General features: G+C 36.3%; 3 protein-coding genes and 1 pseudogene across 3 annotated transcripts; all 4 read right to left on the reverse strand.

The window, feature by feature from the left end:
* Window positions 1–26,013: 26,013 nt before the first annotated feature.
* On the reverse strand, window positions 26,014–28,163 carry LOC149834095 (uncharacterized). The gene is made up of 2 exons (XM_090009962.1): window positions 27,885–28,163; window positions 26,014–26,697 (listed from the first exon to the last, which is right to left on the reverse strand). The coding sequence occupies exons 1-2, from the start codon at window positions 28,044–28,046 to the stop codon at window positions 26,152–26,154; spliced, it is 708 nt and encodes a 235-aa protein (XP_089866088.1). The 5' UTR covers window positions 28,047–28,163; the 3' UTR covers window positions 26,014–26,151.
* Window positions 28,164–35,119: 6,956 nt separating this feature from the next.
* On the reverse strand, window positions 35,120–62,477 carry LOC149834096 (nuclear poly(A) polymerase 1-like). Its single transcript, XM_090011210.1, has 12 exons — window positions 61,638–62,477; window positions 61,392–61,469; window positions 61,123–61,230; window positions 46,792–46,854; window positions 46,533–46,694; window positions 38,907–39,020; window positions 38,659–38,721; window positions 38,248–38,577; window positions 37,650–37,817; window positions 36,759–37,562; window positions 35,514–35,590; window positions 35,120–35,421 (listed from the first exon to the last, which is right to left on the reverse strand). Exons 1-12 carry the CDS (start codon window positions 61,752–61,754, stop codon window positions 35,373–35,375), a joined length of 2,133 nt encoding a protein of 710 aa, XP_089867336.1. The 5' UTR covers window positions 61,755–62,477; the 3' UTR covers window positions 35,120–35,372.
* A 15,830-nt stretch (window positions 62,478–78,307) lies between these two features.
* LOC149834097 (2-oxoglutarate and iron-dependent oxygenase domain-containing protein CP2-like) lies at window positions 78,308–97,944 on the reverse strand. Its single transcript, XM_090009963.1, has 9 exons — window positions 97,511–97,944; window positions 95,169–95,216; window positions 93,901–94,077; window positions 93,660–93,810; window positions 93,097–93,183; window positions 91,990–92,114; window positions 80,952–81,070; window positions 79,054–79,165; window positions 78,308–78,977 (listed from the first exon to the last, which is right to left on the reverse strand). Exons 1-9 carry the CDS (start codon window positions 97,823–97,825, stop codon window positions 78,942–78,944), a joined length of 1,170 nt encoding a protein of 389 aa, XP_089866089.1. The 5' UTR covers window positions 97,826–97,944; the 3' UTR covers window positions 78,308–78,941.
* An 8,252-nt stretch (window positions 97,945–106,196) lies between these two features.
* On the reverse strand, window positions 106,197–107,946 carry LOC149834098 (auxin-induced protein 5NG4-like; annotated as a pseudogene).
* Window positions 107,947–132,480: the final 24,534 nt, after the last annotated feature.

Consider the following 132,480-nt stretch of genomic DNA (forward strand, 5'->3'; position numbering starts at 1 on the left):
TTAAGAATTTATATCCATATAGGGAACAAGCTCCACACTCCTCCAATAGCCTTAATTGAATATGCCTTGATTGGATTCAAACTCAAATACTAAAACTTTCAAACTGATTTCAAGTATCATTATACGGATAATGATCGAATCCGCTTAAGGCTGCAGTTATAGTCGAATTCGCTATTATTGTATATCAAGAGGAAACTATATAATCAAGGCTTGGCTCAAAGGTACTTTCGTAATCTTGTGTTTTAAGTTCTCAAATCTGGACCCGAGGGGGTAGTGTAGATGGAATGGGCCTCGACTGTTAGACAGGCAGTCAAGGTTCTATTTTTGCAGGCGTTACTCCCCTTACGTAAGACCAAGTTGGTGCCTCCCTGGGGTCAAGGGGTGTGCTGGGGTTTACACCTCTTGGGTGGTTTTCTCGTTTCTATATGGAAAAAAAAAGTTCTCAAACCTCTTTAATATCAATTTTTTGAAGACTTCATCAGATCATGTTCAAAAACCAAATTCGCAACCGATTAGATAAAACCTTATTCAACCCAATTTTTCAAACGCATTTAATATTTTTTTATCAAATCTGAGTAAATGTGTTTCAACCCATCGGATATCCAACCCAAATCAGTACCATTTACATCCCCAATTAGATCAAAGGACTAACGCAACCTTGTGTGAGGTATTTGGTTACATGTGATATTGTCATCTTACACAGGCTTTCGTGCCACTAATGAATGCACTAGTGAAAATTAGGTCAAGGATCGGTCACAAATCTCATTCTAGAGAAATTTTCAGTAAGATAAAATCTGATGATATTCTAAAAGGTACCTCTATATAAAAAAATGTAAAAACATATAGATTATACAAATATACAAAAAAATTTAAACTATTGTGTTATTCTCGATAAAATATCAGTCAACTTAAATTCATAATATTTAAAAAAATATTTATGTATATATGATGACACAGGTGAGGGTAATATTGTCCAGGGTCCTGATCATATATGGTATCAATGGAATCCAACCATCATAGATTTTTGTCTCAGTCATCTATTTGTTATGCTTTAGGTCTCTCTCATATAAAGTATAAATGGTTATAACAAAAAAAAAATTGTGGGGCTGATATAGGACTCAATCAATTTAATGATTTGTTGGAAAATGTGGTAGGATAAGATCTAAAAAATAACCAATAAACTATATAAAATTTAAATATAATAAGGAATATTATCAATCAAATATGACATGCAATATGATTGCAATTATGTATAAAATTTTATTAATTTGTTTTATGAGAAAAAAACACATCCTTCTTTTATTTTTTTTATTTATAATAATCATAGTAATGAGATTAGCTATACACTTCTACACATGATCCATATGACATCAATTTAAATATATAAATAAAATCTTCATAATTAAATCAATATTTTAAATTATTATTTATAATCATAAATAATCAATTAAAATATTTAAGCTTATCTAGATTAATAGAATTTTAAATAATTGACACTTTCAATTATAATCAAACATGTAATTATAATCAACAATCATAAATATGATTTTAGATAAGAAATATCAAGTTTATTTAAATAAGCAACTAAATCTACACAAAAAAATTTGTTTGATTATCATGTAATTTAGGACATGAACTAATTAATAGGAATTTGCTTTTGGTTTAAAAAGGCAGAATTTAGATAATTGAATAAGTTCCCAACACATCAAAAATCATAGAATTTTGATATATGGGTTTCACATGCTGACTATGTCAAATGCTATCTGATTTCAGGGTATGATCTGGCCCGAATATATATATATATAGTATTCAATCATGAATTTAAATAAATAATATACATAAATTAATAATAACATAAAAAATGATGAGAAAAAAACATAGTTTTCACTAGTGAAAAACTCTCATATCTATGTTGATTGAAAAACAAAGAAAAAATAAAGCACAAGGCTAAATCAACTTACTTTAACTTGAACCACCATCAAAATAGAATCGAGCTCAAGCTTTTATATCCACCCTACGTTTATGAGCACACAGAATGGGGCAGACCCGGGCTTACCTCTTGCTTACATGGAACAATGCTACAAAGAAAGATTTTTTTTCTCCTCCCTAAGGTGAGACCCTTTATATATAGAGGATGAGGATTCCAATCTTTCGTTAAGAAAATAAGTCATAGTTTATGCCAACTTCCAACCACACTTTCTTAATTTACAAGGACATCCCTCATTAGGTAATATTTTAAATTAAAATAAAACTCTAAAAGTTATAGAGATTTTAGGGATACCAAAACCAAATTTAACAAACACAATAATTTTAAGCATGTCTCCAAAATAAGATTTACAAAAAAAAAAAAAACTTTTTTGGCAAATCACAATTTTGACTCATTATATATATTTACTAGTATACTAACTTATACCACATTGAAAGACATACTAGAAGTCTGGCCCTAATATAATGTGCTCAAGTTAGTTACTATTAGAATCATCAAAAAAGTTTTGCCCACCCAGTACATAGACATACAATACCAATATAGGACATATTGATTGTCTAAGACCAAAGTTCATGTAGTCGATCATATCTCAAATGATACTAACGAGTGTGGTTATTAATCATTATCTCTCAATAAGACTATTTTCCCTTGCACATATCAAATTGCCTAACTGGTATGGAGACAATATCATGTCTACTGCAAGCATGTGTGTTGTATGCTCTACAGTCTCTGTCGGGTCCTCGGGTGATTCTCCCTTACTGGCACCGTGAGTAAGTCTATCTCTTAAAAGCCTAGTCTTTAAGAGACTCAAATACAGAAAAGGAATAAGATATATTGCATCACCCAACTCAGGCTTATACCCCTAACCTGATTTGTGAGACATCAAAAGTAATGTATCTAAAGTTCTGAGGTTTGAGTTTTTTTTTTTTGTCTGAATTGACACGACTTATATAAATTTTTATATAAGTTCATTTTGTAACCAAAACTGGTAAAACTATGATAAAATCTTTTATAAGTCATAGTTGTATGCAATACTAGAACAACAGTTCATGAACATAACCACAACAATATTTGAATATCTATGAATTTCATCAAAAGTTATGCAATGCCATATAAAATTTTTAACATCTTTCACATGGCTTAAATAACTGTTTCAAGTCAACATAAATTCACATACATTTAAAATACATGTATCAATTGTTATAGTGAATTATAACCAAAGAAAGTATGACAACTTATCCTTCATAAATCTAATTAACGAATAGCAGCCTGCCATATGTTCTGACAAGCAATCATAAATTTTTATAAATACCACATTACTCATTCATGAGCTTATCGGAAAAAAATTACAAGTCTCTATTATCCATGAATAAGTATACACAACTTTAGTTTCATAATAAAGAGCATTCACTTGTGAGTTTCAAACTTGTGATATCTTTTAAACTTAATGATATTCACATATTTTCCTCCTAAGAGCAAATCATACATGAATCATCACAAAAGAATGATGCATGTAAGTACATTTCATAAATATTCATGCACTACAAGAAAAATGTTAATTAGCGATGAAAATTGCGACGCATTATTTTCGTCGCAAAGTTGCGACGGATTAGCGAGAGAAAAGTAGTCATCGCTAAAATTGAAATTTGCTGTAGAATTAGTGACAAAAACATTCTGTCTCAAACTCCATCTCTAATTAGTGACGAAAAAGTTTCGTGTCAAACTCTCTTGCAACTTAGCGACGGATTAGCGACAAAATTTTTTTGTTACTACGAAAGTTGCTACTTAGCAACAGATTTTGACACAGAACTTTTTCATCGCTAAGTCGTCGCTATTTTTTGATATAAGTCCGTCTAAGGCACGAAATTCTCTCTCTCTCTCTCTCTCTCTCTCTCTCTCTCTCTCTCTCTCTCTCTCTCTCTCTCTCTCTCTCTCTCTCTCTCTCTCTCTCTCTCTCTCTCTCTCTCTCTCTTTGATTTCTCCCAAATTGGGTTCTCAGTCAGAGAACCCTAATCCTTCGCTTCTGCCTCCGTCAACCATCCCCTTAGCAGATGGCGGCCCCTTTGCCTCTGTCAGCCCTCCCTACATCCGGCTACCTGTCTCCGACAGCCCAGACAGAATCCACTCCGCCATTGCTCCCTTCTCTAAGCCTCGATCCTCGCCTCACCGAAGGTCACCACGTTGTTGCTCCCTTCCCTTCCCTGAGCCCCGCCGCTGCTCCCTTCCATCTGCTGCTAGCAACACCCTCCACCTTCCGACCCCCCTCTGGTTTCTCTCTCTCTCTCTCTCTCTCTCTCTCTCTCTCTCTCTCTCTCTCTCTCTCTCTCTCTCTCTCTCTCTCTCTCATGTTGTCTTCCTCTTCGTCTTCGCCGCCTTTGCCTCCATCGTCTGACCCCTTAGCAGACGGCGGCCCCTTTGCCTCCGTTGGCCCTCCCTGCATCCAGCTATTTGTCGTCGACCGACAGCCACAACCCTTTCCTCTTTATCTCCTGTTGTTTGGCCGACAGACAGAGCCTGCCTGTCCTCTATTTTTTTTCGACCGACAGGCAGTGGTTGCGCCCCAGCTTATCTCCCTTTTCCGACCGGCAAGCAGAGGCACCCCTGCCATTTTTTATGATCGACAGGAAAGACACCCTCTGCCGCCTTTAACAAAGAATGAGGCAGGGGCTTTGGGCACCTCCCTCATTCCTTATGGTTGCCAGGAGCTTTGTCCCTACTACCTAGGTGTTTCCGACATGTGAAGGCAAGGCTCTTGCCCCACCTGTTCTTTATTTTTCACCAGGGAGGGGTCGATTTCCCCCCTGTCTTCTTTTTCTTGGGTTTTGAGGGAGGGGCTCTGCCCCCTCCCGTTTCTCCTTCTTTGTAAGAGAGGGTCTGAGACCCCCACCCTGTTGCTTGGGTTACGAGGGAGGGGTTCGGCTCTGACTGTGCTAGTCCTCTCACTACCGCCCTCATCTCTCTTCGTCATATATAAATATGCATTGAAATATATAAATGTGCATTGTAGGTATGTAGCTGAGCTAATTGCATGATTCTTAGTGCTAAGCATCACATGTGGCTAAAAATATAATGCAAAATGAAATAAGAAAAAAATGCAAAGGCAAAAGCAATGCAAATCGGGTAAATACCTATAGTGAGTAAGTGATATAAGCGCATCGCATGTTATTTACTTTTTTGGATGCAACACTTTTTTGTTCACACACTCACTTAGTTGTGGATATCTAGGACTGTTTTGCTGAAGTTTGGAGATCATGCTGAGCATGATTTGAATGTATGAAAATAGAAGTGCTCTTATTTTTATAGTTTAAAGTTCATGCTAGTCATGGTAGTAGTTAGCATGATATTAGAGTGTGTTTGTTGTAGGTACATGTTTGACAATAATGTGATGTGAATGATTGAATGTATTGCAATGTCAGACGTGATTGTATCCTTGCTTGCATGAAGTTATTTTCAAATTAATTATGCCCTTTATGTAAAATTATATTATGAAAACATGTATGGATTGAATGTATCGTGTTTATGAATGTGATTTCATCTTTTTAAATATTTTTGTGATATATATATATATATATATATGTGTGTGTGTGTGTGTGTGTCATGTATCATGTATTCATGCTTGCATGAAGTTATTTTCAAATTAAATATACTCAATATGTGAAATTGTATTATAAAAACATGCTTAAATTGAATATATTATGTTTATGAATGTGATTTCATCTTTCTAAATATCTTTATGATATATATATATATGTGTGTGTGTGTGTGTGTGTGTGTGTGTCGTGTATCTATACTTGCATAAAGTTATTTTTGAATTAACTATGCCCTCCATGTAAAATTATATTATGAAAATTTGCTTAAATTGAATGTATCATGTTTATGAATGTGATTTCATCTTTCTAAATATCTTTGTGATATATATATATCCAACAATGCATGATAAATTAGATATTTTCTTCATCATAGCATTTTTATGATTCACTTTTAACTGGTTAGGATAATATTCGTAACATCATAAGACAAAATGACTGCAAATTGTGAATGAATGTATTGTAGGATAGTTGACAATGAGGTATCACTTGAATATATGGATGGTGTTGACAGTTTTATTGAATTTGCAACGGCAAGTGTCAGTACAATGGATCATGTCGGTCAGATCAGGTGCCCTTGCACGATCTGTAAGAACAATCGATTTGTAGAATCTTATGGTGTTAGACATCACCTATATAGGAAGGGTTTTGTAAGTGATTGTCAGAATTGGATGCTTCATGGTGAAGAATTTTAGAATAATTTTGATGCATGGATGGATGTGGTGTACGATAATCTATATTGGATTTGATATATGATGTCGCAGGACCAGAACTGGGTTCTGCTATTGGTCCTAGTGATGTACCAACTTGGGTAGAGGAAGAAGTAGCAAACAATGCATCTAGTAGATTTTATGACTTACTTAGAGATGCTGATGAGCCACTTTGGAATGGTTGTGACAGTCACACTATCTTGTTTGTAGTTCTTCAACTACTAAATTTAAAGTTCGAGTATAATTTGAGTCAATCATGTTTTGATCGTATGTGCTCTATTGTGAAGAGTATGTTGCCCAAAGATGAGAAATTACCACAAATTTTTTATCGTGCGAAAGTTATGGTCAACGCTCTAGGTATAGGGTATCAAAAGAAAGATGCTTGTCTAAATCACTGCATGTTGTATTTTAAAGATGAAAATAGTAGATCATGTTCATCATGTGGGCATCCTCGGTTCAAGTCAAAGACAAGAGACAATGGTAGCACTAGGTCAAAAGAAGTGTCATACAAGTCATTTTGCTATTTCCCTCTCACCCCTAGATTGCAACGATTGTATATGTCTTTGAGGACAGCTAAACACATGAGATGACATGCAAATAAAGTTTGACATGATAAAGACAAGATCATGCATCCTGTTGATGCGGAAGCTTGGAAGCACTTTAATTCTACTCATCAAACCTTCGCAATGGAAGTGAGAAATGCTAGGCTTAGTTTATGTACAGATGGATTTAATCTATTTGGGGGTAGATCAACTTCATACTCGTGTTGGCCAATATTTGTCACCCCATACAACCTTCCTTCAAGTTTGTGTATGATATGTTATGTTAGATAAACCTATATGGGGGGTATTATCCGAGTTGAATAGATTTTTTAAAACATTGTGCGCATCGAAAGTTATAGTAACTGAGGTAAAGAATCTCGAGGATTCTGCGTTACTACTATTTATCAGCTACAGAAGATATTTCTGTCAGCATTTTTCGATTTTATGGAACATGTGATCATACATTTGCCATATAAACTTAGGGTTGGTGGTCCTGTGCAATATCGGTGGATGTACTCATTTGAAAGGTATATTATTTTTTATATTTTTCTTTTTAATGCTATTGGAAATTTATTATATTACGAGTGTATATTATTGACAGATGCATGTTTGACCTCAAAAAAAAAAAAGGTTCAGAATAAAGCAAGAGTAGAGGGTTCTATTTGTGAGGCGTACACTTTATAAGAGATTTCAAATTTCTCATCTATGTACTTTGAACCACACATTTCAACACGTTACACTTGCCCACCTCGTAATGATGATAGAGAACAATTTACTGTAGCTGACAAACTGTTGATATTTCAACCACTTAGGCATGCCTTTGGCAGTTGTCGGTTAAGACTCTTGAAAGATCGAGAGCAAGACGCAGCACAAATCCATATCATTTTTAATTGCTCAACAATCGACCCCTACATCGAGTAAGTATACTTAATATATAACACTAAGTTCTATACGTGCGTACATGGTTCAGTAACATAAATATTTGTTAAGTGCAGACGATTTGATCTGGAGTTGCGAAGAGAACTTTCACATCTCACTGATTCAGAAGTACAGAAACAATGTGAAAATATGTTTGTGGCATGGTTGAAAGAGTTGGTAAGGACGATGACATACATTCTTTCTGTGTAAACAACAATAAGTTACTTAATTGGTCATGATCACAGTCATTGTTTATGCTTGTAGGTCTACCATGGTGATGTCAATGACCAAGGAATATGTGATTTACAAAATGGTCTGACTAAAGTTGTGTAATATTACAATGGGTACATCGTAAATGGTTATCGATTCCATACAAAAGATTACAATGTAAACAAGTCAATGATAAATAGTGGTGTGTGTGTGTTAAGGGTAGCAACTACGGTGAAAATGAACATGACTACTACGGTGTTATAGAAGAAATAATGGAGTTGACTTACTTAAGCATAAATAATAGGGTGACTTTATTCAAGTGTCATTGGTTTGATCCCACAGCAACAAGAGTCGACAAAGCCTTAGGCATTGTGGAGGTGAATCATAAATCAAGGTTTGGAACATATGAACCATTCATATTAGCCTCGCAAGCTCAACAAGTTTACTATACTTCATATCTAAATACAAGAAAGTCAGATAGAAATTCATGGTGGACAGTTTGCAAGGTAAAGTCTAAACTATACCCTAAGTATGATCAATTATAAGAAGACAAGATTGTTGAAGTGGGTGATTACTATCAATCAGATGATATGTATGACTTCTCTTATGATCATGATGTCGTACATGATATGCATGTCATATCTTCATTGTCCGATGACACACGTATGAAAGAATGTGATCCAAATGATATACCAAGTGGATGGGCATCCAATGAAGAAGAAGAAGAAGAGAACGAAGATAATGAGGAGGAAGAAGAAGAATATGAAAGTCAAACAAGTGATGAAGAAGCATACTCGAGCTAGTAAAATACATGTTGTAATACATACCTTATATTTGAATGTATTGCAATGTTTGATGTTAATAATTTAAATGATTTGAATATATTGCAATGATTTGAAAGTATTGACATGTTTGAATGTATTGCATGAAGTTATTTTCGATTTGATTATGTATCTATGAAGATATAGAGTTGCATAATTGATCTAATTGTATTGCAAGTTAAGGATAAGTTATCCATGATTAGCAAGTGATGTCATATCTTATATTTGAATGTATTACAATGTTTAATGTGAATGGTTTGAATGTATTGCAATGATTTGAATGTATTGCAGTGAAGTTCTTTTTTATTTGATTATGTATCCATGAAGATATGGAGTTGTGTAACTGATCCAAATAAAATTTTTATTTGTTAGAATATGGTTCGTGGAAGTCACAGTGGTAGCCAGTCTCGGCCTTCATCTTCACGGGTTGCTTCGATAGGTATATTATTTAATTAATTATATACTTGATTAGTTTAAATGTATATTGTATGAATTTTAACTCATTTTTTTATAGATGATGTTTCGCCTACACATGACCCACCTACACCAACTATTCATACACATCACGAAACAATATTGGATGCATGGTCTTCTCAGTTTGACACACAATGACTCATTCAAATAGTGTATATCGATAATCGACCGTAAGTATTTCATTTTTACTTATCCAATACTTATCTTATAAATAGTGTATATCAATAGTTAATGTATACCAATTCATGTGCAGTGCGAGGTTCGAGCCACAAGAAGTAATACGAGAAATCAGGCAGTCACTAGTCAGCATCTTCCAGGACCGGTCACTCAATGAAAAGAGTTTCTGAAGGAGGTGTTGGACAGATTGTGGTCCTCATTCATGGTATACAATCATTTATCATAGCTAATGTGTTTCATATTTAATTTTTTTTTATAGTCAGGTGTACTAACTTTCTGAAATTATTTGTACGCTTTGAATCGCTTCGCGACTGCGAAGGAGGAGCAGGACGCAAGACAGGTATGACAGAGGGTGGTTGTCAATCGATTTGCAAACAAACTGCATAATATAAAAGCTGCAGCAAAAAAAACATTTGGTGAAATAGATGATCTACTGCAGTGGAAGGGCCATGGCCCTCCTACTATCAGGTCAGATTATTGAGATGCAATGTGCGACAAGTAGGCTAGCCATGAATTTTGAAACCGCTCAGCAAAGGCTGCACAAAACTGAGCGAAGATGTCTGATGCTCATCTACACACAGGTGGATCTAGGACTTTTGAGAGCCACCAGAAGAAAATGGTAACTCATCAATATATATATTGTCAAATTTATAAGTATTGTTGCATACTTTTTAATTGAGTTTTTTATCATTTAACCTCACAGGAAGAAGAAAAAGGAGGCATTGTGCCTTACAAGGATATGTTTGTTGAAATACATAAACGTAAGAGTACGGAAGAGTTCGTATCAGAGAAGGCGAGAATGACAACAATATGTATTTATTATATTAATAAACATTGTAATAGACAAGTTACCATGAACATTGTAATTCTTAATTATAAATTCATACTATAATCATTAATTTGTAGGAGTCAAACGAGCAGCAGATGGTAGAGCGGTATGAGGATGACTCCACTCAGCATCCGCCTTTTGATTCTGCAACATGGGTGACTGCAACCGATGAACCAAAAAAGGGGTCGTGTTTTCGGATTTGAGAGTAACATGGACACCACACTAGCCATTGGCTTCTGCAGTCAAGGCTCTCAGAGTTCTCCCGCCAGCATCAACTCTCAGTGTCAGATTGATCCTACTAATTCTTGAGATGGTATCTGTCAGCTTGTTAAGGACACAGTGCGTGACTTTTTACATGAAGTCATTTTCGATGTTGTTCGTAATGAGTTGTGCAACTTTTTTTGGGACAGAAGAACTTTGTCTACAGCTGTCTGTCAGGTATGAAAGTTTCATGTCGTTAGATTTCAAGCTAGTACATGCAAGATTTTATCACATATGCGCATGATTTTATCATTATGAAAGTTTTTTTACTACATTATAACACATATATGCATGATTGAATCACTATAAAAGTTTTTGAACAACCTTAGAATACATATAAGCATGATTTCATCACTATGAAAGTTTTTTTACTGCATTATAACACTTATATGCATGTTTTAATCACTATGAAAGTTTTTTGACAACCTTAGAACACATATAAGCATGCTTTCATCACTATGAAATTTTTTTGACTGCCTTATAACACATATATGCATGATTGAATCACAATGAAAGTTTTTTTACTGCATTATAACACATATATGCATGATTGAATCACTATGAAAGTTTTTTGACAACCTTACAACACATATATAAGCAAGATTTCATCACTATGAACTTGTTTGACTGCCTTAGAACACATATAAGCATGATTTCATCACTATGAAAGTTTTTTGACAACATTAGAACACATATGACCATTATTTCATTACTATAAAAGTTTTTTGACTGCCTTATAACACATATATGCATGATTGAATTACTATGAAAGTTTTTTTACTTTATTATAACGCATATATGCATGATTGAATCACTATGAAAGTTTTTTGACAACCTTAGAACACATATAAATATGATTTCATCACTATGAAAGTTTTTTTACAACATTAGAACACATATAAGCATGATTTCATCACTATGAAAGTTTTTTGACTGCCTTATAACACATATATGCATTATTGAATCACTATGAAAGTTTTTTGACAACCTTAGAACACATATATGCATGATTGAATCACTATGAAAGTTTTTTGACAACCTTAGAACACATATACAAGCATGATTTCATCACTATGAACTTGTTTGACTACCTTAGAAAACATATAAGCATAATTTCATCACTATGAAAGTTTTTTGACAACATTAGAATACATATAAGCATGATTTCATCACTATGAAAGTTTTTTGACTGCCTTATAACATATATATGCATGATTGAATCACTATGAAAGTTTTTTTACTGCCTTATAACACATATATGCATAATTGAATCATTAAAAAAAAAATTGACAACCTTAGAACACATATATAAGCATGATTTCATCACTATGAACTTGTTTGACTGCCTTAGAATACATATAAGCATGATTTCATCACTATAAAAGTTTTTTTACAAAATTAGAACACATATATGCATGATTTCATCATTATGAAAGTTTTTTGACTGCCTTATAACACATATATGCATGATTAAATCACTATGATAGTTTTGTGACATCCTTAGAACATATATATAAGCATGATTTCATTACTATAAACTTGTTTGACTGCCTTAGAACACATATAAGCATGATTTTATCACTATGAAAGTTTTTTGACAATATTAGAACACATATAAGCATGATTTCATCACTATGAAAGTTTTTTGGCCATCTTATAACACATATATGCATGATTGAATCACTATAAAAGTTTTTTGACTGTCTTATATCACATATATGCATGATTGAATCACTATGAAAGTTTTTTTACTGCATTATAACACATATATGCATGATTGAATCACTATGAAAGTTTTTTGACAACCTTAGAACATATATAAGCATGATTTCATCACTATTAAAGTTTTTTTACAGCATTAGAATACATATAAGCATGATTTCATCACTATGAAAGTTTTTTGACTGCCTTATAACACATATATGCATGGTTGAATCGCTATGAAAGTTTTTTAACAACCTTAGAACATATATATACATGATTGAATCACTATGAAAGTTTTTTTACAACCTTAAAACACATATATAAGCATGATTTCATCACTATGAAATTGTTTGACTGCCTTATAACACATATATGCATGATTGAATCACTATAAAAGTTTTTTGACAACCTTAGAACACATATAAGCATGATTTCATCACTATAAAAGTTTTTTGACTGCCTTATAACACATATATGCATGATTGTGATACATAATACATTTATTTGATAGCCTTATAAACCATATATGCATGCTTGAATCACTATGACATTTTTTTGATAACCTTAGAACACATATCTGCATGATTGAATCACTATAAAAAAAAAATTAACCTTAGAACACATATCTGAATTCTGTTAATGTCCTTCACTTTATTGTTAGTTAGTCTATGTGTCATTCATCCATGTTACTTTCATTGCCTTAGATTAGGTGCATTGCATATAATTTATTTCATTATATTTTATTTATCAATACTAATCTTTTAATTCTCTTGTAGGATGTTGGAGATAACTAACTTAGAGAAGTTGATGGAAGCATGAATGAAGGGGCAGATCGAGATAATGAAGAGGTTGATGCTCAAAATCTTGGCGATAATTAGATTCATGTGTTAAATTTGTTGTACCTTCTTGTTGTTTCAAACAAAACTTTTGTATATGTTCACTTGTAAATAATTAGAACTTGGCGAGGATTATAGTGGATCGATAATTTTTTTTCTCTTGTCACTTGTGTTAAATTTGTTTCACATGCTTTGTATATGTATTTTTTATGTTTTTTATACACAGGATATATAAATCGTATAATGAGAAAAATTTTCTCGATATTTATATTTCAAAAAAAAAAAATTTATTTTTTTAAAATTTTTGAGATGGATTGGCGACGAATAATATATGTCGCTAATTAGTATCATCCTCCAATTTAGTGACAGATTAGGGATGGATATTTATCCATCATAAAACTGAATCGGTTGATGTTTTGCGATGGATTGTAATCCATCGCTACAATAGCGACGAATGTGTATATGTCGCAAAACCAAATCTTTGCGGATTAGCGATAGCCTTGCGACGGATCATGACATTCGCTAATCTGTCACAAATTAGCGATGAAAGTAGTGATAGATATGTTTTGTCGCTAATTAGCGACTTAGAAATTGCGATGAAAGTTATATGTCGCTAGTTTATTGCTAAACTGTTTAACGACGAATTTGCAATGAATTAGCGATGAATTACGTTCGTCGCTAATCCACAAATTTCTTATAGTGATGTCAATCATATGGTTTTCAAATCATGCAAGTAGATGCTTTTATAATTTCAAGAATGCATGATTCTTCTCTCTTATGGTAGATAAAATAATATTATATTGCAAGAATATATGTCTCCACCACAAAAATATACATAATGAACAAAAGTGCAAAAGATTTATCATAATGACTTTACCACTGTCATTTATATAATCATGCAAGAAAAGATTTCAAGCTTTATAAACAAAACATGTGATATGATATCTTTAATGCATTGCTATTTTGTTGTAGTTAAATGTTATAACTTTATATTACTTGAATAATGATTGATGATTGGTCGACAAACTCTCTTTTCATAAAAAAAAAATCACGTGTGACACATGTGTATAGAACTGACTAACTTAGTCCACCGACATATGACATGAATTTAATCAATAATAATAATCAATACTTTATTACTGAATTGTTAATATTTTTATAATTATATCATTTGACAAAAGTGGGTGAAATAACATATACATCATGCTCTACAATTCAATGGAATGCAAAAAATAAATAAATTATTCAATAAAACTTAATAAAGATAAGAATAAAATATCTCTTTGTCGAAGACATGTTTGAAAAATAAGCAATTATGCATATGCAACCTGTATATAACGAAGTTTAATCTGGTATTTATTATTGACTCTAATGATAAAGTGAAAATATCAATAATTACATTATTGTAGTCAAACTACCACTATGACAAGTTGTTCAAACAAATTCTAATAACTTCAAGATAGTTCAAATAACTTTTGAACGATAGAAAAAAACCTTAGATATATGCACACAATAGTACCAAAAAATAGGATAACACAAATCCATAACCTATTTTTTGCTTCCATATTCATAATCCAATAAATGTTATAGTGATAAACAACATATCATATGACATAGAGGACAATTGCAAGAAAGCTTTAAAAACACTGTAAGCATTAAGACGACTCATATGTTCTTTATAGTGATAGTGAAATTTCAATAACCAAGATACCTTTTAATAACTAAAAAAAATTCCATTAACCTTAAAAGACAAAAGATGGTGACATCATGTCATTTAATATGCATTACAGGGCATGGTTGATTAAGCCACACTAAAAAATGCCTCTTACAACTTGCCTTCTCGATAAATGACATTGGCTAATTTTAATCACTATGGAATATCCTTAAAGTTTTTTATAGGTTATCAAATCAAACTTTGATACCAATGTTGAAAAATGTGTAGGAAATGATGTAAAAAATAACCTATAAAATTTATAAAATTCAAATACTATAAGAAATATTATTAATCGAGTATGATATGTGCAATATACAAATAAAATCTTCATGACTAAATCAGCGTTCTGAATTAGTATATATAATAATAAATAATTAGTTTAAATATTTAAGCTTATTTAAATGGATCAACTTTCAAATAATAAATAATTATAATTATAAACAAACATGTAATTATAATAAGCAATCATAAATATAATCTTAACTAAATTCAAGCTTATTTAAATAAGCAACTAAATTTGCCAAAACAAAAAATGTTTGACTATCATGTAATTTAGGATGTGAAATAATAGGAATTTGCTTTTGGCATAAAAATACAAAATTTAGATAATTGAATAAGTTTTTCAACGTATAAAAAATCACTGAATTTTGATATAAGGTTGCAAAGTTATGGCTTTAAAGTGCTATCCGATTTTGATTTTGGATTATGATCTGACATAAATATATGTATAAGATTTAAGCACTAATTTGAATTAATAATATATATAAATTAATAATAACATCAAAAATATGAGAAGAATGCATGTCTTTCACCAGCGAAAAACTCTCAGATACATGTTGATTAAAAAAAAAAGACATAAGACTAGATCAACTTATTTTAACTTGAACCACTATCAAAATAAAATCAGGCTAAAACTTTTATCTCCATCCTAGGTTTAGGAGCACACTAAATGGGGCGAACCTAGACTAGCCACTTGGCTACATGGCACAAAGCTACACATAAGGATTTTTTCATTGCTTCTTCTTGGGGTGAGACCCTCTATTTATAGAGTATGAGGACGACAGTCTCCCGTTAAGAAAAGGAGTATCAGTTGATGTCAACATCCAACTACACTTTCTTAATTGATGAGGTTATTTCTTATTAGGTGATATTTTAATTAAAATAAGATTATAAAAGTTGTAGAGATTTTAAGGCTACCAAAACTAAATTTAACAAATACAATAATTATAAGCATGTCCCTGAAACAGGATTTAAAAAAAAATACTTGTTTGGCAAATCACAACATTGACTCATTATATGCATATTGACTAGTATACTAACTCAAAATACATTGAAAGGTATATTAGATGTCTGACCTTAATATAATGCACTAACTCTAGTTACTATTGAGAACATATGAAAAGTTTTGCTCACCCAATACATAGACTTATGGTACCAATATAAGACATGCTAATTGTTTAAAATCAAAGTTCACTTATTCATCCTATCTTGAAGGCTACTAGTGAGTGTGGTTATTAACCATTGCCACTCAATAAGGTTACCTAGCCCCACGCATAACAAATTTTTTAATTGGCAGAGAGATAATGTGAGGTCAAATGCAAGCATGTGTGTTTCATGCTCCAAAGTCTCTGTTAGGTCCTTAGGTGATTTTTTCATACTGACACCGTGAGTAGGTCTATCTTTTGAAGGCATCGTCTTCAAGAGACCCAAATAAAAAAAAAAAGATACATTGCATCACCCTCAACTCACTCATACGTATACCCCTAACTTGATTTGTAAGACATCAAAGGTAATGTATCCAAAGTTTTGAGGTTGGGGTTTTTTATTCGTATCCAAATTAACACGACTTATATAAGTTTTTAAATGATGAGTTCATCCTGCAACCAAAACTAATAAAATTATAATAAGATCTTACATAACAACAGTTCATGTACATAATCACAGCAATATTTGAATATCCTTGAATTTCATCAAAAATTATGCACATGATCATGATCGGTTGTCATTCATCCCTAAATGGTCATTCATTGGATACATGTGAGTTGCAACCCTAGTTCCATCTTACTTCTTTGAAATAAAATGAATGAGCAGGAAGCAAGCAGTCCCTGCTGAGTCCACCACCACAGGACAACACCCGAGCAGGACGGTTGTCCATGATCGGCTGTGTCTCGCCATTCAAACTCGCCCTAAACCGACTTAGCTCACTCTCACTTTGAGACGTCATGGAATAAGACACTAAGGATGCGTTTGAATCGAGGATGTACATGGGGCCCGTGCTTGGTGCGTTCTGCAAACTGGTGTGAACGACTATTCAAACACACCCTCAAATAAAGAAGAGATTAACAGGTCAATGATCAGACCGTTGAGGCACCAAAAGTCATATCCATACTAATATAGTCATATGTTTGGATTACTTCAACCACAGTGATCTTTTAGCAAAGATCCAGCCGATTTAATATGTAGAATTATTTACAAAGACATGACTTTTTCTTACATGTCCAAGAACTGTCATTTTACTTTACATATATGTTGCATCATATAATATAATTAATGTAGAAAAAAATGATTGAAGTATTTGGTTTGCAAGCAGGATGTTAAACCCTAAAAGGATAAAATTTTAATGCTTTCAGCTCTGAAACAGTATTTCTTTTTTATAATCCTATTACTTCTAATTCTAAAATACTGTATTTTTTTTCATAAACAAGTCATCTCAAGCTAGTTTAGTTTAGCTGAAAACTGATTATAAGGTCAAAACCAATTTGACTAGCCACAAAAATGAGTCAAGCTTGAACACTTCATGAAGGGCTTATTTACCTGCAGCCCTAAGCACTCGTCCAAAGAAACCAAAAGGTACTGACTGTTATTTTGAAAGATATTTTTGTAAGGGTAATATGAATAATTGTATGAAAAATAGAACGGTATCTCGTCAAAAGTAACCTTAAGTAGGTAGTATGTTGGCTAACCGTCAAGAAAGTAAAAAAAAAAAACTGAGGAATGTTTGTGAATTATAAAGTTTTGTGAGCATGAATATGAATTATGAAGAACAATTGGGTATGTTTTCATAAATAAACCTTTGCCTTACCAATGACCAAGAGTCCAGAATCAATATATTCATCTATGAAATTAAATGAGCTTGTTGACTTAAACGGGTAACTCACATGCCTTTTTCGAGAAAATAAAAAACAAAAAAAAAATCGTTTAAACTTGCGTGACACACGAATCCTTTGATGTCAATACCCGCAGCATGTCAAAGTACAGGTTACGCAGGGTTGTTTGGCATCAATACTTTGCAAGTTTTTTACGATCATGGCCTCCCAAGCACACAGACAAAAAAGTGCCCTTTCAGATTGCGCCATTGGACAGTTTTTTAATAAAAAAAACATTTTCTTTTCTCTTTAGGAATATTATAGTTCCTCAAAAGATAATGTAGATTTGCTCTCAGGTTTTCGAACCATGCATTTTTAAAAAGCTCAGTGGTTGTCATAAACTTATATATACTGGCACAACGATTGCGTCACTAACAAAAGTTGCACAAGTACAAGTAAAAAATTTTGTAGTCATGCTGGTTAAGGGACACAGATTTGTTGGCTTTTATTACATGTAAGAAGAAGGGACAACATTTGCATTGGCGTTGGCGTTTGTATTGTTGTGGTTGGACCTGGCAATGAAACCATGAACAAGGTGGATAGCACTTCGCCTTGATGTGGCTCATCTTTTCATGATGTTTACAATGAGGTCTTTCACCATGAAACTTTGTGGTGGGATGTTGCAGGTTCAAAACCCAGTGATACTTTGAATAATAATTGGTGGGTCTGCATAACCCCAGATTGCTTCTAATAAAAAAAAAAGAAAACTTTGTTGAAGTTTATTTAGTATTTTGAACTGTGTGATCAGCAACAACTTTCTTGGCATCTGAACTTTCAGGCTTTCTATACGATTTATCTCGAGATGAACGGTAGCCGCAGCCGTCCATGTGATGGGTACTTTGGCGAACATCTACGCCCCTCTAGTCAATGGAATGAAGCATTTTATTTTTTGTTTCTTTTTAAAAAAAAAATTACACGAAGAAACCGCTCCGGGCACAGAGACTTAACCGTGCTGGCTCAGCCGGCCGTAATTACAGTCCATGTCCCTGTCCCTCCCTGTCCCTGTTCATGTCAGCATAAAACTCCGAGGGCTTACCCCTCGACCTCGAGGAGTCGCCAAGCTTCAGCTTATAGAGGAGGGTGTTGCTCATGGGATTTGAACCTAGACTCTAGGCCCCCATCCCACAATGCCAAACCCCTTGGGTCTTTTTTTTTCAATCTTTTGGATATGGCTGTAAAGGTAACTTCATGTGGCACGGCAAACAATAATTTGGCATTAAGTTTCTTAATTTGATGGGTTAAGCGTAAATAGTCAAAAGTTAGGCATATATATTTGTAAATACACCAAAAGGTATGCATGTTTTTTTTGTAAATTGTTCTATAATATATAGAAGCCAAAAGTAACGTTTAAACAAACCAAAATTGTCTTATCGCAAACTTTCTATATCATTTGACTTTTGGATTAATTTTCAATTCGAAGGATACGATAAAGTAGGTTTTCCCCAGCTAAAGACTCTACTCTACATTAATTTATTCCTTCATTAAGGCCCTGATTGCATCATTTATCATGTCTAAAGATCAGGTTTAATTCTTTTTATTGCATTATCTTCTAGAAGACTCCAATTAAGACTTGAACAATTAATTACTATTCTTCTGTGCGAAAATATCCTATCCGGTCTGATATAAGAAAAATCATACCCAGATCCTAATAAAAATTACATAAATCAGACCCGGTTCATACCTGATAAAATAATATTTTTTATCTTTTTATATTAAAAATTCATCGGTCTTAGTAGGAACTCGGATCAGACCCAGGTCTGATATGAAATTTTGCAACCCATACCCGGTTCCATATTAATCGGATCCTTTGGGTCTGACCCAGTTTCTGATCAGACCTCATTTTATATCACGAAACTCCGACCCTATAAGGTTTGGTATGGGTTGGATTCGAGTCAAACCCGACCCATTCATACCTTATTTGGGAACCACTCTCCCAAAATAACTGTTCATGCCAACATCATGGCCGTTTGTTTGCATTTTGGATGAATGCCACGTAGCATATAACTGTTCAGTTGACTTTTTAACTTTTCAAAATACAAAATGGACGGCCACGATGTTGGCATGAGCAAAAAAAGGCTTAATGACCTGATCTGCTTTCATGTTTTGGGGGGTAGGGATGGCAGTGGACCGGGGATGAAGGGTATGAAACGGGGATGGAGGCGGAGTGGAAGGTTAAAATCCATTCTCGTTCGGGGATGGAGGCAGGGATGGACTTACACTTTCCCCCGTCCCGCCCCATCCCATCCCCAGTCCTTTTAAAGGATGGCAATAGACTACAGGGAAACACGGCCCTGCCCTGCCTCATCCCTGTTTGAATCGGGGATGGAGGACATGAAACAGGGATGAAGGCGGGGGTAGAGGTTAAAATCCATCCCAGTGCGAGGATGGAGGTTCTAATCTTGAGACGGGGCAGGGGTGGAGACCCTGTCCCCCGCCCCCGCCCCGGTCCATTGCCATCCCTATTTTGGGGGCAGGAAAACGTGTCATCAGGCCCCACTCATGGTTTTCCTTATTACAGTTAAAGGTTTTTTTTTTATCATAAAAAGAATTTAGTATGACAAACCCCAGTTCAGATGGTGAAAATCCAGAAAATTGGCTCTGTGATATGGCCAACTTCCAAACAATTAACCCCGCAATTCCCTTCCTTGCCGGCTCTGTCATACAAGTTGGAAGGGTGTCAGAGACGGTTTAATCACGTGACAAGGTGTAAACGGATTTAGTAGAGTGTGTTTGAGAAAGGAAAATGGAGGGAAGCATAAATGTATGTTGTGAGTCAATCAACTCCAAATCCTAAAAACTGTCAAATTTTAACTCTTCTAATAAAAAGAAAGTATTTACAACTCCTTGATCACAAGGATTTCAGTGGGTTCTCAAATTTTTTATGATTCAAATTTTTTACCTCAACTACCTTAATAAATCTTATATTAACATATTTTGCATCATCATTAACTACAATAATGATTCACTTAAGAGGCTAACAACTAAGCATGGATAATGAGGCAACCCGACCCGACCCGCTAATGGACCGGGCTGTTGACCCAACCGAACCAGCCCGGTCAAAACCTGACCCTTAAATTGACGGGTTGGGCCAATAACCAGTTTGGGCTGCCCCTTTGAGAAAACTTCAACCCACAGCCCCCCCGTTGTGCTGGTGAGCCTAATTGCGCCAAGTTGGGTTTATTATTTGATATATAATATACATAATATATTATATATGCATAATATATATATACGGGTCAAGCCGGCCCATGGCTCAGTTTGTTTTGGCTTAGATCCGTCGAACTTGGACCTACATTATAAGCTCAAGCCTGGCCTGTGATGGGATGGGATGGGATGGGATGCTGACTCATTGCCTACCTTTACTTACAACCAAACAGAAGAATAAGGAGGATTTAAAAAACTGAATCATTTGAAAGAGTTACTTATGCTTCCAAACAAAAAAGAGAATCTACTACTCTTTTAAAATCCCTTTGCAAATCAGGGTCATGAATCGTGCAAAATCTGCATGAATCATGGAGGAGAAATCTCAGGAAATTCAAAAATAGAAACACCATATAGGGGCGGTTACGATAGGGACGGAGGGGTTGAGGAGAAGCTCCTATAAATAGATGAAATATCCATCGATAGAGAATAACAACTAAAGAAAGAAAAAGCTTACAAGAATCCCTCAACGCCGGAGTCCCCTTCGTACATACCATCACTGGTATCAGAGCATCCGCCGATCGTCATTGCCACCGCTCTCCCGCCATATATCTTGTTGTTGTTGCTTCCCTTTGGTTGTGTTACGCTTTGCCGAACACCAGCGAGTGTGCCCCTTGCCGCTGGACCGCCTTTGCTCAAAGCGCCTTTCGTCCAGCCGACTACACCCTTGCCTTGTTTGGGTTGTCTGCAACAAAAGAACAGAGGTATACTGACACCTCCTGTGTGTTGCCCCCGCCGTGCCTCTTTGGCAGAACGGCTGAACCTTCACCCATACAGAACGGTTGAACCCTCACTCAACAAATTTTTTTATTTCGCCTTCCATTTATCTTTCCTGTTTGTTTCTGCCAAAATACAGAACGAGAACCCATCGCTTTTTGTAGCTTTTAGAAAAAACGCAGCACACATGTTTTATAAACTTGTCTTTTGAAAAATTCCTAAAGACCCTTCATTTTCCAGCATATTCACCACTATAGTTGTTTTTCACATATTGACCAAAAGAAACTTACAAATTTCCATTTTTTTGATAAATTTCCTTCTGCCCCTTTCCATAAACATATTTGTTTTTTAAGGGTTGCTAGTTTTTTTTATCCGCCTAATTAAGCCGTTTCGCATCGGGCCTACACAACCCAATCAATTCAAGCCTATTGTGAACTGTGTTTTCAAGAATAATCCTAGTTCTAATGGCTAGCAAGTTCATTGCGTTTGAACTGGCTAAATTGGACAAACTGAATGGAACAAACTATGATATATGGCACTGAAAAGTCAGATTTAGCCTTATCCATGATAATGTGGAACATGTCATTGATGTCATTGAACCGAAAATTAATGACAAATCTATGGATTTGGAAAGAAAAAAATGAGATCAGTGGATCACGGATGATAGGAAAGCCAAGAGCTTTATGCTCATGTTCATGGAGGACAATTTGATAAAAAAAAGTAAGACTTACAAAACCTCCAATGAGCTGTGAAAAACTATCAAGGAGAAGTATGACACCAAGACTGGGGTCAATACTCAACTCCAATTACATCGATACAATACATGTAAGATGCAGAAAGGTGATGGTGTTGTTGAGCATGTCAACAAGATGATTGTCATGGCTAAAGAGTTGGAAACTGCTGGAACTGAGATTCTAAAGAAAATGCAGGTGGCAACTATATTAAATACTTTGCCAGCCTCACTCGATATGTCAACCACCGCATTAAGAATGAGTGGTTCTGTTCTGAGTGTCACAGACCTGCCAGCTAAGTTAGCAATTGAGCAGAACATACTAGCCAGGAGAAGAGAACTAGAGGTGAACCTGGAAGAGGCCAACCATGCATACCGGAAGTGCATGGCCCAGAACCATCCACTTGGAACCAAGAAACCACAATTCAAAGGAAGATTTCAATCAAGAGGCAAGAAGGTTCCCCAAGGTGCTTGTTACAACTGTGAAAAATATGGTCACTTCAAGGCCAATTGTCCCAACAAGCAAGAAAATAGAGGGGGGAATAGACCACAGAATGTTGGAGGAACTGGGAAGAAAGAATTCATTGGTGTCACTGAATGCAATGCCGCATTAGCCGAATCTAATGAATGGTGAATTGATTCAGGGGCTACTCGGCACATAGCAAAAATGAAAAAGAGGTTGGTGTCGATGAAGAAGGTCAATGTTGGGGAACAAAGGGTGTATATGAGAAATAACATCTACATAGATGTGGAAGGTATTGGTGATTATAGATTGGATCTTGGGGACAACATCATGGTCCTCAAAGATGTATTCTATGCACCTAGAATGAGAAGAAATCTTATTTCTGTGCCAGCATTGACGAAGAGAGGCCTAAAAGTTAGGTTCTACAATGAAAAAGTATCAATAGGAAAAGACAAGAAAGTACTTGTCATGGGAAAGTTTATCCCAGAACATGATTTGTTTTGTATTCCTGTAATTGACACTGAAAATAATAATAATGAGGTTTCTAAGTATTCCTTATGTACTTTATCGAAATGTGATCTATGGCACTCTAGATTGGGTCATCCCAGAAAATCTAAAATAGAACAAATGGTCAAAATGGATTTGATACGAGGTTTGACTAAGATGAATTTATCACCTTATGAACATTCTTTTGTCAGAAAAATAGCTAAGAAACCCTTTTCAGAAGGAAAAGGATCACAGGAATTATTAGAGTTGGTCCACTCGGATATTTGTGGCCCTCTAAGTACAAAGACGTACAACAATAAGGAATATTTCATAACATTTACAGATGATTTTTCAATGTTTGCCTATGTCTACTTAATCTCTCTTAAGTCAGAAGCATTTGCCTGCTTCAAGAGATACAAGGTGAAAGTAGAAAGACAACTTAGAAGGAATATTAAGGTGTTGAGAACAGATAGAGGTGGAGAATACAACTCAAAGGAATTTGAGTCATATTGTCAAGAACATGGAATCAAAAAAAAATTGACAATGCCTTATACGTCACAACAAAATGGTGTGAGAGAAAGAAAGAATAGAACTCTGATGAATGTTGTAAGATGCATGTTGTCAGATTCTGGTCTCTCAAAGAACTTGTGGGGAGAAGCAATGGTAATTGGGAATTATGTTCTGAACAGAATATCCACTTAAGTTGTTGTGAGTACACCTTATGAATTATAGAATGGGAGGAAACCATATTTGAGTCATCTCAGGAAGTGGGGGTCTTTAGCTCATGTTCTCATTCCAAGCCAACTCAGAAATAAGTTGGATAACAGAACACTTAGATGCAGCTTCGTAGGATATTGTGAGAAATCATATGGATATAGATTTTTCTATAAGGAGAAATGAATCATTGAGTATAGGGATGCAACATTTCTAGAAAATGTTGTGGAAGAGGAATCTCTAGAAAAGGAGAAGGAACCTCTACTTGTAATAGGCAATGACTATTACAATGATATCCCTGAAAATGATCCAGAAATTGAGGATGAACCTCAGCCAAAATGGAAAATGGAAAATGAAAATCTTAATAATGCGGAATCATCTAGTACACCTGCTATTGGCAACAAAAGATCAAGAACTTCTCCTATGTGGATGAATGATTATCATTTGTATTCGTGTGAGCCTTCATGTTTATCTGTAGATATAGAAGAGAATAATCACATAGACCCGATAAATTTCAATGATGCGATGAACTCGCAGGAATCTGATTTATGAATAAAAGTCATGAAGGAAGAAATGAACTCTATAAGAAAGAATGGAGTGTGGGAAATATGTGATTTACCCAAGAAAAAGAAGGCTATCGGATGCAAATGAGTATTCAAGAGGAAGCTTAAAGTTGATGGGTCGATTGATAAGTTCAAGGTCTGATTGGTTTGTCAAAGGTTATTCTCAGAAAGCAGGTATTGATTATCAAGAAACTTATTCTTCAATAGCTAAGTTTGCATCGATCAGAATTATCTTGGCCATCGTAGCACATCTTGACCTGGAGTTATACCAAATGGATGCCAAGACTGTGTTCCTCAATGAAGAGTTTGAAGAAGATATTGATATGCAACAGCTTAGAGGATTTCACAAGTCACCCCTAGAGCCCTTGTGGATAAAGGCCCTTTATACACATGCACACTCGTTAATGGACTATGCATCCCCACTTTCACACATTTCATAGCAACATCCACGTAGGGATGGCAGTGGACCGGGGCGGAGGCTGGGGACAAGGTCTCTACCCCCGCCCCATCTCAAAATTCTGCCCTCCATCCCCATTTTCATCCTTGCACTGGTTTTGATTTTAACCTCTATCCCCGTTTTATGTCCTCCAACCTCAATCCAAACGGGGTGAGGAGGGGGCCCATTTCTCTCTGATCCCACTGCTATCTCTAAAGCTATTTTAGTTATTTTACTAACGTTGATAGGGGACTAGGTGGGGCAGGGCCCTGTTTCTCCCAGTCCACTGTCATCCCTAAAGCTATTTTAGTTATTGTACTATCATTGATTGGGGACGAGGCGGGGCAGGGCGGGAAAAGTGTAAGTCCATTCTCGCACAGGTTTTGATTTTAACCTTTATCCCTCCCTCCATCTCCATTTCATGCCCTCCATCCCGGGTCCAAACTAGGCAAGGCCCCCACTTTCCCCCGGTCCACTGCCAACCCTACATCCACAAGGTTCCGGAGTCTGAGGACTCAAAGTACTTAATTAGAGGGAAGACTTAATTTAAATACTCAAGACTTTGTCACACTCTTGAATGTGGAACTTTGCTTGAATAGAGCTTTTTGAAAATAAATTATGAAGGGACAACCGTCTTGTAAAATAATAGAAATTTTGAAACCTTCCCAACAATCTCCATACACGCATATATGAACTTTATTTACGAAAATGCGAATACAATTTAAGAGAACAAAAAGTTTATGACTTTTTTGCAGATTTGTCGACCAGTCTTTGAAACTGCTTCTGTGAAATGATTCAACTTGGATTGAATCAATTTTTATTACCCGTAAATGTTACAACGGACGACTTCCATCCTTCATTCAAAACAATACACAGAATTTATTCAACTTAGGTTGAATCTCTAATCAACCATCTATCTATCTATCTAGACCTGTTCCTGCTCAACGTTCTGAATTTCTGAGAATAATTTTGAATCAAAACTAACATCAAGAAAGTAGAGCAAAACAACCATTATTATGCAGCACATCAACATGGGTATAGGACCAAAAACCCAGAGGAACAGAGGGAAGGAGAAGTAGAACGCGCGCAATCCGAGTGACCAGAAATAGCTGCCACGGTTTATGATCTTCCCCACATACTCTGCTCTGAGCATTGGAGAATAATTCTTGAGTGGGACATTGATGAGGACCCCAGTGTGGCTGTAGTACCTTACTGATTGCACATTCATTAGGAAAGCTGTTTGGAAACATAGAAGTATGCCAAAGAATTTTATGGATAGTGCCACTTTGCTCTTGCTCCCATACATGAATGCAACTCCGGATCCGGAACTGCTTGAAGCGAGTCCAATCGAGTTGTTCGTCATCAAGACGATAATCAGCGAGCTCATCGTGATCGCCATAGAGGCCATAAGTGTTGATGCCATGATATTGTTCCGCAGTGTTTGCACCGCCAGTATGCCGTTTTTTGGATCCTGAATGGAAAAGGTTTATGGGGTCAGCCATTACTGGACGGGACTCTGAAATACGGGTTTGGTTCCCAAATCAGGGTCTTTATTAGTTTTGAAATATGGCATATTTCCATGGGAATCAAGACTTAAAAATCTGTACCCTTTCTCATGAAAGACCCTTCCATTATATGAAAATTGTATATAAAGAATCATTGGATATATTCAAGTCCCACGACACATCTCACTTGGGAACTGTAATTAACTACGGCTCGCTCTAATCTCCATCAAGTGAGATGTATGATGGAGATTGAATGTAACCAATGACGCATATGCTATTGATAGAAGCTAATCCAATCACTCATCAGATCCTAATGAATAAAATTTTCAACTCGCCCTTTTATTGAAATATCAATAGTTGGTAGATGAGGTTCTCGAAGTAGTTTGTTCCTAAATCAGTAATAAGAGATACGTAGCCGTGAAGTTTATGTATTAGCCACCATGAAATTCCCTGCCTAATTTAGACCTTTTAGGAGCTCAATAATTCCATTATCGTGCATAGTTCTCTATCAAGAAACAAAATGAAAACTAAAGAAATAAAAGAGAAAAAATCACAGGGACATCATCATTGTTCACACACGATATATATGGGTTAATATTGGCTACTAACGTGGAACTATTGAGTAGAAATCATTTTTTCTTAAAAAATTCTAATTTTTTGTAGATCGAATGTTACGGATGTGATCTACACGGTTTGTTTAGTAAGAAGCTTGTTTTGAAAGAGGTTCAAAAATCAGCCAACAGTGTGCCAAAATTTCATAACTCAAAAGATCACATTTTTACATCAGAAAAGCATGATCCAAGGCTAACAAATCATGCTGAACACATCCATGTGGTTAGATTTAGTCATACAACTTGCACCTATGTTTTCTAGCTCATTAGTTTCGTATATTCATTAGTAGCCAATATTAACCCTATATATAGAGAGAGTGACAGAGAAAGAGAATGGGGGTAGCTGCCAAACCCTTAGGTGCATGCACTAACCAACGCACCAGGGATATCCATCGTGAATGATGGGTGGCCTTGGGTTACCCCTCGGGCTAAAAAGCTCTTTAGAGGTGGTTCGTTTTAACCAAAAAAATGCGTTATATGTCCATCGCCTAGGCCATATAAGAGAGAGAGAGAGAGAGAGAGAGAGAGAGAGAGAGAGTTACATCCATCATGGCTCGAACCCAGATCTGCCTGTTGATGGCGTTGATGCCGATTACTGTGGTCTTTGGGTATCTTCTAACACGATAAAGGAGCCAAAGATGGTAGGACACCATCAAGCCTAAGCCCACCGACACAAGAACGAAGTCCAGCTGCTCTTTCTTCATCTCTCTCTCTCTCTCTCTCTCTCTCTCTCTCTCTCTCTCTCTCTCTCAAATAAGCAATGGTGCTGGGGACTCCTCATCTGTAAGAGACGTTTGAGATTGCGTAAGCCTTGTATTTAGCTAATTAGCGTGTGCTGACCAGCGAGTATCGCCGGATGATCTCTTGGTCCCAAAGAAACCGTCTTATTTGCTCATGGACCCTCTGACCTTTGCTTGGGAGAGGTTGAGGTCTGGTGGGTTACCCCGGCCGGGACCCACCATATATAGAATATGGAAAAGGGTTCATGCTCTGATGCTTTCCCTGGACCCATGCTGAACATGATGTCATGTCCATTTGTGTGTATGTGGCTCTGACTGGTTTGTGATTTTCCAAACAGATTTTTTCAGTGAATCTCTGGCCTCAATCCGTTGAGGATTAGTGGGCTGCCTTCTTTTTAAAAACGTTTGATTTTCTTTTGGGGATAGAAGTTATTGCATTTGGCAAAAACTTCATCAAATTACCTTGTGGAGGTCGTTTGGAAACTGGTAGTTGGGATGGGGTGTTTATGCATTTGAGATGAGAAGCGAGGTCCTCTTACCTTGTATTTACACTCAAGATTAACAAGAATAAAGAATGAAATTCACAGCTAGCTGCCAAATCCAAGATTTGGCAGTTCCCAATTCTTCAAATGGCACTTTGCAGCTACCAAAATGTACACCCAGCTTCGACCTCACAGCAAGGAACCATCGTCATCATCATTTATTGTTTGAGTATGCACGAATGTACAAGCTCTATTTTGCAGAAAATGGTGGACCCCGTTGAGAGTATAGATGTGGTTAGTGTACTTTATGTTTATCTTCAGCACAACAACTCAAGGGTCAACGCGGAAGTGTCCAGCTTTTCTTTCATTAATGTTTAATTTGTGTGACTGCAAAGAAAGGGGAAAGCATGACCACATGCAAATGGAAATTGTTTTAAAGGCATTTTTTTTATTAATTTTAACTTTTTAAACTTTTAACCAACCCCGGTGGACTTTTGGGTCGGCCCAAGCCCAGGAGAGACGGGCCGATTCCAGCCTGGGTCATATCACATGTCTGGTCGAAGCTCAGGCCACAGAAAGCGGGCCGTGCAACCAGATGCCCACAGTTGAACCTGCACGCACGCACACAGATTTTTGTAGTATATTCTTAGGTCAGTTTCAGCTTGTGAGATATATATATATATATATATATATATATATATATATATGTGCTAAATGAGTTTTTCATGTTTTTTTGTTTTATTTTTAAATTATGATTGTAACATGTGATCTATGTACTTAATTTTATAGGGATAGTCTCTTGAAGAGTTCAATTCTGATACATGGGTGAGTTTTTATAGGATTCAAAAATCAATGGTCCAAAATCTTTGTAAATTTTTGTTCAAATATTATTTTTTTCATAGAAAACACATGATCCGGGTGTTGATTCCGAGTAAATCAACCTTCTCAGCACATTTATGGGGTCAAAACTGCAAAAAAAAATACTGAAAAAGCAGAAAACCCCATTTAGCATATATATATATATATATATATATATATATATATATATATATATATATATATGAGAGAGAGAGAGAGAGGTGGGTGGGTTTGCATTGAAGTATGTTCCATTTGTTAAAAACCAGCCCATGGTTCGAGTTTTTTTATTAAATATGATTTTGTAATGTTTAAAATTTTAAAATTTGTTGCCTAATGATTTTCAACCCCTGAAAAAATGCATGCAGACAGAATCAGATGATCTAAATGCCGGATCCCATTAATTTGACCGTGTAGAACACATCTATATGATCGTTAAGATAACAGCCCACAACGCACTAAAATTTTACAATAAAAAAGATTGGATTTTGTATTGAAACAATTTGGTCCAAAGTATGTTTTTTAAGTTTACAAAAAAAGAAAACATGATACACACATCTGAAAAGTCCCATTAAGTAGACAGCATCTAAATTTTAGATTTAATTTGGACCTTTCAATTAAAGTCTCTTGACCCCAAAGAGGTTTGGCATAGTGGGATGGGCCCTGGGCAGCTAGGCAGGCTGCCTAGGTCCAAATCTCATGGACGTCATCCATTATGCAAGCCAAAGCTTGGCGACTCCCTTAAGGCAAAGAGTAAGCTCATGGAGTTTTAGGCTACCATGACAGTGATCGTAAGTACAGCAGGCGAAGCCAGCGCAGATAGATCCTTGATCCTGGGGCAGTTTCTTCGTGTAAATATATATAAAAAAAAAAATTTGAAGTCCCTCAAGTAGGGATGGCAGTGGACCAGCTGGTAGGAGACAAGGTCTCCACCCCCGCCCCGTCTCAAAATTTTGCCCTTTATCCCCGCATTCATCTCCGCATGGATTTTGATTTTAACCTCCATCCATGGTCCATTCTATGTTTCATGTTCTCCATCCCCAGTCCAAACGGGGCAAGGCGGGGCCGAGCCCCGATTCCCCGGTCCTTCCGTCGCTACTGCCTTCTATGTTAGAGGAAGAAGAGAGAAATGAGAGCTTGCGCGGCTCATTAGAGGAAGGAGAGAGGAGAGAAAGGGTTTTACGTTATATATATATATATATATATTTTCTTAACAAAAATCAGGGATGGGGCGGGGTGGGGGCAAGAGTAATCCATCGCCGCCTCTATCCCCGCAAGGGTTTTGATTTTAACCTCCATCCTCGATCAATTTCCTGCTTCATGTCCTCCATCCCCAATCCAAACGGAGCGAGATGGGGCAGGGCCCCGTTTTCCTCCGGTCCACTGCCATCCCTACCCTCAAGTCCACTAAATTCAACTTATTAGACAGCGACGATCTTTGGCAATCATCATTAGTTGTAGAATTTGGACTGTCCATGAAAGGCCCCTTAGGGTGCGTTTGAATCAAGGACATATGTGGACAGGACACGCTGGAACATCCATGCACGTCTGGAACAAGACATGATGCACTGTTCTGCCCTGTCCAGGCACCCTAAAAAAACTTTTTTTTTTTTTGGTCCAAGAGTGTACCGTGGGAGGCACAGTGGAGAATGACAAATAAGCATCCACGAAATGCACAAATATTGCGTCTCCACATCCTGTTATTGCATGGGCACGCGGATGCGCGTGGGGCCGCGCTTGATGCATCTTGTGGACGGCAATTCAATCGTCCACTATGTCCCATTAAATAGACAGTATCTAAATTGTAGATTTTAGACATTCCATGGAAGTTTCCCTAAGCCCACTATGTCCCATTTTAGACATTCCATGAAAGGTCCACTATGTCCCATTAAGGAGACAGCATAAAGGTCTTCTAAGTCCCATTTAGTAGACAACATCTTTGACAATCATCATTAGTTGTACATTTTGGACCGTCCATGAAAGGTCCCCCAAGTCCAGTAAGTCTCATTAAATAGACAGCATCTAAATTGTAGATTTGGGGCCTTCCATGAAAAGGCAATGCACGGGGTCACTTTGTCTGGCCCGTTGTGCTGGGCCAGGGCTAGGAAGTTGAAACTCGGCTCAGGTCGGACCCGACTGAGGACCAATTCAGTGATAAGCAGGCTGTTAACCGGATCATGACCTATGAGCAGACCAATCAACCCGGTAGAAATGAACCTGGGCCCGGGTTTACCCTTGTAAATAAGCAGGTTATGGATGCATCTTATGTCATTTGGTGAATGTATAAGGCACCACATACCAGTGATTGGCTATAGATGCCTCAATCCAGTTCCCTGATTAGGTGGAAGGTCGTGCATGGTCATGAGTAGTACATGAACTGTCACGTAGCTAGGTAAGGGTTAGGGATGGCAGTGGACCAGGGTGGAGGCGGGGATAAGGTCTCCACCCCCGCCCTGTACCAAAATTCTGCCCTCTATCCCTGCCTTCATCCTTGCACGGGTTTTGATTTTAACCCCATCCCTGTTTCATGTCCTCCATCTCCGGTCCAAACTTGGTGAGGCGGGACGGGGCACGGTTTCTCCTCAGTTCACTGCCATCCCTAGTAAGGGTGTAAGGATAAATTTTTAAAAATATAAATGTGGGGGTACAACTATTGTATATTGTACATGTAACGTGATTGTGCATGTGTGTGTGTATATATATATATATATATATATATATATATATATATATATATATATATATATAAAGAGAGAGAGAGAGAGAGAGAAGCATCCACTGTTACTGGATCGTTCTATTATATATATGATCGCAAGATCAGCGGCGGAGCATCGTTATTTTGCAAAAAAAAAAAGGCATTTAGTGGTGGTTGTGACCACCTAAATGCCTTTTTTCCGTCCAGGGCATTAGTGGAGGTCGCAACCACCATTATTGCCCCTGGTTAGAGAATAGAACGTGCCAGGTACATCCGACCTGCGTCTCTCTCTCTCTCTTTTATATATATATATATATATATATATATATATATATATATATATATATATATATATATATATATATATAATGTGTAGGTTCTACACCATTTATTCTCCAAACCGTCCCAGAACGTGTTTGCATGTGTTTTTTTGTTTAATCTAAACCCATAGACGTGATGCATATGCTGTATTTAGTGAAAATTATATATTAGTTTAAGCATTTATCATGTTTAGATGTGATTTTATCTGAACAAAAAAAAATCAACAGTATGTACTACACCAAAAACTTGGTTAACTAGAAATCATGAATTCTTGTTAAAGTGATTCAATCCAAAAGGTGGATTTTAGTAAATAAGCAATGATAAATGCAGCAAGCAAAAAACTGATGCAAGTATGTCTTTTAAAGGGCTCTGAGAGATAAATGGTTTGGAACCTACACATTGCTCTCTCTCTTATATATATATATATATATATATATATATATATATATATATATATATATATATATATATATATATAAACACAACAAATAATATGGATAAAAACAACTTTGATTAATAGATAAGATGATTCAGCATTATAACAGATTAAGTCTCAATCAAATCAAATCTAAAACTGGTTGACCCATGCCTATGAAGTACCAGTACCAGTACCAACGTTGGCATGGGTACAGCACCCTTCTAGATGTACCCATGTTACATAGCACATGAAAGTGCAGCTCAAGCTCAACTAAACACTTCCATTTATATTTTGATGATATGATTGACTGAAGAGCCTTACATTGGGAGTGAATCACCATTTTCATGTGTTGCCAAAATATGGTTTTTCAATGTGGCATTGCCAAAGTGTTGCCAAAACCGTCCTCTTACGAATCACATTGAATTTTAGTGTTTGAGGCTACCAATTTTATCCTCAACATAGCTTTGTGACAGCAATGCTGCTTCCTAACAGAAGAAACTAGATAAACAATAACACCCTGATCCCAAACAGCAGAGAGTGTTGAGGAAACCCGAACGCACCTTCGATTTAAGGATCCCAAACAGAGCCTGCAAAAATACTCCACCTACCTATTCGTTTGCAGGAAAAGCGCAAAAATGAATAGATGTAAATCTACAAGTCACTCCATCTTTCTAGAACAGCTTAGCTTATTCTAAGAGGGTCGTTACAGGTCAAATTAGCAAAACAATGCAATCAACTCGACATATTCAGTGCAAGAAATGCACTAGGTTACCAGTGCAATTTGAGTCGCATAATTAGTGCCCGGAGCTAAGCTTGGTATGAACAAGCTCAGCTCATTTAAGTTGAATGCCAGCTTGATTTCTTAGCTGAAGCTTGTGGGGCACCAAACTGAGCCAGACAAGCTGCGCTGAAGCAGAGCTTGCTCTTAAAAGTATCATATTTTCTGAGTGTTAAATAGTAAAATTGAACACCCAACCACCCCTCTCAAACCACAACCCCAACTGCTCCTCCACTGTGTGGAGTATCAAAATCGTATACTACGTATTCACCAAAAGAGTCAAACGAGCTTACATGAACTGAGCTGAGCAAAGAACCCTTTGGTCATGATCTGCTCACAAACCTTCATAAGTAGCTCATGGTTCTGCTGACCAAGCCTATTTTACGAGACCCAATGAGCTTTTGACAAGCCACGCACTGCTCATCTTATTTTAAAATTCTGACCTCCATTGGAACCTTCTTTTATAAACTGACATATACATAAACCATTCATATACATTTGCTTTCTTCTAGGGTCAGGCAACAGGCTGCGTTACCACAGCCCACTCAGGGCTAGTTTTTGGGCCACAACCCAGCCAAAACCAAGTCATGTTGCCCATGACCTAATAGGATGGGCAGCCAGGTGTCAAGACCAGACCTCAGCCATGACAGTGAGCACAGCCCATGGCCTGCCCTTACGGAAGGGCAAGTAGAGCCCCAGCCTGGTTCATCCAAATGGATGGGCTGCTTTGACTGGGCCACAGCCCCTAGGGATGGCAGTGGACTTGGGGGAAACAGGGCCCCGCCCTGCCTCGCCCCATTTGGACCGGGGATGGAGGACATGAAACAAGGATGGAGGTTAAAATCAAAATCCGTGTGGAGATGGATGCAGGGATGGACTTACGCTTTCCCCCACCCCGCCCCGTCCCCATCCTCAATCCCCACCTTGCCCCGCCCCGCCCCATCCCCCCATTCTTCTTTAGAGATGGGGGTGGACCAAGGGGAAACGGCCCCCGCCTCGCCCCGTTTGGACCAGGGATGGAGGACATGAAACAGGGATGGAAGCGGGGATGGAGGTTAAAATCAAAACCCGTGCGGGGATGGAGGATAGAATTTTGAGACGGGGCAGGGGTGGAGACCTTGTCCCCCGCCCTTGGCCCAGTCCACTGCCATCCCTAACAGCCCCTTGAACCAACCCTTCTTTTTTTTTATGATGATGAGGAACCCGACTAAGAACGGTTGTCCCTAGACAGTAAACCTGAGTGAGTGCCCTAGCCCGCAAAGGACATCCAAAGCTATGATCACAGGAGCCTATCGCCTGCTGGCTTGGAAGAAAACGGGCATAGATGCCCCTTATGACAACCAAAGGAGGGTTGCCACTGGAACATCTTTACAGACAAAGCAGGCCATTAGAGGCCTAACAAAAAGATTTAGGTCGCAGTTGCATGCCTCATCATAAGGAGAAACAACAAAAACAAAACAGTGGTTATCTCATGAGATGGTAATTCCATAAGTATAATATATATTGCACAAGTTCCAACATAAACAAAATGTTTGCATTTTCCATGGATCCCCTATAGAGGATTTTTCCAGCCTTTACTCCCCGACATGCTTGCCCACTATTGCTCATACATCCACAATGTCATTTGGCATCTCTATGAATAAACTTATTAAGGATAGATTATGTATATGCATCCAAGGGATCTCTGTAAAAAACACTTACAGGTGGAGCATGATTCTGGTCTTGCTCTTTGGCATACAGTTCATGTGTTTGTGCTAGAGGACCTCGGTGCCAACAAAGGTGTCTTTAGCCTGCATAGATTTCCAAGAAAGCAAGGACGACCTGAGCACGAGGATTGTGAAATTTCAACCGAATTTGTTATGTAGGATATGAATTTGTCTACCTGATCAGTTCCTTGGGCTGAGGTTTGGCTGCATCAGAAGAGAATCCATTTGAAGACCGCCCGGGTTTCACAGCAGGCTTGATCAAGAATGTAACTAAAAGTTACACATTGTGCTTGTTCATATTCAAATTAGTTTATATATGACATTAAACCAAATGAATAAGCAGATGGTCAAGGACAGATAAATGCATGGTTGCATGTTTGACTATGTCACATGGACGCTTAGCATGTGTATCCTACGTCAAGATGACACAACACTCAGCCACACCAGGACAGTTCATGGACACACAATCAACAGTGTCATTGACTTTATCTATTTCCTTTCATGATCTTGATTACTTATTTTGTATTCACTTGCTTTCTTTTTCTTTTAAAATTTTTCATCAACTATATTACCTTTCAATTACAACTTAGTTTTATTATTTGATTGTTTTGAGTTATAGTGATTTAGAATTGTTATTCAATAGCTTGAACCTATGTCACCTTGGTACGGGTGCGGGTACTCAAAAAATGTGGGCACGGAGATATATATATATATATATATATCACATAAATACAAAATAAACTAAATATAATCTAAATATATATGTTATATCTAAAAGATATATTATATAATGAAAATATAAAGTTATAAACTGAAAATATAATTATAAATTATAAATTGAATACGGAGGGTAAAATGTGTGTCCAGGTGTCAACACAGGTACGGAGGGCAAAATGGAGTGTCCAGGTGCCATAGGCTTGAACTTGAAATTAACATGATAGTCGTATTTTGTTGCTTTCGATTAAGAATTATACGCGTGTTTGTGCATGTCTGTATCTGTCTATAAGTGTGTGAACTAGTGATTTAGACTTGCTGTTCAAGAGCTTGAACTTGAAATTGAGATGATATTCATGTTTTGTTGCTTTTGATTAAGAATTATACACGTGTGTTTGTGCATGTCTGTATCTATCTATATGTGTGTGCACTAGTGAATTAGAATTGTTGTTCAAGAGTTTGAACTTGAAATTGAGATGATATTCATGTTTTGTTGCTTTTGATTAAGAATTATACGTGTTTGTGCATGTCTGTATGTCTATGTGTGTGCACGCATATGGCCGTGCCTCCATGTCCTCATTTTTCAGAATTGTCTTGTCCGCGTTCTCACATTGTGTCCCATTCCCGCATCCTTATCCATGTTAGATAGATGCTTGAATCATAATGAGAATTATTTTGCATAGACAGGATAGGGTATGAAACAAAACCTCAAGCTCTTCTAAATCCCCACTTTGGAAGTAGTGAGCAGTTGTGCAGGAAGACGGGCTGCTATCAACTTCCTTTTCAGCCACCAACTTTGGCATCAAGGGCTCGGTTGTGATGCTTTGTGCATGTCTCACATCTGTTTTCTGCACATCTAATCCGAATTCTTCCAACTCCTCCTGCTCCACAGGGAAGGCTTGGAGTCCATTTGCTGAAGCTCCATCTGTTGGAATCAATATTATCTTTTCAATTGTGACTGCTTCAGATGAGCTTCCAACAGGTGGGCTGAATTTTTCGGTCCCCTCTGTACTTTGTTGATCATCAGGTGCGGCGACTGAAGTCCTAGGCATGCTAGAAGAGGTCCCAATGCCACTTTGAGTTGCTCTCCTCTTGCCTGAAGAAATAGCTACATAAGCACCTGCATCACCATCGACTACGGCTTCATGTGGTTTCTCTGTTTGACCCAGGCTGGTGCTTTTCCGCTTTCCGCTCACCTTGCCATCCACTCCAGCTGCTCTTGGAGGACGAGAAGGCCTAACACCACCATGAAAGACAAAAAGTGGTATGTTTCTTCTTTTAATATGAGATATTTGAATTTCCATGCCAGGTTTCCATAGAGTGTACATCGCCACAGACTGCTTGAAGTCATCAACAATTGGTCTTATATCAAACTGTTCACCTTCCTGTACAGGTACGCCTTGTTTTCGCTGCAGACCCATGAAGTAACAGCAGTGAAATGGTCTCAATTTGTCTGAAAAATCTCCTGGATGAGGGTGACACTGAAGCACACCGTATGTGTATCTCTCTATCTGAACCAACATAGAACAGCTCAACGGTGATGCAAGCATAGTGAAACGGGAGTAAATAAGCTGCAAAAGATTAGTCGATTAAAGCACCTTCAGTGTAAGCTGGCGAAGCCGAGATTCAATCCAGCCTTTCCATTTGCGCAGGTCATCATCATTTTCCGCTGTGATATCAATTTGAAGATAGTTCTTGTATACTTCAAAGAAGGGATAAGGCTCACACAGACTCTTCCAGTCTGCCTGACTGCCAGACTCCATTTCCTACAGATATATCAACAATATGTCTATTCCATAAAAGTCAAATTGGATTCAGAAATCAAAGTCACGCATGCATACAGAATCCAGAAGATCAAAGGTGCAACAAAGAAAATAAGAAGATATGAGGAAGCTAGACAAAGCTTAACATCTCCTGTGGTGGTTAACAAAAAAATGATACTAAAATTTGATCATAGTAACATAAATGGAGTTTTACAGCTAATACAAAAGACCTCCTGTGAACTCAATGAGAAACTTATGACTAATAATTTGTGAAAATTTCAGAATCCAAAAGAAAGGCATTGTTAGAAACTGAGAATAAACAAAATACCAGCACCTACCCTGTTCATTAATAAAATACGGTTCAGTTACATAATTTGCATGTTTGTGGTTTTCCCATCACATCACATGAAGCAATTGGGAGGCAACAACCCACCTCACAGATTTCCTTTCCTCGTTGGAACTCCTCAGTCATAACTCGCAGAGTACTTAGCGACACATTGTAGCTAGAATTCATGCATGGATAAGCAGGTGTAATTATTGGCATATGATGCAGTCTGTCTCGAGGGTTTTTCCTCGGGTCCCAGACTGGAAGTCCTAGAGGACCCTCCTCAATAGCACACAGCATGACTGGATTTGGCCAACGCCATTGAGTGTAAACTCGGAAAAAGCGAGACACCAGCATATTTGGCACAGCATTTGGGTACAGCTGGCAGATACGAGCAACAAGCAACGCCCAGTTTATACCTCCAAGGAAGCCGGAAACCTGGTTAAAATAGTGAATTTAGAAGTTCCAAACAACAGCAGATTAAGAAAAGTTCCATCTTTCATATTAAATGATCCTTACATTAGAATAAACACCACGACGCTTGGCCCAAAACCTCATGCACCGCAATGTCGTCCGGAGGTTCTGTCTTATATGACATGAATGTAATATTGGCAAATGCTAGTCACCAAGACATCTGAAGAGGGGTTGAAAGCATGCATATGATAGAGGGACGAGCACATATGACTTCTGGCACGTCCTCCACACCCTCCCCCAGAAAAAAAATTGCAAAAACAGCCATGTGAAGGGAAAGAGAACAAAAAATGAACCTGAATATTGGGAACCAATCGCAGAATCTGATCAGTAACCCTACACCCATTGAGACTACGAACAGTCTGTTCATCAGCATTCTGTAATACTGAATCTTGGGAAATATCCAAATCCTGCATCAAATGGCAGGAAGATGTTCAAAGTAGAAATTCTTGCAAATGAGCTATGTCACATGGGTGCGGGTGCGGGTGCGGGTGCGGGGGTGCGGCACTTTCAAAAACTTGGGTGTGGGGTACGGCAAATATATATATATATATATATATATATATATATATATATATATATATATATATATATATATATATATATATATATATATAATGTCCAAAAGTTGGACATAAATGACCCTGGATGCGTTGACCGCACCCAGGGTCAGGTTGACCGCACCGGGTGCCGCACCCGCGTTGCGTCGCGTCACGTCGACGTGGGTGCGGCACCCAGTTGGCCGAGTCCCTGTGACATAGCAAATGAGATAATAATGAATATTATAACAATCCCAGCACTATGACCTGTGGAAAAGATGGTAATAATTGTGATATTGCTACATAAACCACCATTCTTTCTGGCCTAGCCAACAAAAAATACTGTTCTCCAGCAAGCTAAAGGGTACAAACATTCTTTCTCTGCCAGTATTTGCATATATAGGAAAGTTCTGAAACTTGTCCCTCAACAGAGACTGTCAGAAGTTTCATCTGACAAATATCACCAAAAGAATGCATAAGCATCATGATGGTGCCAGTGGATAACGAGTCCTACAAGGATAAGAACCATCCTTGTAGAGAAAAAGTTCTAGACATTTTATTTGGAGACACTGGACATGATTCAGTAAAGCTCCGATAGAACCATAGTAAAATATTTGCACTATTTTGTAAATAGAGTAATTTTATTATGATATTTTTAATCTGATAGAATTCCAAATAATCACAAATTTCAATCACCTATTTTGAAATATCATGGTACTAATGAAAAAAAATTCAGCTTGAATACATTCAAGATGTAGATCCATAAAGGTTAAGATGGTAGTGGTGAAAAAAAAGCCAATGATCATAAGTTTTTGTTAGATATGTCTGTGCGTATGTGTGCACATGTGCACGTGCAAAATAGGGTTATGTTACCAAGACTGCTGAATTCTCTACAAAAACTTAAACAAAAAAATCACCCACCTAAAATTTGTATCATCATTAATCAATCTGTTTGATCCAGACGAAGCCCTTATCATCAAAGACTCCCAAAGAAAAAAGCATGTGATCCAGTGAGATATGAAACTTCTTTGGTAAAAGGTGTTAAAATATAGTTTGCGTATGGATCTGGATCCAGATCCATACGCATGGTATGTTAATTGAAAACACATGTTGTATATTACTCATTAATGGCATCCTTGTAATATCTCTGATATTACAAGGATAGTTGTATACCTGCTTTATACATATGAAGATTAGGGCTTGGAGGTCGAGCAATTTAGTGCCGCCCCAGCCGATTGTCTCTCTCTCTCTCTCTACTTTCCTGTGCAGGCTGAACCACAGAGTACGAAGTCTCATATGGTATCAAAACTCAGGGTTGCGGAATCCTGTTAGAGGCCAGTTCAGCGAGATTTGTAAAACCAGGTTTTGGCTCGTCTTCCCCTTTCTCATTCTTTCCTTTATTGAAACTCGTCCCCTTATTGAAACTCGTCTCCTACCCTTATTGAAACTCGGCTCTTCAATCTGTCTATTGCAACTCCCAATCTGTTGCAACTCCCAATCTCAAACAGGCTCTTCAATCTTCCCTTTTCTCATTCTCTCCTTTATTGAAACTCGTTGCCATATTGAAACTCAGCTCTTCAATCTGTCTATTGCAACTCCCAATCTGTTGCAACTCCCAATCTCAAAAATTTTTTTATTCTCCTCTCTGACTGCAGCCATAAACCTCTTAACGTCTGTCAGTTTTAATAAAACTGCAACTCGTCTCCCCATCTGTCACTTATTGCAACTCTCTTTTGTTTTCCACTTTTAACGTGTCAGTTTTTTTTATTATTATTCATTCTTTGATTCCAGAAATTCTTTGATTCCAGAAATTTTTTTTCCTTTATTGCTATTTAGTGTCCCCTGTGCAACGCCTACAGGCAGATTGTAACTGTTTACAATCTCGATTCTGTTTAAAAAAAAGGTTATTTCCAGATATCGGTCGCACAGGTACATGTCTTGTTGAAGTTCTCCTGATTGATTAAGTGATCTCAAGCCTGTTTGTTTCTTCCATTCGTTTTGTTTGCTTATTCATTGTCCCATTGATATGGATTACTCATCGTCATCCGGTCCCTCTGCAAATTTCTTGAGTCAGCTCGTTACAGAAAAACTTACTCATTCTAATTTTTTGACTTGGAAGAGGCAAATCCTTCCTTTTATACGGAGTCAGGATCTCGATGAACATCTGGATGGTTTAGTTCCTATACCACCACGACTTATTTTGCAGGAAACCAAGGATGAGAAGGGTGACACAATTACCATCTCTATTAAGAATCCAGAGTATACAGCTTGGAGGAAGCGGGATCAGTCTTTGATTGCTTATATTACGTCAACACTCTCTCAAGAAGTGTTGGTTACTCTTTCAGATGATTGCACTGCGGCGGATCTGTGGAGTAAGTTGTCCCAGACATATTCTCAGATATCAGAAGCCCGAGTTATGTACTTAAAAAATGAATTTCAAAGTTTGAAGAAAGGCTCCATGACAGTCATGGAATACATAGGCCACTTGAAGAGTATTACTGATCAATTAGCGGTTATTGGAAGTGTTATTGCAGATAAAGATAAAGTTCAACAACTTCTCAATGGATTGGGCCCTGATTTTGACATGCTTACCACAGCTTTATCATGCCTTCCACAGTTGCCCACTTTTGACGATCTTCAAGCGAAATTTCTCCATCATAAGATGATTATGAAACAAAGGGCAGAAGGAAATGAATCAGCTCGTCCTCATTCAGTTTTGGCCATGGACACTTCTGTAGGTTTTGGACGAGGGAATGGAGGGCATCAAGGAGGCAGAGGCCGCAAACGTTTTGGGCAGGAAGGACGTGGTATCTTGACTACACCTAATATTTAAGGGGTTTTTAGTACAGGGAATCAGAGGAGAGTGCCCACTTGTTTCTTATGTAACAAAAGAGGACATGTGAAAGCTGATTGTTGGTTTAATCTACAAAACAGAGGAAAAATAAACAAAATTGAGAATAAATCAGCTACCACTGTGGACACAAAAGTGCCATCCACAGATGTGCAACAACTTTTGTTATCAGCATTGTCACAGATGACAATCAAGCAAAATGAACAAGGCGAATGGTATGTTGCTTCAGGTGCCGCCACACATGTTACGGGTAATGCGGGTAAGTTATCTCACTTATTGCCTTATTTTGAAAAAGGTAGTATAGTGACGGGAGATGGAACTTATCACTCCATTAGTCATACTCGCAGTGCACATATCCCTATGTCAAAGTCCTCACTTCACTTGTCCAATGTACTTCTTGCTCCCAATATTAAAAAGAACATTGTTTCTGTAGCTAAACTTGTTGACGTTATGAATTCTTCCGTCGAATTTACTCTCTCTTCTGTTTATATTAAGGATCTACGAACGAAGGAGACGTTCGCTAAGGGGGAGCGACAAGGAAACATGTACGTCTTCAAGGAGATTCTTTCAGTGTCTTCGTCTTCAGTCCCAGTTCTCCAGTTGAAGTCGTCCAAGCATTCTTCAGTGTCTTCACCTTCAGAATCTTTGTTTTTCCCTTCATTGAAAGTTTTTAACTCATCTCATTGTAATAAGTCAGATATTTGGCATAGTCGTTTGGGACATTGTAGTCGGGGTTTCGTTGAAAATCTTGTATTTGATGGTCTCCTTCCAGAGTCTAGTTTATGTTCATTTTTTGGTAATGATAATAAATGTTCTTCATGCGAACTCTGCAAAAGTCATGTTCTTCATTTTCATGTTATAAATAAAAGAGCTTCAAAGCCATTTGAGATTATTTGTTCTAATGTTTGGGGACCCGCACCTATTCCTTCTCTTTCTGGCAGTCGTTACTATGTTATCTTTATTGATTCTTATTCCCGTTATACTTGGATATATTTCTTAAAACACAAGCATGAAGTTTTTCAAATATTTCGGGAATTCCATTCGATGGTCAAAACAAAGTTTGCTTGTGATATTGTGCATTTACAATGTGATGGTGGAGGAGAGTATTCATCGAACGAGTTTATTGCCTTTCTTCGAGATAAAGGAATAAGTCGACAGGTTTCTTGCCCTCATACTCCTCAACAAAATGGGGTTGCAGAGAGGAAACACACGCATATTGTCGAGAGCGCGATGAGCATGTTACATGATAGCAATGTGCCTGTTAGTCTCTGGACAGAAGTTTTTCACACATCTGTTCATATCATAAATCGTCTTCCTATGGCACTTTTGGATCGGAAATCTCCCTATTATACTTTATTCGGGCAAAATCCCTCTTACGATGAGCTGCGTGTTTTTGGTTGTGTATGTTATATACATGTTAATTCATCTCTGCGAAATAAGTTTCAGGACAAGGCTGTCAAGTGCAAATTTGTTGGGTATGTAGATGAATACAAAGGTTATCGATGCTATGATTCTACTACAAAACGTATTAGGACCTCCAGAAATGTTGTTTTTGACGAACAAAATTTTCAGGTCAATGACTCTGCAGCGTTGTCATCTCGAGAATTAGAAGTATATGATCCATGGATGAGCGCAGATCTTTTTGCTAATACAGGAGAAACATGTCAGACAAATTGTCCTTCCTTCGGCTTGAGTAGGGAGTTGAATGACTCACAGATACATGTTGAATTCTCTTCAGTTGAGTCTCCAGTTGAGTCACCCCTAGTAGAACGCTTCTCTGGGCAGATATACACTAGACGGGACAAAAATACAGAGCCGAGGAATGTGAAAAGCATCGCCAATGATCCGGCTCAAAGGTCGTCATGCATTAAGCATCCTATTCAACGATGGGTGAGTTATGAGACCTTCTCCCTTGATTTCCAGTTTTTATGTCTCAGCTCATAAAACAGGATGAACCAACTTATTTTAATCAAGCTCTTCAATCCCGTCATTGGACTGAAGCTATGAATGAAGAAATGGAAGCTCTTCATGAATGCCAGACTTGGGAAAATAGTCCCTCGGCCAGAAGGAAAGAATGTAGTTGGCTCAAAATGGGTTTATAAAACAAAGTATAAGCCTGAAGGAAGCATTGACAGATATAAGGCACGACTTGTTGCTCGAGGATTCACACAACAATATGGTGAAGACTACGATGAAACTTTTAGTCCGGTAGTCAAAATGGGTACTATTCGTGTCATCATATCCCTAGCAGTCGATCGAGGTTGGAGCCTTAGCCAGATGGATGTTAAAAATGCATTTTTGCATGGAACTTTAAAGGAAGAAGTGTATATGGAGTAACCTCCTGGTTATGCCGAGAAGGATCCTACTGCCTGGGTGTGCAAACTAAGAAAATCTCTGTATGGGTTGAAACAGGCGTCCTGTTCCTGGTTTGAAAGTTTCTCTATGTAAATTCAGAGTTATGGTTTTAGAAGATGCTCTCTGGATCACTCACTCTTTATTTACCAAAAGGCAGACATTGTTATACTTCTTATATATGTTGATGACATTGTGATCACTGGGAGTTCAGATAATCATGTGCAAGACGTGAAGCTGTTTTTAATGAAAACTTTCAAGATGAAAGATTTAGAGGAGTTGAGGTACTTTCTTGGTGTGGAAGTTGACAGACAACAAGACACATTGACACTCATGCAACAAAAATACACTCTTGACCTTTTGGAAAGAGCCGGGATGAAGAATTGCAAACCAGTCAGTACTCCTAGTGTATTACATCAAAGGCTGAGCTCTGAAGATGGTCATCTTTGTGTCAATCCTACAACGTATAGAAGTCTCGTGGGGATGTTACAGTACTTGACCTTTACCAGACCTGATATAGTTTATGTTGTCAATCAGGTATCCCAGTTTATGCATGCTCCAACGGAGGGTCATATGGAAGCTGTGAAGCGCATTCTACGCTATTTAAAAGGAACTATAGGAGACGGACTTGTTTATCGCAAGAACGATAATCTGCATAGAGGACATGAACTCATCACTTATATAGACGCAGATTGGGCAGGGGATCCACATGAGAGACGATCTGTCTCTGGATATTGTGTATATATTGGACACAATTTAGTGTCCTAGAGCAGCAGAAAAAAAAAAGGCAGTGGCACGATCGAGTACAGAGGCTGAATACAGATCGATGGCTGCAGGCACGGCAAAAGCCACATGGATTAGACACTTATTGAGTGATCTTAGGGAGACAATTATTCGATCTTCTCTTCTATGTGACAATCAAAGCGCAATAAACATTGCATGTAATCCTATCCAGCATAGCAGAACGAAGCACATTGAGATTGATCAACATTTCATACGGCAGAAAGTCGAGATGAAGGAGATAGAACTACGTCATGTTCAAACAGAAGATCAAGTGGCAGACTTGTTTACCAAGGGGTTAACAGGACGTCAATTTTGGCTATTGAAGAGCAAGTTGTATATGCTCCAAAATCACGTACAACTTGAGGGAGGGTGTTAAAATATAGTTTGCATATGGATCTGGATCCAGATCCATACGCATGGTATGTTAATTGAAAACACATGTTGTATATTACTCATTAATGGCATCCTTGTAATATCTCTGATATTACAAGGATAGTTGTATACCTGCTTTATACATATGAAGATTAGGGCTTGGAGGTCGAGCAATTTAGTGCCGCCCCAGCCGATTTTCTTTCTCTCTCTCTCTCTCTCTCTCTCTCTCTCTCTCTCTCTCTCTCTCTCTCTCTCTCTCTCTCTCTCTCTCTCTCTCTCTACTTTCCTGTGCAGGCTGAACCACAGACTACGAAGTCTCATAAAAGGTTGCCTAACTTTTGTCATACCAAGCCTATCAATCATCATTTTTTAACTTCCAAAGCCTTCATAATTGCTGGGTCAAGGAGTCTTAAGCCTTCTGAATATCTTCATCAAAGTTAATTGACATGGTCAAAGAACTGATGACATAATCATTTGACACGATAATACTTTTTTCTTCATGTTAGTCTGATATATTACTAGCCTATCCTCCCCTCAAAAACCAAAGAAAAGAAAACTGACCTGACCTTGAGGGAAAATTTATATATCATGTGAAGATATTCACATACTAGTGATAAAATGAGACAAAGTTGTACTGCATCACCGAAAATACTGATAATAATATTCAATCATAACCCATAGAAAGTATACAAGTCCATTTGTACTATCAGTCACACATATAGGTTGTTTAGAGTATAACAGATACAGCATTCCAGTCACCGAGCAGCACTTCTAGACTGCATACATAAATGTCCCAAAAGAAAGGAACTGTAGCATGTAGCAAATTACTTAAACATTGTGAGATTATGGCACTTCATCAGACATGCAATTTTTTTTACTAAGCTCATTACCATATTCTGATAAGAAAATTCTGAATAAGACAAAATATATTGAGAAAAATCATAAAGTACATATAAAATATTTATTTCATATCATCCACATGTCAAACTAATGTTAAATAAATGCACCAAAAGACAAATACTTACCTCGGGAATGACCCAAAGAGAAAGCTTTGCATAAAGAAGATCAATAGAGACCCTATTAAATTTGAACTTCATTACAGGGACATGAGCATCAGGTACAGGGTGAAGCTCAGTCACCTCTGGCATTTCTGCCAGCATAGTGTGAAGCTCCACGAAGAAGTCCTCCTAGAAGAAATTCATAAAACCATTGTAGTTCAACCAATAAAGCTCTAACACCCATGAATACATTACGGGCAACAATATTGCAGTCAAATGCTCTTACTTCTCGTGTAGCATGTCTTGGGCCAACACATAGTGTATCTATATCAGCTCCTGGGCCATGTACCTAAAGAGGAATTTCACATTGAGACTCCACCAAATATGGTCAAAGAACTTCAAGGTAAGGAAAAACTTCCACCAGCCAACCGAGAGTGTAGATTCATTAGAAAGCAATCAAATAATAACTTTTTATTTAAAATAAACAAATAAGAGATGTCATTGCAATAGTAGTATCCTTAACTGTAATAACCACGATTTTTTTAAAAACTTATGAGATTTGGGCCTGGGATCCAAGTCGCAGATCCGGGACCCATAAAGGGGTCTTTATATATATATTTATCTCGTAAAACATATATGTACTTACATAAGTGCAAAAATTTTAATTAGGCGAATTATTTAAGAGATAACTACGCATATATTGTATATATGGGCTTGGGATCCACATTTCGGATCCAATACCCAGATAGGATCCATATGGATATAGGTAAAATACCCTATATATTCGTATACAAGATTAAATATATATAAAAACATATATTATATGAGTAATTTTAGGGGATCCACGACTGGATCCATACCAAGTGGGAGGCAAGGGTCCAAAGTTGCGGTCGGGTTTGGATCCCGAGCCGCAGGTCGCAGACCCGGACCCGGCCCTCTCGTTAAAAAAAAAAGGGAAACCCTTAGATCCGGGTCGGACCGGATCCGTAACCCGGTAGGGTTTTTAAACCCGATATCGGGTTGCCGTTTTCAAAAGGGGGAAAGAAAGGCAAGAATCGTGCCCTAGGCACGATTCCTGCAATACCAGAAGGGAGGCAGGGGGAACGGCAGGCGTAACCGAAACCCCGCGCCTCTCGGCAAGAGGGGGGGGGGGGGGGGGGGGGTCGACGATAAAAGGGAAGTGGAAGAGGGGGTCTCACCCTCTTCCCTCGTCTCTCTCTCTCTCTCCCTCTCTCGTGTGGGCGTGCAGCGGAGGGCTGAAGGTCGCCCGAAAGGCTGCAGCCACCAGCAGTCACCGCAGGCTACGGCAGCCCCCCCTTCTCCTGTCCTTTCCCTTGGGTGCGACAACCACCGACGCCAGCCCTAGCTGTTGTTCCCAGCCACCAGGGCCACCATCGCCAACCTCCAGCGAGCACCCTGTCACGGCAGTGAGAGGAGCATCGCCAGCCGGCTCTGCTTTGCGTTCCCAGCCTCCGATCGCCGGAAAAACTTAAAAAGGTATGGGTTTTCCTCTTGATTTCGAGTGAGAAAGAGGGTGCAAATTTGTTTTCCATGGAATAGTTTAGGGAAATCATTAAAGAGAAGCAGATTTGGGGGTTTGAGGCCCCGGAAACCCCAAATCGACAGATTTGTGAGATTTGATGCTATGGGATTTTATTGGTACCTGTTTGGGTGGGTTTGAGTTCTCTAGTGTCGGTTTTATATAAGGAGGCTATTGAAATCAGTTTTGGGGCTGATAAGCTTGTTTAGCAAAAGTTTTCTCCAGGACCGATAGTCTAGTAATCTGATTTTCAGTTTTCTGTGGTATCGAGTTGCATATGTTTGAGATTGTGTGGCTGGTTTTAGCATTGTTATAGCATAAGTGGTGCTATTACTGTGTTTTGTGACTATGTGCTACACTTGGTTGAGGCACCTTTCGTTTCATGTATGCTTCTTGATATCGGCTGTTTATACCTGTACTACAAAAAAAATCTCTGTTGTGTGCACAATTTGTTATATGTTTTCTATTATGTTGGGAGGCCTTTCATGATGTGTGATGGAGAAACCTTTCCAAATTTTGGTTTGCTGGGGCGGAGGAGTTTGAGGTGTCTATTGTTTGCTTATGAGAATTGGTAACTTGCCCTCAGCATAGTGGGTTGCTATCTGGAGTGCTTTAGTCCATCGTACATAAAATACCTTGATAAGTACAGAGAACATATACCTCAGTTGAATAGTAACTAAAAGTTCATGACTCCACTATGCATTTGAGATTTAGGAAAAAAAAATGATAACACTCAAAAAGATAATGTGCATTAACCCAATAATCAGTTTATTTTTGTGCATGTTGCATGCCATCTTCTGGCCACATAACAGCATGATTGAATTAGTCTTGGTGTTCCCTGACACAAGATGATGCAGCATGATCTGTAATATTCACTAGGTGTTGGAGATCAAAGCAGACTTTGGCACTTTTTCTTCATGAGTTAATGGCAAATCCACTTAACTATCCATTTGAGATGCACAACAGATACATCATGTAACACCTCTTCTAGTAAGACCAGACCAGAAGACCTTAAAAGAAGTGTCCTGGAAATTTTTTTGTGTTTCATGGGTTTGTTTATTCTATTAACAGATTTTCTTTTCACAAACTGTTGGAGTCTGTCTCTAATGGCTAACAGCAGCTGCCTCTAACATATTCAACTTTCGAAATACCTAATGATGCTTCGATTGAAGTGGTTTTCATGAGGAGTTTCAGTGCTTCACTCATTTCTGGAAATTTCAGGGAATATTACTAGAAATATAAAGGTGTTCATGTATATTTACCAATGACTTGCTATGCCCATACATCATATTTACAAAGGAAAACCTCACTTATAGGTATTATCCACTACAAGTCAAGCACCAACTCTTATATAGGTATTTGAGATTCTTTGCATGACATGTCATTAAGGAATTGGTATGGGTGCATGAATAAAATGTTACACGAAAAAAAAAAAAGTAAGAAATCATTTATCTATCTCTATCAGAGTTCACCAGCCTGATCTGAACCCCCAACCGAGTCGGGGCTGAACACTAGCCAACATGGTTGGCTAGGCTTGGTAAGAAAAAAAAAATTATTACATGTATACTTTAACACCTAGTGTTCTTTTGATTCTAGAGCTAGATCTTTAAAATTGCAAGTTAAATTTCCAGATTTAGTTATATGCATGTATGGTAATTTTAATACATGTTATGAATGAGATTTGTTCATATGCTTTTATTTGATCGGACATGCCTAAGTATTATGCTATCGAAAAATTTGTTTAAGTGCAGATACATACATGAAATCGATGTGTGTATAGCATGTACAATACTGCTTGATTGTCCACATGTACTTATGAATCATAAATGAATGCATGTGTATGAAATGATTTCATGTACATGAATAGTGAACTCATGCACATGCATAAATATATTATTGTTTCATGCACATTTTTAAATTTTGTCGTACATATGCATTGAAAAGGCGGGTAGAAAATAATGGATAGAGGCATGTGATTGATGATTTTTGCTTATGAGTACATCGATGGTCAAATGGATCATCAGGAGGCTGGGTGAGCCTCGAGAACAAGTTGTTCTATGTTTTAGTAGTTTTAATGCATTGCAACAAATCCAATGTAATATTATTGTTTTACCGCACTGTTCTATGTTGTCATGGGTTGTGGTCCCGTGAAAAGCTTAGCATGCTGATGTGCAAGATTATGTTATTAATTCTGCATGTAAATTGCAAATGTAAAAGAGATGAATTAATAACCAGATAAAAGAAAGTAAAGAACAGTGTAATTCACTTTCTCCTTGATGTCTCTGCTTTAGCGTGAGAATCTTGGATGTTGCGGTTTGGGGAAAACCGTGAGGATACAAAAACTCCGTGTGCATTGTTGCCCCTGAACCCGATATTGAGATTCTTCTCCTGGCCACGGTTTTAGGGAGAGTCCGTCACTTTTCCTGGGGGTGGTGTGTTTTGACACAGCTGTTGTTGTTTTGGTATACCAATAAAGTGGCGCCAGTGGATGCTGTTTTTCATGGTGTCCCCGACTTTGGATGTTGTTTTCCAAGGTTCCGATGGATGGTGTTGTTTCCTGATATCGGTCGAGGGCTAAGTTTGGAACCCGGTAATAAAATACAAATTGTGTGTGAAGTTACCCCGGGAACCCTACTTGACCTCAGGGATTGTACCCGTTTGGTGTATCCACGGGCCACGGTAATTAAAAAGAGGAACTTAAAGATGGGTGCATTTAATAGGGCATGCATATGGAAAGATGGAACATAAATGAAAGATAATAAGGGTTCATGCATCACACATAAATCATGCATATTCTTGCTATGCATTAGTTCATGCAAGTTTACCTATTCACTTGGTTGATCTCTTTTGCATTCAAATACCCTTATTGATTAAATTATAATCACTGTTACTTACTTAGTGTTCCCTCATGCTTAATGTTTATTTTATTTTGCATGAATGGTTAATTGCCTTATAATTTGGTTATGATTGTATCCTTCTAAAATATTACATGGATCTTATTTATGCTCTTTTCTTATTTGATTCATTAGGGAAACCTGTACGCAGAATTCTTCGGATTTCTGACCCTCTTCTTTTATTGGTTTTTCCCAGACACAGGTGATCAGTGAAATCGACTCGCTTCTGAGGGGACACGAGGGTCACATTTGTTTCAGACGGCTTCACTTACGGAGAGAGTGGCTCTACTTTTGTTTTCTTTTAGTTCTTCTTGTTTCTTGCAATTTGTTATTTCACTTTTGACATTGAATATGACTCTTATTGATTTATTAATAAAAGAGTTCAGTTAGTTGGTTATGAATGATAAATGTAAGTTGGTTTGTGGTGTGTGGTTATCCAACTAAAATTGGAACTGTAGGAAAGTTTTCCACAACTATAAAAAAAATAAAAAATATTCCACATTTTCAAAGGGTATGAGTTGGGGTCGTTACATTAACATTCAAGAGGAAAATAGTTATGTTAAAATCGAATAAATGGCTGAATTACGGAAAAAAGGTCCAGGAGAATGAACGGTCACTTATTTATCACAAACAAGTGTTGGTATTAGTTGTAGTCATAAATCCCAGCTTTACAGCCATCCCATCTACATATAAACATGAAAAGAATGTCCAATTTTTTTCTGAAAAGAGAAAAATTATTTGGCTATGTATGAATTGTTAAAATGTAAATTGTAATACATATATATTATTTAATATTATTATTATATTTTTTTTCTTTTACTATTTTCCTTTATTTTCTTTTTTAGCATCTAGTTCAATAGGAACTATATATTTGATCCAGTCAAGTTCCTGTTGGAACTTGACTGTGCAAATAGCTGTTGGACTGTAGTCCAACAGCTATAATAAGAGCCGTTGGACTAGAGTCCGTCTCTTTTGGAGAGCTCAACTCTCTCTTCCACTTTTTTGTATATATAGGGGTGAACCCCTTCAATGTAAATTACAATGCTTCTTAAATATTTTGTGCATGAATAAAGTATTATTTATTTTTCAAGTGTTCTTCCTTTTATACATTTTCAAGGGTCATGCTTGTAGTGTCTCCAATAGACACTTGTTTGTGAGTTATTCGTGCATTTGTTGAAGACCACCATTTCATTACATGGTATCAGAGCTACAGAATACTTAGATCTTGAAGTGCTTCTGCCTTGATTTCCGTGCCACATTTACAAAAAGTGTTTCATCGACTTGTTCTTGGCTCAAGAAGATTTGTTTGAAGAAATGCGGACTTGTGCTACAAAAAATTTGGTTTTGTATCCTCTCTCTTATTCCCTTGTCTAGTCTCTTTCTTTTCTTTTCTTTTCTTTTCTCTCACTCTCCTCCTATCTATTCCTCTCTTACCCTTGTAAAAGATGGATGACAATGATAAGATCACCATCATTCCTATGAAGCTAAATGATACTAACTATGTAATTTTGGTTTCGATTACGAAGCACCACATTTGGGGAAAAGGTTTATGGGATATAGTGGATGGTTTCGATTCGGAACCTAAACTATCTCTTACCAAGAAAGAGGGTGATAAAGAGGTTCCTCTAATGGAGGAAGAGAAGAGTAAGGTGTTAGCCACTTATGAAAAGAAATGGAAAGAGTGGAGGATAGGACATGCAAAAATTATGTCATGGCTCATCAATAGCGTAGACATTAAAAAATGCTCTAGTCTAGCTAAGTTTGAGCATGCCGATAAGGTTTGGGAATACCTCAAAAATATGTATTCCCTTAAAGATATTGCACATATGTGTAATTTACAAGACAAAGTTCGGACAATGACTCAAAAAGATAAAATTATTCGAGAATATTACAATGAGTTGTCCGAACTTTGGAAAGAGTTGGCTCTTCTTGAGCCCAAATGGCATTGTGCCGAAGATATCGAGCTTCACCAAAAGCAACTCGATATGAAACATTTCTATCAATTTGTGAATGGTCTAAAGCCGGAGTTTGAATCCACTAAATCGGCCATTTCACATCGTGGAAAAATTTCTTCTATTGTTGATACTATAGAAGAGCTCACTATGGAGGAAAATAGACTTAGAAAAAGTACTCCAAAAGTTGATGATGACTCAGTTTTAGTTGTGTCTAGACCAGAGTTACCGAAAGTGACTAGGCTCATGGGAAAGTGTGCTTCCCCGAAGCGCGTTTCGAAAGCGCGAAACGTCGCGCTTCCGAAACGTGCAGGGAATCGCGCTTTTTTTTGGGAAGCATGTTTCCCTTTTATGGGAAGCGCGCTTTTCATTTATGAGAAGCACGCTTCCCCCCACGCTTCCCCATTTTTTCACTTTTTTGTAATTTTATTTTTTTCGCTTCCCCCTCGCTTCCGGTTTGCTTCCTAGGTCGCTTCCGGTTCGCTTCCGAGACGGTTCGTAATTTTCTTCTAAGTCATCCCACGCTTCCCGCTTCCTAAGATTTTGAAAGTGCCTCGCTTCCCGCTCTCGCTTCCTCGACTGGTAACTTTGGTCTAGACCGGGGAATCATACTCGTACTTACAAGCCGCCTCATTTTGGAAGGCAAAACGGTGACTTTGATAAAAGAAGTCATTTGTCATCATTGTCATGAATCGGGGGGGCACTATAGGCCTCAATGTCCAAAGTTAAAAAGAAGAGAAGAAAAAAGAGTTGCATCTGTTAAATCTGAGTCAAAAGATCAAGATGCACCTGTATCTATGACCCAACTGATGAAAATCCTTCAACCTCTTCTCAAAGGGGTATCCTCCTCAACTGGAGCGGCAGTTGCATCTTTCTCCGATTCAGGTAACTTTCCTTGGCTTTTAGGTTCTGGTGCTTTTTTTCACATGACCCCAAATGTTAATAGTCTATCCGAATGTCTTAAAAATAACTCAAGTGTGTCAAAGGTTTTTTCAGCCGATGGCACATCTCTTGAAATTAAAAGGAAAAGGATGTTTTAAAAATCTTCAAAATCCAAAAAAAAATTTATCCCAGAAGTTATATATATCCCAAAACTTAATTTGAATCTCTTATCTGTCTTGTAAATATCTGACTATGGATGTAATATATCCTTCTCTTATCATGGTTGTTAAGTACAGGATCGCCAGTCAGGGAAGTTGATTGGGGAAGGCCATAGAGAAGGAGGACTCTATTAAATGGACTTTTTGGAATTACCCAAGAATGCATTTGTTATAATGTTCAGAAATTAGAATTGGATTTATGGTACAAAAGACTTGGCCATCCTCATATGTCTAAAATTCAATATTTTTCAAGTTTGGAAAAATTTTGTAATTCTGAAATTTTTTTTTTAAAGACTGCATTCTTGGCAAAATGAAAATGTTACAATTTCTTAGTAGAACTTTTGTTTCTTCACGACCACTTGAGTTAATACATTCGAATGTTTGGGGCCCCACACCAGTTATTTCCAAAGGTGGTTATACATATTATGTCATTTTTGTTAATGACTTTTCTAGACATACTTGAATTTATTTTCTTAAACATAAATCTGAAGTCTTTGCTAACTTCCAAATATTTCATAAAATGGTTAAAAATAAGTTTCAAAATGATATTTATGTTTTTCGCACTGATTCGGGGAGAGAGTTTATGTCCAAAGAATTCAAAGACAATCTTAATTTACATGGTATTACGCATCAAAGATCATGTCCACTCACTCCACAGCAGAATGGCCTAGCCGAACGTAAACATCGGCACATTATGGAAACTACTAGGACCTTGCTAATTGCAAATCAAGTTCCAAAAAGTTTTTGGGTTGAAGCGATCCTAACTGCCACCTACCTCATCAATAGGATGCCATCTTCCTCATTAAAGAATACAACTCCAATAGAAAAACTTGTTAATTTAACTCCAGATTATTCTAGATTAAGAGTCTTTGGATGCAAATGCTATGTTTTCACCAACAAAAATGATAAACTCTATCCACGTGCAATCCCATGTGCCTTTTTTAGGATATGCTAATAATAAAAAAGGCTCAAGGTGTTTCGATTTTCAAAATGACAAATTATATGTATCAAGAAATGTATCTTTTTTTTTTTTTAAAAAAAAGCTTCTTTGAATTTGAAAAATCCAAGGATGTCACTGAATACTCGTTTTTAATTGATCCAACTTCAAAATCCAATGAATGTGATTTTGGATGTGACCTTGACAATGATCAAAGTCCTATTATTGTTGAAAATGATGACAATGAAGAGCAAATCCATAGGGATGTTGGTCTACAATATTCAAGATGTAGAGAGCAAAAATCTTTCATGTGAATTACAAAAATACTCCAAAGTTCCACCCAGAAGAATGTCTAGAATCTCTAGACCTCCTGAAAAATTTGTGCCTTACGAATCTTTTTCACCCACATATAGGGCAGTCATTACATTAATACAATCATATGTTTAACCATCATCTTATTCTCAAGCCAAAAATCATATAGAATGGATAAAAGTCATGAAAAAAGAATTGGATGCACTAGAAAAAGCCAACACTTGAACGATCCAAGATATCCCTCCAGGTAAGAAACCTATAGGCTGTAGGTGGGTATATAAAGTCAAAACCAAAAGTGAGGGGACCCTGGAAAGGTACAAGGCCCGTTTAGTGGCAAAAGGATATGCCCAAGAGTATTGCATCGATTATGAAGAAACATTTGCTCTTATGGCCCGTATGACCACTGTTAAAACTTTAATAGCTTTGGTCTCCTTTAGAACGTGGCCTATCTTTCAATTGGATGTCCAAAATGCTTTCCTGAATGGGAATCTCGTTGAAGAAGTATACATAGAAGCCCAACTTGGTATTAGTATCCCTAAGGATAAAGTTCTTCGTCTAGAAAAAAGCTTTTATGGTCTTAAACAGGCTCCAAAAGCTCGGTATGACCGATTTAGTCATGTTATGCTTGATATTGGTTTTCAACCTTATTTAACTAACACTGCTTTGTTTGTTAAGAAATCTAATGTAGGCATTATTATTATTCTTCTCTATGTGGATGATATGTTCATCACCGGAGGCGACAAACAGGGAGTTGCAAATATCAAATCTCTTCTTAAAACTCACTTTAAAATGACTGACTTAGGTTTATTAAGATATTTTTTAGGCATTGAAGTCGCTTATTCCCCTCGGGGGTATTTGATATCTCAATCTAAATTTGCTCTTGATATTGTTTCCAGGTCTAGAATTACAGATATAAGAAAGTGGACACTCAAGAAGTTGTCAATATTAAAATGAAAATTGATGATGGAGACCTTCTTTATGATCCTACACCTTACAGATAGCTTATTGGAACTCTTTCTTATCTTTTCATTACTAGGCCAGATATAGCTCATGTGGTTCATACAGTCAGTCAGTTTCAGCATGCTCCCACCTCTGTGCATATGGGAGCAGTTTTGTGTATTATTAGAAACTTAAAACCCTCTCTTTCACGAGGACTCTTCTGGACTTCTTCTTCATTAAATTTAATTGCATATACTAATGCTGACTGGGGAGGTGATCCCAATAATAAGCACTCAACTACTGCTTTTTGCGTGTTCTTAGGTGAAGCCTTAATTTCGTGGAGGTGCAAGAAGCAGCAGAAGATATCTCTTTCCTCTATCGAAGCTGAATACAGAGCCATGGCAACCACCACTATAGAGGTTGTTTGGCTCAGACGATTGCTAGCGGATATGGGAGCTAAAGCAACGCAAGCTTCAAAGATGCGTTGTGACAACAAAAGTGCGCGATCTACGTTGCAAGCAACCGGACATTCCATGAGCGCACTAAACACATTGAGATGGACTGTCACTATGTCAGAGAGAAATACTTACATGGAACCATTGATTTGTCATATGTTACATCAAAATATCAATTAGCAGACTTCTTCACCAAGCCTCTTGCTGCTCCCAGATTTCACTTCCTCTTAGACAAACTTTCGCTCAATGTACCGTAAGTTTGAGGGAGAGTGTTAAAATGTAAATTGTAAAACATATATATTATTTAATACTATTATTATATTTTTCTTTTTATTATGTTCTTTTTCTATTTTCCTTTATTTTCTTTTTTAGCATTTAATTCAATAGGAACTAGATATTTGATCCAATCAAGTTTCAAGCAAATAGTTGTTGGACTGTAGTCCAACAGCTATAATAAGAGATGTTGGACTCTAGTCCAACAGCTATAATAAGAGTCGTTGGAGTAGAGTCCAACGTCTCTTTTGGAGAGCACAAAATGAGCTCTCCTCTCTCTTCCACTTTTTTGTATATATAGGGGTGAACCCCTTCAATGTAAATTACAATGCTTCTTAAGCATTTTGTGCATGAATAAAGTATTATTTATTTTTCAAGTGTTCTTCCTTTTATACCCTTTCAAGGGTCATGCTTGTAGTGTCTCTAATAGACACTTGTTTGTGAGTTATTCGTGCAATTGTTGAAGACCACCATTTTACATGAATGACCAAAATTTTGGTCAACTCTAGACTAAACAATTCGAACGTGATTCAGAGGTCACAAGTCTATTCAGAAATATTTCCTTCTCGCTTCTGAAATGATTTCCGGTTTCGCTTCTAAGTTGTTTCGCGCTTCCCGCTTCCTAAAATTTTGGAAATGCCTCACTTCCCGCTTCTCGTTTCTCCCTTCCTACTCCCGCTTCTGTGATTGGCAACTCTGGTTTTAGGTCTAAATGGGGAACTGCCTCATTAATTTGACATAGAGAAGTAGGAGCTAAAAATCAGTCCCATATCATGGAAACATACTCTTTCTAAATCTAGAACGAAGGCCTTTACTAAATTTACTAGCAATTAAAAAAACCCAAAGTTGAAATATTTCATCTAGTTATTTTCCGAAGACAAAGTCCCTTACAACTTGTAATTAGTTGCAAACAGGTAAAGACAGTCTCCAATTGATAAGGACATAAGGTTATTATCCCCTATTGCTGATTACTACCTTCGCCTCAAAAGCTGTTGTGTGTCCAAGAACAAGAGGGATTTGGTTATTTCCAATTACCGGCATCATTTCTATTGGAGAAGTTGATATTTTATACAGTGTCTTTTGACGTCTTTAGGTTTATGTTGTATTATTATAGTGTAAGGGACATTTTTGTACCACAGAAAATACTCTAAATGTATATATATATATATATGAGAAGGGGGATGGTCCACCCCTTGTCCTACCCTTCAAAATCTGTATCTTAGATATGTTTTTTTGGCAAAACTGACCGTATAGATGTGATCTCTATAATTGGAAACTGTTAAAATGTATATATATATATATATTGGGCTATGTAATTTGGGTATTTGATCAAGGGTATTTTGGTCATTTTATACATATAATAGGTGTTGTCCATTAGGGACAGTTTTGGGTTTTTGTTCTTTATTTTCTTTTTTGTAAATTACCCCTTTTTGTTTAGGGGCTCTATGATCAATATGATCATAGAGCTGTTGGGGCTCTCCAACGGTCATAAATATGACCGTTAGAGAGCTCCTAACATCTATATTGGGAGTTTCCCAATACCCTCTTTTGCATATAAAGGGGTTGTTAGCCCCTTCTTGTGTTAATGCTTGTTCTAAGCATATTGAAATATATATTTGTTTTTATATTGGTGTTCTTCCTCTCTTTTCAGAGGTTTATGTGTTAGCCCCTTTATGGCTTTTGTGTATTTGGCCCATAAGTGGCATTTGTGTTTGTGTGTGTCCAAATGTAGCCTATTTTGGCATTGTGGTAGTGCACTTATTGTTTCATTACAAAAACATATGATTAAACTACTCTTGGATCAAAGTTTTTGATGTATAGGTAAGATTTTATAACAGAGAAAATTTCAGAGATTTCAAAACCGTTGACTTTTTAATCCTTATAAAATCCTATCTACACATCAAAAAAGTTTGAACCAAGAGTCTATTCAGATGTTTTCAGCCATGGAGATCACATCCATATGGTCAGATTTGCCAAAGAACATATCTAACATGCAAATTTTGAAGGAGAGGACAAGGGGTGGGCTCTCTCTCTCTCACTTTATATATATATATATATATATATATATATATATATATATATATATATATATATATATGCTGGGGCGTGACCTAAGAGACACTTGACCCATTGTTTCCCATCCTCTCTATCTCTCTTGCTTCTATTTTCCTCCTCTCCCCACTTGTGGACTGCAGGGCATGAATCTCAAGGTGACTTTTTCACAATTTCCAGCACCATCTTGGTGTCGGCAAAGCTAAAAACAAGTGTATGGCTAATATTATTACCAAATAGAACCACCAATGTGTGTTTGTGGTAATCATGGCACTGGAATAGAAATAAGGATAGCTAGAATAGAGGTATAATCATGTGTCTTTGCATGCATGTGCATATTTTTAAATGTATTCAGATATCCTATTATTGAACATTTATGCACATTGCTCATACAATTACTGGATTGTGGAAAATCTTGTGATTTCTTTCTGTATGATGATAATAAATGCTTATGTTATTAGCTATATCGTGGACACCTATTGTATTAGCTACCAATACACCATGTGAAATTCATTCTGCCAATTTATACACATAATTTGGAAGACTAACAAAATTTATCAGCATAATGAAGCCAGAATAGTGGAGTAAATTAACAAAAAAATAAAAAACAAAAAAAACATAACTAGAGAGAAAGAGTTCTTCTGAGTTCAACCTGTTAATTTTCATTTTTAATTAGAATAGTTACTCAATACTCATCAGTTGGAGATAATAAAGGCAGGAGCTAAAATTCAATCTCATATTAAAGAATGAAAATAAAGACACTCAAAATACCTATTTAAACAAATGACAGTTTCTAGTCTATCTAGTGCTCCAAATATCTAGTTAAACTAGCAGTTGTCAATCTAAGTCAAAAGACAATGGAATATGCTCGTGTTAACTTACACTAAGACTTCTTTCTACCTTAGCAACAAGGTTGCTATCAAGTAGATTGGAACTTAACTAATTTGAAATATTTCCAGAGTTGCTTGATTGCACTCTCGTAAGTATGATAGCATGATTTTCTCCACTGTCAGCTGCAAAGTTCGGAGTCTATGCTCAAAAGCATGCAGTAATAGTTATTTAGGAGAATCCTACTATTATTCCCATGATTTGAAGATTTTCCCTAATTGAATCAGACTTAGAGTCCATTATAAACTCAAAATTTAGCTTATTCGGCCAACACTCACAGCTGAAATCGTACAAAGATACGACTAATCTGAGACCATACAAACCTAGGATGCACAACAGGAATTGATTGTCTGCCAAGAGGTTATGGGTACAAGACCAACTTGGACAAACTATGCTGATAAGCATTAAGCAAAGTAAAACTCAGCGATCATGCACTGCAATCAGTTGGGCCAAGAAAGTCTTATCAAAACAGTGGTATGAAGAGCTGGGATAAGTAGGGATCAGATGAGTGAAGCAAATTCTGATGTAGTTGGCAAAGTAGAAGAGACGAGTCAACCAAACTAATGGCCAAGTTTGGGAAGGACATGTCCAAGCCAACTGTACAACTGAGTTTGAAATTACCCAAAACTCCTAAGAATGAGTTGAATCAGAGACAGATAAGCAGTTCCTAAATTGTCAAACCGAGACTTAAATTTTGCATTCCAAGATGGAAGCGAGCTATAGAACTGTTTATCAACTTTCCTGTACACTAAACAAGTATGCAGGATTAAGCTAATTTAATTTCACTCAACAAACATCTAACATTATGCTACTTTACAGCGAGTATGAGATAGGAAACTCCATAGAACCCACAAGAAGCAGGCAACCAAAAGTTTTCTCTGTACAAAAGATTTTCTATATGATTTCAGTTTCTAGAAACAACATGCTTCATAAGAAATTATTACCATTTTAAATTTCAAAAAGAACCAATTAAGTTTGATTTTCTTATATTATTGGGTAATTTTAGCTATATCTTTTCAGATAAAGGTTTATATTAACCTCATATGCACACATAAAAACTTCACCAAAAACAAAAAACCTTGAACATAGAATATGCAATTGGAACGCCACAAGGGCATTTTGCTTGATGAATTCTACATAATGTTTCACTACACCTTTCAGAATCAGTAGCAAAGTCAAAACCTGCAAAAATGGTGCATAATTCATCCGTGGATAAGTCAAACACCAAGATTTTAAATACTCCTAAAATATGCCAGAAAAGATGAGTATTCATACCCCAAGACGATAAGAACCAAAAGTGAATATCTTAGCATTTGCTTCGTGCACAAGCTGCTCATTGAATCCTTTAGCCCGGCTAATCTTTTTAATCCATATCTTCACTATCTGATAAGTCACAGATTGCTCATATTCAGAAATTATTCAAATTCCCACAGATGCATTCTTTTACAAAAATCCATATTACATTACACGAAACTAAAGAGCCCCCAACTGCATTTGTCCAAAAAAGCTTTAAAAAAATGAAAATTGTGAAATGTCAGCTGCACCTGATCTAATCTGCCAAGTACTTCTTCCCTAGAAACTGACTCTTCTTGACTTTCATACAATCCAGAAGCTGCAAGAAACTGAATGCCCCAAATACTTGCTTTTATCAGACTTTTGCAGTCATCACAGTGCATAATCAAGACAAACTACAATGTAGTTGTTAATGGAAACAGTCCTCATGATATCAGATGTTCAAGTACGTTTGCATACAAATTACACTGAATTTCTCTTCTATGTGACATACTGACCTTCTCGAGATCGTGCGTCCTAATGAGGTCGAGCTCAGTTGGCCCGCCCAATGAAATTGGCTCTGTTACTCCAAGATATTGCCCATTATTTTGAGTAGCGAGTCCGGCGCTTGCCATAAGACCGAAAACTAACCAAATTCACATATAGTCTGACATATATACCCCAATTTTCTCCAAGATGAACACCCCAAACCTCAATTCTCAACACATGCCCACTTCTAATTTATGAATAAAGATCACAGAGATGCCGGAAATGGCAGTAGACTTTCAAATATGACCAATTATCATCAAAGTATCAAAATAAAAGATAAACAAACATCCATTCTGCACTATCAAATGAAGAGGTAATAACAAAAAATCATGAAAAAAACAAGATTGAAATAAAGTACACTAGAAGCCCATAAGGGATTACAGTCGCTTCGATTAAGACAACAAAGTACAACTCAGACCCTAACAACGAAGGATGATCACATCGACCACCACCGAAAAGCCCCTCACACGCAAAGCCACAAGTTCCCTTCTCGAAGATGGCAGCCGGAAAACCGCTTTTGGCCGCCACCCACTTCGAATTTTCGCCGGAAAACCAACCGATCGGTCCAGGAAACCGTGACCAGGCCAGAAAACAAGTGCCGCAAGTGACCACTGAACGAAATTCAAAAGGAAAATAATGGTTTTCCCGTCAGAGGGGAAGGGGAGAGGGGATCCTAGATTGGTGTATCGGGGATTAGAGGGGGAGACCCTCCGAATGTGGAAGCGATTGACATGGAGATAGAATCGTCAAAATACGGTAGGAATAACCCCAGGTACCATAGGGTTTCTTCCGCGAGGCTGGTTTCTTCCGGACTTCCATATGATTTTGGTTTGCATATATATATATATATATATATATATATATATATATAGAGAGAGAGAGAGAGAGAGAGAGAGAGAGAGAGAGAGAGAGAGAGAGAGCTTAATGTGTTTTTTTAGCTTTTTTTTAGTTTCATTTTTAAATTCTGACAGTATAGATGTGATCTATGAACTTGATTTTATAGCAATATGCAATGCCCTAAGATTTCATTGAAAATTTTGAAGAATTTTTTTTTTAAAAAAGACTTAACGAATATAAAGTAAAATAATTCTTGTAAAATCGATTCAAGCTTTGAGCGAATTACAATAATACATCAACACACACAACTGGATTTAAAGAAATTAATTCAAACTAGTACTCAAATAAATTTAAAGTTTACATATCTTAGCAAAAATCCAACTTAATATAAAAATATCTAAAATCAAACCGGATCTCTCGAAAAAGAGAACGATGATGATCCGTCTGACACTGTCGAGCAACCCGCTATCACACCAACTTATGCATTATTTGAAAATTGTTAAAATATAGAGTATTAATCTACAACCCCAATATAATACACTAAATGACATAAACATGAATGTAACACAGACACAAGAGATAAGCATTGTTACCTCTTTAAACATCAACTTAACAATATAAGTCCAATGCATATATTCACAACCAAATATGTTTGTAGTCAATATTTATATCAATTATCCTATTAGGCATAACTTCAAAAGTAAACAGACAATTCATGGTAAACCTTAGAATCATGCATAGACTATAGTAATATAAGTAATTCAGTATTTAATATTTTGTTTCTTTTTTCTCGCCCTAAAGAGTATACACTTAGGGTTTCTAACTTTGATTCAACCAATCGAATTGGGCGTTTGTTATGTCATATAATTTATTAGACTCATTGACTAGAAGAATCTGTCAACTCTTTCAAAGTTTCTCATTAGAGCAATCTGTGATCGAAAAAACTCCTAATGGTTCATACGAAATTGATTTTTATTCTGCAGGTATTTGAGACCTACCACCTAGGCCACATGGTAGTCTTACCCCTTATGACCGATGACTGAAAACCAATAGAAATGCTTGGTTCTCCAAAGCAATAAACGATCAACCGATCGAGTATACCACCACCATCTCCAAGGTGGTCTTGTGTTTGAATAGGTCATTAGGTGTTGTTTAACATTAAGCTCATAAATTAATTTCAAATGCTCTTAACATACAGGCTCACTAGCCCAAGCTCCACTCGGGGATGCTTTTATAACACAAAGTCATTTATTAACACATTCAATAATCAGGATCAAGGAGGATATCAAACCATAATCAAGCATGATTATAGATATTTTAAACCTCTTTGCAATGCATTATATCAATTAATTAGATTTTGTCAAGCTTACACAATGAAATATACTGACATGATTTAACCTAAATCATGGATCTATGCAAAGAAATGTGTGCTTAACCCTAAATCATATAGAATCAATCAAAACCATTACATCATGATTTTTGTAGAGATATTAACATGCTAATTAACATTAATAACATGAAATACATTAATTACCAGCTCATGTGAATCCAATTTGATTATGAAACAGCAAACCCAAAAACAAATTTTGCCCAAGTTTTTCTACAAAATGTTTTTCCTTTAATTAACATGAATCTAGGCATAAACAAATTTTAAAACTTAAAACACATGCTTACACCATACTAAACCATTAATCATACATTAGATATGCTGATCTAAACCAAGATCTACATAAAAACATAGAACATAGCCTTCCCAAACTGAACTTTGATTAAAGGCATAAAAATCTAGCTTTTAAAAAACCATTTTTGTCAAAAAACCCATGGTGACTATAATTCACCAAAAATGATTATCCCAAGAGTAAAAATCATCTTTAAAAATGTGTTTTCAAGTCTGATCCACATTAACTCGAATATGAAAAATGATCTTGCACATAACTAATGTGTTTGGATCAATCTATTTCTATGTGATTGATGCACCTACCTCGTTTTGTGCTCGGTTGTGAACTCCTTCGGTTTTCAACTTTGAAATTGAATGCAATACCTCCAAAACACAAGCAGCTTCAAGGTGAAACCTTCAATAGCTATTGGACCAGCCTCCACATAAGAGAAAGAAGAAGAGAAATAAAAAAGAGATGGAGATGAATTTAAGAAAAGAGAAAGATTGAGAGCTTAAGAAGGAGAGAGAAAGATGAAATTTGGAAATAAGAAAGAGTGAGGACAAGAGGGTGGGATGTCCCCCCTTTGTTTCCTCTTCTTTGTTTCCAAAAAAAAATATCAAACACTATTTCAAAAGTTTATATTTTGCTCTCTCTTTTTTTCTTTACTTTCACTTTTTTCTTTCTTTTTTTTCCCTTCTTTTTCCTTATGAAATTTCAAAAGATTTAAGATTTTATAAACAAATATCCAACCAAGGGGGTGTGGGCCCACCTAGGGGGAGTCCCACACTCCTTGGTTGGCTTGCTACATTTTTTATATTAATGAATTTATTTAATTATGACAAAAATCTAAATTTTTAAAATTGAATCTTGGATCTATATTAAGTCTTGAATTTCATACCAAATCCAAAATTCATAAATTTTCAAACATATTTTGGATCCAAACCCACATACCAAATCCAAATTTAATAGACATTAAATCCAAACTCTAATTCAAATTCAAATTCTATTTAAATTCTAATCTACATGAAATTAACCTCGAGTTAAATTTGAACTTCATTTTAACTCTAGTCAAAATTTCAATTCAACTGAGATTAAAAATTCAAGTTAATAACGATATTTAATTCTATTATCAATGCATACTTGAATAAATAAATATCCATAAATGAGACAATAAAATCATCTTTATTTGTTGAAATTATTGCCAAAAAAATACAGGTATTACGGGATCAACGCTTGAAGTGTTCAATTATGACATATTGGTGGGTTTTATAAGGTTCAAAAAATCAATGGTCCAAAATTTTTGTAAAATTTTAATTCTCCAAATATTATTTTTTTTATCAAAAACACATGATCTAGTTGTAGAATTCTTGTAAATTGACCATGCTCAGCACATTTATGGGGTCAGAATTGTAAAAAAATATTGAAAGAGCCAAAAAACCCATTAAGTGTGTATCATTAAGTATATTTCATTAAGCACCTACCCATTTCTCTCTCTATATATATAGAAAGAGTAGTGCATAGGTGCTTAACCCAAACTTAATCGCATTGACCATTTATCACAGGCATTGATGGACGGTTAGCGTGCAAAAAAGTGCTCAAAAAACACCCAAACGCATAATCTGGGGCTTTAGTTGTGCTCTAAGTGCACCGCCAAAGCCTATTTGGTGCTTTTTTAGACCTTTTTATGTGATTTTATTTTTTTGCCTGTTGATCGTCCATCAACGCTCGTGATGGACAGTCAGCGTAATTAGGCATGGGTTAAGCACCTACGCATTTTCCTATATATATTTATATATAGAGAGAGAGGAGTCTAGATTGAGTGAAATCACATGGCACAAAATTTGTGCATTAAGCACCTGATTGCCCTCTATCAGACATTGGACCCCACAACTGACAGGCTTGTCCCCAAGATAGAGGGTGATGAGGTGCTTAATGTACAAATATTTGTGCATTGATATTGCACTTGATCTTTTCACAAGAGAGTATAATGGGTAAATGCTTAATGCATAGGTGTTGAACTCATGCTTAATAACACTATGAGCCATCAATTTTTCACATTTCAAAAACATGCCTATATGTCACATAGTCTTCGTTTAAAGTAATGTTGTCAGTATCAGTATCGGCCCCAAATTGTTTGGCCACTGATTCAGGTGAATCGGCCGATACTGATACTCAAGTGAATTGTTCTGAATTGATAAAAAAATAATTAAAAAACATTACATGTTAATCAGAATGTGACACATGTTAAACCTATTAAAATAATATTCAAAAATATTAAAAATAATTTTAAGTATTTTTTATATTTATTAAAAAGTAGTGGGTGAAGCATATTGATTTTTTGTCGATACGATATGTATCAGCCGATATAGGCTGATACACACCAATATTGACAACATTGGTTTAAAGCATATTTCTTACTAAATAAATTATAAAGAATAAATATATAAGGTTCGATCAATGAGATGCTCAAGCATTGGAGAAGAGGAGTTATTTGATCATCGTTGGTTGTAGATTTTTTTATCTTTCTTTGGTTGGATGGTCCTCCTTCACTATATATATATATATATATATATATATATATATATATATATATATATAGGGTCACTAGAATATGTTTACTAGAAATATGTGAACTACAGTATGAACTAGGCATTTCCAACACCTTTTTTGCAAATCCAACCATGCAGGTGCATTCGACATGGTCTATTTGCTAAAAATCAAATGTTGGATCATGCATTTTTTTTTTAAATATGATTTTTGGATGCTTGAATATTTATGAAAATTCTGAGCCATTTAATTTCATGTCTTAAAAGATCCTTATACATTGTAATCAAATGATCCAAGAGTTCGTTTCTCTAAAACCAAGTGTCTAGATCACATCCGTACAATGAAATTTAAGAAAAATATAAAAGAAACCCATAAAAATCTCAATTCATATTATAGTTCACATATTTCAGTTAACATATTCTAGTGGATATATAGGCTAATACATCCATGCTAAACAAGTTTTTCAAGCTATTTTTCTTTTATTTTTAAATTCTAACCATACATATGCCTACCAACTCAATCTTGTTTAAGTTAGTGTAGGGAACCAAAACTGACTTACCTCTGCAAGTGCAGCTACCCTCTTTGAGGATTGTTGCGACACTAGAAATGCCTCTTGAAGCCCAACATGAGCTTAGATTAGTTGAGTTAGGTCTTCTGAATGATAAAAGGCTCTTAGTCGATGAACATGTTGAGAGATGCAGGAGAAGATTAAGCGGTACTATGCCAAACATGTCATTAATAGGTCTTTTCAAGCCAATGAGTTGATCCTCAGATTTATTCACCATGTGGACACACATCCTCTTGGGAAGTGGCATCCCAATTGGGAAGGACCCTATGTGGTGAAATAAGTTATACTTGAAAATTCCAACCAATTGATCAATGTCGATGGAATTGAATTGCATGATCCAGTCAATGACATCTATTTGAAAATTTTATTACTAAATTGAATATTTTTTTTTCAAATCTTATAAAATATCCCTTTTGTCTTGTAAAAATATCTTTCTAATTGAGAGGTTATCCTAAGGAAAACTTGGCGATGAAGCAATGTAATATCACGTATTTTCATACTTAGTCATTTTCAGGTTTTTTCAAAAATTTGGTTGTGTAGAAGAAAAATTGTTTGAGCCTCGATTTTTTATCGATGCTTTTGAGTCTGAGCTTGGCCCAGGTCTCATCAACTAGGTCTAAACGATCCAATCGAAACGTGAGAAACAATTTTGTTTTTTATCTTTAAATTTAAGCGAAATTCGAATAAAATTTAGGTTAATTTTGAGCAAAATTCGAAATTTGATATTCATGTAATATGTCGTTGGATGCATCTCGAAATTCTGAGCGCAATGATATTTTACTTTTTTAAATTTGATCTACGGTTAGCCCGAAAATCATGTTTTTTCACAAATTGAGCAGTTTATCGAAATGGATCCGAAATTGGATCGGGTTGGATCCCGTGCATATGATCTGAATTATTATTAATTTGGATCTTATTTAAGACCTACTTTAATATGAATTTAATCCACTTCTTGATCCATTTCTTTTTTGGGTATGGGTTTGAATTTTGGATCCAGAACCAGATCTAAATCCAATGCTCAACATTTTTATAAGCTTTAAATTCAGTTATAGGCTTTAAATTGAAGTTAATTAAGTATAAAAAAGTCTTCATAGTCAATTTGACTATTTTTGGAAGCTTTTAAATAATTAATAAATACAAAAAAATAATTATTTAATTTTTATTAATTCTAAGTTTGAAATTAGGGCTGATTAGGGCTTCTTAAGATGGGTCCTCATACTTGCCTATAAAGAGCTAAGAGGGTTTCTGAATTTTTTTTTGGAAAGTTTTAGAAAATTAAAAAAAAAAGTTTGGAAATTTTGAAAAGAGAGAAGGTGAGAGAGGGTCCTAAGGGGGAAACCCTCCCTCTCCAACCCGTCTAAAGAGGGCCGGAGAAGGGGCCTCTCCCTCACTTTATAAAAAAAAATTAAATAAAATGGGAAAGAAGAAAGAGAGTGAGAAAAGAGAAAAAGAGAGGAAGAAGAAGAAGATGGGGAACCTTCTCCAGCCATCAAATCCACCTTCCACCATCATTTTCTTCATCTTGGATTCATGGTACGGATTTCTCTCTTGTTACAGATGAGAAAAGAACATGGATTTGATTTTCATGTGATGTTTTTGAGAAAAAAAAACCATGAGAAAGGGGTAGATCTAAATATTTACTCTAAGATCCATGGTGGAACTCAATGTTTTTTTTTTGAAGGTTATTGTGGAATAAAATATGTGTGAATGTATTTTTATCTTAAAACAGAATTTTTACCATGATACGACGGTATGTTTAAAAGCATATTTCATGATAAAGGGTTATGTAATGGGTTTATGTAAAAGCTGATATAAAAAAATCAATATATATATTCAAGTTTGCAATTTATTTGTTCATATGTGTTTACTAAATAAAAATCTGCAGAGGTATGACTGTGAAAGGGATATATATATACAACCACGGTGAGAGTCAACTGGCAGCCCAACCGAACTGAACTAGGTTTGGTTGGCCAGCCTGGCATCTTGTTTAGACCCAGTCATCTGTTGGTAGGGTAGGGTGTTTAATAAGGTAAACTGATTTAAAAAAAAAGTTTTGTATATGTTTGTCTTCATGATAAAATAACATGTTTATTCATGATAAAAAATCGTATAATGAGTGCTTGTTTCATGGCAAATTTACTTTTCATGATTAACCTAAGACAAACATTATATACCTATGCTTATGTAAAGTTTCTTGTACACATACAACATCTCGTTAGGTAAGTCTACAAGAACATGTTCACTTGTTATGAATCAAGCATAACTGAATGGCAATACAAATATTTATGCATACGTGAAACATTAAATTTTTGCTTATACATGCACACAAATATGATTGTGCATATGCATACATATTTGAAAATTAATGTGTGTGTTTTTTATTGGTGAACTATTGCAACATGTTTTTTTTTTCGGGGTGTGAGTGGCTCGGCAGGAGCCGACCTGGGTTCTGCCCAGCCCAGCCGAACTGGGTTGGTTCAGACCTGGCAGACCCTACCAGGCCAGCCACTCAGCTGACACGTTGACACAAAAAGTTATATTTATTGATGATGTAGGGAATGTGTTTATTGATAAAAAAAAGAAGAAGACCTAGTTAGTTTATGTGTCATCTTTTGGGTAAACTTAACAAAAGTCTAATTTATTTAAGTCTTATAGCAGTTGAGAAAACCTGAGTTTTTGTAAACAATTTACCTGTTGGATAGTTCAATTAATTTGATATGTTGCACTTTCTTTATTACCGTGCTCACTAGGTCATTGGGCAGACTCATTATAAACTTCAAAATCTTGACAGATTCACACCCTGCTAAACCCTGCCAACCTGAGTTCGATTGGGTGGGTGTGCATATTATTAAAAGAATAAAACAAAGGAAGTAGTGGGTGTTGATTAGACCCAAAACTATACAGTATTCGGGTGTAAATCTGACTCGAAACATATGCAATTTTGGGCGACTAAGCAGGTCGTAATACATACTTTATTGGGTGCAAATGTATTGTTGTGTCGCTAATTATTGTTTTCTTTCCCTAATTAATAATGTCATGATTTTGTTAAAGTCTTATTAGTCATGAGTCTTTCGCAAGATAGACTTTATTCTTGTAAGCATACATTTGATATGAATACATGTATTAAATAAAATCATGCATTGGACATGAATGTGGGTACTAAGTGAAAGCATGCAATGATCATGAAGTTGTTAATTCATGTACATGTATATGTATATTATTTTGTTATGCACAACTTTAAATAGCATGTATGAATGTGCATTGTGAAGCATTCAAAAGAAATACACTGTGGTATGATATTGATGATTTTTGCATATGAATGCATTGATGATCAAATGGATCATCAGGAGCTGTGTGAGCCTTGAGCATGTGTTGCTCTTTGTTTTGTTTGTTCTATGCATTGCAAAAGTCAAATGTGATATTATCGTTCTTATTTCACTGTTCTATGTTACCACGGGCTGTGATCCCGTGAAGAGCTTGGCATGTTGATTTGCAAACTTATGTTATTAATTCTGCATGTTGATTTGCAAATGTAAAAGAGATGAATTAATAACAAGATAAAAAAAGTAAAGAACAGTGTAATTTATGTTTTCTTGATGTACCTTTTTTAGTGTGAGAATATTGGATATTGCAGTTTTGAAAAAACCGTGAGGATACTAAAACTCTGTGTGCGTTGTTGTTGCCCCTGAACCCGATATTGAGGTTCTTCTCTTGACCACGATTTTAGGGACAATCCACCACTTTGCCTGAGGTGGTGTGTAGATACAGGTGTTATTTTAATATACCAAGAAAAGTGGTACTTGTAGATGCTGATATCCCTGATGTCTCGACATTAGATGTTAATTTCTAATGTTTTGATGGATGGTGTTATTTCCTGATATCGGTCGAGGGCTAAGTTTAGAATCCAATAATAAAATACTTATGTGCTAAGTTACCTTCAGGACCCTACTTGACCTCGAAAATTCTTAGTGTTTTGAGTATCCGTGGGCAATGGTAATTAAAAAGAGCAACATAAACTGTGTGCATTTAATAGGGACATGCATATAAAAAGAAAACTTCAGTAAAAGATAATAATTTATTCATGCATTGCATTGAAATCATGCATATTCTTGTTATGCATTAGATCATACATACTTACTTGTCCCTTAACTGTGATATATTGGTGAATGCAAAATGTTGTTTCCTTAATGCATGTTAAATGTCTCTAATGCTTAAATTGTTATCTCTGTTGTTATTAAATATTTTCTCATGTTTAATAATTGTTTTTTATTTCATGATAGTTAATTAAATTATGAATTTATGATAAATGCATCTCTCTAAAATATTACGTAAATCTTATTTATGTCTTTTGTTCTTGTTTGTTTCGTTAGAGGGACCTACACGCAAGATTTTTTGAATTTTGACATCCTATTTTTTGTGTTTTTCATAGCCTCAGATGCCTAATAGGGAGGACTTGCTTCTGAAAAGAGTTACAAAGGGACTATACGACTGCAGGGAAGATTCTTGGGAAGGCATGGCTCTTTCCTTTGCTTTCTTTACTTTTATTTACTTATATTTCAGACTCTATACATCTGAATAAATAAAGTTTAGTTTGTTTTAGTTTGGTATAAAAAATGAGTATAAGATCATTTGTAGTAGTGGTGGTGGTGTTTAACGGTAAGGCCCCGGGTCTATGAAAATGTTTTCACACTTATATATATATATATATATATATATATATATATATATATATATATATATATATATATATATATATATATATATATATATATATTTGCCACTTTTTCACGGGTATGAAATGGAGTAGTTATAAGCAAAGTTACCCTAATCATCATGAATAGGGATTTCTAGAAGCAAATCAGGAAATTTATGGCTAGATATCGTGAGTCAGTGACATAAGATCGTATACTTTCTTAGGTGATGAACTTTAAGAGCTTAAACTCATGTTAAAGTAACCTTTTGTTTGATCTTACTTCTCATTTCCTTCGGTCGGTCCTAAAAATTCCTTAGTCACAAACCTTCGATGGACTTTGCCAATAGCTGAACTAAAATAAGAGGTGAAAAGAGCTAAAACAGTCACACGCAAATTTTAAAAAAAAGTAAAAAAAAAAGGCACATGTAAAAATGAGTAAACTATAAGGAAAAACCTTATCATACCTCTAGATTTTAATAGTTTCTACGGAGGATATTGTTTAGTCTTAGGTTCTGGTAGCAATGGTCTTAAAGGTGAGAAGAGCTAAAGCAGTAACATGCTAAAAAGCCAGAAAGAGCCAAAAAGGGCTACACGTGAAAGAAAGTGTGAAAGTAAGCAAATAGGGAAGCTATTAGATGGGGAAATTGTAATAGGGTGAATTGCCTTAGGTTAACCCTGGACTTATCTCCAATATTCTCATTTTTTAAAGGCAAATGTAAAGACCCCCAAGGTGATTTGACAACATATAAAGTTCTAACCTATGAAAGATAGGTTATGACAGTCCACTACTACAGATATATAACTTTGATCCCTCATGACTGGTTGTCTTTTAGTCCCTATTAAAATCCAATAAGGGTGATGGTTAATGTCAAGCCATGTTTCTCGATTCAAGATACTTTTGAAAGAGGAAGGAAGATTTGAATGACTGAGTTTTGAAGTTTGTTGAACTGAAAATTCGTTTGAGCAAGATAATTAGGGGCACACTTCAACTCACAAATTTTCATGATTTTTTAAAAAAGTCTCAGAAGATCACTCATAGGTTTAAGTATCCACATGTGTCACTCTCTTTTGCTCACTCACTTGTCCAGAGTAGCAACCATTCAGTCATAACCATGCATTAATCCATTCATGATGCAAGAAAAGTGATGTAATATCACATCCAAAAGTGTTATGCATGTATATCATTAGAGTCAAGCGTAGCATGTACATCATGGTCATGAATATAGCATGTACATCACAAAAAAGTAAAAAATAATCATGCAAGCTGCAGGAAACGACTCCCCATGTCCCTCGGGCTCGCCTTCTCCTCCTGTATGGCTCACTACTGCCTCACTGATCTCACTGACAGTGAGTAAAAGGACTAGATAAACAACCTAGAATCATGTTACCCGGCTGAATTTTGACCAACACCCCACAAGAAAAGGGCTTCATGTGTCTCTGAACAAATAATACCATTGTTTAGAAATTTAGACAGATTTGGCCTAAGGTCTTATTTGGGTTGAGCCATGTTCCGTGTTCAACTTGTGAGACTTGGCTGAACATATGGTCAATGTGTGATCTTTTTTTATTTTTTTAGTTTTTTGCATAATAGGCCATGTCTTATGGGTAATTTACAAACAAATCCCTACCTTATCCTATTTTGCGAAACAGTCCATCATTTGATGTTAATGCAAACATGTCCTTATGTTAAAAATGTGTTAAATTAACTATAGTTAGATAATGATCATGGTCTGAAGGCTATGTAAAAATGGTTGTTTTGTCCTTATGAGTTAAAATGAATGTAACTTATTAAGGTTTTTTAAAAAATCTTTTAATGAGGGTAAAATATTTATTTTGCAAGTATTTGACAGTTGTCTTTAGTAAGTTGGGACGATTCTTAACCCCAAGGTTGCCTTTGCAAGAGTCGAGCAAAAAAAAGGGTCCAGTTTACAAATGGCATGAGACATGGATGATTTTGCAAATCCACCACATCGTAAGGACTAATTTGCTAACAACATTTTTTGTTTTTACCATATTGTTGGTGTGTTCATAGTTCTATTTTTTTTTTTAAATAACCATGGAGAGTCACCTCACTCCTAAGCTTATTGGTGTGAAAACCAAGGTCTCTCTTGCCCACAAGGGAATACACTTAGCTTTAGTGTCTTAGCAAGGGACATGTACACTTGAGTTTCGAACTTGTGACATTCCTTCAACTTGTGGGTAATGTTCATGAATCACTCCTGCCAAATAAGGGGAGCCTTCGTGGGCTCGTGTGTCCATAGTTAGCAATATATAAAATAACAAAATTTCTCTAAATAATGAATACATGATTAGAAAGACGTTGCAATTGAAAAAGGTAGACAAAAATATGAAATAAAATATATGTTACCAAAAAAAAATTTAATTAAAAGTTATAAGATTAATTTTCTTTTAATTTTATAAATAAAAAAGATGTGTGATTTTTTTATATTGAAAAATTGGCATTATTATTGAGACTAAAGATTGTATAAAATAAAATTTATGAGTTTTTTTTAATGTAGTTTTTCTAAACATAAGTTTCATGTTTTAAAATATCTCTCAAAATGAACAAAGTCAAACAACTGTAGTTTGTGGGTTTGGTTTCGTGCATACAACATTGACCCTGTTATCGCAGCTCTTCAAGAATTTTGTTTTATAGTTATTTCTGGTCACATGATCTTTCATAAACTCACGATAATGCTGAAGATCATTAAACCTTTTGCCGATAGTAATTTCTCGATCATTTGAGCTTGTTAGCCACTAAAATTATTTACAATCATTAAGTGGTTTGTTATCCAATTGCTTATATAATTCAATGATTTTAATGGCTCTTTATTGTATGAGAATCCATTGAACAAGTACATATTCAACGTCTCATTAGTGTAAAAACATAAAAACAGTTCTTATGCCCAACAAAAGTTAATATAATTTCTATAATATACCAAGGCTTCAACTTATCAAATGTCATTTGTGTATCGCTTTCGCCTGTCATTATTTATCCCATGTTATCATTGTCTTTGTCCTCTCTCATCGACATGGTATAGTCATTTTCAACAATATCATCCAATTCTCCACTATTACCACTAATAGACTGTTCAATTGTACAAACTAGGTCAAGATTCATCGTATCTAACACTTTCAACCTATTAATGCATTCAATATTCTTGTATTTTCAATATTCAAGATTAACCATATATGCAAAAATACAATAATTGTACATGTATCACAAGCATAAATTAAAACTTGTACCTAGCTTTATTACTAGCACCGACTTGTCGACGTGATTCTCCATCCTATGTAGTAATTTTTTTATCGTGTACAACATTAATTATTCATTCTTTATTGCCTACAAGTCAAAGATGCATGTTCTTCAATGGATTGAGCTTGATAGATGGTGCCTAAGATAGATGCATATTCTTCAAAAGATCATCATCATTTCATTCATCAACTGCTTCTTGTTCAACTCTCAAAGCAATAACTTTTTCTTCAATTTTTTAAGCAACTAAGTAAATGCCGTCACTAAATAACATGAATTCTATGTTGTGATCATTCAAGACCTCTATCCATAAATGTTGGCCATAGAAATTTGGCATCTCTCTTATATTGGAAGCTAATTGACTCTTCCCCATATCCGATTTTAAGATACAACAAAGCTACAAATTCTCTATAGCTATTGATTTTGGAAACCAATATAGATTTTCAAGTAGTGTGATTAATGCTATAATAGTATATTTTTTCTTTCAGAAGTCATCATTAGGTGCCTATAACAACCACACAACATATATCATTTATCTTTAAAAACTAACACGTGAGAAAAGGACATCCATATAAACAAATTATATATATATATATAACTATAAACATAGTAAACCCTAAACGACAAACACAGAAAAATACACAAAAAAGATTGATAATAACAACAACCAAACACAAATAAATATATACATATAAACATCCATAACATGGAATAGAAGCATATGAATAGTAAAAAAAAGATGTTAAGTCGTGTTTCAAAAAAATTGTGTTTCAAAAATATTAATTGGTTCAGCCGTTAAATATGTGCTTACCAGAAAAAATCACAATCAAAGATTTCAGAATACTTGAAGATAAAGTCTCGCTAGAATAGTTGTAAAAAAAGTGGCCGCCAGGAAGTAGGTTGGGGAACACTAATTGAGAACCATTGGTTGGATACTACAAATAACCCTAAAAATTTATGCAAAAAGATTCTTCTAGGATGCAGTGTTTTGGTTTTTATACTCATGAAGTTCACACATAATTTTATGTGAACTTCATGCTATATGTGCGATGTTCCAAAGTTTAAGAGTAAAACGAGGTTGGGATAAAATTTTATGTCAACTTCGTGATATATGTGTAAACTTCATAACATAGGTGTGATGTTCTGAAGTTCGATATTAACACGAAGTTCACACATAATTTTATGCGACCTTCATGATGTTCGCAAGAAAAATGTGCAAATTTCCTTTTAAGTGGGAGTTTGTGTTACCCAAAGAGTGAAGCGATATATCATACAAACTTCACCGGTACTGTACATGCGATGGTTAAAAAGGTCATAGTGAAGTTGGGTATTTGTGATTTTGGACATGAGGAGAGTAACAGAAATTGCAGGGCATTTCGAAAAATGGGTTATATTTTCCATACAATACGGTCATTCAAGGCATTTTGAGAAATGGGTTATATTTTCCATACAATACGGTTATTTTCTGATTTTTTTTATGCACTGATCTTGACAAAAAAATCTCCATCTGAAAGACAAAGACGGAGAAACTTTTTCTGTATATAAAAAAAATCTATTTTGAGAGCAGCCCTCACCTTAATTAAAACACTAACATTTTTCTCAACCAAATTTTCTCATGTCACACAAACAAGAGAAAATGTTTTATAAATGAAAAAGTTCTCACATGAAAACTTCTTAGGCAAATTTATCTTTTTTCTTGCTTCCAAATGTGCCCTGAAGCTAAACTATTAAGAAGTATGAGGTTTTACCTTATTAGTCATAGTTTATTTTGTTCATTTGGATCAATCTAAAGGAGCAGTCAACTCCGTTAGGCTTTGCAATAAGCTTGTTCAAGCTCACAAAATAGGCTTGATAAGCTAGCTTTATAAGTTCATTATATTAGCGAACAGAGCTCGATCAATGCTCTCAACATGATTTGACTCAAGTAGGCTCATAAAATAAACATTTTACTAGAATAGCATCACATGACAAGGTTGGACAATTGGCTGCAATCTCGATAAGAAAAAGGTGTCCGTTTTTTTTTTTTGCAATGTTGCTAAAATCGTTCACTAGGTTAATCGATTTATTAAAAAAAAATGAATAAACGAATCAATCTTGAATCGCACCTTTTTTTACCATCAGATGGCATGTGTCATTAAAAAATTTAAAAAATGTTAGTTTTTTTAACCTCTTTAAAAATATTAATAAAATGAATTGAATTGAGCCCTTTTGAATCGTCTTTGGCTGATTCAATCTGAATCAGCAGATTCGGGCCAATTTTAACAACATTGGTTTATTTTATTACAATACTCTTTTTTCCTTTTCTTAATGGACCTCAAAGTTCAATCTTTGTCCCTCTAAAAAACAATTTAGTCAAAATGAACTAGCTAAGCTTCGGATAAGCTCATGATCAGACTTTTTCTTGAGTTGATAAAACAATTTCCTGCTCAAGCTTGCATTATGGACAAAGAATGAGGGCATTTGATTAAAAGCCTTAAATTCAGAAGGTTGGAAATGGGAGAATCTAACAGAGTCGTACCCTCTTAATGCTCGTCCATTTGCAATGAAAGAGGGAGCTGTCACCAAGTATTACAATCATTCTGCTTCATTGGCATCATTGTGAAGAAAATACAACAGGTCCCCACCTTTTGCTTAACTTTAAAGAGTTCTAATCGGGCTTTACATATTGAAGCTTGAAGTTCAGCCATATCAGAAAAAACAGTCTTGAGGGTACCTTGTCCAGAATCTCTGGTACCATGGTCTTGAAGCCTTTCACTACCTCCACCACTCTAAAGCCATCCTAATCCTTATAGAGATCATACGATTTTCAGATGAAAATTCAGCTATCAGATGCACATACATGCACACAGACATCCACGGATCCATGCAATTCTGAGTAGGCTAATATTCTGATATAGCAGCAACAGTGATGTCCCATTGAGTTAATTTGGGTCAAACATAAGCACGGATGCACATGGACATCGTTGGATCCATGCAATTCTGAGTATGCTATTTTCTGATATACCAGAAGTGATGTCCCATTGAGATCCTCTGCGTAAGAGAGAGAGAGAGAGAGAGAGAGAGAGAGAGAGAGAGCACGACGATGGAATGAAGGAAACAAGAGCAGAATAAACATGCAATACACAAGCACTGGGCACATCCAGTGTTTTCCAGTGCGATGTTGGCAGGATACCAGTAGTCTGTACTGGAATCATTTTAACTTTACACTAACAGAGGTTAAATTGCTTAGATCGGCATACCACCTGACCACATGCAGCTGTGCTTCATGACTTCCGGTGAGTAAGTGATATATTTACAAACACAGTAGTCAGCTTTGAATAAGTCAACCAGGCCTGATACCATGGTTTCAGATACAAGATATTAATGAGTCAGAAGCAGAAACTATTCACAAAATGGGCAGACCAATGCAAAGTTTGCAATTGAGAGCAGAAACCACCCTCAAACTCCCTAAGATTGAATAGTCGATATGCCAAGAGCACTGCTTGAAGATTGTCCTACAAGGAGGACATAGCCGCTTGCCATGGAATCTTGGTAAAGTGGGGCTCAAGTTCAGGTGAAAAGACGCGCCTTTCAAAAATTATGTATTAGCTTGAGGGCAACACCACAAAAATTCTTGTGGGCAGTGACAACATGCAAACATCACATGTACACAAAGTACCACCTACACAGCCACTTCCAACCAGTTTATGACACAGGTGCCTCAAGGAGCCTCCTAGCTCAAATCATTGATTCTCCTTCCCTTCTAAGAAACTCCTGCACAAGTCAAAGTTCATAAAGAATGCTTTATTTCACAATCATGTGTAATATAGAGACATTGTGCGGAACTTACCAGTTTTTTTGCAGCAACTATCTTTTGTTGCCTTTCTTTCTTCTCGCGCAAACACTCCCCACACCAGCTAGAAAAATCTTTTTGATACTTTACCAGCTCTCTGAAAACCAAACTGTAAGGAAAAGATTAAATAACCGTTGTTTAGAACAACATTCACATTGAAATATTAGAGCGAAGGAAGCCTTTCCAATACATCTATCAATCTTGACGGAGTTGCATCTTTACACAAGGCAATGGCATCAAAGTAGATGAAACATGCTAACTGCAAGGTACTAACGGATTTTAATGAGTTTTGACATGGGACATTATTTTTGCTCTTCTTTACTATTCTACACTTGAAACTGGACTATTTAATAAGGATAAACTAAAATAGGAAAAGGATCACCAACTTGAAGATTTAACATGAAAGAAAATGGGAAGCTTGGCCAGCTTTTAACTATTATTCAACCTTCTATAGTTGGATGTGCTTGTTCCAGGACAATAATTTTTTTCTACCACGTACATGCACCAAAGACAAAATTGACAGTAGTGGAAGCTCACTCTAATAGATCACAAATGACCTTGCAAGTGATTTGATGGCTTACTATTGTTCGTGAAAGTGATGGACTTTTTTACTCTATTTGACTAGAGAAGAGTGGTGCTGCATCAAGCATGAAAGTGCCTACTGGAAAACATTTACAACATTTAATAAAAACTAACATAAAAAACAAGCTGTCACACAAGTGCGGAGTTGAATGTGGGTGCGACCTGGCAGTTTCAAAAAACTTGGGTGCGGATATATATATATATATATATATATATATATATATATATGGCGTGTGTGTGTGCACGCGAATACATATTTAAGTATATAATACTATAAATAAAACTGGACTCGGTTAGGGTTATTTGAGTCCAGTTTTTTTGACAGAAATGGACCCCAGTGTGGTTGACCACACTTGACACTGCAAAAGCCATGTCCAAGTGTCACACTCGCATGGATGCAGGTGCAACACGGGTTCGTTGACCTTTCAGAAGAGTCTGTGTTATATAGAAGACAAGTATGTGTGTGTGTGTGTGTGTGTGTGTGTGTGTGTGTGTGTGTGTGTGTGTGTGTGTGCTTGTCAGTATCAGTTCAAAAATTTTGATGGTAAAAAATGATAAGAAGATACAGCTATCCTGGGAGTCAATTTTTGTATGAATAGACCAGTCACAATTACAAAACAAGTCATATGCACTAAGTTATTGAAAACCTTGCGCCAAGGGATATGGAATTATTTTGCTCACTATTTAGATACACATTCATATAAAAAATAATTATTTTTCCAATAAATGGTCTAGTAGTTAGTACAGTTAGAAAAAATACATGACTCCAGCCCTTATACATACTACACCTGTAAAGCCTATTTCTGCACTTAGTGTGATGCTTCCATCATCTCAGTATCTTAAAGATAACTTTCAACCTAGTTATTCGGAAACAACCTTTTCTCAAATCAAAATCTTAATGAGATGCATGATAAAGTTCCATAGAGCTTGCATCCACTCTTTTCTTGAATGAGAATTTTTAATCTCATCTGGAATTGAATATATAGTTTCTCTTTGAAGTTAACCTTGAACATTTCCCTTTTTATTTTTTCCATGAATAGTTATATATATGATGTATACATAAAAAAAAAAAAACATGTATAACGACTTGATCTTTCCTAAATTATGCATGAAAACTACATAGGACTGCAATGAAATTATGTTGCAAACGGGTTCTCATCTGAAAAGCGTGCATAGTGATGGTGGCCATTGAACTCATCAGAATTGGCTCAAGCGTTGGGCTCCTAATAGGCAAGGAGTAATTTCCTAAAATTTAAAAATCATCCTACATGGTTTCACTTGAAGCTAATGAAATAAGGAAATGAAGGACATACCTTCTGCACCATAAGAGCAGATTGGTTCGATTACCAGATGTTGTAGATCTTGCACCATGCCGATGGCGACCACGGTGAAGTATGGCTTGTCCAGGGACATGTGAATAATCAAAAATTTCCTAGAAAGAAGAAATAGGCATTCATAAATAGGAAAGGCTGCTCAAAGCTACACTTACATTGAACTGATTTATTCTAATAATGAAGTTCAAGTTGATGATGACCATAGCACCTAGGCGAAATAATTTGTTGGAAACAACTAAAGAGTGTCAAAAGACCATATGACATTATACGTACAGACTTTTCAATGTTAGTCGTGTTAATCTCAGAAGTAATTGCAGGCATTTTCATCTCTTATGCTACCTCTCCTTGGTCATTATATATGGGTGCGTGCAGGTCATAAGTGGTAAACTGCTTCCTCCAAACCGGATAGCAATCATAATGTACCAAACTGCTATTTCCAAAAGGAATGACAACTGTATTTGAAGTCATTTCAACAAGAATCAGAAACAAACTTGAATTAAAACTGTTTAATTATCTTCAGTGGTTTGATTTTTGCTCATCATACAGGAAAAACTAGCTTTAACAACCCATAAGGAAACTAAATGATTCACAGCAAGATCTATGCAATAAAATAAAGCACATTATAAACTAAAGTTATTCAAAATTTGCTATCGATGGGTTCGTGGAACATATGTGATATGAAATAGCTCTACCAGTGACAAGTTAGTAAGACCAGTGATTAGTGAATTTCAAAGGACATCCAGCATTAAAAAAAATTATGATCATTAAGCACTTCATTATGAATGATGGAACAACGCATCACTAACAATAGGGCTGTAAATGGGTTATACCCTACCTGACCAGACTCAATACTGACCCAATAGTATTAGGGTCATGATCTATTGAGGCAGGCCCAATTAGCTGATCAGGTCAGATCCATATGATTCAAGTAGTAGATGGACCCAGGTTTGGTTTGAAAGTTATAAACAACACCCTTGACAGACCTGAGTGATGATTAAGATCCTGCATTTGACTTGTAAAACTATTTTAAAAATAGAGGTTTTAACTTTTATCTGATTCTTGCCATCTGGGTCCAAGCACAGTTCTGGCCCCTACCAAAACTAGAGTTTTTACCTGAATAACAATGGAGATTGGGTCATATACTTCTGAAGAACCATGGAGATTGGAAAATGAATAGCAAAGACAGAATATAGGGTGATCAATTCTACATCAATACAATCGTAAAAATAGCAGGTGGTCAGAATTGTTCAAAAGTTTAGACAGGTCGGGCTTATAGAGACACCATCCGCAACAGGTTGCCACAAAAAAAAATGCAGGGAATTTGATAACATGAATTACTCCACCATATGGCCCTCCCCTAGGGCTGCTTACAATAGAAATTTTGACAACAGAGGAATCACGGATACCATTATTTTACTTGTTTTCATTTTCATTTTTTCCTGACATTTTATCTTCTTTCGTGTTATGATATATGTGAGACTTTGGGGCTTAGTGGAGTTGTGGGCATTTAGAAGGCCGATTAGGTTGACGCTACACAGCACAAGATTGCATTTGTACCGAGTATGCAGTGTTTTTGTCTTGTTCTAATCAAGGTTGTTCGTATTGTACTTGTATCGTACGATATGACCTTGGCATACTTAAAAAGGGTCGAAAAGTCATTTTTTCATTTTTGGGTTTTAAAGATCGCTTGAGGGCCAACTCCCTCATTTGTGTAGAGGCCATTAGAGAGGTATCCACACACCCTAAGACTCGTGAGAGCGATTTGGGAGCCGATCCATTCGCAAGAAAGAGGGATTTTGCGATTTCATTAAGAGTGCATTTCTATCATTTTTCCACTTAAGTGGTTTAAGGTAAAAAAAACCTTATTCTTTTCTTTTTATTGAGTTTTTTTTTTAAGATGACATCAAATGATTCGCCATGGCAATGAAAAACTAGAATAACGAGTGAAAACCGGTTGAAAATCAAGTGCAACTATTGTCATACTATTATTTCGGGCAGTATCTCTCGGTTTAAGCATCATTTAGTCAAGACACATCATAATATTACTGCATGAACGTCAAGAAAATTGTCAGATGTTGTGAAATGACAATGTCAGTAATTACTTACTGGTTTGAAAGAATAAAAAAAATGAATGAGGCAGAAATAGAGTATACAGAACCCTGAGAAGATGAAGAAGAGCTTCCTACTTCTGATTGTAGAGCTCCTAGCATAGCATGATAGCATCAAAAGTAAGAAGTTTTGCAGTGAAGGGAAAATGTGTGGCTGCTGCTAGTAGTAGTGCCGCGAGTACAAAAAGAAGAATAAGAGATAATTCTTCAAGATAAAGTAGAGCTAGATGCTCTATTAAGAATTTTTTCCCTCCTAGGACTGCACCTGGGGCGCAACCTGACATTAATACTACTATGACTACTCAACATTTAGTCGAACATGCGACTATCAAAGTTGGGGGATGGTTTTATGATGCCTGCATTCCTTTTAATGCAACAAATTCATTTTATTTTCAAGTCACGGTAGATGTCATAACCAGTATCGGGTTTGAATACAAGATGCCTTCATATCATGCTTTAAAAGGAAATATTTTAAATGCTAATGTCAATGAAGACTTATTATGATGAAATGAGGCAGTCATAGAGAGAGACTATGTGTAGCATCAGGACAGATGGGTGGATAGACAGAAAGTCGATGACCTTGATACATTTTCTTATCTATTGCTCCGAAGAAAAACCATGTTTTTTAAATCAATTGATTTATTTGATATGCCCAAGACAACAAATGTATTGATGATGGTTTTTTACCAGGTTGTGGAAGAGGTTCAGTCTCAAAACATTGTATTGTTCATTACTAATAATGCAACAAATTATAAGGCAACAAGTAAAGAATTGGCAAAAAAAATTTGGTCGGACCCCATGTACTGCCATTGCATAGACCTCATGCTTGAGAACATCGACAGCATGGATGAAGTACATCATACAAATAAATGCTACCAAAGAAATTACTAAAAAATTTATTTACAAGCATGCATGGTTTTTTAGCATAATGAGAAAGTACACTAGTGGTGCTGAGTTAATTCGTAGTGCAATTAATAGATTCTCCTATACAAAAAGAAAATCAGAAAAATTATAGATATTGTATTTAGAAGTGAATTTTGGGATTCATGCGTGAAGTTATTGAGAATAATTATACATTTGGTAAAGGTGCTTCGATTAATTGACAGTGAAGACAAACCAACTATAGGTTATCTCTATAAGGCCATGGATAAGGCAAAAAGGGTCATTAGAGATAATTTAAAAAGGAAGAAAATTTGTACATATCTATAAAGAATATCATTGATTATAGGTGGACCAAGAAACTTCATCAACCTCTTCATGTTGCAACATATTATTTAAATTTTGCATTTAGATACTCTCCTATATTTAAAATGTATAAGGAAGTCAAAGGACTTATGGATTACATCGAAAGGTTGAACCCAGATTATAGCATTCAAAATCAAATTCATAAAGAAATTAAAACTTATTATAATGCATTGTATGATATAAGGAAACTTGCAACAGTGTGAAACCGTGTCATGATGCATCCAGTAATTTATTTTGTGTATTTCAATTTTAATTTTAAATTGTTATTTAGTTATGATATTTTGTATGATTGTATATCTGTTAGTCTGATTGATTTCTCATTTTCTTGTTTTTTTTCAGACATGTGATGGGCCAGGTTTGGAAGTGATGTTCCAAATTTGAGAGTTATTGTCATTCGTATTCTTAGCCAAACATGTAGTGCAAATGGATGTAAAATAAACTAGAGTGTCTTTGAGCAAATCTATACCAAAAGAAGAAATAGAATGGAGCACAAAAGGCTCAATGACCTCGTTTACGTTAGCTAGAACTTACGATTGAGGAAAAGGTATATAAAATTACAAAGTTTATTTGTCATTTTCATTTAAAACTCAACTAATTTTAATTTTGTCATATCATCTTTTTAGGCAAATCGACAAGTTATTAGCAAATAGGCACAAAGAACAATTTGATCGCATAAGTTTGAAGCATTTTGATGAATTGGATGCATGGGTTGAATAAGAAGCAAAGACACTTTTGAATAAAAAGGAAGTTTAGTAGATTAACATAGAAGGATCACAAGAGGTAGATGATGAAGACCCTACGTATCTTGGAGATGATGTGGATGTCGAAGAAGGCGAAGAAAAAGAAGAAGATAATGATAAAAATGATTATGATTATTGAGGTTTTATCATGTAATATATTTTAAAAAAACTTGGTTATTTAACATTTAATTGTTTATAAACTTAGTTATTTTGTTTTTGTTTATATAATATGAAAGTATGAGTCTTGCAACATACTCTTAATTGCAAGATATTTAATATTTTGCATTATTCTTGTGAGATATGCATGCAATATTATCTATGATTCTATATTAGTTGATGTTTGACGATGTCATTGTTAAAATGTATCTCTTATATATATATATATATTACATCAATACCCAATAGGGGTATTTTTGTAATTTCACATAGTTGCTTTAGAAAACAACTATTTTCCAGTTTTGATAAAATGTAATTTTCTTTTTTATTTTTTTAGAATTCTTTTTTGTATTTTTTTAGGCCTAAAAGGGGCTTCAACCATAGAGTCGTTGGAGCCCCCAACGGTCACAAATGTGACCGTTGGGGGCTCCCAACGACTCTATGGGAGCCCCCTTTTGGGCTCTCCTTTTGAGGCCTTTGGCCATCCCTTCTCTCCTCACCCCTTGTATATTTCTCATTCTTGAAAGCTCTCTCTCTTTCAATAAGAGGCTTTTTATATTGTTGCCTTCTTAAAGGCTTGTGCTTGTATTGTCCCTTAGTGGATTTGTGATATTGTCTCTTTTATTCATTATTGTAAGTGCTTGTATGCACTTTTTATATTTCCGCAATATCTCTTTACATGGTATCAGAGCCACTCGATTCTTGAAGGAATGGTGTGGTTCGTGTATTTCATATTTGGTGGATCTCTTCTCACCTCTTGGCAACATCATGGAGGCAAAGATTGACCTATCATTCAAGCTCAATGGAAAGAATTATATGATGTGGGCATCGGCAATGGAAAATAATCTCAAAGGAAAAAAACTTTTGGGTTATGTCATGGGTACCGTTCCGGAACCTAAGCTTATGCTCACAAAGGACGAAGAAGATCAAGAAAAGGCTCTTGAAGGAGATGCTCGCCTCAAGGCCATTGAAAATCATCAAAAAGAAGTGGAAGATTGGGAAAGCAATCACGCAAAAATCCTTGTGTGGTTTATGAACAATGTTGAGCTTAAGGTATGTGCTAATATAGCTAAATTTCGTAAAGTCAATGAGGCTTGGTCCTTTATGAAGGGTATGTATACCCAAAAGGATCTTGCAAGAGCATATTTCTTGCAAGAAAAGATTAGAACCACCAAACAAGGTGATTCTAGCATTCAAGACTATTATAGTGCCCTAAACCCACTATGGGATGAATTGGTTCTTTTAGAGCCAAAATGGGTTTCTATGAAAGATATTGATTTAAGACAAAAACAAATGGAACAAGAACGATTGTTTCAATTCCTTTTTGGGCTACGTCCCGAATTTGAGCAAGTGAGATCCTCACTTCTCCATAGATCTATTTTTCCTCCTATTGAGGATGCTATTGCCGAAATCACTCAAGAGGAGACAAGGCTTGGCATGAGTAAACATGTTGATGAAGTACTCGCCGTATCAAAACCGGGTAACAATGTTAGAACCTATAAACCTTCTCATTTTGGGAAACAAGGAAACTACAATGGAGGAAGAAAAATGATTATTTGTCATCATTGCTATGAGCCGGGTCACATTAAACCTGCTTGCCCAAAGCTTAACTGAACTTTCAAGCCTAAGGTGGCCTCTCTTGAAGAAACTACCACCAAAGAAGATGAAGGCAAGAACAATGACATCAAAGAAACTCTTGGACAAATATCTATGGCTCTCCAACAAATTCTAAAAGTTTCTTCCTCCACATCGGGTGCGGCTATTGCTTCGACATCATCACCCGGTACGTATTCTTGGATCCTTGACTCCGGAGCCTCTTTTCATATGACCCCCCATGAAAATGCACTTATTGATGTTTGCACCAATTCAAAAGACTCTTGTGTCTCTACCGCCGATGAAACCTTTTTAAAAATTTCAAGTATTGGCTCATTTAAAGATTCTCAAAATTTTTGTGTTCCAAAAGTAAGAGTTGTTCTCAAACTAAACTTAAACCTTTTTTCGGTCTCTCAAATTGCCGACCATGGATGTGAAATATCTTTCTCATCTAATGGTTGCTTTGTGCAGGATCTCCGGTCCGAGAAGCGGATTGGGCAAGGCCATAGAAAGGGAGACCTCTATTATATGGATCATCTCGATATCCCTACAAATCATTTTTGTTCTTATGTCCAAGAAAAAAACATGGAAACTTGGCATAAAAGACTTGGTCATCCAAGTTATTCCAAAATGTATCTATTTCATTTTGGAAACAAATTTTGCAAGGAAAAAGAAATTAATTGCAAAGATTGCATTTTTGGAAAAATGAAGTCTATTCTGTTTCTAACTAGAACTTTTCTTTCATCAAGACCTTTTGAATTGGTGCATTCGGATGTTTGTGGGCTTTCTCCGGTTATGTCTAAAGGGGGCTATTCATATTATGTTACTTTTATTGATGATTTTACTCGGTATGTTTGGATTTATTTTCTTAGTCATAAATCGAAAGTATTTACTTTCTTTAAATATTTTCATAAAAAAATTCAAAATCAATTTCAAAATAACATATCTATTTTAAGATCCGATTCCGGTGGTGAATACTTATCTCATGAATTTCAAAACTATTTAACCCAAAATGGAATTTGCCATCAAAAGTCATATCCTAGGACTCCTCAACAAAATGGCCTAGCGGAAAGGAAACATAGACACATTATAGAAACTGCTAGAACATTACTTGTTTCTAAGAATATTCCAAAGAAGTTTTGGGCCAAAGTCGTTCTAACCTCAACTTATCTAATCAATAGAATGTCTTTTTCTAAATTAAAAAATGTTTCTCCCTATGAAAAACTTTTTAAACTTTCACCCGATTTCAATCGTCTTCGTATTTTTGGTTGCAAATGTTTTGTCCTATTACATAAAATGGATAAGTTATCTCCAAAAGCAATTGAATGTGTTTTTCTAGGATATGGTGAAAATAAAAAAGGGTATAGATGTTATGATTTTAAGAATGATAAACTATATGTTTCAAAAGATGTAACATTTCTAGAAGAAGAAGACGACTTTGATAAAATACAAGAAACAAATGAAATTGATTATATATTCTTATATGATCTTATTGATGACATACAAGAAGATTTTCTTGAAAACATAGAAGATACTCGTGAGGTGTCCCATCTTGATACAACACCTTCAAATGATAGTGATTCAAATATAAATGTCTATGATAGTGATACAAATATAAATGTTTACTCAAGAAGAAATCAAGAAAATCCTATTAGTGCCCTCGAAAAATACTCTCAAATTTCTGAATCTACTGAGGAACCACAAGTTAGACATTCTTCTAGAATATCAATACCCCCAAATAGGTTTGTATCCTATGATACCTTAACCCCCAACTATCGGGCGTGCTTAATAACCCTACACTCTTATTTTGAACCTGCTCACTATAATCAAGCTAAATCTATACCACATTGGGTTGAAGCAATGCAAGTTGAACTAAATGCTTTAAAAAAGGCTAATACTTGGGAAATAGTTAATCTACCCTCTCACAAAAAACCTATTGGTTGTCGCTGGGTCTTCAAAGTGAAAACTAAAAGTGATAGCTCTTTGGAACGATATAAAGCTAGATTAGTCGCTAAGGGATACTCCCAAGAATATGACATTGATTATGAAGAAACATTCGCTCCCGTAGCTCGAATGACCAGTGTCAGGACCTTAATAGCTGTCACATCAACCAAAAAATGGCCTATTTATCAGCTTGACGTAAAAAATGCTTTTTTAAATGGAAATTTAAGTGAAGAAGTTTACATGGATCCACCACCTGGAATTAATGTTAAGCAAGGTCAAACACTTCGGCTTTTGAAGGCATTGTATGGCCTTAAACAAGCTCCTAAGGCTTGGTATGATCGTTTCAGTGATATCATGATAAAGTTAGGATTTCACTCGTGTTATACTGACACTGCTCTTTTTGTTAAAAATGCAGGTTCTAGTATCGTAATATTGTTGCTTTATGTTGATGATATGATTATCACTGGGAATGATCAAAATAGTATTATTGATGTTAAAAATATATTAAAAAATAATTTTGATATGTCTGATTTAGGTTTTCTTAGATATTTTCTTGGAATTGAAGTTGCATATTCTTCTAGAGGATATATTTTGTCACAGATGAAGCTTGTTGCACATATATGTTCTAAGTCTGGGATTTCTGATGACAAGAAAGTAGAGACTCCCGAGGTTATTAATGCCAAACTACGGTTGGAGGATGGGGTTCTTCTGGAAGACCCCACACCTTACAGACAACTCATTGGGTCTCTTACCTATTTAACCATCACCAGACCAGATATCGCCCATGCGGTTCACTCAGTTAGCCAATTTCAGCATGCTCCTACTACTGTGCATATGAGTGTTGCTCTTCAAATCATCTGCTACATTCGGAATACCATCAATAAAGGGTTATTTATATCCTCCTCTTCTTCCTTGAATCTTCTTGCTTATACTGATGCAGATTGGGGAGGTAATCCCAATGATCAAGTCTCAACTACTGGTTTTTGTGTCTTTTTAGGGGACTCTTTGATTGCCTGGCGATGCAAGAAGCAGCAGAAAGTTTCACTATCATCTACTGAAGCTGAGTACCGGGCTATGACAACCACGACAATGGAACTTGTATGGCTTCGCAGTCTGCTTAAAGACATGGGGGTTGATATTACCGAAGCCTCAAAATTATGTTGCGACAACAAGGGTGCCATCTATATTGTGAGCAATCATACCTTTCATGAGCGTACAAAACATATCGAAATGGATTGCCACTATTTTCGTGACGAATTCTTACGAGGAACCATTGCTCTACCATATGTCACTTCAGAATATCAGTTGGCGGACTTCTTCACTAAAGCTCTTCCGGCTCCTCGCTTCCTGTTTCTTCTTGGCAAACTTTCCGTCATTTCCCCGTAAAGTTTGAGGGGGGGTGTTAAAATGTATCTCTTATATATATATATATATATATATAATATATATACATATATATATACACATATATATATATATATTACATCAATACCCGATAGGGGTATTTTTGTAATTTCACATAGTTGTTTTAGAAAACAACTATTTTCCAGTTTTGATAAAATGTAATTTTCTTTTTTATTTTTTTAGAATTCTTTTTTGTATTTTTTTAGGCCTAAAAGGGGATCCAACCATAGAGTCGTTGGAGCCCCCAACGGTCACAAATGTGACCGTTGGGGGCTCCCAACGACTCTATGGGAGCCCCCTTTTGGGCTCTCCTTTTGAGGCCTTTGGCCATCCCTTCTCTCCTCTCCCTCTTGTATAAATAGGGGTGAACCCCTTGTATATTTCTCATTCTTGAGAGCTCTCTCTCTTTCAATAAGAGGCTTTTTATATTGTTGCCTTCTTAAAGGCTTGTGCTTGTATTGTCCCTTAGTGGATTTGTGATATTGTCTCTTTTATTCATTATTGTAAGTGCTTGTATGCACTTTTTATATTTCCGCAATATCTCATTAGAGTCATATGCGGCTCATAGAGACATAAATGCTTCACATGTGATTTTATGGTTGTATTTTGTGCAATTCATCATTGTTTCATGTGATATGGTTTTTTTAATAAGTTTTTCTGATTTTTCTTGTTTTTTTTTGAATTTTTGAATTTTTTATTAAAAAATTATGATACGTTAACGATACGATATGATGTAACTATGTGCCCGACCAATACAGGTTATGATACGATAGATACAACCTTGGTTCTAATCACTATCATAATTTGCTTTTGCCACTAATTCATTCCAACAAGAAACAACCAAATTGGATCTCTTAGAGACCATCTCTGCAGTCTATATGTGAGACATTTGCTATCATCTATGTCACATGGGTGCGGGTGCGACACGGGTGCGGCGCGATTTTAAATTTTTTGGACACGGGGACTCGTCTATATATATATATATATATGTATATATATATATATATATATATATGTATATATATATATATATTAAAAAAAAAAGTTCAAAGACACAGCACTGTGCAGCCCCCCCCCCAAGATTTTTTTTTTTAATTCTGTAGCCCAGAAAATTTTTAAAAAAATCCAAAAAATGGACCAAAATGACCCTGGGTGCGGTCACACCCGTGTCCGCACCCGTGTTAGTGCGTGTCGACGCGGGTGCGTCGACCTTGGAGCCGAGTCCGTGTGACATAGGCTATCATTAGCAGTTGGATATATGATCAAATCTGAATCCTTTATTGGACTTTGTAAGGCATATCAGATTGATGATCAAATGTGGGATTCACTGTAGCGTTTATATCCAAATTCAAATCCGAGTCTGAATCAGGATTCAGAACCTCAATTTGAATGACATCCAAATATGATAATATGCATATCCGATACCCTACATAGCTTGTTAGATCCAGATTACTCAATGGCTTCTTTCATCTAAATATCCAAATCCAACTTTGAATTCAATTACACCAGAGAAATTATGGCAGATACAGTAATGCCGGCATCTGAACCGAATCTAACTGGTTCACATCCTTATCATGTTACAACCATAAGACAGACAAACAAACCAAGGCCCTGGCCTTTGATGCATTAATACAGTTCCTGCAACTGCTGATGTAACTGACACATGTTTTGGATCACCAAGCAGCACTCAGTTTATACAGCAACAGCTGAAAGCTAAAACAAACAACCATGCCTGCAGAAAACCAAATATGCACTAAACAGAAGAAACGGGTAGCGACATACTCAGAGCTATAAATGAAATATAACCAGCCTCAAGCACTGACATACCTCAGGAAGAGTGTCAGAATTTACATGTTTATCACAGCGTACACCTCTAAAAAATAGTTCTCCACCAGAAAATTGTTTGCCCAAGCAAATGTTTAAGGTCACTTCTGAGTCATCCACATGGAATCCTACAACAATAGCAATGGAACTTTTAACCTCAAAACCAGAGAATCTGAATGACTTGACAAAATAATGTGTAAGTTCATGTTAAATTGTAGAAAGCATCAAGGATCAAAAGAAATTTTTCTTTGGAGTCTTGAATCACATCCGAGCTCCTCAGAACAATATTGAAGAGCGAAGACCAATTTTATAGAAAGAAAAGTGTCATCCGAACAACATACCAGGTTTTGTATATCGATTGTAGATAACAATGGAAAGGCTAGCAAATTGTGTTAACCTATGATTTAGCTATCAAAACGTCAATCTTAAACCAAGATGTTCTCAAGAATATGTGTGACTTCTGTGTGTGCACACACACGTCTGTGTGTGTGCGTCTGTGATTGATTTTGCTGGGAAAGTCTTGTTACTTCTACCCAAAAGGAAATTTTGAAATTGTGAGGACTTTTGCAATAATAGTATAAAGAAAGGTGAAGAATACAAAAGGGATTAGTAAAAATTACTTAATAATATGTCATTTTTAAAAAGTTATAATTTCTTATAATATCATGATGAAATTTATTTGCTACAATTTTATAAAATCGTTACTGCAATAGTATAATAATTTCAAAATATGGGCACAATTTGTGATTGTGACTGTGATTGCATATAGCAAAAGTATTAGAAGCAAATGACTTGCAATAGAAAACATTTATATCTCAAGCCAACCAGCTCTAAAGTAACCCTACAAATACTGAACATTTCATCCAAAAATATGTATTGCTGGCATAGATTTCACTAGTATAGTTTCTTGATGATTGAGATTTTACAATAGGTTCCGCTCCTAGCAATTGAGATACCCATATAGACAGAATATAAGAAACTTACTATCACACTACCACGTGCCTATCACACATTCAAATACCATATAATCCTGAGATGAATCACAGATGACATTCTCAATCCAGTAAGTTATATCACTTGTAAATGCAGCAGACCAAGAAAGAGACATACCCAGTGCAACATCCTTGCCTTCTCCATATTCAACAACAAAACCATGATGTGAATCTAAAGATGATCCACCAACTTCTGGGAAAAAAACTGCATTAAGAAACCAACTGAACCATTATTTGACATGCAAGAAACTAAAAATTAGAAAATGGTATATTGTTGAAGATATCTGATAAAAATAGATGATCTTCTAACTTGTTCATTCACTAAGAATTTGTATATGTTCCCTCCACTTTCCTCATTCTCAATATTCATGTATTTTTCTATTTCTAAAAAAACACAAGTTCAATTTAATATTTTTATTTTTTATAGATGTTATTGTTATGCTAATATAACTAGGAGAAATTCCGTAAGTTCCAGCAAAGTTAGTGGCTATATCCTTTAAAGGGTCCTAGACTTGGTTCTAGCTTTTTCATGTTTCTATTGTTTTCAATTAGTTCTATGCAACTAAAGCACATAAAAGCTTCTCTCTAACAGCAAGTCTGACAATACTAGTCATGATACAGAGCTATAACATTTCAAAACTCATGAACTCAAAATATAGCTTTTTGGCATCAATTTGTTACCTCTAGATATTGGACAGACAAAGTCATCCATAAGCTTATTAAGCATGGATTCCATGCCAAAATCATCAAGCACAGCTCCATACTTGTTCATTGTATTTGGCCTCATTATTTTACATCTGATTTCATGAACCCATTTTTCAAAATTCTCCACCTGGAACATTGAAATTACTGTCACTTCATAAGACAATATCACAAGTACAATAAGTGAAGGCCATGTGAAATCAACAAGACCAATTGGTACCTCAGCAAGCAACATTTCACAAAAACTTGGCCGAAGCATTGAAAATGTATAGATTCCTGGGGAGGGTTCATGTATGATACTTCTCAAGCTCTCCTCGGTATTCTCACTGATTGCGCTAATGAAAGATGGTACAAAGAATGCTGTGGGTTGCATATTGTACAATGCTTTATGTAGAGGCTGAAACATGGAAACAGGTTAGATATTTAAACTGCTGGAAAACACCAATTGCCAGTTAGTTAGTTAGTTAGAGAGTACAATGTCAAAGACATTAGCAATGGGTTCACTTGACAAAGGATCATGCCATGCTGGACACAGAATCAGCAGAAGGAACCGACTTTTGCCACTCAACCAATGATGAAAATTTAGTGCAAAGCAATGCATAGTATAAGGAGTGAAGAGCTTGAGTGACATTCTACATGTGATAATTGGAAGCCTACTTGTCAACCATGCAAAACCTTTAAATCCCAGAATTGCATGAAAGACCTCACTGGTCAGGCCTCACATTCTCCTTGCTTCCAAACTCTACAAAAGCATTCATTCACAACAAAAACTGATAAAAGAAGGGTAACAGCTTTAAAAGTAACATCACAGAAAAACAGTGAAATAAGTGATAAATCTGCAATACAAGAGACAAAAATGGATGCAGAAAAACTCTGTACGTAAAGTGTTTTTCTAATCTTTTAAGTTAATAACCAGAAGTTAACCGAATTGAACAGGAAATTCGAACAACTGCTAACTTATTGTTCCATGTTTATATGGAATAAGGCACACTTATATGATCTGGACACAAGTAAAAAGTAGTTTTAAAGGATTCACCAAATTTGGAAAAAAATATCATGTCTTATAAAAAAGCATAACCATGAAAAATTTGCATTCACAAAAAATGCCAAACAATTTCAACAGTAAATAAACATGAATGTATGAGTCCAAAATTTTGATCATAGCTTCAAATATTAATATCGATAAAAATTTATGTTTCGTCAACTTTCAGCCCCATGATTGGGACTGCTTGCATAGGCCCGTTCAAACAAGATGACAGATGTGATCAACTTTAGGAGAGGAGATGGAGCCAGAGATACCAATCAGGCATCATCTTGCCAAAATGAACTAGATTTCCACTTATGCAAACACATGGACACATCAATAAGTTTATGAAGCTATGTATGGTTATAATGGATTAATTATAACTATTGCCACATTAGCTTCTTCAAATTAGTGAATTACAAATAAAAACAGTGTGAAGCTAAAACACTTGCTAAAATACAAACCTGATAATTGGCCATGATTTTCTGCCTGTATTCTCTATGTTTCTGCACCTGGACAATGAATGCACTTATTGAGAAAAACCATTGCAAAATTTGCATGATCAACAGTGTTTAAGCAATCAAGAGCAATTAACAGTTTATAATGAAACCTGTAACAATAAACAACCTTAACACCACTATAATGAAGATAAACAACAAAATAAAAGATAACCATTTGTTTGAACCAGAGATCAAGGTATGATTTTGCAAGAAATAAACAGGAGGAAACCAAGTAAAAGATTTTTTTCGAGGGGAAATTCCATTTATGGGCCAACCTTTTGGCCCTAATTCCAAAAATTGGCCTCACATTTCTGAATTTCCTGATATGGGCATCAGTTTTCCGAGAGCTTCCAAACAGAGTCCTGCCTTTATTATTGCACATTAACTCAGGTTAAATTATAAGTCAAAGTATTATAATAGCATTCATAATCAAATGTTTAGAATATTTATCCTTTCTTTCTTATGAGGATGAATGTGTATTTTTTAATTTCAAAGGACAATACAGGAAACCCAAAAAGATTCATGGTTTTCAAGATGATGGATGATAACCAGAGGCCCTATTTGACAGTTTCCAGGAAACATATGGCCCATTTCAGGAATTTCAGAAAAGTGAGGCCTCTTTTGGAATTAGGATAAAAGAGTTGGGCCTAAATAGAATTTTTCAACTTTTCTTTTTTGGCAAGGCCACATTGGCAGGACTCTGGTTGGCAAAACGCTTGACTTTCTCACTTACACCTTGGTGAAAATGATAAGTGTTAGCCACTAGGACCAAGCTTGGGTGATGCTGCTAGAAGAGGTCATTTCTATCCAGCCTTATGGTTTTAATTGTCCCTTTTCTATGTCATATCTTCTAACATTGAGGGTATATCAAATATGCTAGCTAGGGGTGGAAATGGGCCGGCCCCCTGTTAGGCCTGTGGGCCTAATCGGGCCAGCTAGTGGCGGGCTAATGCTAGCCAGCATCATGAAGGATTGCCTATATCAAGTAATACCAGACGATTCCAACTACAAACATAAACTTCAAGCAAAAAACTAAAAAAATATATTGTTTTTTTTAATGTTTACACCAGTAGGATACTCTATGACATGATAGGTGATGCATATGGTTCATTTTATGTGACCCCGTGTTCCTTAATAATAATAAAGAAGTTGAACTGCGATAAGTATGCTCAGATCTCACTTGGCATTACAAAAAGATCCTGCTCAGATTTCTGAGCCTATCTTATGAGCCCAAATGATGTATTACATAAGCACTCAAATGAGCTCTTACATAAGCAGAGCCACAAGAAGCTCAGTTCCTTTCCCAGCCCTAGATGCTGACAAATATTTGACCTGGGTAATCCTCTCTCAAGTACTTAAGACATTAATTCTCCTGCACAAAGTATTGCCTATTCAGATTCTGTTACATAAAGCAGTTCCATTCTCTGTAGGAAGAAAAAGGTTTTAACTTAAAACAGACTTAACAAATTCAGCAGATTCATCATCGTCCATGGAAAGACGGAGAAATAATAAGAAAATAATAAGATACAACCATAAATAAAAACAAACTGCAACAATCATATCAATCTAGCTCCAAATTGAATTTTAAACTAGATGCACAACAAATGAATTATTGCTTTCACATTAAGAAGACAAAAGAACAAAATTAAACACAAAAAATATCACGTATTCTTCTGAGTCAAGTACCAACCACACAACTGAAATGGTTTATAAAAATCAACCGATCAATACCAATGCCTTCAATTTTTTTCACCTACAAACCAGAAGATACATTTGAGTGTAAATCTTTCATACCCTCACAGTACATCCAAAACTTCCAAATACAACCTAATCCACAATTGACAGAGCCAAGGCTTAAAGAATTAGCTCATCAATAAGAAACCATCTACAAAGTAAACTGTGAAAACACCTCAACAAACAAATGAATTATGCAACAAATTCTAATAATTTCCCAGATATTCAACCGATTGTGCAATCAATCACCAATCATCTCCAAACTATTCCCTCGTTGCACTCAATCAACAACCAAAAAAGTACCGAAATTCACTCTTAGTTTCACCTCCACCGACCCACTAAGCACAAAATGTCAATAAAGTGATCAAAGCACAAGCTTATGTTGAGTTTATGAACCGCCAAACCAAGTAGACCAAAATTCAATCATTGATCCTTACAAACAAAGAAAAAAAAAGGAAAAAAATCAGAATTTCAAAGGCACAGAGACACCATCACAATCAAGAAGCAATTTAACCGCGACTAAAATGCAGACAAGATTACAAGAAACCTAAATCCGGGGAATTCGCACACACCCTCAATCGCTCGCCGTCGGGGAGGTATCTTGCTAGGATTTCACTCATGAACTGAACCTTGGCATCCCGGGAGGCACCGAGCATGCTCGAAGGGAGGTGCCGCTCCAGGGAGCTGAAGATGGACGCCTTATAGTCGAGCCGGAGATCATCGTAGCTCTCGGGCTTGTGATCGTTGTTCGGGCCGAGCCGGAGCCTGCGGTCGGGACCGGCCGTTGCCGCCGCTGAGTCGGAATTCGATGGCCGGCCCGTCAACGGAACGCCATTGGGCCCCGGGCGGGGCTCGCCCTGGCGATCGGCGGAGTCGTCCTGCAACATGTCCGAGTTCGCCAATTGATACCCAAACCACGGAATCAGAACTACCAGAGAAAACTGGAGAATTGGAAGAGGGAGAAAGAGAGGGACGGCATTGTTTCTGACGAAGGGAGGGAGAGACGAGACTCGAAAGAGCTAGGGAATATGACGCACAGGGAATTTAAAGGGAGAAATTCGAGAGAGGTTTTGATTCGCTCGTGTGGAGGGAAACGTGTGAACTGACCCAGAGTTTGCAACGGAACATTAGGGTTTCGCAAATAGCAGAATTACTGAAATGGCCATGTAGTATTTTGGAATGACAATACCAAGATTTTGCAATTTTGGAGTTAAAGCCCTTAGCATTTTCGTTTGATGTGCTTGAATGTTGAGTGTCACAAGATAGATCATCCGGACCGTTGATTTTGAGATTTATCGCTTGAAATAGAGATGCAAATGGATCGGGTATCGGACCCATGAAGGTGCACCCAAACCAAACGACTATCCTCCCCCCACAATAACAATGGCTTGGATTCAGGTTTAAGTTCAAATTATGTCGAGTTAAGAAAATGGGATCTCAAACTTGACCCACATAATTTAGAAGGTATTTAGAATATACATAAAATCATTTAAGAAAACACTCAAATCAGCTAAGTCCGGTTTGATATCTGGCAAGAATCATTGCCCGAACCCGATCAAACATGTTTCTAATCGAGTTAATGTAGGCCTAAATAACATCCTGATCAACATTTTTTCTTATGTCAGCCGAAGATTCGGGTCCGGGCTGGATCGTGAACCTAAGACAATCCCAAAGATTGACAGCCCTCGTACAAAGTGTTGTTTATTTGTTAAACCAAGTGCAAAATGTTGTTATTGGTCAAAGCTCATTTGGGAAACTAATTGCTTTGATTGTTAGTGGTGCCTCTATAATAGGTCTCATCAAACCATTTAAGCTAATATAATATAAATATTATTATCTTTTGTGATAAGTGTGCTTAAGGATAGTTTTGTCTTTTGTCTTAACCATTATTGCCATAAAAAAGTGTTTAAAGATAGGCTCCACTTTTGTTCTAAATGATTATCAAGTGAATGTTTTTCAACATTTATTTAGTGTCTTAACTGGTAGATTCATGGACATGTTTTAATTATGAAGATATATGGCCTTAAAAGACATTGCAATTTAAAAATTAATACTATATTTTGTGCATTATTTCTCTTTGCCTAGAGTTTAGACGTGCACAAGTGGTCTTAATAATTCATTTATTTTGGTTGTAAATCAAATGTAGAATAATGATGGCAAAATTCTATAATTTCACTTTCTATTCTAATTTTGTTAACACTAAACAAAATTTCATGCTCCACATATACATTGTATTTCACATTTTATGCTTCTTAATGTTTGCAGTCACCGTCTAAGTAACATGTAATTTATGAACACCACAAAATAGCACATCTATTTTGTAAAAAAAAAAAAACTTTTTCTTCTCTATAGCACACAAACACATCCCCAATGAAAAAAACAAAAAAAAAAACATGTAGATTTATTCGCTGCTTAGGGTTTTGATAAATGAATCAACACTAACTGGAAACCATGTCTAATGTCCATTTAAGACACCACAAAATAGCACTAACTGGAAACCATATCAGATAAACGAATCAACAGTTATCACATTCCCTCATATCTAATGTCCATTTACCCTACCCCCTGCAAAGTCATCAGGAAAATCAAATCCACTATGAGCAACTTCTTGTGGTGTGGGAATTCAAAGTCAAAAAGTAGTGCTTCGGTTGTTTGGAAGGGTGTCACCCTCCCGTTGGAGAGGGGTGGCCTGGGAATTAGAAGCTTGAGGGTAGGGGTGTCAACGGGTCAGGTTTGGTTCCGATCTAGGTGAAACCAGACTTGGACCAGATTTTTGGGTATGGTATTGGGTCCCGACCCGAGTTTAATCGGGTCTACTATAAGAGAAACCATACCCGGATCTGATAAGAACTACATGAACCAGACTCGGGCCATACAAGGTAAAACAATATTTTGTATCACTTTTATATTGAAAAATCATGGGTCTTAATCGGAACTCGGGTCGGGTCCAGGTCTGGTATAAAATTTCACAAACTATACTCAGGTCCATGTATTAATCAGACCTTCGGGTCCGGACCCAGGTCTTAATTGGGTCTTTTTATTTATCACCATACCTGGATCCTATAGTGTTTAGTCCGAGTCGGGTCCGGGTAAACCCGACCCGTTGACACACCTACTTGTGGGTGTTAAATGTGGCACTCTTATGGCACGTTTGAAAGAGAGAAAAACTCTCATAAGAAAAGAAAGTTTTGCCTATGAGAGTTTTTTATATGAGAAGTTTTTCAAAAGAAGGTTTTTCACCTATGAGAGTTTTTGATATGGACTCTGTTAAATGCATCCATAAGAACTTAATGAGTTGCATTAGACTTATAAGAACATTAATGGAAAATAATGTATATCATTAAAATCATTGATCATATTAGAGAATCATAACAAAGTTTTTGTCTACTTAATGCATATGACATTCTAAAAAAATATGACAGAGAATTGTATAATTGTATTATAAGGTAGATCCACTATGTTTATAATAGTGAAGAAAGTAGAAGAGCTCAACGTAGAATAGAAATTTTTTTTCAAGGCCTCATTAACCAACAACTTTGAAGCTTTTTTGGATTAACATAAACCAAAAGGAGGCATTCTGAGATTTTTATATGCGTGGAGGTAGGATGATTCACCCACTCTTCTTCGATATAAGTTTATTTTCAAAACACATTTCAATAGAGTAAATGAAAATTAATAAATCAATATAGCTTTCTTATTTCCTTTTTTAAGGCAAAAATAAAAGAGGCAACTCGTGAGGTGAGAAGATTGAATGAAGTAGTGAGCTAGTTGTTAGTTCATGCATACATTATTACCTTACTAAATTTAATTTCCATTTATTACGACACCCCCACTTAGAGTTATTTATACTTTTAAATTTGGTTCTCATTAATTTTTAGAGTAATTAACATGTATACCCTCAATAGAACATAAAAATTCCACACATTTTTTGTCAAAACAATGTATGAAATAAAAGTTTTGATTTATATTTTGTCATTATTTATATAGAAGCTTGCTTAAAATGTATCAAAAATTATTAAAAAACTCTAAGATTAGGCTCATCCTTGGGAGCTCATGGGTATTGAAAAAATGAAAAGAATAAAGAAGAAATTGAGAAATTCCCAAGAATGATATTTATGGCTATGGTGGACACCGTCATAGCTTGCAAGATCAATTCATTACCTGATTCTCTTCTCCATGAGATACTTCATTCATCTCTTTATAAAAAATGTGATAACAACCAATGTTTTTTCAAAGAAATGGACAAGCCTATGCATATTAATACTTATCTTAGATATCAATATGGGCTTGCTTTATAACATACGCCAAGGCATGCTTTCATCATAGACTCCGTTAAATTCATTAACAACTTAATGAGTTCAATCAAAATTATAAGAGCAATGAAGAAAATGAATATCATTAAAATCATTGATAACGTGTAGAATAATAACGAGGCACCATGGAGTTTTCGTCTATCGTTATTGTACATGACATACTAAAAAAATATGACATTGAATTTCATACTTGTATTATAAGGCAGATCTGCTATGTTATAATAGTAAAGAAAGTTGAAGAGCTCAATGTAAAATTGAGTTGAGAATTGAATGGTTGAAATAGAGTTTATGGTGTTCATGTTCTTCAACAATTGAGATTGTATCAAAGGTATGTCTAAATTATCCCAAGAGACAGCTTTGGTGATGTGGTTTTTCATGATCCTATTTGAAGAGTCCTTTAATGTTGTCCTATGGTTGAAAGCTTTAACTTAAAGATTGACCTTACACGCATTCAACAATTATCTCTACACTACCACTTGTGAACTTAATTGTAGATAGCATTTTGTAATGGCCTAAAAAGATTGAGTATTGATGCATGAGCATTGACTGCACAAGTGCATATAATAACTATCACGTTAGAGGTATAAGAATAAGTGAGTTGAAGTGTATCTCATTTTTTTTTGCAGCATAACCGTTTTGAGATTAGACAGACCAACTCATGGTCCCAGTATAAAACTCATCTGAGTAAATACCATGATGCATGCAATAAACATGCTTTGCAATAGATCCATCATTGTTTCTCTATGACAATTAAGTATTTTACTATATGCAAGGGCAGGTAGCTCTATGGTTAATGATTACACTCTATAGTAGCCTTTGAGATAGGATTAGCTACATGAATTTTGGTCTTTTATCAATACAATAATGCTCCTTACAGTGACTAGTGTACCTGAATTTATTATTGAAAGACTAGACCTCTATTACATCTTCAATGTAACTAAAGTTAACGTACTAGTAAATATGTATATATTGAGTTAAAGTCATCATTTACTAAAGTTTTACAAATATTATTTTAAATATATACTCATAAATTTTGTTTGTTAAATTTTTATTTTTGATATATATAAAATCTATATAAATAGTTTTGTTTTTTATTTTAAATAAAAATGATTACCCAATGAGATATTACCTTCTAAAAAAGGAAAGTGTGGTTGAGATTGGCATTAAATAAGATTGTTTTTTTTTAAGAGATTAAAGTCTCTATACTCTATAAATAAAATGTTCTATTCTAGGGTAATAGCATTGGAATCAAATAGGTAGGGTAGAATGGTACCATGTACCTTAGAGGCAGAACCAAGTTTACTCTATTTGGTTTGCTTTTAAACCTAGGGTAACCATAAAAGCTTGAACTCAATTCTATTTTGATAGTAGTTCAAGTTAAAATAAGTTTATCTCACTTTACTTTTTTTCTTTCTTTGCAATTAACATGGATTGGTGATACTTGGCTGGTAAAAGTTGCACTTTTTCTATTTTTCTCTTGATGTTATTAGTGATTGTCAGTATATTACATATTCAAATCTGTGGATGGGTCTTTAAACCAAAGTTGTGTCAGATTATGGTAAATCAGAATGCGCAGATAATTGCAGAGGTCATTACTCTACAAACATATATCAAAATTGCACAATTGTTAATGTGTTGAAAAACTTATTTAGTTCTCTAGATTTTGTTTATTTATGCCAAGAGCAGATTCTTCCTCTTTCATGTCCAAAATTGCATGAAAATCAGATGTTAACATTTTTCATGTCCAAAGTTTGATCTTATTTATGATTTTAGTTAGAAACCATGTCGATGTCAATGATTATTCAGTGATTTGATTAAATAGTTGGTGATTATAATCACCTATTTTATTAGATCAATTAAAATAGGATCCAGTGAAATATGTATTTTTTAATATACTTAATTGTCTTAAACAAATATATGTAGTCTCATGTATTTGTTCAAAATATTGGTTTATGTAACTTTCACTTTGCATGTTGGATTGATATGTTATATGAATCACATATGGATACATCACACACATACAAATATGTGTGAAATTCGCTAACCCTGAGCTGCCATGTTTTTCCAACTTGAGCATGTGATCCCTGACAATTGTGAAACCAACATGATCATAGGCATGTGGAAATAAAAAACACTACAACAAGAGTGATGATGAAAGGAGTAGCCAGTACACATGACCTGATGCACCCCACACAAGATAGAACCTATGGTAGTCTACCAATCCCCAAAATAACCCAGATTCATAATGCATTATGACCCATCCTCCAAACAGATATGGACCTCCCCTATGAAAACTGGCCCAGATTTCACATACCTGACCTACCTATGTTGAGCCCGCCCAACCCTGACTCCACTTACTGACCATCTTCTGCATCCCAAAACACCTACTCTCTCTCTCTCTCTCTCTCTCTCTCTCTCTCTCTCTCTCTGCAAAGAGAAAAACACACATAGGTACCACCCAAAAACACATGCACCCAAGATGAATAAAAAGCCAAATAGCCCCTCCAAGAAGACTTTGTTAGCACATAAACTTAATTTACATATTTGAATTTTTACTAGGGGTAATTGGGTTTGTAATATCAATCATACTCAAACCCAAACTGAAATATGAACTCGTTAAGGCCCGACAAATCATGCCAGAACTTGTTAACCCATGTGGGTCTACCTTTCAGCCATACCTGGACCTAGATATAGACCCAAATCAAAATAGGTCAAGTTTGAGTTTTATTCTTATAGCCAATTTAAAAACGTATCTATTCAAGATCTGACCTGTTTATACCCAACCCAGCATGTACTCAAACCCACATTAACTTATATGGGTCCATAATTTCCAACCTTACCCTGATCAAGATCCCGGATCCAAACCAGATTGGGCTGGGCTTAGGCCTAACTTTGCAGTTGATTCAAAATCCCTACCTTCCTATTCAAAACAGATCTGATTAAAGCCTATGATAGAGTTAGTTGAGATTTTTTGGAGATGTCGATGCAATTTTTTTTGGCTTTAGCAGGAAATGGATAGATAGTGTCAAGACTTGTGTGAGAACTCCAAAGTTCTCAATGCTTATCAATGGTACCTCGGGGCCTCGAGGTGGTTATGTCAGGGAGACCTTATGTCTCCCTATTTATTTCTCATCATTATGGAATGGATATCTAGAAGACTTATGATGGAGAGTCTATTATTCCTTGTGTTCGATCCTTCAAGTGGAGCCATTCTGCCGATGATGCTCTATTTTTTCTAAAAGACAAAAAGTCAGTCGGTGTGGGAAACTTTTTTAAAGTTACTAAGGAATTTGAAGCCAAGTTGTGCATGCTAGTAAGTGTTGAAAAATCTATCATGGTTCCATTTGAAGTGAGACTAGAGTGAGTTGATCAAATTTCTCAAGTTTGTCACTAGAAAGTCAATAAGATCCTTATTAAATTCTTGGGGCTGTCAATCTTCATGGGACGTCTCAAGAAGGTGATGTGTTTCATAATTAGATGAAAGTTTGGAGTGGCCACTTGCTGTCAATGGCAGGGAGGGTGGTCCTGATAAATGCGGTGCTAGCATCCTTTCCAATTTACTGGATGATGTGCTTTAAACTTTCGAAGTTCATCATCATGCAATAGAAGAGGATTATGAAAAACTTTTTATGGAGTGAATCTAATGGCCCACTAATGAAAAGAAAAGGCTTGTTTCTCAAAAGAAAACATCACATTAGTTCTTGTTTGGCAGGGCTTGAGTAAGGACTCCCTTACTTTTTTTGGTATTTACACCGAGAAACCACCCCTCAGGATCAGAGACCTAACCGTGCTGGCTTTGTCTGCCATACTTACCGTCATTGTCCTGACAGTGTCAAACTCCGTGGGCTTACCCCTTGCCCCCCAGGGATGACTCCCTTACTTGAAACCCAACATGAAACTTTGGTTCACTTTGATAGGTCTTAAGAGTTTTGATAAACTCTTTCACTCTTCCCAATATCATCCCCTATCTTCATATCCCTCTTAAACCTTATTGTGCAAGTTTTGAACAACTCTGACCCTGTAGATAGATTTATTTAGTATGAATCAAGATTTTGTGTTTTGTCAAACACTGATTTTTGAATCGCCAAAAAATCTTGCATGCGTCCGATTTCAGCAATTTAATTGTGGATCTTCACTAAATGAATGATGTAGATCACATATGTGGAGTCCAATTTCACCAAAACAATTTGAATCAATGAAATCCCAAGGAGGGGTTTGAAGATGGGGATGAGATAGGTGATAAGTGGAACCTATTTGCAAACATGCGCTTTGAAGTGGCCAACTTGGTTTGGGGTGGACCAAGCCAGCTCGTACAATTTAATACAAGATGGGAGTTGGGACGACTAGATCCAACTCCACCATGCTTAATGAACCCAGCTCAAGGCACGTTAATGTTCATAGAGTGTGGGGCCTTTAGTTGATTTGGACCAACTGATCATATCCATACAAACTCTGGATATAGTTGCTAAAGACAAATCCCAATTCTATTGTGTTGATTGCATAGTGACGAAATTAATGTTTAAAATGGGAAACAAACGGCAGTTGAGCTCTCATTGAAATTGATTTTTTTTTCTTTTTCATGTTTTTATCAGCAAAATGTTAGTGAAGATAAATAAATAAAAAACAGGAACAAAAGTATGAAAAGGGAAACAAAAAATAAAATTGTGTAGAAATATAAAATAGCCTGTTCTCCCCAAGATACAGACAATATAAAAATGTAATATATCGAGAGAAAATCAAGATAGTTTAACTGTACGGGTAATATCATGATGTTTTGAAGATATTGAAATATTTTGGCCGTTTAAAATGACGACTAAAACAACACATTATTTTCATGATATTTTAAAAAATATCGCCGATGTTTGTCACTATGGCACCCAGGGCTCAGCCAGACCATAGGCCTAGTGATACCCTGGGCCCCAGAATTTTTTTAAAAGCTTGACACTTACCCTCCAGAGTACAGTTGGTCACCAAGGATGATGGTTGCCATGATGGCCACAGCAACTGTCTGTACAGGTTGATAAACAGCCACAAAAACTGGTCCTCCCTTTTCAATGCACCATGTTTGAATGGAAAATCCAATCCAGAGGCCACAAATCCCTGTAATATATACGCAGGTACTCTATAAAAAACACTGGTTAATAAAAGAGATAATAAGGGTAGGTCATGTGAGTTTGTGTTCAGTTACTGCATAGAGAATAGCGAAGAGTTCCTCTCCAGAGTGTATCGTCCAGTGCTCCACATCTCTCTCTACAAAGCTTGCTATAATCAAGAATTGGATTACTCCAAAGAAGCAGGTGAAAGAGGTGATCATAGTCAGCCTTGCGGGGTACTTTCTAAGTACAGGTGCCTGTCAAGTACCAATTTCAGTTTCTTGTAGATGACTGATGATGATGATATTGATGATGTTCATAATCACAAATCTCATTTTTGGGAAATATGGCAGAGGAAAAAACTCTGGATATTTTTCAAAATGTAATTTTACTCAGAAAAATCTGTTTATGCAAAATCATAAAATATACAAAAATTAAAAATATAAATAAGATAAGAATAATTCGAAAACAACTCTGCAAAAGTTATTTTTATATATCACGTTAAATATTGCCATAAAATAAAAAATTAAACGTGATTCTTCAAAGTGGGCAACATTTTGAAAACATTGTGTTTTTTGGGCATAATATCAACTTATGAAAATATTGTGATAAAATTGTGGTATTTTTCAAATTATCAGCAATTCATGACTATGATGATGATGACCTCACCGGAAGCACAATCCAACCAGACCATGCAAGGCAATTGCCAAGGAGATAAATACAACCCAAAGTCCAGTTTTCGGTATTTTGTGAAGCAAACAAGCCAGCATCCATGGAGTTATTTGTTGGATCTTGAGCAATGTAGTGCAATAGAGGAGGTCCCTAGTATAGGGTTATTAGGGTTGCCCATCCTACACATGCAACAGTCCCCACCACCTTGGCCACCCCATCTCTCCTAAATATATGAACTCTTTCTAGTCTATTTGATTCACATACACAAAAAGCAAACAAACAAATTAATAAATATTCAAAGCATTTATTAGCAATGAAAATCAATAAATTGAGCATTGCCTAAAAAGAATATGAGATTACTTCAGCGCTGCAGCCAATACAAAAGTAATTGCAGGTACTGAATTTTGAATAGCAGATGCAAAAGTAGGCGATGCCTAGTACAGTCCTAGCAAGTAGAATCCTTGATTGGCAGTAATCCTGCACAAGAATAGAGCTGACTCACTTGAAAGACCAAAATAGAGAACACCAAGAACTTCAATTCTGAAAATTTTTTTTGCTCACCCACACAAGGCAAGAAGGAAACACTGAAATAACAATGAAAATGTAATCCGTGGTCTACTGTCCCTGCACAAAAAATTTTGACCACAAAAATCATAGAATATAAGTAATGAAACTCGTAGAATCAGAAAATGTACTAGATCTACCATAACATATAACTTACTTCTCTAGAATATAAGCAGAAGGAGCCAACAAAAATAGTGCAATTGTGTTCCTATAGACTGGGAAGGCCACTTTGCTAACACCCATATCAAGTGCAGCTCTTGATACTATATGAAACCAAGCATACCCAAACTGATGGATGGGCATTGCTCCATGAAGTTTCACCCTTTCAGGCAACAAATAACTCTTGCCAAGTAGTTCCTTTCCCATTTTTCTTCTGTGAAAGAGGCAGATATCCCAAGGACGAGAGATTGTGGCCTCAAATAGCATGGGAGTAGCAGCCTTTATGTGAAAAAAAAAAACAAATGCAGTTTGCATAATGAGCACATGGAGAAGGGTGGCATTGATTAGACAAATGTATTAATTATTAGTTAGCTTTTCTCTAATTATTTTTTTTAGTCCTTTGAAGAGGGGAGATGTTATTGAAGAATCCATACATGTTCTCATCAGTGGCAGTGTTGCCCCCTTAAACATGAAGAGACAAAAAGGACAATCAAATTTCTAAATGACGAAGAAGTCCCTTAGATGGAATTCCTAGACCCTCCACACGAATCGCTTTTATTGCTTTTGTTTTTAATTTTGAAGAAATGTAACTAAAACAATAACAAAGCTAGAAGAAAAGTGACAAATTAATCATGTAGTACCCCTTGAATGAAGACAAGTGAAACGACCGTTATTCAAACTGGGTAAAATCACTTGGCAAATCATTTCTAGCATCAATTTGACCATGGGATCGTCGCATTTCCCTCCCCTGCAGGTTAGGCTATTCATGAGTATGTGTGTGTGTGTGTGTGTGTGCACCTCATGCACGCTGCGTTAGAAGAGAAGCATTAATATTATTATTGTCTCCTTCAGACTTATCATTGGCGGTGGTGGTAAATAAATACGAAGACTTATGCTTGTTGCAGGATTCGAACCAACACTTTAAGGAATGAACTGTTCATGATCAATGTTACGAATATCGCCAATATTTTAAAAATATCACTGTTTTTTTATGATATTCCAAAGGTTGATATAATACCTAAAAATGTGATGTTTTCAAAATATCACATGTTTTATCATCATAAAAGAAAAGTTTTTGGGTATCCTTGATTGTTTTATATTTCATTCTACACACGCATAATCAAGAAAAAGCAAAAAAAATTGCACCTTTTTGTGCTCTATAAAATTTTCTAGAGAATGAGATTTGTGACTATCTGTATTTATGTTGATGACAGCCATGTACCACCTATTCCCCAAAACGTTCCTCTCTTCCAAGAGGGTTTAGAGCATGTCAAGTCCCTGTAAAAAATTTGGACTCGAGAATTATGACCATCCAGATCCACCTTTATCTTCAGATTAAAGATTAAAACCCATCTGATGCAACTTAGGCTATGTTTGGGACCCTTGAATCGGAGGTTGTGTTGTGGTTTCTGCCATGCTCTCGTACTCTCTTGCTATTTGGGAGAGTAGTGGTGTTGCTGAAACAATGCATTGGGACTCATGTTGGTTGGTAGGTCCAGCACCATATTTCAACACTTTTCACGAGAGAATGTTTTCGGCAACTTTATCTATCAACATCACACATTGGCAAAATGATATTTTGGCAACACTCAAACCATGTTTTCATCTCATTTGGGAGCCTTGAATTGGAGGTGTATTGCAGTTTCTACGGTGCTTGCTTTCTGTCTGACCGTTTGAAAGTAGTGGCGTTGCCAAGACACTGAATTGGGAATGGAGTTAGCAGGTCCCACACCACGTTTCAACATCACTCAAAAGAGGATGTTTTTGGCTACTCAAACAACGCTAGGTTTTGGCTAAATCATATTTTGGCAATACATGGAAATGGTGTTTCCATGATTCCATCCCACCGCAAGGCTTCCAAGTTCCAAGCATAGCCTTAACTGGTTGAGTGTCGACCTTATAACCTTATTTTTAATGCTATGCCATAGTTAGACTCTAATTTACTCATAACATACTTTTAACTTGGCTGTTTTGGATCATATTTTTAATGATATTTTCATCTCCGAGTTTATGACAGCAGCATGATTCAATGTGCTGAGTCATTGTCACGTGGAAATTATTCTCGGTCGGTATAGCATGCACGTTTATTTCGAAGACAAAAGTAACTAACTTATGTTGATTGGCCAGCTTCCTTCAAAAAAAATGTTGATTGGCAAGCCATTAAATCAAACAGCTAATTTGGCCGAGTTTGGATGTCTCTCTCTTCTTAAAAAGTGTAAAAGATTCTCACTTGCACAAGCCAAGGATTCACACAGGCAAAAAAAAAATGCGTGGTTCAGTCTAGCATGTGTTAGCATAAAATGGATTGCAGAAGAGCCACTTACCAGATAAACTATCTGAACGGCACTTCGGTGGATGCGGGTTGTCGGCAAATCGATGCCCTCAATGAACCCTGGCCAGAATGTCAAAAACTGAGTACGGCCCTTAAACCCTGAGAGAGAAATCATACACGTATATGGCACTCAACAACCATGTATACCCTCATGATAGTCCTCATCAACTTACTATGGATCTCTCGTATTTATAGGAAGATTTGGTGGAGGTCCATAATGGGCACTAGTGGAGGTCCCTAATGGGCATGAATAGACTGTTATTAGACATCATAATTGTTATGTAACCTCCAAAACCCAAGAGTCACACCCATATATGTCTCTTGATCTGCTCATATCAATATGGGTCACATCTAGGTTAGATCTGATCTAATTCAAAATCCAACATTCTCTCACTTGACCACGCATTGACATAAAAAACACATAATCGAGGTTCTTTAACGTTATCTTGATTCAATTTTCATGTTGGTTCACATATTATCCTGTATCATAAGAATGAATCATATGAGTCATGGAGATGAACACCTCTATATGAAATGTCATATGTCCATGTACTACAGTTTATTTTTAGTGTTTAGCATGTTAAGAATACCTTTATAAATAGGTTGGTCTCTAACCCATTTGTGTGGTCATTTTAATACTATTATTCAATTATTCAACTATTCTCTCTTCCCAAATGAATGATACTTTACACAGAATTGATAATGCAAAAAAAACATAGCGAATTAATTTAGTTTCAGAAATGTGATCACATATAATCATAATGTATTGACATACATCAAAAGGAATCAAATAGACTCATTCTCATTACATGTTGAGAATATAATCTTGGTGCTAGCTCTTTAGAAAGAGGATCCACAGTCATTTCCTTCATACCAATTGTATCAATACATATTAAATTATTCTCAGTCCCTTCTTTGACAACAAAATACTTTAATTACATGTATCGACATAAGGTGGAGCTCTTGTTGTTATTCGAGAAGGACACAACAACTTCATTATCACGTAAGACCTTTAATAACCTCCCAATAGAGTCTATTATACCAAGATTCATAATGAAGTTTATGATCCAAATGGCCAGAGATTGAATCTCATTTAAATCAATAATTTGAACCTCAATGGCTTTCAGAAATTCCTTCATTGTCCTACGGTGAGGGATGTTACCTCGAATATTCTTAGACACTCGTAATTGCAAAAGCAACAGGCTAAGATAGCACTCTCACTTCTCATAAACAACCTTTTGAGTGCTCTCACTTCTCATACACAACCTTCATAGTGGTTGTTCTATTCACTGTATGAATAGGAGATTGATCTATACGAGATTCATATCGAAAAGGTAAACATGAGACCCTTTATTATTTACCTTTTCTAAGGCAAGCATAATAGAGTCATTATCATTCTGCTTTTGTGAAAACAATAATACTCAAAGTTGTTTCGCCTTCTTAATTCTCAAAAAATTGACATCAATTGGTGAAACTAGTAGATCATATAACTAGAGACAATTCTGCATTGTATCTTTGGGTACAAACATGCTTCATGATGCATAAATTACTCATAATTATAATAGATTTTTATCACAAAAATACATCATTTATAGGTTTAAAATACTCACGTAGATGCATTTAGATGTCATTGATTTATTGTTCTAATTTCATTCAATCGGACTTAAAACGAGAGAGATATCGCATTTACAGTGTAGTGGGTCGAACCTCGCGGCGAAATGGGTCAAATCAGATCCAAATGGCCCATCTGGGCCCTGGATCAATACCAAATGCCAAGATTCAACCCACCTCAGCCCATTCACGATTTTTAGAAAATATTTACGAAAAAAAACCCTCCAGAATAGGCGCCCAGCAATTAAGTATTTTTTAATCGCTTTTCTGGAATTTCCAGAAAAGAGTGCTTGAACTATAAAAATAAGTTTAAAAAAAACCTAGGGCGTCTCTTGCTTAGGAAGTGCGCCCTAACACCCGATTCCTGCTCCTCCCACTTCTGTCTTAGCCATCCTATGCCCTTCTTCTTCACCCTTCATGGTCGTGCATGGCTTTCAAGCACCTCCATTGAAGTTGTCATCCCTTCCTCTCCCATTTTCATTCTTCCACATCTCATGTTCATTGTGCAAGTTGTACCAGCCATGGAAGTGCTCCAGCTATGGCAAGGGTGCAATTTGCCCTTCCATAGCTAGTCGGTCCTTTCCCCCATCCGGCTCTCTACACCCCCATTGTCGCCGGATCTTCACACCATCTTCGGAGTGCCACCCGTTGCCGTTTCAAGCACCTTGCAGCAAAGCAGAGTAAGACAACACCATTGAGGGCTGTTTGCGCACGATCTGAGCAAGATTCCAACTTTTCTTCATCCCTTCATTCCTCGGATTGCCAGAATAGGCCACCGTTAAGCCTCTCAACCCTCTCTTCTAGTGCAAAACCCATTTTATGTGCTTGTTTTGATTTTTCTTTGTATGCCTGCATTTTTAATTCTGTTACAACCTTAGTATTAATCTGTTGGTGTGTCGAACAACACCTAGATCGAGTCTAGGTTTATGCTCTTTTGTTAATTTTGGATTGATTTGCATTTTCAGCATCTTTGGAACCATTTTCCCCTTGTGCGCCCAAACCGGCTAGATTGATTCTAGCCGGTTGAAATGTTTTGTTTTAAGATTTTAATTTGGTTAATGTGCATGTGTAATATAGAGTTCTGAGTATGCAGAAACTTATTTTAATTCTGTAAGTGTGTTGCCTTTCGTTTAGATTCAGTTTTGTTTTTAGGTACACGCAAATACCTAAAATTGGGTAGAGTGATTCTACCTGATTTTTGTGTTTTGTGTCTTATTGACATTAGATTTTCGTAAGTGCTTGGTGGTTTTTAGCAGTAGATTTAGATGTTTTAATCTCTGTAGATTTATTGTTAATTAGCTCAAATTTGTGAGTAATGCAGCATTACATTATGGTTTACTTGCTATTGTTCAATTCATATTCCAATAATAGGTTTGATTCAGACGGGTTGTACAATTAGCATGTAGACTGTGGTTCCACTCTTTAACAGCAATTTTGTGTTAGTGTAATGGCTGATTAGTAGGTTATTCTAGTGTTTTGTTAGCATTGTAGTTTATAGTAATATAGTTTTAATTGGGTATGAGTTTCACTTTGTTTTTGCATGATTTAGACAAGGTTTCATGTCACCCGATTGTTGTGGTTGGATGCTTATAAGTTTAATTTGTCTTGAAAGTCTGTTATTAGTAGTAGACTTAGATTAGTTTAATGATTGATTAATAGATTAATTCGGTATGAGGTTAGGTCGATTTGCTTAGTGTGGTTGTAATTAGGTTAATTCTTGTGTAGCATTAGTTAAGTATGTTTCCATTAGAATTGAGTTTCATTATGCATGCTAGGTTAGGGTGTTAATTCCCTGTTAGATTTATGTTTACAACATAGTTTAGGTGATCATCAATTGATATACAGTGTGTTAATTAATTCAAATATCTTAGATTAGTTAGTTCGAGTGATTGTCAGCCTCTTTAGCCTTTGCTTTGTTCGGTAGCCAAAGATCGACTAGAGTTACTCTAGTCGATTGGGGTGTTTTCTAGGTTTTTAAGTTTCCTGTTAAATTTATATTTTCTGTAGGTTAATAATTCAATTAGGTTTAGAATTGGTGTATACTTGTGTTAGTAGGATAATTAGTTTAGGAAATTAGATCTGGTGATTTCTCGTTTTACGTAGAATTAGGTTAGCAATTAATTTTAGAATTAATTTAGAAATAGTTATTTTGATTTCTTTAAATAGTTTTACTAACTTTGTTTCTGTGTTGTGCAGGTGATATTAAGTTGCAGTAAGAGCATCTCATCTTAGTGACAGATTGTCGCATCAAATGAACTTGCGAAAATGCCCTTGTGTTCGCAGGCTTAAATCACTGTGCATCTCTTTTTTGTTCTTGTTCAATTTTGATTTCATTGTAATATTTTATGTAATTGAACCAGTTTATTATCAATAAAATGCAAAGTTTAGATTTAATTTAAGGGTATGTCGTTCCCTGTGGATCGATCCGTACTCACCACAAAAGTGGGAAGTCGATTTTATTACTTGATTGGTGATTTTCCAAAACGCTTTCAACGATAAAATATTATTTTAAAATAGCACTTACAAAAATCCGATTAGTATACATCTACTATTACATCTTATATGAATTTTGAACATAATGACCTACCTTTGGGTAGAACCATTGTTTCATAAAGTCACACACAATCTCAATACTGAATTCCAATCTCAATACGGTCCAAAACATCTTTAATCAACAAAACTTGAATCACTTTGGTGATAACCAGAGTCAGTTGATTAAAATCTTTTATTGCAAGTTCATGTAAAGCATGTCATAACATAAATAAAGTGCATACATTCATAATCTCATGCTTAAATAATCATGGATAACTCAAAAAATAACATAAAGCACACCTTCTATCATGCTAAAATTACCAAAAAGTATGAGATCAATGATAAAGACATGCATTTATGAGTCATATCCGAGATTGAGGTCTTAAAACTGCTTAAATAGGTCCTTAAAGACCTAGAACCAGTCATTAAAAACTCTGAACTAGTCACACAAACTCTGAACTAATCCAGAAAACCACAGAATTGATCAGAAAAACCCCAAACTGGTCACAGAAGACCCAAACCGATTTCAGAAGGACCGAACTTGTCCCTAAAAAGCCAGATCGGTCTCAGAAACCACTAAACTGGTTTCCAAGATGCCTAAATCGGTTCAAGAATGTATGGACCAATTCTAGAAACCCCTGAATCGGTCCCAGAATGAATGTATCAGTTCTTGGACCGGTTCTATCCTTAATGGGTTAAAGGGTCCCATTCTGGACATGATCTGACCCATGGTTACTGACTTGGTCCACCCTTGAACAATACTGAGTCATGGACGGAGTCTCATCGAGTCAGGACCAGCCTCAGTCCACCTGAAACTCCAATGGGTCCGGGTCTCAGACTGGGTCCGACAAGGTCGAACTCAGACCTGGTCCACCCAGAACTCCAAAGGGTCTGTGTTCTAGACCGGGACTGACTAGGTCGAACTTTAGACCCAATCAACTCATAACCCCCAACCGGTTTGGATCTCTGGTCGAGTTTGAATAGGTCAAACTCAGACCCGATCCACTTGAAACCCCCAACAAGTTCAAGTTCGACTGGGTAGGGCATGGATCCGATCCACCTAAAACCGATAACGGGTCTGGGTCACAGATCGGATCCTACAAGGTTGGGAGAAAACCCGGTCCACCCAAAACACCCACCGGGTTCAGGTTCGGGTCGGACACAGACTCTGTCCACATGAAACCCCCTAATGGGTCCGAGAATGCTCTTCTCCAAATGCAACATCTTGGATATCTCAAATATCAATGAGGTCTGAATGGAAGTTACTCGAAATTTAATTGCAAACAACTTTCTTTTTTGCATTGTTGCCGAATTCTATGTTGACTCACCTAAAAATACAAATAAAGTGTTAGATTGTGCTTGGACAGAGTTCTGCAATAATTCTGTAGAGCCGCCAGTAAACATGCTGAAAACCATCTACACAATTCTGATAACACTCAAACAAGATCCTCACACGTCAATGGTCTCATATCCACTAGAGGATCATCGATCTTCCACTGGAGATGGCCAGAAGTTAAAGATGTACAGTAAAGGCCGCCTAAGTAGTCGTTGGGAGACGACCAATGTCAGCCAATCGAATGGCTGGCTAAAACGACTGTGGCAGGTGGTGGGTCATTTATCAATGATTCTTTCATCGTCGTCTGACATCCCAAAAACAATCGGGGTCCGATAAGGGAGAATAATGCCGACAAAAGGGTCTGGCTAGTGCCACGTGGATGTTGGCACACCCACACCCCAAATATGCGTGCAATGAAAGTGCGATGTGGGCCCATAACCAAATGTTAGCATAAAATGGACCGTGAAAGAGCCACTTACCAGATGAGGACTTGGACGATCCGACCTGCATATTGGTGGATGCGGGTGGTCGACGTTGTCTTCAGCCAATCAACGCTCACAATGAGCTCAGGTCAGAATCTCAAAAGGTTAGTAGGACCCTTGAATCTAGAGAGAGAAATCACACATATATGTGGCACTCAACAACCATGTATGCCCTCATGGTAGTCCTCATCAAGATACCATGGATCTCTCCTATTTGTAGGAAGAGTTGGTGGAGGTCCATATTGAGCACTAGTGGAGGTCCCTAATGGACATGAATAGACAGTTATGAGACATCATAACTGTCATGTAGCCTCTAAAACCCAAGAGACATACCAATATATGTCCTTTGTTGTGCCCATCTTAATATGGGTCACATCTAGGTTGGATCCGATATGATCCAAAATCCAACAGCATGACCTTTGTCCACGGGAAAATACTTTCTCTCTACTTGATATAGAGAGGGGGTAGGTGTTCTTTCATGACTATAATCAAGACCAGGAATGACTATAACTACTGATCTTCTTGGAGTTCTTAGTGGATTGGTTTTCATGGTAGAGATGAGTCCTACCAGGCATCCCACTTGTAAGAGGCATGTCCTTGACTTACTTGGAGTCCTCATCTTACTAGAATTCTTTACATGAGACTCTGGAATAACACTACAATAAATCTACAGATTAGCGACGGATGCTATTCGATTATAATCCATCACTAATCTGTTTAGTGACGGATTGACGATGGCTTAGCGATGGATAACGTCCGTCGTAATTTTCTGGTCGCTAATTAGCGATAGAATTGATCTGTCGCTACTTTCATCGCTAATTCGCGAAAGAATATCGAATGTCATGATCCATCGCTAAATAAGAATTGATTTGGTTTTGTGATAGATACATATCCGTCGATAATTCATCACTAACATTTCGCAATGGATACATTTTCATCGCTAAATTTTGCCACTCATTTAACGACGGGTTAGCGATGGATTACATTCTGGCACAAAACATCGGCTGATTCAGTTTTTGAGATAGATTAATATTCATCTCTAATCTGTCGCTACATTCACAACGGATATTAACAACGAATATTATCTATCGCTAATCCATCATAAAATTAAAAAAATAAAAAATAAATATTTAAAATATAAATATCGAGAAAAAATTTGTCGTTATATAATTTATATAACCAGTGTATAAAAAATAAAGTACGCATAAAAAAGACATATATAAAGCAGGTGAAACAAACTTAGCACAAGCTATAAGTGAAATAAATTTAATAACCCATTATAATCCTCACCAAGTTCTAATTAGTTACAAGTGAACATATACAAAGAGTTTCGTTTGAAACAACAAGTACGTAAAATAAATTCAACACATAATTCTAATCATTGCCAAGATTTGGAGCATCATCCTCTTCATTGTCTCGATCTTCCCCTTCATCCATGCCTCCATCAGCTCCTCTACGTCGATCATCTCCTGCATCCTACAAGAGAACCAAAATGCTAGTATTGATAAACAAAATATAATAAAATAAATTATATGCAATGCACCTAATCTAAGAAAATCAAAGTAACATGGCTGAATGACACATAGACTAGCAATAAAGAGAAGAACATTAACGAAATTCAGATATGTATTCTAAGGCTGACAAAAAAAATTCATAGTGATTCAATCATGCAGATGTGTTCCAAGGTTGTCAAAAAAATGTTATAGTGATTCAAGCATGCATATAAGGTTTATAAGGTTGTCAAATAAATGTGTTACATATCACAATCATGCATATGTGTTACAAGGCAGTCCAAAAACTTTCATAGTGATGAAATCATGCGTATATGTGTTCTAAGGTTGTCAAAAAACTTTCATCGTAATTCAATCATGCATATATATGTTATAAGACAGTCAAAAAACTTTTATAGTAATTCAAGTATGCATATATGTGTTATAAGGCAGTCAAAAAACTTTCATAGTGATGAAATCATGTTTATATGTGTTCTAAGGTTGTCAAAAAACTTTCATAGTAATTCAATCATGCATATATGTGTTATAAGGCAGTCAAAAAACTTTCATAGTGATGAAATCATGTTTATATATGTTCTAAGGTTATCAAAAAACTTTTATAGTAATTCAATCATGCATATATGTGTTATAAGGCAATCAAAACACTTTCATAGTGATGAAATCATGCTTATATGTGTTCTAAGGTTGTCAAAAAACCTTCATAGTAATTCAATCATGCATATATGTGTTATAAGGCAGTCAAAAAACTTTCATAGTGATTAAATCATGTGTATATGTGTTCTAAGGTTGTCATAAAACTTTCATAGTAATTCAATCATGCATATATGTGTTATAAAACAGTCAAAAAACTTTCATAGTGATGAAATCAAGTCTATATGTGTCATAAGGTAGTCAAAAAACTTTTATAGTGATGAAATCATGCTTATATGTGTTCTAAGGTTATCAAAAAACTTTCATAATAATTCAATCATGCATATATGTGTTATAAGGCAGTCAAAAAACTTTTATAGTGATGAAATCATGCTTATATGTGTTTTAAGGTTGTCAAAAAACTTTCATAGTAATTCAATTATACATATATGTGTTATAATGCAGTAAAAAAACTTTCATAGTGATGAAATCATGCCTATATGTGTTCTAAGGTTGTCAAAAAACTTTCATAGTAATTCAATCATGCATATATGTGTTATAAGGTTGTCAAAAATTTTATAGTGATTCAATCATGCATACATGTTCTCTAATGTTACCAATAAAAATCATAGTGATTCAATCATTCATACCTGACAGGCACCAGAGCTCATGTTGAATGCAGACAAAGTTCCCGTGTCCCGAAAAAAGTTGCACAACTCATTATGGATAAGCTTGAGAATGACTTCAAGTAAAAAGTCACACATTGTGTCCTCAAGGCGTTGGCAGACACCATCTCAAGAAACAACGGAGTCAATCGGACGATGTGAGTTGATGCTGGCGGGAGAACTCTGAGAGCCGTGACTGCAAGAAGCAACGACTGGTATGATGTTCATGTTACTCCCAAACTCGAACACACAACCATTTTTGGGATCACCGATTGTAGTCACTCATGCTGCAGGATCAAAAGACGGATGCTGAGTGGAGTCATTGTCATATCGCTCTACCATCTGTTGCTCGTATGACTCATACAAAGTAATGATTACATTAGTAATTAATAATTAAGAATTACAATATTTATGATAATGTAATTCATGGTAACTTGTATATTATAATATTTATTAATACAATAAATACATATTATTGTTACTCTCGCTTTCTCTAATACGAACTCTCCTGTGCTCTTATGTTTATTGTTTCAACAAACACGTCCTTTTAAGGCACAATGCCTCCTTTTTCGGCTTTCTGCAAGGTTAAATGATAAAAAAATCAATTAGAAAGTATGCAAAAATACTTATAAATTTGATTATATATATATATATATATTGATGAGTTACTGTCATCCTACAATATATTGACAATACTTATAAATTTCGGCTTTCTACAATTTTTTTTGTGGGCATAGTGCGTGAAGGCACCGTCATCCCACAGTATTTTCAGTCCATCAATCAATGGCCTTAAATATACATTAAGATTTTGGTCCGGAGAGGTCGGACCAAGGATCAATAGAGACAAGAAAAGATTTTGATGCTTCATACACAAGCTTGGAGGAAGGTTGTATATGGTGACAAATATTAGTCAACACGAGTATGAGGTTGATCTACCCCAAATGGATTAAATTCATCTGTACATAAACCTAGCCTAATATTTTTTACTTCTATTGCGAATGTCTAATGAGTACGATCAAAGTGCTTCCAAGCTTCCGCATCAACAGGATGCGTGATCTTATCTTCATCATGTCAAACTTTATTTGCATGTCATCTCATGTGTTTAGCTGTTCTAGAAGACATATACAATCGTTGCAATCTAGGGGTGAGAGGGAAGTAGCAGAGTAACTTGTATGACACTTCTTTTGACCTCGTGCTAGCATTACCTCTTGTCTTTTGCTTGAACCGAGGATGCCCACATGATGGACATGATTTGCTATTTTCTTGATCTTTGAAATACAATATGCAGTGATTTGAACAAGTATCTATCTTTTGATACCTCATACCTAGAGCATTGACCCTATCTTTCATACAATAGAAATTTTATGGCAATTTCTCATCTTTGGGCAACATAGTCTTCACAATAGTGCATAAATGGTCAAAACATGATTAGCTCAAATTATACTCTCACTTCAAATCCACTAGTTGAAGAACTGCAGACAAGATAGTGTGACTCTCGCAACCATTTCACAGTGGCTCATTAGCATCTCTAAGTAAGTCATAAAATCTACTAGTTGCATCGTTTGTTGCTTTTTCCTCTACCATGGTTAATATATCACTAGAACCCATAACAGAACCCAGTTCTGGTCCTACGACATCAAATATCAAATTCACATATGAATTATCGTGCACCACATCCACCCGTACATCAAAATTATTCCAAAATTCTTCACCATAAAGCATTCAATTCTGATAACCACTCACAAAACCCTTCATGTATAGGTGATGTCTAATGTCATGAGGTTCTACAAATTGATCGTTCTTATACATCGTGTAGGGGCACCTGATCCGATCGATGGGATCGACTGCACTGACACTTGCCATTGCAAATTCAATAAAAGTGTCAATATCATCTATATATTCAAGCCACACCTCATTATCAATTATCTTACGGTGCATTTATTCACGGGTTGCAGTTATTTTATCCTATAATGTTACGGATATTATCTTCACCAGTTAAAAGAGAATCATAATAATGCATCGATAAAAAAATATCAAATTTATCATGCATTGTTGGTGAATATATTTATATATGCAAAGATATTTAGAAAGATGAAATCGCATTCATAAACACGATACATTCAACTTAGGCATGTTTTCATAATACAATTTCACATGGAGGGCATAATTAATTCAAAAATAAATTTATGCAAGCATGGATACAGTCATGTCAAACATTGCAATACATTCAATTATTCATATCACAATAATGTCAAATATGTACTTGCAGTAAATACACTCCAATATCTCGCTAACTACTACCATGACTAGCATGGACTGCAAACTACAAAAATAAGAGCACTTCTATTTTCATACATTAAAATCATGCTCAGCATGCTCTTCGAACTTTAGTAAAGCAGTCCTATATATCAACAACTAAGTGAGTGTGTGAACAGAAAAGTATTGTATCCAAGAAAGTAAATAACATGTGATGCACTTAGATCACTTACTCACCACGGGTATTTACCCGATTTGCATACTTTTGCCTTTGCATTTTTTTCTTATTTCTTTTTGCATTATATTTTTAGCCGCATGCGATGCTTAGCACTAAGCATCGCGCAATTAGTTCAGCTACATACCTGCAAAGCACAAATATACAAAACAATATAATACAAAATGATTTACTCGTCCCTCTCACAAGGAGAGAATACTACAACTACACACACACACAACGACCAGCTTATCATCACCCGAACAGACCTTCATGATTGGCGGATATAGGTTAGAGGCACGGGAAGATAGATGAAGCTCGATTGGTACACGATTGCTCGTCGTTATTCCCCCATGAACAAGGGCAGAAAATAAAAAAGAAGAAGAAAAAAAACACAAATAAGGGCCAATGAGGAATCTGGTACCGGCCGATGAGAACTGCAACAGTGGAGGGCCTCCAGGTTGGCACTCGTCAGGGAGACAAAGTGTGTCCCGACGACAGCGGTGGTGCAGGGTGGATAAAAGAAAAGAGGGGATGGGAGGTCAGCGATGGCGGCAACGATGGTCGGATTGCGACGGATTGGGCGGGACTCGAGGAGGGGGAGGAAGAAGAGGAGGTCAGTGATGGCACCGCTCTGTCGGCCTGCAGATGGGGAAGGAAGGAGGTGAGGAGAGGACTTGGGGAGGGGGAGGAAGAAGAGGAGGTCGGCAATGGCGCTACTCCGGCGACCTGCGGATAGGAAAGGAAGGAGGTGAGGAGAGGACTCGGGGAGGGGGAGGAAGAAGAGGAGGTCAGCACACGGCAGTGGCACACGACAGCGAGAGAGATAAAGTGAGGGAAGAAGGAGGAGATAATGGAGAGAAATCGGGTGATGGGCGAGGGATGAAACAGAAAGGGGCTCGCATTAGGGTTTTATATGAGAAATTAGCGATGAAAAATTTTTGTCTCAAAATCCGTTGCCAATTAGCGACGAAGGCACGACAGACAAATTTTGTCGCTCATCCATCGCGAATTTGCGACAGAGTGTGAGGCGGATTTTGAGACAGAATTTTTTCATCACTAATTTTGTCCCTATTTCCAATTTTAGGGATGGCTCATTTTCTCTAGCTAATCCATTGCAAATTTGCGATGGATTATTTTCGTCGCAAAGTTTCATCGATAATTAATGTTTTTCTTGTAGTGTAAATGTTTGGACCTGGATCAATAGTTGGATGCAAGCTATGGTCCATTGCTTTAACATGCTCCCTCAAACCAATCTCTTTGAGATTGATCTTGATAGATCTATTGTTCACTAAAGGGTGACCCAACTTGCAACGCCACATATCATTAGAATGTCTAAATTTATTTGAGCTAAGTTTAGCAAAACTAACCTTAGGAGACCTGTGTTTTTGTCCATGTCGTCCTCTTGGCCATGAGTAAAGTCCTCCCTTACTCTGTTCTCTCAGGAGAGCAGTCATGCTTCGTATATCCTTAATACAAAAACCATTAACATTGAACTAAAATAAACTATGATTATCTCAAGAAAACTTAGCTACATACATTAGATTTCACTTAATAGAAGCCACCTGAAGGACATTTGTTAACTTTAAAGACTTATTTCCATATTTCATAGATATTACTTGAATTAAAAATAGGCAATTGTGAGCCACTACCAACCATGATGCCATCTGACCCATCATATTTGCTCTTATTTGTCATGTTATGGTCCTTTGATGTAACATGATGTGTGGTGCATATATCGAGGTACCATGCAGAGTCCTGCATATTGGTAATAGACATATCAACAAACACGTTTAGGGTGTCATAACAAGTATTGGTTGTGTGGTTTTTTGCAGTCGCAAAATTGGAAAATTACTTAGCCTCTAATCACGCTGGAACGCCCTTGATTATTTATGTTTTCAATCTTTTAAAAAAATTAGAAGGGATTAACACATCCAACCCTCTTCCTCAACCACCACCGCCTCGACCATGACTCATTTGAGAAAAGAAAGCAGTTGTTGATGAGTTAGAGAGACTTCGGATTCAACATTTGAATTTTTTTCTTGGTTTAGCATGAAATAAAAAATCTCAAAGAAGTTAGGTAGTTTATTAAGAGCAAAAGCAGTAACTGTTATTATAAAACTTTCATAGCCTCGAGAGAAACCATTCAGAGTGAATTGAACCAAGTATTCATCCGGGTCAGATTTGTTAAACTGTGCATAGGAAATTCGCAAGAAACTTAACATAGTTTGAATATTCCATTATGGTTTTTTTTCCTTTTTCAACATTCTAGAGATCATGCTTCAGCTAAAGAATACGGATGCTCGAATGAAAAGCATAGGATTGTTCTAACGCAATTCAAGCTTCCCTGGCAAATGGGACACAGAATAATTTGTCCCAACACAGCTTTTGTTACAGTGGTTGTGATCCAACTCAACGTGAGTTGATCAGCCTGTTTCTATGAAATAAATTGCTTATGTGTCTGCCTGACCAAATCTTTTATATGGTATCATAGCCTTGTTAACTCTTAGGAGTTTGTGTTTGCAGTGTGCTCTTTCATTAGCTGGCTGAAATGGCGTCAAACTCGTCCTCCCTGATTCTCCCTGATTCTCAATCCGATAGTGCAATGGAATGAATTTTTCTATCTGGTGCTCCCAAATTGAGTCTGTAATGTATAGTCAGGACCCTATTAAATATGAAGATGACTATATTCCTACATCAAGTTCGTTAATCAGAGAAGGTGAACAATTCACGTTTTGACGTGGTTCAGTCTAGCACAACCTATGTCCATGCAAAAATTCTCTCTCTACTTGACATGGAGAGGGAGGAGGTGCATTTTATTTGTAGAAGAAAGAGAGCAGTTTTTTTACCTCTTATGATACAATCAAGATTAGGAACCACACTATAACTACTAATCTTCTTAAAGTCCTTACTGTGTTGGCTTTCATGGCAATTGGCATGAGGAGGGCAAGGATGACCTAGAAATTAATGGGAAGCGTGCTTCTCATTTTTTTTTTTTTTTTGAAGTTTTCCACATCTATGTATACCGTTTTGAAAACGATTTCCCATGAAACATGTTTCCCATCCTCCTATAACATTTATGGTAACCATGGTCAAAGGGTGAGATTGTTTTACCAACCTAGGATATCTATTAAATATTAATGGCTTGGTATGAAGCCCGAAAATGCCAAGAACACGAGGTAGTTTGGAGGGAGTCAATCTATAAAACCAAAGTACAATAAATAAGGGTTTGTAATTCATAAAATTAATAAGTACGACTATGAGGTGCAAACACCTTTTTTTTAATTTTTTTATTGCTCATGAAACTAATCTTACAGTTGCCATTGACATCTTTTGCTTAGTGGGGATTGGCTCTTGGATCAGCTCATGTAGGCAAGGTTTTTATGAAGCTAGAAAATGAACAGCCTAATGTCATATTTTCCCAACTAATAAAATGGTGTTTCTCATCTAAAAAACACTAATCAAGAGCTGATTTTTAGCATTTGGACAATATTAAACCCATCTATGAGGTCTGATTGAGCTAAAAAAAACTCGCGCCTGTGATTTTATGAGGCAACATGATGTCACGGCACCATGAGAAAATATTAACCCTTGTAAACTATTAGCTAAAAAAAACTATCATCTTTTTTTTGGATAGTCCAAGGGAACCCACCACCCCTATCATAGACCGCACATAGGCTGGCCTCTGGTTGGTAAAACCCTTGAGTTCCTCCCTGCCTGGCCGGAGTACACCCTGCTTTGACCTTGAGGTAAGGGACACCACCCGTGAGTTTCGAACTTGTGATGTCACGTCAACTTTGGTGATCTATAACATCAGTTTTTTATCATTCAATAGGGTTTTAACATTTTGAGAGGCGCACATTTAGGATTACAGGGGCACCTATGAATTCCAAATGCTTCAATTAGTAATCATGCTACCAACGGGGGCTCCGCATGGTTGGTAGGAGCTGTCAGTGCAAGTCTCCCTGTGGTTCGGACGTTGCAGGTTCAAAACCTCAGTGGTATGTTGAATAATAACTGTTGGAGGTATAATTCCTAACCCCAGCTTGCCTTTCAAAAAAAATTAGTAATCATCCTGAAGTTCACTAACCTGGTCATAATTCATAGATATCAAGCTGGGAAACTAAGAAAAGTTGTTTAACTCAAGCCTCTGTTTAGTTGGGCATTATAAAAAATTACAAATTAATATACTTAACAATGCTTAGCAGTACATGAAACAACAGTTTGTTAGAGATAGAACACAACTAAAAATATTTTGCATTTGAAAACACTCATAAAAATGTCTGAATATATATAAAATTCAGCAAACTTTATATCTATATATTATTTAATTTGATGTTAATTTTATTGAATGATGAAAGAAGACATATGCCTTGAAAATCAAGTCAGGATATAGAAACTATAGGAATTGGATCACAAACTCGAAGTGATTCAAACTAAGACCCAATAAATTTTGAATTCCGATTTAAGTTTCTGGGAAAAGTGTTTTTGTGTTTTGAACATTTAATTACTATCAATTTGAATCGTCCCCATTGGATTTTCTAGGAAAAACTATATATATATATATATATATATATATATATATATATATATATATATATATATATATAACTTTTTGTGTTTTAAGCATTTAATTATTATATCAATTGGCTTTACATTGCCCGTCTTAATGAATGATAATTGTAAGTTAATGGATTGTGAAACATGAAAAGTTTTGCCAAGGTGCAAAATAGCCCTTACATCAATAAACTTTGAAGATCATATTGCACATGTAGATGAGACATTCATATATGGCACCTTAATAATGTTTTAAAATTGCTCACAAAGACTCAGCATACCTCGCTATGTGGATCAGCTCAAGTATTCAAGGATGTGATCAAGAGTTTGATAATCGGGTTGTGTGTCTCTTCCCACAATGCCAAAACGATGGGAAGAAGGATAACTGAAACAGGATAGGATAAACATGCACTTCTCAGTAGGGGTGTCAATGGGTTGGGTTTGAGCCAGACCTGACTCGTACCAAACCCTATAGGGTCAGGGTTTGGTGATAAAAAAGAAGGCCCGATTAAAATCTGGGTCAAACCCAAAGGGTCCGATTAATAGATGGAGCCGAGTATGGTTTGTGAAATTTCATACTAGACCCAGGCCCAGCCCGAGTTCCGATTAAGATCCACAATTTTTCAATGTAAAAATGGTAAAAAAAATATTATTTTACCGGCCCGGGTCTGGTTCATATAATCTTTATAGGATCTGGGTATGGTTTCTCTTATGGTAGGTCTGATTAGACCCGTGTCCGGACCCAGTACCATCATCTCAAGCATTTCTTTCTTTAAAGTCTTCTATAATAATCTTTTAGATTGTGATGTCCCTCCAAGCATTTCTTCGTTTCATAAATTGATTGAGGATTTATGACAAAGGTAGGGTTCCCACTAAAGTTGAATGTGATAGTCAAGTTTCTACAATTTTGGCATCCTAAGGGGGGGGCATGGATTCGAGTCAGGATCAGGTGCCATCACATGGCACATATTTTGTGCAGTAGGCACCTGATCGCCCGCCATCAGGTTATGGGCCCCACACCTGACAGGCCCTGTCCCCAAGATGGAGTGTGATCAGGTGTGTAAGGCACAAAAAAATGTGCCATGTGATGGCATCTGATCTTTTCTCGATGGATTCCAGCCACATGCTTTGCATAACAGGAAAAGAGAGAGTTGCCAGTAGTTTTTCACTTGTACTTGAGTATTTACCACATGTGTCGCTCACTTATTAGATATGTGCATGTGTAATGCGTACTCACTACGAGTAACTGACCCAAGACTAATTTCAGATCTAAACGAAACCAACCACAGAGCGTTGGTTTCACTCACTCCCTCTAAATGGAGGTTAAAGAAGTCCTAGTCCTAAGAAATATACGAAAAATATTTTTGTTTATAAATTCTAAGAACAAAAACTAATATATATATATATATATATATATATATATATATATATATATATATATATATATATATATATATATATATATATTGAAATAATAAGTATAGGGGGGTTTAAAGGTTTGTTAATTTCTTAAAAGCAATATTACAAAAAATATGAAATTCTTGTCGAATTTGGGTGCTCTGCAGCATGGAGACTCTGAGAGAGGAGGAGGTCCAGTCGTCCAAAGGACCTTTAAGACAAAACTGTCCCAGGCACTTAGGAAGTCGTCCATTACAAAGATGAATGACACCCGCACCTTATGACATGTTTCATGCTTATAACAAATCTCAGCCATCATTTCTATACGATTGATGCCATTTATCCATAAGGTGAATCTCATAAAAAATAAAAAACTGATGAGGCTCCTCTATAAGGGTAACACAGTTTTTGTAGGATTTGAGTGCCAACCTTCTTCATGATGGACGACCTCCAACGTGCTACACATTCCAGTGGGTCATGGTCACGATGCAGATCTGAATCATATTGTTGGATGTGGTAGTTCATATCAAAATCCACATTGTTTCAGGGTCACATGCGGTTAGGCCTAGTCGGATTCAGATGTGAAACCCATTCAGCATATTACAGTGGATCAGAGTCAACTCCAAGTGTAACGACCCCAACTCATACCCCTTGAAAATGTGATTTTTTTTTTTTACAAAGCAAAAAACTTCACAAAAACCCAGGGTCCTCACAGTTCCAATCCCAACTGGATAGCCCAATACCACAAAAGAACTTACAATCACCATCATTAAGAACCAAAGCAAAACTCTTTATTTAGGAATCAAGAATCAATTTCAGAGATAATATTTATTCAATAGGAAGTAACAAAAGAACTGGCTGAAACAAAAGAACTGGAAAGAAAGGTAGAACTGAAAGACTAAATGAAAGAGTCACTCTGTCCACTAGTGAAACTGTCAAGGGTCAAGTATGACTCTTGTGCCTCCCAGTAGCTGTCGACTTCATTGATCACATGTTTCTGCAAAAAATCAATAAAGTAGGGTGTTAGAACCAAAATTTTGAGCACAACTGCTTCTAGTGAAACCAGGTGAGACAAGCAATATAGATAAGATTTCATGTAATAGTTTGAGTGAATGCAGATATAACATTTAAGAAATTTTCCATGCAACAGTTATAAGTGCTAGCATGTAGAAACATTAAAGCCGTAGCAAGTAACGAAACTTCAACAAGCAATAAGAAGTAACCATTATACACTCACCATCATGAAATGATTGAAGGAACAAATAAAATATGCATGATCTAATACATAACAGGAAAAATGCATGATTTTTGTGCAATGCATGAATCCTTTTATTATCTTTCATTTAAGTTTCTCTTTTTCCATATGCATGTCCTATTAAATGCATACAACTTTAAGTTTCTCTTTTTAATTATCATTGCCCGCGAATACACCAAACAGACACAATTCTCGAGATCAACTTAGGTTTTCAATGTAGCTTAGCACACAATTTGTAGTTTATTAATGGGTTCCAAGCTTAGCCATCAACCGAATCACCTTCGGAACATTAGACCTTCATATCTAATGTCAGAGACATAAGGGACACCACACGCCCACAAGTGTTACTTTCTTGGTATAAAAAACAACAGTTGTGTCAAACACTACCTCCATGTAAAGTGACAGACTCTCTCTAAAATCTTGGTCAGGAGAAGAAACTTTTATATCGGGTTCAAGGGACAAAATAAAGCACATAGAGTTTTTGTATCCTCACAGTCTCCCCAAGACCAAAACTCTAAGATCCTCATTCTCCAGATGGGAGATCCTAGAACGTATATTACACTGTTCTTAATTATTATCTTTTGTTAAGAGTCAATTCTTTAAGTTTTGCAACATCATATGCAAAAATAAAAATAAAAGCTTGCATCCACCCCTGTGAGGATCTTCTTGGGACTCCAGCCCGTGAGAACAACTAGAAAAGTGTAGTAGTGTGTCATACCAACTTGTGTGGTTTAAGTGATGCAATCAAAATGTATATAAAAAGAAGTCAAACTCACGGCTCTCCAGGCCGGTGATGGTCCATTTAAGATATTGATGCATCATATAACCGAAACCAAAGTAGTGTTTTATTCATAACACTAGGCCAAAGGGCCAAATGCATGTGCACTCATGCAAAAATAAACCCAATCATAAGCGTGTAATTTTTTAATCATATGCATCCTTATTATGTGTGTTACCTACATCACATACGTGTATTCACCAATGCATATCTCCCTTGAGTGTGTGAGTGTGCACATAAATTAGACATACTCATCAAGCATACATGCTCACAAAAATATCAATAACCAACACATGATCGCATTAATGATTACATAATCAGGACGATGCAGTACCAAGATAACATTTTGCATCTCCACCTGTCAAAAGTGTAAGTTTCTGCATTTCCTAGAGAAGTTGGTCGGGCTTATCAATCCCGGACCCGCCATCCCCCTAGCTAAATAATCAATTTAGTCCAGTCGACTGAACCTGTCAACTAGCCCAGCCGACTGGATCAGCTGGAGTTGGTCGTCCAGCAAATCCACTGACTATGCTGAAAATGCATAAGCTTTCATAAAAAAAATTCGGTTCACATACTGCTGAGGATCTATACCAAAAAGGAAAACAGGTGGGGAACACATAACAACCAACTCATGAGTAGACTTTTATTCAGAATTCACGATTTTAGGTAGCATTCATATGAGGCCTACACATAATTCGCATACTACATCTGTTTAACAAAATCAACCATATATATATATAAATAGATATAGATATACTACAGGAACAACACTAATAAATTCCATCCCTGAACACATCTATCAACTTGTCATGAATGAATAGTCCTAGCATTATGAACAACACTTACCATGACAAATATAGGTAGCTTAATGCGTGTGTACCCACCTGCGTCGGGTTGTTGTTATACCTGTTACAACATCAGCGCAACCCCCGCACCTACCAGTTTTTATAAAGATTTTATCCATGTTCTGAAACAGCACAAAGAAAGTTAATCATGCTAAGTTTTAAAAGGACAGAGAACTATTTAAACACATTGACTTCATACTTTCAAACGCAAACTTTATTTGCATAGTAGATTCAGACTTTAAAATGAATGCAATAGTAAAAAAGTAATCGTTCCAAGAAACCACCAGGGAAAAGTTACTTAAACTTTGCAATATAAAAAAAGAATACGCTTGTGAAATACAAAAAATACAATTTGATCTAATCAATAGGATGCATAAACCATGTACTACAGCTCATGAAACTCAATCATGTTCATAGAACAACATGAACAATGCACCACTAACAAGTCTTGTATAAGAACTTGTGATGCCAGCAATATGCATCAACATGCTAGATATTTGTAGTCACATGAAGGCTACTCCTAAACACTATAATATTACATCTAACAAAAATTTTGTATAGACATCAGTTTATGGTAATTTATAGTAGGAATATGAAAAGGTTAGATTTTAACCTGAACGTTTTTAGCAGGACCATACTGGTAGCGAACAAGCAAGAGAAATCGGGCCATGGAGAAACGATTCATGGTCTGCCCCCATGGTTCTTGAAAACAAAGAAAACAGCCATCTAAAGAGTTTCCATGGATTCTCATATCAAAGAATTACACGGGATCAAACCAATATTCAATCCCTCGCCTAGATTCAAGAGAAGCACCGTACCTTTTTTTGCTGGTTTTCCGACGATCGGAGGCTATAGTCGCGAGGGCAGGGTCGGCTGAGGTCAATCTCTCCATTGTCGAGCTCGAGTCAAGGGGGAAACAGAGGCTTCACTCGTCGAGAGTGGAGCAGATGCCCAGGTGGGAGGTCATCGACGACGATGGCTCTGGATCGACCGGCGGCTTCGACTACTGCAAAGCAGGGAACGCACAAGAGAGGGAGAAAAAGAGGGCCGAGTCAAGAGGGCGAGACCCTCTCCACCCCCCCCCCCCCCCCCCCCCCGCTTTTATCGCACTGAACCCCCACCCCTCTCTCCGAGAAACGCGGGGTTTGTTACACCTTCTGTAACCACCCCCTCGTCCCCTTTCAATCTTTGCAAGAATCGTGCCCTAGGCACGATTCTTGTTTTCTTTGCTCTATAAGGCACAGCCCGGGTTCGGGTCCGAACCCCGCAACCCGGGATCCAACTCGGGATTTGGATCTGGGCTAAAGGAATGTGGATCCGGTTACACAAATAACGGTGGATCCACTAGTTGGGTCCAACTGTGGATTCAACCAAAAAAATAATGATTTTCTTTATTTCTTTCTTTATTTTATTATGATTATATATATATATATATATGTGGATATATGGATCCAGAAGGTGGATCCCAGACCCATCTACGCACTATCTTAAATAGTTATCACTCGAATAATTTAATTAATAAAAATTATTGCACTTATATATACATATAAGTTTATACGAGATAAATTTATACGTAAAGATTCCTTTATGGGTCCTGGATCCGAAACTTGGATCCCAGGCCCAAATCACAATATTATGAAATTGGTATATAATATTCCTAACTAAATGCCTAAAAATTGTGGTTATTACACCAAGTCCACTTATCCTATTTGCTTTTATGCATAACACAACAAAGTTTACCCATTTCACTGGATTTATTCTCATAAGGAGTGTTTAATACCTTGGATTAGGGGTATCAACAGCTGTGGTCACATCCAGGTGAGTCCAGACCGGGGCCCAATCAAACACACCATAAGAAAAATCATATTCTGGTACTATAAGGATTACATGAACCACATCCCATTCATACCCAGTAAAATAATATTTCTTATGTTTTCTACATTGAAAATCACGAATCTTATTCAGGACTGAGGTTGCACCAAGGTCTAATATGAAATTTCACAAGCCATACCCAACTCCATATACCAATTAGATACTTAGGGTACACTTGGGATTCTAACAGGACCTCCTTTATCAACAAATCCGGATCGCATCAGGTTCAGTACAAGTTTGATTTGGCACAAACCCGACACCTTGACAACCTTACCTTGCATCTAGGTTAAGATTCAGGTGGGATATCTAACCAAATCTGAATCCATTTAGTCAGATTCAGTAGCCAAAATTGGAGTTTGACACTGAATTTTGCATCTAAATCCAAGTGCAAGTCCAAAGGTTGGCACTCATATTTGATTACTATACAAACCCAAATACATGTAAATAGCAGATTTTAAAATTGTGGC

This window comes from Nuphar pumila, chromosome 6 (assembly GCF_984573655.1).
Source record: "Nuphar pumila chromosome 6, dmNupPumi1.hap1.1, whole genome shotgun sequence".
NCBI classification, from domain to species: Eukaryota; Viridiplantae; Streptophyta; class Magnoliopsida; order Nymphaeales; family Nymphaeaceae; genus Nuphar; species Nuphar pumila.

Coding starts and splice junctions, on each gene's coding strand:
- LOC149834095 (XM_090009962.1), bottom strand. CDS start 28,046: ATGAAGAAAGAGCAGCTGGACTTCGTTCTTGTGTCGGTGGGCTTAGGC. Junction 26,698..27,884: donor GGGTTCGAGCCATGATGGAT/GTAACTCTCTCT, acceptor TTTTCCATTCAG/GATCCAAAAAACGGCATACT.
- LOC149834096 (XM_090011210.1), bottom strand. CDS start 61,754: ATGGCAAGCGCCGGACTCGCTACTCAAAATAATGGGCAATATCTTGGA. Junction 61,231..61,391: donor TACTTGGCAGATTAGATCAG/GTGCAGCTGACA, acceptor GTGACTTATCAG/ATAGTGAAGATATGGATTAA. Junction 38,722..38,906: donor GATTGGTTCCCAATATTCAG/GTTCATTTTTTG, acceptor CATATAAGACAG/AACCTCCGGACGACATTGCG.
- LOC149834097 (XM_090009963.1), bottom strand. CDS start 97,825: ATGTTGCAGGACGACTCCGCCGATCGCCAGGGCGAGCCCCGCCCGGGG. Junction 95,217..97,510: donor CCGACGGCGAGCGATTGAGG/GTGTGTGCGAAT, acceptor TTCATTGTCCAG/GTGCAGAAACATAGAGAATA. Junction 92,115..93,096: donor AGGCAAGGATGTTGCACTGG/GTATGTCTCTTT, acceptor CTATTGTTGTAG/GATTCCATGTGGATGACTCA.